General features: G+C 37.9%; 1 long non-coding RNA gene across 1 annotated transcript; it reads left to right on the top strand.

Annotated features, from left to right (window-relative positions):
• Positions 1–11,339: 11,339 nt before the first annotated feature.
• On the top strand, positions 11,340–86,148 carry LOC101176861. Its single transcript, XR_178454.3, has 6 exons — positions 11,340–11,426; positions 31,266–31,407; positions 33,236–33,343; positions 77,130–77,449; positions 80,959–81,102; positions 85,521–86,148. It is a non-coding gene; the product is annotated as an uncharacterized LOC101176861 (long non-coding RNA).
• Positions 86,149–144,179: the final 58,031 nt, after the last annotated feature.

Raw genomic sequence — 144,179 nt, forward strand, 5'->3', positions numbered from 1 at the left:
GGCGGAAGGCAAGGAAGAGCAAGTCATGTCTTACATGGATGGCAGCAGGGAATTAGAGAGACCTTGTGCAGGGGAATTCCTCTTTTTAAAACCATCATATCTCATGAGACTTATTCACTATCATGAGAACAGCAAGGTAAAGACTTGCCCCCATGATTTAGTCACCTCACACCTGGTCCCTCCCACAACAAGTGGGAATACAAGATGAGATTTGGGTGGGGACAGAGCCAAACCATATCATTCCTCCTGTCTCCTCCCAAATCTCACAACCTCACATTTCAAAATCAATCATGCCTTCCCAGCAAACAGTCCCCCAAAGTCTTAACTCATTTTAGCATTAACTCAAAAGTCGGCAGTCCAAAGTCTCAATGGAGACAAGGCAAGTCCCTTCCCCCTATCAGCCTGTAAAATTAAAAGCAGGTTAGTTGTTTTATGGATACAGTGGGAGTACAGGCATTGGGTAAATTTATCCCAATGGGATAAATTGGCCAAAACAAAGGTGCTACTGGCCCCACACAAGTCTGAAATCCAGCAGGGCAGTCAAATCTTAAAGCTCCCAAATTATCTCCTTTGACTCCACGTCTCACATCCAGGTCATGCTGATGCAAGAGATGGGTTCCCATGGTCTTAGACAGCTCTGTCCCTGTGGCTTTGAGGGTGCAGCCTCCTTTCCAGCTGTTTTCACAGGCTGGTGTTCAGTGTCTGCAGCTTCTCCAGGCACACAATGCAAGCTGTCAGTGGATCTGGCATTCTGGGGTCTGGAGGACATTGGCCCTCTTCTTATGGCTCCACTAGGCAGTGCTCCAGTAGGAACTCTGTGTGGGGGCTCCAACCCCACATTTCCCTTCCACACTGCCCTAGCACAGGTTCTTCATGAAAGCCCTGCCCCTGTAGCAAACTTCTACCTGGACATCCAGGACTTTCCATACATTTTCTGAAATCTAGGCAGAGGTTCCCAAACCTCAAGTCTTGACTTCAGTGCACTCACTGGCTCAACACAACATGGAAGCTGCTAAGGCTTGAGGCTTGCACCCTCAAGCTGTGGCCGGAGCTCTATGTTGGCCCTTTCAGCCACGGCTGGAGCAGCTGGGATGCAGGGCACCAAGTCCCTAGGCTGCACACAGTACAGGGACACTGGGCCTAGCCCACGAAACCACTTTTTCCTTCTAGACCTTTGGGCCTGTATGGGAGGGGCTGCCATGAAGACCTCTGACATGACCTGGAGACATATTCCCCATTGTCTTTGGGATTAACGTTGGGATCCTCAATACTTATGCAAATTTCTGCAGCCGGCTTGTATTTCTCCTCAGAAAATGGGATTTTCTCTTTTATTGCCTTGTCAGGCTGCAAATTTTCTGAACTTTTATGTTCTGTTTCCCTTTTAAAACTGAATGCTTTTAACAGCACCCAAGTCAGCTCTTGAATGCTTTGCTGCTTAGAAATTTCTTCAATCAGATACCCTAAATCATCTCTCTCAAGTTCAAAGTTCCACAAGTCTCTAGGACAGGGGCAAAATGCCACCAGTCTCTTTGCTAAAATGTAACAAGAGTCATCTTTCCTCCACTTTCCAACAAGTTCCTCATCTCATCTGAGACCACCTCAGCCTGGACCTTATTGTTCATATCACTATCAGCATTTTTGTCAAAGCCATTCAACAAGTCTCTAGGAAGTTCCAAACTTTCCCACATTTTCCTCTCTTCTTCTGATTCCTGCAAACTGTTCCAACCTCTGCTTTTTACCCAGTTCCAAAGTCGCTTTCACATTTTCGGATATCTTTTCAGTAACGCCCCACTCTACTGGTACAAATTTACTGTATTAGTTATTTTTCATGCTGCTGATAAAAACTTACCTGAGACTGGGAAATTTACAAAAGAAAGTGGTTTAATTGGACTTACAGTTCCACGTGGCTGGGGAAGCCTCAAAATCGTGGCGGAAGGCAAGGAAGAGCAAGTCACATCTTATGTGGATGGCAGCAGGCAAAGAGAGAGGTTGTGCAGGGGAATTCCTCTTTTTCAAACCATCAGATATCATGAGACTTACTCACTATCATGAGAACAGCAAGGGAAAGACGTGTCCCCATGAATCAATTACCTCCCACCCGGTCCCTCCCACAACAGGTGGGAATTCAAGATGAGACTTGGGTGGGGACACAGCCAAACCATATTGGTACTATTTAGTGATTTCATGAGTTGTTACAATAACTAGAAAATATAATCTAATTTAAAGTATATTTTGATGACATAAAAATGAAAGGAAATGAAAGTTAAAAACATCTAGTCAACACACCTATTAAAAGGACCAAAATCTAAAACACTGATAACACCAAATGCTAGTGAGGATGTAGAGCAACAAAAACCTGCATTTATTACTGGTGGAAATGCAAAATTGTACAGCTCTTTTGGAAGACAATTTTACAGTTTCCTACAAAACTAAACATACTGTTACCATATGATTCAGCAATTATAATCCTTCGTATTTACCCAAATGAATTGAAAACTTATGTCAAAGAAAAAAAACTTGCACATAGATGTTTATAACAGCTTTATTCATAATTGCCAGAACTTGGAAGCAACCAAAATGTTCTTCAAGAGGTAGGATGGATAAATAAATCTTGGCACATCTAAACAATGGAATACTATTCAGTGCTAAAAAGAAATGAACTATCAAGGGATGTAAAGACATGGAGGAAGCTTAAGTGCATATTACTAAGTGAAAAAAGTCAATGTGAAAAGGGTACAGGCTGTATAATTCCAAGTGTATGACATTGTGGAAAAGGCAAAACTATGCAGAAAGTAGAAGGATCAGTGGTTGCTAGAGGCTGGGAGGAGGGCTAGATGAATAAGCCTAGCACAGAGGATTTTTAGAGTGATAAAATTATTCATATGATACTACAATGGTGGATGCATGTCATCATACATTTGTCAAAACCCATAGAATGTACCTAACCAAGAGTGAGCCCTAATTTCAACTATGGACTTTGGGTAATAGTGATGTGTTAATGTAGGTTGATGAATTGAAACAAATATACCACCAGTGTTAGGGTTCTCTAGAGGGACAGAACTAGTAGGATAGATAAATAGATAGATATAGATATATAGATATATACACACACATACTAAATAACCTCCCATATATACATACATATATACATATTTATATGTATATATACATATACATACATATATATATGTATATATACATATACATACATATTTATATGTATATATACATATACATACATATTTATATGTATATATACATATACATACATATTTATATGTGTATATACATATACATACATATTTATATGCGTATATACATATACATACATATTTATATATATAAAATACATATTTATATGCGTATATACATATACATACATATTTATATGTGTATATACATATACATACATACATATTTATGTGTATATACATATACATACATACATATTTATGTGTATATACATATACATACATACATATTTATGTGTATATACATATACATACATATATACATATTTATGTGTATATACATATACATACATATATACATATTTATATGTATATATACATATACATATATATATATATGTATATGTATATATATGTGTATGTGCAATTGCTCTAGCACATTTTGTTGTATAGAGTATCCTTTTCTACCTTAAATGATTTTCGCAAGTTGGTGGTAAATTAGCTGATTGTATAAATGTGGATCTATATTCTCTGTTCTGGATTGTCTAATCTGTTCCATTGACCTACATGTCTTTTTTTTTTTTTTCCTGAGACAGGATCTCACTCTGTCGCTCAGGCTGGACTGCAATGTCATGATCATGACTCACTGCAGCCTCAACCTTATTGGCTCAGATGATCCTCCCTCCTCAACCTGCCAAGTACAGGCACATGCCACTACTCCTGGCTAACTTTTGTATTTTTTACAGAGATGAGGGTTTGTCATGTTTCCCAGGCTGGTCCCAAATTCTTGGGCTCAATTGATCCACCAGCCTTGGCCTCTCAAAGTACTGGGATTACAGTTGTGGGTCACGACACCAGGTTGTTTTAATTTTTGTTATACCCTTATACTAAGTCTTGAAATTAAGTTATAAAATTGGACTAAATTTTCTTCATTTTTAAAATATTTTGGCTTTGCATTTTAATAGAAATTTTAGAATTAGTTTGATAATAGTTATTTCTGAATTCTGTGGGACATTAATTCATGTTGCATTGCATGTATACTTTAAGTTGGAAGAAATCTGTCATGTTAAAAATATTGCATCATCCTATCTGTTGACATGAGATATGTCTCTATCTTTATTTAGTTATCTCAGTTGATTTGTCATTAAGTTTATTTACATCTTTTTTAATTCTCTGCAATATTTTATAGTTTTCACTATACAGATCTTGTGCATCTTTTTTCAAATTTACCCCTAAATATTTCGGTTTCTTTTGAAACTATTATACATAGCAGCATCTGAACATTTCACTTCCCAATTATTTGTTACTGTTATATAGAAAAGTAATTAATTTTTATATTCTGACCTTGTATATTATAATATTGCTATATTCCTTCTCTAATTAATTCTATGTATTGTTTGTTGTGGGAGAGGATAGTTTCCTTAGAATTCCTTATGGAAAAGTCTTTTTTGTGAATAATGATAGCCTTACTTTAAAAAAATCTATATGCCATTTTTTTTTGTTACGCAGGTGAATTTTTAGAAAAAATAAAATAAAAAGTTTCTTATCTTGTTTCTGATCTTGGATGGAAACACTAAACACTAAGTGAAATTGTTTTGTAGCTATCTTGTTTATTAGATTGAGAATACTCCTACTTTTCTGAGAGTTTTTATCATAAGTGGGCAAAAATTTGGTTTTTGTCAAATAATGTTTTCTGTCTCTCTTATGATAATCACATTGTTTTCACTTTTATTTTATTAATGTGGTGAATTTAACTTATGAATGTTGAACCAACCTTGCATTCCTGGGACAAATCATGTGTGGACATAATATATTATCATTTTTATATATTGGTTTATTTTATTTCCTAATATTCTGGAGTTAGGGTTATGCTAAACTTGCATATCAAATAAGTATGTTTTCTTTCTTTCCTATTTTATGAAAGATATTATGTGATATTGGTATTTATTCTTTTTTAAATATTTCAAAGTACTCACCATTAAAGTCATATGGGCCTGAGAGGATTTTCGTTTGTTCAGTTGGTTGGTTGGTTGGTTTTCAGGATAGGAGGAACAAGATATATAGATAGATAGATAGATAGATGATAGATAGATAGATAGATAATATTTTAATTTTATATTTAACATTTTAATATAGAGAGGGTGTTATTATACTAACTGAATATTTGTATCCTCCCCAAAGTTTACACATTGAAGACCTAATCCCTAGGCTGACTATCTTTGGAGATGGCACCCCTAAGTTAAATGAGGTCAGAAGAGTGGGCCCTGACCCCTTAGGATTATAAGAAGGGAAACTAGAGAGCTCTTTAACCTCCCATCTATCCCCCATATACACACACATGCTGGAGAAAAGTCCATGTGAGGACACAGCAAGAAACTAGTCATCTAAGAACGAAGAAGAGAGCCCTCATCATAAACAAAATTGGTTCCTCAAAATATTAAAAATGGAATGACCACATAATCCAGCAATTCTACTTCTGGGTGTATATCTAATGGAAATAAAACTACTACTTCAAAGAGGTATCCATAATCCTTTATTCACATTATTTACAATAGGAAAGATATGAAAACAATGTAAGTGTCCATGAACAGATGAATAGATAAGAATACATAATAAATATACACAATTAGCTATGGTATCCTCAGGTTCTGCATCTACAAATTCAATCAACAACAGATAAAAATAATAAAATAATATGGCAATAAAAAAATACAAATAAAAATGCAGTAGGACAATTATTTGCATAGCATTTACATTGTATTGGTATTATGAGTAATGTAAAGATGATATAAAGTATATGAGAATGTGCATAGGTTTATATCCAAATACCTACATCATTTTATGTAAAGAACTTGTGCATTTGTGGATTTTGGTATCTTCAGGGAGTTCTAGAACCAATCTTCTGCTGATAGCAAGGAATAACTTGGTATCAGCAGACAAACACAAACACATGCCACATAAATAATATGACACATACACACACACACAGAGTAAAATATTATTCAGCCTTAAAAAGGAAAAAAAATCTTCCATTATGACAACTCAGATGAATCTGGAGAACATTATGCTAAGTGAAATATGCCAGACACAGAAAAACAAATACTGCATGATCTTTTTTATGTGAGGAATCTAAAAAATGTTAAATTTATAATAACAGAGAGTAGAAAGGTGGTTGGAGCTGGGGAATAGGGAAAAGGGAGATGTTAGTGAAAGGGTACAAACATTAGTGTAAAGATAAATAAGTTCTGGGAAACTAATGTACGGCATGTGACTATCCATAATAGATAATAATAATGTATTGTGTAGTTAAAATTTGTTAAGAGGCCAGATGCGGTGGCTTATGCCTGTAATCCCAGCACTTTGGGAAGCCGAGGCAGCCAGATCACCTGAAGTCAGGAGTTCGAGATCAGCCTGGCCAACATGCTCTGTCACCCAGGCTGGAGTGCAGTGGCACAATATTGGCTCACTGCAATCTCCGCCTCCCAGGTTCAAATGATTCTCCTGCCTCAGCCTCCTGAGTAGCTGAGATTACAGGCACCCACCAACACGCCTGGCTAATTTTTATATTTTTAGTAGAGATGGGGTTTCACCGTGTTGGCCAAGTTGGTCTCAAACTCCTGACATCAAGTGATCTGGCTGCTTCGGCCTCCCAAAGTGCTGGGACTATAGGCTCCATGGTATATTTTTTCCCATTAAAAATTTTTTTCAATCTACATGTTGTTTTATATTTAAAGTGCATCTCTCTTATAGAGGATATATCTCTGAGTCTTTAAAAAACATTCGTTCTGAAAATCCTCAAATTTTTACATGGAATCTGTGTCACCCATTTACATTTAATTTACTTATCTATACATATGTAAGTATAATATTTTGCTACTGGTTTCTTCTTTGTTCTATTTTTCTGTTGTGTTTTCTTTTTTCCTCTTGTTTTCTTTTGAGGTCGATAGAGTAATTTTCAATATTCCATTCTATCTCATCTACTGCCTTTTTAACCATATCTCTTTGCATTATTACTTTGGTGGTTGCTCTAGACATTACAGTGTAGGGTACATTTCAATTTATCACCGTCTTTCTTGACTTAGCTTAATACTATTCTGTATCCAATGAAATAACCTTATACTAGTATAATTTCATTTACATTTTCTCCCACCTTTTGTGCTATTTTATTGTACCATTTACTTATGCATATTATAAGCCCCATAATACTTTATGATTTTTTTCTTTAACCAATCTTTTGAATAACTTTTGACTTTTAAAAGTTTAAGAAAATAAAGAAAACAGTCTATGTTTACCATTTTCTTGAGGCCCAGAGGCCTATGAAACCACAGACAGTGAAGCTGTGTGATGGTGTGATCCCAGTGAGATATCAGTACACTGAGATTCTGACAACCCTGGGACTGTGAGGCTGTGAAATCTTCCTCCCTCTACTCCCAGCCTCTGCGTAATCATTTAAATTCCCCTGTAAGTGACTTCACTGAGAGGATTCTCTTTGCCTTTGGGGCTCCTGCAGATCCACTGCCAAGGCATCCCATGAATTCATCAGAATGTCTGGTTTGTTTCTTCTAGTCTAAGCACAGACTGTTCTTTTCTAACAGCTTTGCTCATCAGCCCACCTGTCCCGAACTTTTCGCAACTGACCACTGGCTTTGAATGTGTCCTGTATTTTTTACTTACTTAGAAAAGGCTTGTCTTTCTGAAGTATAGTTCTTTTGAATTTCTTTGTGTCCACAGATTCTGATGGCATTAAAGAAAAGTAAGATTTTTGTGTTGTTGTTCAACTTGTGAGATATTTCATTGGAAATTAAAGTCTTCATTTCCTTCTATATCCTAGGTGAAAGGCTCTAGTATTCTCCTTCCTTCCTTCTTTCCTTCCTCCCTTCTTTCCATCCTTTCTTCTTTCCTTGGTCTTTCCTTCCTTCCTTTATTTTCCTTCCTTCCTTCCTTCCTTCCTTTATTTTCCTTCCTTCCTTCCTTCCTTCCTTCCTTCTTTCTTTCATTGGTCCTTCCTTCCTTTTTTCCTTCCTTCCTTCCTTCCTTCCTTCCTTCCTTCTTTCTTTCATTGGTCCTTCCTTCCTTTTTTTCCTTCCTTCCTTCCTTCCTTCCTTCCTTCCTTCCTTCCTTCCTTCCTTCCTTCTTTCCTATATATTTATTTCTCACACCCCATCTTTCCATAATCCAAAGTCTACCAATCCTCTAAAGACAACTTTAAGATTCTTCCCTCTGTGAGATTCTTTCTCACAAATACACGCACATGCCCAACTCAGATGACCTCTTCCTCTTCTGACATGGTCTCATTCACTCCTGTGGGATTTCAAAGACTGTGTGGTTAGTTGTTCTTTTCTGTACGCAATACATGCATATTAAGAGCTTCTGTCTAAGAGGAGTCCTTCCTTGAATGTAAGGACTACAATTTTGCTTGTTGGTGTTGTTTTATTTTTAAAATTTCATCACAGCTCAAAAACCAGTAGAGTGGCCACCAGTGAGTTTATTGGAAGAGAATAGTGAACATAAGGATGACAATAATTTTCTTTTTTGGAATGGTAGAAAATAAGAGATAGGAAGTTGTCTTTTCCACGTAATCAATCTTCTTTGGTACAATAAATGTAATGAAGCTCTCTCCAAATACACATACACTTACTGTGTATATATTATGTTAACATAAACATCAGTATCTATAAACATAAAGTCAGGATGTCAGACTCTGCCAAACATAAATATACTCAAATGTATTGATAACCTTATGTGCTATGACCATTTGTTTTATTCTGTGTTGGGCACAAAGTTTAGTATAGGCTTTAAGAATTTACAGATTATGGTAAATAAGAGCATTCAGTTATCATGAAAGAACCAAATTCAATTCAAGTAACTTCATCATCATTGTAAGACACATTAAGAAAATTTTCAGTGATGAGAAATTTAAAAAAATATTTAAAACAGAGTTCAATGTGTCTTCCTCTGAAAGCAAATCTCTGCTTCTCAGATGCCCATCCTTTTAGTATCTGTTAAATTGTAATTATTGTTCTTCCACTTCAGAACTACCATGGACATATTTTTTTGTGAGAATCGATGTTCATGAGTGATGACTACAAACTAGAACAATAACTTACATTTCTAAGATGTACAATTATATAAGCATTATTTGAGAAATGTAAAGCATCATTTGTTTAGAAAGAGTACCTAAAGAAAAATTATATATAAATGCTGAGTAAAAATTATTTATCACAACAGAGGGGGCAGCATGCAGAGAAAATGGCTTCAGTCAACCCACAGGCAAGGTTATGGCCTAGGATGGGCACTCTGGCAAGGTTTCTGACAGAATTTATTATCCAGGCTTCTGCTGATTACTTTTCATGTCCTGAATACAAGTCTTTTTAAACCACCTTAAGGTGGAGTGGTTTCATAGCTCGGCTCTGACTCTGAAGATTCACCAGGCTCTGTTTCTGCTCATCCCCTCCTGTAGTCCCGTTTCCCCAGCTCTGTTTGGTCCCCATAGAGGCTGCCTTATGTCACCATTCCCTCACCTCTGTCTCTCTCCCTTTGGATCTCCCGGTCAACAAGAGCCAAGAGAAAAATAATTCATAAGTAACTTAAAGAAGCCAACTGTCTTAATTAATTTGCCTTACAGTATCTTCTTCTGAAGAAGGTTAAAGAACTTTAATTAGGGTTTTGCAAATCAATCTCCCAAAATTAATTCACCTCACTGAAAATAAATAAAAGTCATATTTGTTGTGTTTGTCTTCCGATTATATTGTGCAATAATGCATAAGGACAATTATTCATAATTGTGTCTCCAGCACCTCACACAAGTCATGGCTAAATACTGGCTAAATTAACCAGGAGAAAAAGGAGAAGGCAAGAACTTTTTGATAAATCAATTATAAAGAACTTTTTGATAAATCAATTACAAATTAAGGACTTGGACTTAAAATTGCTTTAGTCTGAATTCTAGAGCAAAGAAATCATACATTTTAATTCAAAACATTTCCTGATGTTTTTGGAAGCCTATCACTCAACTTTTCACAACCCTTTTCTGATCTTGGTTGAATCTCTCAGTGAGTTGTCTTGGCTCATATGGGAATTATCCTGTGCTCTTTAAGTACAAATCTGCAGGAATTATGTGGACTGAATACTAACTGGTATTCTGAGATGCCAAAATACATTTGTCTCTAGAAATTTTCTCCTTAGGGGCTGCCAGACGTTGTCTTCCTCTACAGGAATTTATTTTCATCCATAGACCCTGTCAGAGGGGGTAACTTACTCATCCATGTGTGTTTTTGGAAACACCAAGCCCAATTCAAACTGGTTAAATGATCACAGAAATGTCTAGATGTGGGTGGGCTTCAAAGTTAGTCAGATTGAATTCTCCAATGATGTCATTAAGCACTTAGTTTTCCTCTTACCTTTCTGCTCAGATTTCTGTAGAATCAGCTCTATCCATGATTTCAAAATGGCAGTCAGCAACTCTGGGGGAAACATACTTTTTCTTTTACCCTGAGAAAAAGGCAGAGAGAATACTGCGTTTGAATTGATTCAAAAGCAAGAGAGAGGTTAAGAAGTGAAACAGTGAGTATGAATAAATCTTTTGAGGAGTTTGCTGTAATGAGAAAAGAGAAACCCAGTGGTAATTGCAGGAAGATACGAGGCCAAGGAGAAATAAAAGAGGGAGTTAGATATTACAGTTATGAGGATGATGATAATAATTTTTCCAGTGGGTTGGGATAGAAATAAAAACGTGTTTGAGCATGATTTCCTATCTATTCACTATTTGTGTCTCTTTTTCTGTGAACTACCTGTTCTTTGCCTATTTTAGTTAGTTGTCTTCATTCATTCTTGATACTAAATATTTTTGATACATATTATCATTTTTTTCCAAAATTGTCACTAGTTTTTAGTTGGTATCTTACTGAAGAAAAAGTTGAAGGATGAAATCAAATGGTTATTCTCACAGAGGATTTAAACCTGGCCTAAACCCAATAAAATTTTTAAAACATATTCTAATGCTAAAATTTAGGATTGCAACATGTAGTGCAAAATACCATTCTAATAATATCTTATGTCTTGGAACACTTAAAAATAGCTAGTATTTGTCAAGGTTATAACTAGTGCTAGGCATTGTGCTTAAAAGCTGTATGCATTATCTTATTTAATTCTTACAATCCTGTGAATGAAACATTGTGACCTCAAGTTTACAGATGAAGACAGTAAACTTCAGAGAGTTCAAGTACATCACTCAAGGTTAGTCATTGATAACTAGGAATAACGAATAATCACGAATAATCTTGAACTATCTTTCTTCCTATACCTGTACTTGCCATTCATTTCATTCCATTTGTTCTTGCCATGTAAGGATTTGTTCAGTTTCTTCTATTGATTAATGTCTTTCTTTTTCCCCTTCCTTTCTTCCTCCGTCATTTTTTTTTCTGTAAATCTTGGTTTAAATAAAGTCCGTTTTTGTAGTTAGCATCCGAGAGAGGAAAAGTCAAAAGAAAAGTGTTGGCACATGACATTGTAAACTCAGTCCAGATTTGAACCCTGATCTAATTCCAGACCACTACTCTAAACCCTTAAAGTGTGACTTCCAAAATCAATGATCATTAGAGTTTAAACTGACCTTGGAAGTCTCCTACTGCAACTTCCTTAAGAAGCAGTATAGGATGGTTATTAAAAGTTTGGAGTTCAATCCTGTCTGTGTCATTTACTAGCAATTTTCTTGGCTTTATGGTTTGTATCCGTAAGACACGAAGAATATAATCAACCTCAAAGGATGATTGATTATTGAGATAGATGAGACGGCACAGATAGCAGTGCCTGGCATTTAGTAATTACTCAGCAATTACCAGCTGTTATTTATTTCTTCCCACTGATACCCAAATCTCTTTGTCTGTGGGTCTAAGTGGTTACCTACAGTTAAGATAAGTATTTCCTGTTAAAGGGAATGCATTATCTGCTATAATGGTCCATTTTATCTTTGGAAAGTTCCAGATATTTGAACCTTCTTCCAAACAGACAGCTAAAAGTTGCCCTTCTCAAAATAATTGTTAACAATCCTTTCTAGGATGGCATACAACAGACATCCAACATTTTGAAGATTATTATTATATTTATTTAAATTGTCTTCTAATCAGCCCAAGCCACTGTGTGCTACAATGGTCATCTTCTGTGTGCCCAAGCTCATCAACGACCCCCAAAGTTCTGAATAGAGCCCTCTTCTATAAGTGCAATTGGAAGAGCCCACAGATAGGCGGGATTATACTCCTTCTTCCTCTGGGTCATCTATTATGTGGCCAAGTCCCCTTTGCTTACTTATATAGTTATCCAGCTGACATATACACTACTTAGAAGTCAAATCATGCTATTTTTGGGCAACTGAGGTTTTAAACCCAGACGTAGAATTTATATTTGGCCAACAAACTCAGGCATCTGTAGTAAGTGACTATTTCCAAGATGTTATAATTTCCCTATTCTTACAATACAATTAATTCCTCAAAAATAATCAAAAATAAGTGTATGAACTGGCATTTCATAATAGAGACCATAAAAGTATATCTTAATAGCTTTTTGAAAAGGATTTTAATTCCAACTATTTCTTTAAGGATCATCAATGTTCAGAAACTACATATAAAATGATATCATCATTTGATGATATCTACACACTCAAGTTTCAGAAAACAACTTGATTTCACTTCTTATTTTTTCCTATTAGGCCAATGAGTAATCTTGGAGTATCCTTCTTCCTATGCCTGTACTTGCCATTCAATTCATTCAGTTTGGTCTTGCCATGTAAGGATTTGCTCAGTTTCTTCTTTTGATTACTGCCTTTTCACTTTTCCCCCTTCCTTCCTTCCTTCCTTCCTTCCTTCCTTCCTTCCTCCCTCCCTCCCTCCCTCCCTCCCTCCCACCCTTCCTTCCTTCCATCCTTCCTTTCCTTCCTTCTTTTTCTTCTTCCTTCATTTTTTTTCTCTAAATCTTTCTTTAAGTAAAGTCAGTTTTTATAGTTATATGGGACAATAAGCATCCGAGAGAGGAAAACTCAAAGAAAGGTGCCGGCACATGACATTGTAAACTCAGCCCAAGCCACTGCCTAAATAGATTAAAACTCACCCTCTTGACACCAGTTAACAATAAACTATATTTCCTAATCTTCTTATTACTTTTTAAAATATTTACATCCCATTCCTTTCCTACCAAATATAGTTTTAGATGCTCACAATGAAAGAATGATGCCATCAGACTGAACCATTGTTGTCAAGTAAAAATAAAATCAAGGAATGGAAAAGGAAGTTATTCAAAGGTACACATACCAATGGCACCAATAACATTAATGACTGCCTTTCCTTCTGTCTCAAACATTTCCATTTCTCATACTGGAATTCTCATTTTATGACCAGAAAATTCTTTATCTTCTGTTTTTCAGAAAATTCTCTTCTTTCCTTCACTTTCTTCAGTTATTCCCAAATGAGCATGCACATTAAACTCATAGGGAGAGATTGAAATAAATGCCAATGTCCTGTGGTTTCCATCCACCCAATTAAGTCAGTTTTGTAGAAACAGAATGGATCTTGAGGACACTGTCCCCTCTGCATTCTCTTAAAGAAAAAAAAAAGTTTTTTTTTCTTCTGATTTTCAAATTCTTCAGTGGCAGAATTGTGGTCACTCTTCTTTTTACCATCATCCCCCCAGGCTCTTCTAAAATTTCCAGAACTGGCTCTTTACCCTCTCCTTTTTTTTTTTTTCCTACAGATATCCTGACCTTGCGCCCTAATTCACTAAAAATTTTGGAACCTAGATTATAATTTCACTTTCCAAATCCCTACTATCATTATAATTCTAGAAAATTCAGTGTGGTCAATACAAGAACAGGTTCTGGAGCCTCTGTTTCAGCCCACTTCTATCATTGCTAATTGTGTTGCCATGGGAAAATTATTTAAACTCTCTTTGCTATAAAGTAGAGATGATACTAGGAGTAGCAGCCTTAAATGCTAGGAATCAAAGAGTACAGATAAAACTCTCAGAACATTGATGCGTAATAAACACCTTATATGTGCTACTTAGTATTCCTGGCAATTTTTATATCCACGAGAATAAACCCATCTAGCTCCAAAGGTTCTTGGTTTCTTGGTCTCTTAATCGCCAGTTCACCTTTTCCTCTAATTTGTCACAGTTGGCTAATCCCAGGGTCACACCCTAAGCCTCAGTATCAGCAGGTCCTATTCCACCTCCTAAATCTCAAATTCAAAAATCTTGCTCTCCAAACACAAATTGTGTTTTTCCAGTTGACTTTGCACAGCAATCTCCAGCACTATAATTTTCCCACATCCCTAAGACCTCTGTTTCAGTGGTCTTGCACTACTGATCCATCAACTCTTCTTGTTTTATTTTATCTTGCATTCCATGGCTTTCGAGTGTAATCACCTCCTTGAAAATATCACTATTTCCCTCTCTCCTCTCTCCTATTCTCTCAGTCAAGTAGTAGAATCTCGGTTCTAGGTAAACCAACCAGGAAGCCCCTTTTTCTTTCCTTCAACCCGTTTAAGGAGATTTTCCTGGAGGAAATTTCACAAATAGCTTGAATGGCTGCCAGTTAAGTACACGATCACAAAATTCAGCCAGGCACTGGGCACTGCTCAGGCCTTCTCTGCATTTATCTGGCTCTTCCTCTTCTCTGAATGACTACTTCATTTCTTTTCTTTCTCCTTAAAACTCCTACCTTGCTGGGCGTGGTGGCTCGCGCCTGCAATCCCAACACTTTGGGTGGCTGAGGCAGGCAGATCACTTGAGGTCAGGAATTCAGGACCAGTGTGGCCAACATAATGAAACTCCCTCTTTACTAAAAATACAAAAAATAAGCTGGGCGTGGTGGTGGGTGCCTGTAATCCCAGCTACTCGTGAGGCTGAGGCAGGAGAATGGCTTGAACCTGGGAGGCAGAGGTTACAGTAAGCTGAAATCGCTCCACTGCACTCCACTCTGGGAGACAGAGGAAGACTTAGTCTCAAAAAAAAAAAAAAAAAAACCAAAAAAAATCTTCCTACCTCTGTTCATCCTGACTCTTAGTTGATGACCTCACCTCACACTTCATTGAGGAAACATTCTCGTTTTCTGGGCATTCTCTCACCTACCAACAAGCGAGTGCAATTTATGCCTGTCTTCACTCAAGCTTTTCTTCTCCTCTCTTACTATGAAGTGTGTGAGCATGGGGGCTGTGTCTATGCCTACAAAAGACAAATTCCTCCTCCTGGTAGCAAGAACTTCTCTTCTGATTATCACTCTTCTGTCTTACATTTACAATTTCCCCCTCTTTATTTAATCGTTTCCATCAGCATAAAAAGTTGCTTCATTTTCCCCAGCTTAAAAAATAAAGGCTTGCATTGACACCTCCCTTTTAGTTACTACTTCTCTCTGCACCTCCTCATGGTCAATCTTGAAATAATTTTTCATTTCTATTGTCTCCACTTTTTTGCCTTCCATTCTCTCATCGGTGTGTTTTGTGTACATTCAGTGTTCAGTGTGTACATGTTATTGAATGCAAGTATTGAACACGTATTGCTTGTCAGGTACTGCAGAAGGAGGCTTGTGTGAATCTAATTTAACTCTCACTACAACCTGTTATGGTAGGAACCACATTTATCCACATTTTCTGAATAGGAACCCCCAGATTTAGAAAGTCAGGTAAGTTGACCAAAGTTACTTAATTAGTGGCAAAATCAGGCCTCGGTCCAATATTTGCTTAACTCTAAAGGCATATTCTTAAGTGCTTTTTATTAAGTGTTGTTCTTAGTCCTCCTGCCAGCTTAAAACACCTACCGTCAAAGCCAAGAGATGGATATAGCAGACGTTAGCTCTTGGAAAGGTCCTGGTAATGGGAGGGACAAAAGTGCATGGCCTTTTCCTTTCTAAGGCTCTCAATTTGGTGAGATAAATTTATATAGAGCATGAAATAAATTGTGTCTAAGCCTCAGTATCACTTTATGTTCAAACATTCTCTGTTGTGCATGTAAATTTCTGTAGATAAGTGGTGAGAAAAAGATTTGCTGTCCTTGAAACTTGGAAGAAGATACAGAATAATCATCTTAAAAATGCCAAATCTAACCTTCGTTTTCCTGAAAAATAAGGCATAGTGTAGAAATAAAAAGGAAAACATAAATACCCTTATACATAGAAAGTAGTTGGTTAATTGTATTTTTATAAAAAATACTATACCCATATTTGTTTAAGTTCATAGCCACCACATTTGTTGCTATGGGTTACTCAGTTCATATCACGCTTTGCTTGGCCTGTTACCATCAACATCCTATCTGAATTCTCATCCCTTCACTAATCAATTACCTTTTACTTTTGACAAATATAGATCTAATCATATTACTTCCCGGCCAGAAACCTCCCCTATTTTTCTAGCTGTTATAAGATAGAATATAGTTTTCTATAAAAAGCATATGAAGTATTTACTCAGCTGGTTTCCAACAGATCTTCCAATCGTATCTCCCTTCACTTAACACCTTTTTTTCCTTCTTTCTCATTCTGGTCATATATATCACGTAACCTATTGATAATAGTTGCAAATTTTTAATCCAATCTATCATTATCAAACTTTATAAATATGTGGGCATGTATTCTTGGATACGTTTTGCAAGCTCTCTAAGCTTTAGAAATATCCTCAGCTATAAAATTGGAATAATAATATTTACCTTGAGGGATTCTGTGAGCATTCGACATTTATTGGACCATACATATTTTCATACCTACACACATACACATACATTTACAGATCCATATGCATCCAAACATATTTACAGAAGGCATGTGCCCATGAAGGGGCTTACAAAAAATAGGAGCAACTCTTATTAATTTTGTCACAGAAATCGTTTCCTTTCTTGTAATTAGTACATAATAATACTCATCACTGTATATCTCCTCCATAAAGCTTGTCACATGTCCCTTCTGGATCTTCCCAGCTCTTCCTATTTATGGCCGTGATAAAGCCTTTTCTCCTTGGTTGTGACTGCTAGCTTATGTAACTAACTGTCCCACTAACATAGCCAGAATCTGATCCCTGGAAGGAAAGTGGCAAGAGTGTTTCCCTCGATCAGATTCGCAGAGTGCTTACACTAAAGAGTTTTATGTTCCTCAAAGTCATCACAAAAAGTGTGAATTAGGTGGCCCTGGAGCACCTGAGACAGACAAGCTGTCTACTCTTGCTCAGCTTTCTGTAAAAACAGGAAAATTGCCTTGTGGAAAGGTGAGTGCCCGCCTCTCCAGGAAGCCCTCTGTCTGCATGACACCCTCCTTCATTTTGCCACACCCTGAGCTGCTTTTCTCCTGAGCTCCTCCACTTGCGTGTATTTCTCATTAAGACCCTCTCTCTCCCTTTCTCTCCTTCTCTCACTCTGCCTCCTTTTCTTTTTTTAATTCTTTTTATATTCCTCTACCCCCCCACTCTTTCTGTCAGTCTTGTCCGTTTCTATACCATTTCTATGGTAAGGTGTTCCCTGTCTCCTGTCCAGCCTGCACTGGTCTGGCCACCTCCCTCTGCTCACTCATGGTCTCTTGCTAATAGTAGTCTAAGGATGATGACCTAATTTAGAATTCTATGCTTTAGAAAAGAAACAGGATCACTGGGTATGGTGGTGCACACCTGTAGTCCCAGCTACTCAGGAAGCTGAGGCATGAGAATCACTTGAACCTGGGAAGCAGAGGGTGTAGTGAGCCAAGATCACACCACTGCACTCCAGCCTGGGTGACAGAGCGAGATTCTGTCTCAAAAAAAAAAAAAAAAAAAAAAAAAAAAAAAAAAAAGAGAGAGAGAAAGAAAATTAAAAAAAAAAAAAAGAAACAATAAGAAAAGAGTACAAATTTTTTTCTCTCCCAGCACATCATAATTATAGCAAGTTATTTCTGTTAATTAGCTCATAGAACACACACAAGTGGTTCAGGAGAGGCAAGGTGCATTTGGCCGTGAAAGGCTAGGGTTCACAAGGTATCCAGAGAGGGCTTTGTCAGGTCACACCATCAGACACATAACAGGGCAATTTCTCTTTCTTAGCCTTAACCCTCAACTGGGAGTTAGTGTAGGGAAGGCCTTGCTCTTCACAAACACTCCAGGATAAGGTGATAAGAAGATTACAAGTAAAGCCTCTCTTTAGCTATTCCACATCTCCTGTCAGACAGAGCAAGTTAAATTACAGTGCAGGCCACAAATGCATTGATCATCCTCTAGGCTTGTACTACCCAGGGTTTTAAAGATCCATGCCAAGGATAAGTGATGTCATCCAGCAAAGTTTATTTTAGCAAGGAGGGTTAACCAAGTGCAAGGAGGTGAGGTTCTGGGAGACGGCCCTAACTCTCCAATGCTGAGTTCAATTCATATGTAATCTTCATCAGTGAATATTTCCTTACAGCCCATGAGAGGTGTTGAGAGAACACAGGGATGATAAAGCCTGTGCTCTGAAATGACTTACATATGTCTCTCTCAGCCCCCAGCCCCTCCCTTATCTTATAAATCCAGTCTCAAAACACAGAATACATCCCTAAAAATGGCATATTTCCTACTTAGAATTACTTTGTGAGTGTTCATAATGAAGCATGGCCTAAGTCGTAGGAAATTTTAGATCCTCTATTCTTTATGCATAAAATGTAAAGTTTCTCTGTTTGGACACAATGTTCTCTTATAATAAGCTTCAGTTATCCTCTTTCAGCCTATGAAACACATCGTGTACTTTAACAAAGATATAAAATTCTTTAAATGATTTTGATAGTCCATTCATACAAAGAAGATAGGCCTTTTTGAGGCTATAACAAGAAAAAAAAGATAAATCATTAGAAACACTTAAAAATTCTGTACATGACACTCTTCTTTATTAAAAAGACCCATTGTAAATTGGAAAGTTCCGAAGTCTTTGTGGTGAGGGAGAATGAATTATAATGACATCACTGGGTCATGAACTAGGCCCACTGGCTACTTTCCAGAATGAAATTGACTAGGAGAGATCAGATGAGCCCATTCGTAGCACAAGACATCTGGGAGGCAGCCAGGGAATCGAGGTTCAAGCCCCCTATTTAGGACACACTTCCTCTTCCTCTTCATCATCAAATACGATCATGATTTCCCAGGCAAGGCAGCTAGCATAACAATGCATTTCAATTCATATTCTAAAGAACACCCAAAAAGTTCTTTGTACTCATTCCTCGGTGAAAGACCTCATGAAAAATATTAACATGTCAACATCTGGCTGACACCTTTGGTACATTTTCATCATGTTGCTGATGGGAAGCATTTTGCCTTCAAATAAGCATAATTTGCCAGTCTTTTCCATCTCCTTTTTTGTCTCTCTCCCAGCATAATAAATGGTGTCTGAAGCCCAAGAGAAACTCATTTCTGTTAACAGATCATTTGTAAACCTTTAAGGGCAGCTAGTGAGAAAGGGGCATTTTTTTCTTCTGTCTTAACTTTCCTGGTTGTCTTTCTAAATGCAAAATGACACCTCATTCAATGCTTTCTGGTGTCATCTTAATCTCCCTTATTTTACACTTTCTACCTTTTTGATATTTGCTATAGACGGCATGGAGGCTTTTTACCTAATACTGTAATACCTATTATCTGAGGCATTTAGGTATATAGGCTCTTGCCAGCTAAGAATAATGCAGATCAATTGGATGTCAGCAGCCCAATGAAGTCAGATAGTATATATATATATATATTTTTTTCAGGGTGGAAAAAAAGCTATCTCCCTACCTGACCTTACAGCCAGCACATTTCAATATTGATATATTTTATGCATGCATATGATAACGTTTTACTTTCCTTATGGTTCTGTGGGGAAGTCTCACTTCCCTCTGTAGAGGATTATTACATATTCTGAGGGGTTATGATTATAGATACTTACTAAGACAAGAATAATTGACCATAAAAAACCTTTTATATTCCCACAATTATTTTTGCATTGACTAAAAGTGTCAAGAAAATCTGATTTTATTAGCAGGCCTCTAATTTTGCCTTCATTTAATTTTTTATCTGGCTTTTTCCCCCCAATATGTTTTTAGTCTGAGATATCTGGCAATTGTACAAAAGAACAATTTGTTACAGAACCTTTAGCGAATGGAAGTTCTATAATCCAAGCATAACATCAAGCATCAAATAAAATAAAAATGTATGAGATCAGCAAAGGGGGCATGCTCCAAGGTAAGGAACTGATCTAGAGCCTAGAAAAAAAGAAGTTTAAATCAAAATGTGACTGCTCGGCTATGAAGTAAGTCTGTGGAACAAAGGGTCAAATGCAGCTTTGACCTTTCATTCCCCTCCACCCACCAATAGGTCAGATCCAGTCAGCACTGAGCCTATTTCCAGTAAGGAGCAAGGAGCAGAGCTGTATGTATTAAGAAGCAGTGTGGAAAACTCTAGAGGACACTTGAGGGGAAGAAGGAGAAAATACACTGGCTCTTCCGGAAGTAGGGATGGAGTGGGCAGAAGAAGTAGAAGTGACATGGTACCCATTTGACCCTTGAAAACAAAAGCAGCTCTGGTAACCTCATTTGCTTCTTTCCCCGCCTCTGTCCCTCAAATATTAGAAACAAGACAAATCCAAGATCACAAATGGATATTGTGGTTAAAGGCATGACTGCAACTGGAAAGAATTCAGGCTAAAACAAGGAGGAAAAGTGTTCCAGTTCTACTACTAATTGGTGGAGGATTGTTGGCAACTCTCTTCTGGCACCAACTTTCTGATTTTGGAGATTCTAAATGTATTCCCTTTTCAGATGACAGATGATGCAGTGGAAAGGAGAAGTGGGAGTGATATGGTATCCATTTGGCCCCTGCAAACAAAACACATCCTGGTTAGCTCCTGTATATACATAGTGAGTCTTAACTTTTTAGATTTCCCTGAAATCAACAATCAGAATCTATAAGAAAGAAGAATCACTGGAACCTTATAGTCTGTCTCAAGACACCAATGAGCCACCTATAGGTGGGCCCAGACACTTTCCCCAAGTGATGTGAATAGAGATCTGTGGCCATTGATCACCCATTCTCAGCTTCATATCTTATTTCTGGTCTACCAACAGAGGGTATCATGGTGAATTAACTCTCTCAGCTCTTTGAGGAATGCACGTTCATGGGAAGAGACTAATTCCTGCTCATTCCAAAGTTAATGGAAGGCCAGAAATGGGGACTTCAAGAAAAATAACATGTAGAGCTTGGGGGACCCTTTGACAAAGGGAGACTGACTTCTTGCTGTCCCTCTAGGTGCTTGCTGGAGCCAAGAAGCTACAGCACATTCCAGTGTTGCCATGACAGAGAAGAGGATCGTGATGAGGGGGAATTTTGCAAGACTTGACATGTGCCTACTTGAGTTTCTAAGTGAAGTGTCCATTAAGACTGTGCCCAAGATTAGTGAAAAGAGGTCATCAGACATAAGAAGTCTACTGGGAAGCCATTCAGATCAGCCTGTGAGGGTGGGGCTGCTGGGGCTGTGGTGTGAAATGTATCAGGGAAGATGATGGAGGAATCTTTTCTCTTTAACCCTCAGTGGTTTCCTTGGCCCTCAGAATGTGCAAAGAGGACTCAGTGGTTCTTGTGTTTCCACCTGAGAAAGTAGGGAGATTAAATGGGTCAGAAGTCTGCTAGGCTAATCTGGAGGGGGATAAAAACTTCTGGAGACGTCAAAGGAATGCACAGATCTTCAGAAAAAGGTGTTGGTGGTTAAGCTATACCAACTCAGGGAGAAAGGCTACATCATGAGTGATAGTTGCTGAAGAGAATCAGTGAAGCCAAAGACTCTGCCCCAACCTGACCTAGCAATTTAGATAAATCCTTCCTCTTTCTCCCTCGTGCTTGACATCCTCCCTTCAACACTAGAAGGTCATTCAAGGACAGGGGAAGCCAAATGTGCTTTCAGTTCTTCCTGGTCCCAGTCAGACCAGGAGCGCCAGAAGAACTTGACCAAGAACAGGGAGAAGAATGAGATGGTAGAGGAAAACTGTTTTCTCCCTTTTCTAACCCAAGCAGCCAGGGTCTAGTCTGTTCTAGAAGCTACTGGTGGAAAGGAGTAGAAGAAATTTAAAACCAATATAAGATGTTAATTTAAAAATAGGCTAAATTTAGTTTTATATCTGTGAGGGACTGGAAAGCTGTAGGATAGTGCCAAGGTATTTTTTTTTTATTGTGAAACAGGATTCCGACATAACACGGTTGAAAGTCAGGATTGGAAAATGAAATAAAATCACAATCAACAAAATAGAACCTGTTTTGTTTCATATCCAATTTTAACTTAATAAACCAGTTACAGGTTTGCTCACGCTTGTAATCCCAGCACTTTGGGAGGCCGAGGCGGGCGGATCACGAGGTCAGGAGATTGAGACCACGGTGAAACCCCGTCTCTACTAAAAATACAAAAAAATTAGCCGGGCGTGGTGGCGGGCGCCTGTAGTCCCAGCTACTCGGAGAGGCTGAGGCAGGAGAATTGCTTGAACCCGAGAGGCGGAGCTTGCAGTGAGCCGAGATTGCACCACTGCACTCCAGCCTGGGCCACAGAGCGAGACTCTGTCTCAAAAAAAAAAAAAAAAAAGAAAAAAAAAGAGTTTAACTACCCTACCTGCCAATCTAACCAAAATAACTGCCTTCTGAACTGTTCAATAATTTAATATAAGCAACAGGAATATATAATTAGGTTGTTAAGGGATTATTTGCTGTATAACTAGTTGTTGATGGTTACAAAGCAAAGTGTGACTGCTTTGTCAATTTCAGTTATATACTTGGGAAGAAAGTCCCTTGCTTCCATACAACCTTATTTATTTAGGAGCACTCATTATCATTTCTCGCAGGTCCTTCCAATTGTCAGGTTTCATTTAAGAGGGACGATTGTAAGAACAACCTATAAATAAACACACATCACTGGTTTCATCCTCAAAATAGATAAGGAATCATACCTTGCATTATGCATTCTGCTAAGTCTCTTTTGGTACCTCAGGGAATAAAATGATAACTTGACGATTTTATCATATACAGTCATGGGCTGCATAACAACATTTCAGTCAACAATGGATTGCATAAACAACAGTGGTCATATAAGATTATAAGACTAGATTTTTACTGTACCTTTTCTGTGTTTAGATATGTTTAGATACACAAATACTTACCATTGTGTTACAATTGCGTATAGTGCTGCACATGTTTATAGCCTAGGAGCAAAAGGCCATACCATACAGCCTAGGCGTGTAGTCAGCTATGCCATCTACGTTTGTGTAAGGACATTCTATGATGTTCGCACATCGACAAAATAGCCTAACGATATGCTTCTCAGAATATATCCCTGATGTTAAGTGACGTATGACTATTTAATTGAAGGAAAGAGAAACATGAGGTAGATACTTCAGGTTAATTAGCAGAAGTTTGCTGTGGTCAGCAAATTCATCAGGCCGTTTTCAAAACTCCAAGATATTTGGTGGAGTATAAACGTGATCACCATCATAACCAAACAAGAAGCTGTCCACTTCGGTGTCTCTACGCAATGAATTCACTGGTATCAATTCGTTGACACTCATTTATCACATATTTCCTATTGAACACAAACCCTGAGGTCGTAACCAGCAGCTACTTACATCTCCACTTCCTACCAAACCCAAGGAGGGGTCTAATTGCCTTGGCCTGTGGGCTCTGGCTCCCACACCAACCTGGATTCTGAACATGAAGGCATATTCGGTGTTCCTAGTCTTTCACTTACATCAATTCAGTATTCCAAAAGAAGATCATGCTCTTACCTACTGCAAGCTAGATCTGTACTCCTTTAGAACCTTTCCTTCTCATTATTTTACCCGTGTTCTTGACCCCTTCTGTCCCTAAACCATAGCCTCAAGAATGGACCGTAACTAAATATGGTAAAGTGACTATGGTTTTCATGGCAGAGCAGTGGATCAGTAAGAAATGTTCCTAATATCTCAAATAACCTGAAATTAATTCACTCATAGAGTCATCAAATCCTGCTTCAGTTGGTCTCAATGAATAAAATACTAGTGTTAGGATACCACGTTATTTACTTCTCCCTAATCCTAGAAAACTATCACCTGATAATGCCCATAGGTACATGGAAGATACTATACACTTACAACCAGCAGGTGTTTAAACCTTAAACAGGAATAGGGAGCCTAGAGTCCTATACTTGGGCTTTAGAGTTGGACAGATTGAGCTCTAAATCCTAGTTCTACCAATTTTCATTTCTTTTCTTATTTTATTATTATTATTATTTTTGAGATGGAGTTTCTCTCTTGTTGCCCAGGCTGGAGTGTAGTGGCACGATCTCGGCTTACTGCAACCTCCGCCTCCCAGGTTCAAGTGATTCTCCTGTCTCAGCCTCCTGAGTAGCTAGGATTACAGGTGCCCACCACTACGCCTGGCTAATTTTTGGTATTTTTTTAGTAGAGATGGGGTTTCGCCATGTTGGCCAGGCTGGTCTCGAACTCCTGACCTTAGGTGATCTGCCTGCCGCGGCTTCCCAAAGTGCTGGAATTACAGGTGTGAGCCACCGCACCCTGCCTAGTTCTTCCAATTTTCAATGTGTGGACTTGGGCAAGTCACTTAAACTCTCTGCACTTTGTTTATAAAATGGGAGCAATAATGTCTTCCTGATTGGGTCATTTCAAGGAGTAATGAAATGGCATAAAGAATACATGCCCAGATTCCACAGCAACATCGTTTGTGGTCTGAATTCAGGGTCCCTCACTTACCAGGTGTAATCTGTGGGCAAGTAACAAATACTTAACTTCTCTCTCCTCCAATTTATCATCTATTAAATGAGAATGCTAATAGTAACCATGTCATTGAATTACTTTGAGTGTTAATTCAGTTAGTATTGACAAAGTGTTTACAAAGTGCCTGGCTATCGTAAATGTTCAATAAATGTAAGCCATTATAGATGATATTATTGTAATATAGTATTGCTTATATTACTACCCATAATAACCAAGATCATGAGGTGAATATTAACAGTCTTCTTGGCAGATTTGACTTGAAACCAACTATAGTCCATTGATTGAAGGGTGTTAAACCCAAAGGCTGAGGGACAAATTGTCCCTAAATTGGCCACACAACCATAAAGGACCCCAGCCACTCTCCATCCCTGCTGGGAACTTAGCAAATCACAATCTCCTGGAGTTCCTTGTCAGGCCATAGACTCTGCCCAAGGAACTCTAAATTGAATGGGGGGTACATTGTCTACTCTTGGAGAATCTATGATATTAGGAGAAATCCATTTCTTTGATAGCAAGATCAAAATCTGTTCAGTTGGTTTTCATGAATGAAGAAGGAGGTGTTACATACCTGCCAATGGTTGGGATGCAATGTATTGTAACACGAATGCGTTGCATTTCAATATGAAGTTCATATTGAAGTTCAGAAGTATCCAATATGAAGTTCATATTGAAGTTCAGAAGTATCCAATATGAATTTCATACGTAAAGTATTCCCCAGTATGAAGTTCAAAAGCAAACTTCCCCAACATGAATTTTGTAAGTAAAAAGACCAAGAGCCCCACTATAATGAAGGGAATGAATACGAAACATATAGGCTTTCTTAAGAAATCACACGGGTGATTTTATAAATAAAATCTCTCTCTCTCTCTCTCTATATATATATCTATATATACATATATAGATCTATATATAAAATTACAGAGGTGAGCCACCATACCTGGTCTATATAAGTGGCATGATGGCTCACCCCTGTAATCCTAGCATTTTGAGAGGCCAAGGCAGGAGTATCACTGTAGGCCAGGCCATCAAGACCAACCTGGGCAACGTAGAAAGATGTCATCTCTGAAAAAAGAAAATAATAAAAACAGGGCATGATGGTTCTTACATGTAGTCCTCATTACTCCGGTTGGGAGGCTGAGGCAGGAGGATCACATGATTCCAGGTGCTCAAGTTTACCTTGAGCTACCACTGTTCTCCAGCCTGGGTGACAAAGAGAGACTCTGTCTCTAAAAAAATAAAATAAGTAAAATAAAATTTTACTTATTGACTGAAGGGGGTTTAAACCCAAAGGCTGAGGGACAAAGTGTCTAATGTGACCCCCTAAATGGGGACACTTTAGGAAATTTTAAAATAAATAAATTGTATTATAAATAAATATATATACATAAAGTTGAAGGTACTACAGGTAATACCAGAATTAAAGGATAAAAGTCTCTTGTTTCTCTAGTGCTATAATGAAAGTAAAATATGTACACAAATATCTCCAGTGCAAAGCAGGAAGTAGTAAATGTCAAAGAATTCCACAGATGTGGTGCAATTAAAGTGCTAAGGCGGTAGAGGGTTTCCTGTATAAGGAACCAGAAAGGGTTCTGCAGAGGAAGTGGCATTTCTTAACAACTTCTAGCTTCTGTTAAAGGCCCTTCTGCTGACCAGTAACCCTCTCCTCACTACCACAGGGTAAGAGCTACCCCATGCCAAGAGTGCTCACTTTCCTTCCCCAGCTTGGCGAGCAAGTGCTCATCTTGTAAGACCTCGTCAAGGGTTACTTCCCTGATCCCCTTTCGCCAATAAATTTGGTCCTCCTTTATTTGGGAACACACGACTTTGTACCAACGTCTCTCTCTCTTGACCTTGTAATTTATGTTAGCTTTCCTGTAGTTTTCACTAGACTGTGATTTCTGTAAGGGCGTGGACAATGCTTTGAATTCTCAATGCCAAGAGATTTAAAATTTTTTGGAATGAATGAACTCTGCTTTTTACAATGAAGAAATCTAAAGAAAAGAAAAAAATTATTGCTCTCAATGAGCAGAAGGGTGGAAGAAAGGGAGGAGGAAAGAGCTAGTTGTTTGTGATTGCCTGATGCTATGTAATCTGATTTAATTGTCAGGATCCAAAGATTTTTAGTTGGCATCCCTGTCTCCTTTTACCCTGTGGATGCTGAGATCGAGAGACATTAAAGGCCGTGTCTAAAGCCACAGAGCTGTGAAACTGAGTAACTGGGATGTAAGCCCGGGTGGTTTCCTTCACTGTGTGATGGTCCCGAATGGAGAAATCCATCATTGTGATGTTACTAGGCTTTAAAAAGGAAAATAGCCACTTGGACACAGTCTAAAGAGTTTTTTCTACCTCACCTCAGGACCACCTTGGAGTCTGATCTTTTTGAAAATAAAATAAAATAAAATTGGCCTACGTGGAGAACAGGTATCTGATTCCTGAGGGAAGAAAACCAGTGTTTCTCTCTTTCTTATTCTGTCCCCTCTTCTTCAATCTCTCCTTTAACCTCTCTCCCTCCGCTCCTGTTTCTGATATGGAAAAGTTTAACTTCCTAAAGTGATGACGATAATTGGGTCAAGCCTCTGCTAGGATGTTGGTTTATCCCCTCAGGAGTCTGACCTGAGCTTCGGTTCCTAGGATAACATACAATTTAAATTTTGATTTAAATTTACTATATAAGGGGAAATGAGCCAAGCTGGAATTTTGTTTAAAAATTGTTTTTTTCAGGAAAAATCAGAGATAAATGATTTATAAGATAAAATAGACATTATTTATAATTAAGAAAAACTAGAAATAATGTCAACATTCAATAATAGAAGTTTAATAAACTATGGTAACTCATAGGATGCCATATTCTATATTTATTTAAAATGGTTCCAAAGAATATAGAAGACATGGAGTGTGGTTGTGATGTATTACTAATTCAGACATCAAAATACAAAAAAAGCAAAATTTTAATTTTATAAAACTAATATATACATAAATATGTAATATTTGGAGAAAAATTATGAAAAGATTGGAAGATGATACGCTGGAACATTAACAATAGCTAGTTCTGGTTGATTCTAGCTGGTGATTCTACAGTTTTCTAATTTTCTACAATTAACATGGAATACTTTTGCAATCAAAATAATTTCAGGTTTGACAAATGCTTGTTAAGCAGGTGGAATCTCATTTTGAAATTCTTCCTAGAAAAAAATTTTTTTCGCTGCTTCATCCCAACCATTGTCTCCAGGAAGGAAGCTCCGTCATCCTGAAGCTTGTGTTTATTCACACCTCCTCACTCTTTCTCCTGTCAGTCTGCATTCTAAAAAACATTCTGATACAGTTCAGTGCACCGAAAAGAACGTCAGATTCAGAATGAGGAAAATCTGAGCTGGAGTCCGTCTTTCCACATTTCTTAGCTGTGCAATCTTTGGAAAATCGTATATTCTTTGAGTTTCAGCTTCCTCATCTAATGAGAATGGAATGGGACAGCATTTGCAGAACCCACAGAGGCCCTCAGATACAATGTAATAGTAATCATCAACTCAGGTCATTACTTTCTCTTGCTTCTCCTTCTGTGTACCCATCCAAATTTACTCATCCTTAAGGTCTGACTCACATTTTAGTTGCTTTACAAAGTCTTCCATGACTCTCTCTGCCAAATTATGAAGTCTTCAATTTTTAAGAACATTTTCTATAGAACTCAGCGCTCATACATAGCTTCATAAATTTAGTGAATCCATTGATACGCCCCCAACTAGAAGGAACAGGCGCACATCATCCACGCATAGCATCCATCTCCTTCATTTATTATAAACTTTCAATCAGCAGCTAATGATGGGGAGTTGAATCTTTTGCAGATGAGTTTCGAATGTTAAAGTACATTTTTGAATCAGAATGTAGAGGAGAAAAAGAACTAAAGTCTGCAATCACGTTCCCTCTTCATTCACCTAGAGCAGGCTGAAAATCTATCAGTGGCCTGTGGGTGGTACTGGTGACTTGATCTGAATTGTCAAGATAGAAGGTCACCACCCCAAGAGACAGGAGTGCTCAAAAAGCCCTGGAATGGTCCTGATTCTTGTCAGACTGTGGAAAAGTGCTAAGAACATAAATTGGTGAGTACATTTGATAAGGTGAAGCAAAGTGGACGGGTCCTGCAGCTATAATTTCTTCTCCCTTACAAGTCCATCAGTCAAGTAGATTACTAGGAAACTGGGTTTCTATGGAATAGAAGCAGGGGAAGAGAGAGAAGGGAAGATACACCCAGTAATGCCTCTCTCAGTTATATTTCTATTAGTATCCTTATTCTAAAATTATTGACATGCCACATCTAATGACCAAGTCTGAAGCTTTCAGGCCAAAAGGTATCACATGCCTAAAATGTCATTATTTCACTTCTGAGAAGCCACTGGCTCTTTTATTCTCATACACTTGCTTATCTTGAAGTCGTGAACCACATAAATAAATATATTTTGCTATTCGATCTTTTAAAACTAGACACTTAGCAATATCTTTAATATAACATTTTTTTCTCATAGCTTCTTTCAAGATCTTTTTCTTTAAATTAAGAAAAACATAAACTATCCTGTGTATCCCTTCCTGGTGGTGTCTAGAATATACTAGGAATAAATACATAAGTAGGAATTATGGGTTAGGCTGTGGGTTGAGATCTGCTTTTTAAAAAATTTTGAAATAAAAAATCCACTAAACAATGCATGGAAGAATTTTTTTTGTTGTTACATTGTTCTCATGAATGAAAGTCTCATTGTTTGGCTTCAGCCAATTTTTTAAGAAACTTACAAATGAAGATGAAGGCAAGCTTTTTAAAAACACCTTTGGTCATAAATATAAATAAGATTTTCATGCCAGAGAGTAATTGGTGCTTTGTTCATCATTTGAATAGCAAAGGAGGGAGGTTTGTTAGCTCTTTCTCATTTAATTCCATTGACCTGCCAAAATTTTACAGAACTTAGTAACATCCATTATTTCTTTTTTACATATAGTTATTGCTGTCCCTTTTATGAGATCTTACTTTGTGTTATCTCACGTTCTTCTTTCCTTTTCTTTATTTGCATGTCATAAAAATGCTGAATTTGTACAACTTTCAGGTAATTATTTTTATGAGCTCACAGAGAAGGTTATCTTCAATGCTATCACAAAGCCTTCCAGCGGTCAATGAATCATGCAGATTATTTCATGATCCCTTGTCCAAGATTGCTACAGAGGCATAAGTCTCTTCATGAAAACACTTTTAAAAATTGGGAGCAAAAGATATTCTTGTAACATTAGTTGTTTTTTTTTTTCCTAAATACAAGCAGTAACCATACTGCAAAATATTTGAAAAGTAGGAAAAAAGCACAAAGAAGTAATTCCACCATCTCCATAAATGTTGTTAACATTTTAATTCTTATCTTTCTATTATATAAAATATATACACACATAAATGTAGAGTTTGTACTCTGATTTATTCCAACTTGCATTAGAAAGGGACGTTTTCTTTTGTCACCAAATAGTTTTCAAAATCATTTACCAATTATTTATATATTCATTGCCCGAATAAACAGTCATTTAAAGTTCTATTGCCTCTGTAGACTATCTTGGATTTTACCTGAAAACAAAATATCTATTTTTAAAATAGAAAGACATGATTTTGTGCAGTTTAATTTGGTCGGGTTATGCATATTCTCCCCTAATGCCTGAGTCACACATAATTAAGACTCTCTTCTAAATTCAATGAGTTTAAGAAGTTTAATGAGCCTTTTCTCAAATAACAAAAGATAAGATTCAAATGAAAGAAAAACACCTTTATTCACGTGAGACGATAGTTACATGGTAACAGCAGCTGTCACTACACTGAGAGAGAGCCAAGAAGGACCCTTGGTTCTGTAAAATCTGATTCACAAGCGTGCACTGGAACTTCTGAATTCTAGAGCAAGAGTGAGCAAACTGTGACTGGAGAAGCAAATTCAGCCCACGGTTGCTTTGGTATCACCTGTGAGCCAAGAATGAATTTTACACTTGGAAATGTTTGGTTAAAAAAAAAAATCTTAAGAATATTATTTTGTGACACATGAAAATTATATGAAATTCATATTTCAGAGTTTTCTTAGAGCCCGATCAACACCTATTTTTGTTTACAGATTATCAATGGCTCCTTTGTCACACTGGAACAGCGGAGTTGAGTGGATTTGAAGAAAGTGGTGTAACCCACAAGGGATAAAATATTTACCTTCTGGTCTTTTACAGAAAAAGTTTGCTGACCCCTGCTCTATATAATGAGGTTCTGAGTAGGATAGCGATAGAAAAGTCTATGCTCATTTTCTTTCAGCCCTCAATCCAAATCCCCTTCCTGTTTTCAGCAGGATTATTTGTACCCATGAGGGAAACACGAAGGACTGTCAGTATTCATTTGCTATCAGAACTGCCTTTGAACTTCAGGGAAGCCGCCATCTTGTTTTTGTTCACTCCTCTAAAGCATAGTGTCTGCAACATGAAACACTAGTAAGTTCTTTAAACTTCTTGTTATCTTGAGACAGGGCAAGACCTTTACCCAATTTATTTAGTTATGGAGGAGGAGGATGAAAGATTGGGTCCTAAGTGTTATTCAATGGCATGACATGGTTTTCCCTGGAAGGCAGCCAGAACTGATGCTTATGAGGTGTTTGTCTGATGAACTGTACCCCTGTGACACTAAGCAGAGCCCAGAGGAGGTGGCAGTCCATCTTTGTAACTCAGGTTTGATTTACAAATCAGAAGAATGTGCAAAGCCCGTGGAAACCAGACCCACCCCTAAGACAGTCTAACAAGGAAATAATGACCCCTGCTTGTGAATAACCACTTGGAAGGTGGGATGATTTGGACTGTTGTTGAAGTATATTATAGCATTTTCATGAAAGCAAAATAGAGCCCAGGCAACTGCTGACTGCTTTAGTAACTGGAAGTCTGGAAAACAATTATTAGCTAGTGTTTGTGGGTTACGGAGAATCCATCTAATTAAAGGAAGCCATGTAGTGAATGTATGGAAACTTCTAACACAGCTCACATAAACAGAAAAAAAAGAAGTTGGAAGGAAGAAAATACTGTGTCAAAAAGTCTCCAGGATTAAATTCCAACTTCAGAAAAATAAGATGAACCCATATATTTGACAATGAAATTCTCTTATAACAGAATGTCGTAATTTCAGAAAATTAGATTTACCATGAGCTGTGATACTTCTGGCTATTCTACTCAACTTCAGTTTTACATCCTCTGTACAATTTCATGAGACTCTAAGAACTGATTTTAATTTTGCCCAGAAAAATTCTATAAGATGTCTACAGAAATCTATAGAGTGTTTGGCAGTGTTTATAAAAAGTAAAAATGTGGTCATCTGGGGTCAGTATAAAATATAATGCATGTACAAAAACATGATTGTCTTATTTGTGTTAATGCGTTAATTTTAAGTAATGTTTTATTTTTTCCAATTAAAAAGTAATATGTTTATTATAGAAAATTTTAAGGCCAGGCATGATGGCTCATGCCTGTGATCCCAGCACATTGGTAGGCTGAGGCAGGCGGATCACCTGAGGTCAGGAGTTCCAGACCAGCCTGACCAACATGGAGAAACCCTGTCTCTACTGAAAACACAAAATTAGCCAGGCATGGTGGCACATGCCTGTAATCCCAGCTACTAGGGAGGCTGAGGCAGGAGGATTGCTTGAACCAGGGAAGTGGAGGTTGCGATGAGCCGAGGCCGTGCCATTACACTCCAGCATGGGCAACAACAGCAAAAGTCCATCTCAAAAAAAAAAAAAAAAAAAAAGAAAGAAAATTTTGAAAATAGGGAAATTGAATGAAACAAAAATAACCTCCATAATCCCTCCACTCCAAGACAACATTACTTGAGGATTTTCTTTCAGTCTTTTGCTTTGATATTTTCTTCACAGTGTGACTCTACTCAAAGTTAATTGTAGCTGCTTGATTTGTTGTTGTTGTTGTTGTTGTTGTTGTGTTTTTGTTTTTGTTTTTGAGACAGAGTCTCTCTCTGTTGCCCAGGCTGGAGTGCAGTGGCGTGATCTCGGCTCACTGCAGCCTCTGCCTCCCAGGTTCAAGTGATTCTCCTGCCTCAGCCTCCCAAGTAGCTGTGACTACAGGCACGTGCCACCATGCCTGGCTAATTTTTGTATTTTTAGTGAAGACAGGATTTCACCACGTTGGCCAGGCTGGTCTTGAACTCCTGACCTCAGGTGATCTGCCTGCCTCAGCCTCCCAAAGTGCTGGGATTACAGGCTGTGAGCCACTTTGCCTGGCCTGCTTGCTTTTTAAATTAACTATGTTACATAATTTTCAGGTAAGACACAGTTATCTAGAAAGAGCCCTAGAGATTGATAAGGAGCCTGTTGGAATGATCTGATATTAAGAAAAAAAATTAAATTCAAAACCAAAAACAGGTCACAAGGTAAGCAAAACTTTTTCTCTTTCTTTTATATCTCATGACTTCTTTTTTAGCCATCATTTTATGGCCTGGGAGAAGACCCAAATAAAAGGGAAGGCAGAAGGCTGGGGTGGGGGTGTGCGGGGAGAGAAAGAAAGAAAAGCTAAAAAAAAAAAAAAAAAAAAAAAACCCAAGGGGAAAACAAAAGCCAAAATTGAAAAGAAAATACATTTCAAAAATACATCTGGTCCTGCTGAGAGTAACAGCATTCGTGTAAACGTGTAGACAAGTCCCTAAGCTGATTTTTTTAAAGTCCACGTCTTTGATATGTATTGCATTCATTCCATATAGTACACACATTTGAAATTCCGTAAAGAAAAACAGATCCAGATCACAATTCATTTTTGAGAGTACAAAAAGTCTTTTAACTTAATTTTGCATTTTGCTTTTCATTCCAATATTGGCAAATTAGATGTAGAGAGAGGGCTAACACAAGAGTGGTGTGGCCACTGGTGAGCAGTGAGAAAGACGTCTCCATCAGTGACTTCTTCCCAAGCCGGCTGATGGGTGGCACAGGAAGGCTGTGACCTGTCTCGGAAGCAGTGTAGCCCAGCACAGAAATCACAGGCTTTGAAGCCAAAAGGGAACATTTGTTCCTGACGCTTGACCCTCTCCAATTTGTTACAGTGTCCACAGTAAGTTTTTTCCTGGAAGTCTTTTATTCAGAGAAATCTATGTGCCATGGCTGTGTTCAAACATGATGTAAAGACCCCAAATGCCACTTGCTTGCTGTCTTCCTGGGAACGGGATGAGGATGTAATCTAAGCTTTTTAGGGTGTATCTCTACACTGCAACATCGTAACGCTGAAGTGTAGATTTATAGCATGCTTTATGTATATTTTCTTACTCCCAAGGCCCCCCTTTTTACAGATACATACACAACATGTCATGTAGAAAATATAAATTGTTGATCGTACAGGCACTTTCTTCCTTTTTAAACCTTTCCAAAGGTCTTTTTGTTAAATACACCCAGATGCCGTTTGACAGATGAGGGGCTAATTGCTCTGTGAATTACCTCTATCGATTCCTGTTTCATGTTGAGCCAAACAAACAAAAGATATTAATGCTTTGAAAAAAATGAATGATGACCTTTCTCTGCAAACACAGCTTGCGGTCTCTGATTATTGGTGATTCCAGAGAGCAGCGGTCAATCGCAATAGCTGTAACGCTATGATCACTATAATAAGCTTGCCTGACCTTCTCTGCCATGTTAAGTGGTTTAAATTTATTTGCCCAACAACAGAAGAGCTTTCATTTAAAGTCACAGAACATTCAATTCAATTTGAAGATGTGGTGTCTTCTTTCCTCTTCTTCCCCTTCCATATCTTTCCCTACTTCATACACCTACGTGTCAAATTTACTAATTGTTTACTCATTCTAAAATTAGCCTGATACCTGAAAAGCAAATTCCTTCAGTTCTTGAAGATTCCAATTGCCATTTTCTTTTTTGATTTGTTGTTTCTTGCTCTAAGATATTTGAAACACTTTGTTTTTTCCTCTGTTTAAGTTTTGTCCATGATTCAGGTTTAATGTGTGCAGCATAAAAAGTCAAGAATCCATGAGCTGGGTGAATCCATGAGCTGGGTGGTGCTAAGCACCCCCAGCTTGGGAACCAGGGCTATAGTTCTATTTTTGTCCTCAATTAATGGGACCTTGAACCAATATATATATTTTTTTTCCTTAGAGCATTTCTTTCCAACTTGGTAAATGAGGGGAAACCTGCCAGGTGATCTACCTCAGAGCCTCTTTCCAATTGGAACATACTTATGTTTCAGATCTCTCTACTTAAAGAATAGTTTCATATAAATGGCAGAGTTATAACTTGGCAGCTAAGATAAAGTGATGATACGACCTTTAAGGACTTCCTAACTGTTTCTCAATGAAGTTTTATGATGGTGAAAATCTGCAAACCACAAACGCCTAAAGCCTTAAATGGTTAGGTAGTGGATGCCTCCCCCACCCCCACCCTTGGTTTAAGTGGAAATCTCTTGAAAAGGGTACCCCTGACACTTCCACCAATTTCCTGGTAAGAGGCACGCCAAAAATACCAAGGAAGTAGTTTCCCTTAGAATACTTTAGTTCCTGTGCTATAGGATCAAAGCAGGAAGTGAAGAGAAAAACACCACAGATAATCAAAAGACTTCCTGCCTTAGTTTGACATTCTCAAGCAGTTAGGTCTGAATTCACATAGGATGCTGGGTACCCCTAAGGTGACTTTTCTTAGACATTGTCTCTAGTTTCTACTGAAGACAGTGCCCAATAGTACTGCCAAGCCATCCCTTAACCATACTTGACTTGGCTATGTTAAGTACCATGTTGAGTTAAAAAAAACGCAAAGCATGGTTCCTGCTTGTGTCAGGCTCCTTGCTACGGCCTCAAAGCACCAGGCTGCTTCTCAGTATGAGGGTATTTGCAAATGCGATGTGTTTTTCTCTGTCTAGAACGCCCTTCTACTCTTTTTCTCTTCAAAATCCAATGTTAGTGCCTTCCTAATCCCTATTCACTCTTTAAAATTTCGTGTGGCATTATCCCTCTTCCAGAATGCCTCTTATACCATCCTATTAAGGATTCACCATAGCACCCAAGGCACACTTTTATCTCAGCACTTTGCGCATCTATTTTATTTACTGCTCCATTTTCTGTTTTCCCTGGAAATTTGCACTTTGTATCTCAGGCCTCTGCCACGGAACTTGGGGCTTAGGAAGTGTCCAACTGATGTTTGAAAATTAATAAATGAATGGAAAAATAAATCTTATTGTGACTGCTATATAACAAACCATTCCAAAAGGCAGTGACTTTAGACAGCTAGGGCTTATGATCACTCATGCATCTGGAGATCAGTTGGGACATAGTTGATCATAGCTAAGCTTGGCTGGGATGGCTCAGCTGATTCTGTTCTCTATGTTCTTCGTCTTCCCCTTGGGACAAACGGTGCTGCCCAGGTATGTTCTCATGGCTAAGCATAAGCATAAGAAAGAAAGCAATACCATGCAATGCCTTTTAGGGCATGCTGTCATTTCTACCTTATTCTTTTGGCCACAGCAAGTCATATGGGTAACCCTAAGTCGGGGGACAAGTTCATATACTTATCTCCTTAAGTCACATGTGAAAATCACACATCATAGGCCATCGATACAAGGAGAGATAAAAAATTGGTCACAATAATAAAACCAAACCTATCAAAAAGAGAATGCTAACAACCATATTAAGAACAGAAAATCTGAATACTAACAGAGCCATTTGACCAATCTCAAGTATTAACTACTCTATCTTCATGTCACCAACATATAACCCAGTCACTTTAATGGCATATGTGTCCCATAAATATTTACCAGATTGTGTTAGATCACAGGAAGTAAATAGAGAAATCACAAATGGACGCATCCTGGTAAATTTAATTTTATGCTTTTTTAAAAAGAAAATATGCATGACAGGCAGATGCAAGTGTTATGGACACAAAATGAAAAGCTAAATGATAAATGTTTATCTTGTATGCATGAAGACACTTTGACTTTTGTTTACATATGTCAACATGGAAGCTGGTTTAAAAACATTTAAGTCCCCCTAGTAGTTCCACGTCTAACGACTCCCTTTCTCCTGGACATCTTCTTATTTTCCTTATAACAAGCTTGGAGAAAGGTCAGATAGGCATTACTGGGACGTCTTCTTTTCAGAGCTTCTGCTCAATCACAGAGCTGATGTTAAATCTCCGAAGTCGAGGCGTTGATTTACCAGGGAGAACATAGTTAACTTAAAAGCAGAAAAAGCCCTGGTGGTAATCAAGCCCTGTGAATTCCTGGCCCTCTTCCCCGGAGGCCCAGTGGGGCCCACTCAACGGGCCAACCCCACACCACGCATACTGGATTGGTGGTCCTCTTATCATAGAAAATTCCACCAGTGTGGCCAAAACATACAAAAGGAAGCACACAAGAAAAATGTGAATATAATATGCAGGCCCTGGATTGAGTTTTATGAAAAGAAAAAAAAAGAGGGGAATTTTTCTTAGTTCTTTTTCATAGTTCATACGACAAGAAATAACAAGACAGATTGCTTATCAAATGTGAGTAGTTTTACTATTTTTTGTGGCAAATTAGGCACTAAAAGGGCAGGTTTAAAGTCTGTCCTAATTTTGCCCTATAATCAGATAATTTGAATTTGACTATAAATAGAATCATACATTTTCCCACGATCTGCCTTTCATTTCACACAGAAAGAGTTGTATTATGTATCGAAAACATACAAATCCAGGCATTCTCAAAACTGGTTTCTTTTTTGACTGTAGTTTGTGATAATAAAGTATGGTATCGGAATCCCGCCCTATGGCTACAAAACATTAAGTTCCTTGAGGCAGAAAGATGCTTGTCGTTCTCGTTTAATCTACCAGAATTTCAGAATCTTGTACTTCCAATTTCAGAAGAAGTAAAAGATGAGAATGTGCTGTCCTCTCTTGCCTGGCCTGGCCCAGTCTCCCTGATTTGTTTCAATATACAGAGACTTCCCTATATAAGCCACCTCTAACTCCAGCATTTGCATTTTTCCACGTTTCTCCATGTTTATAGTTCCTCTCCATTTTCTTCCTGGAAAAACTGTGCAAACGACAAATGCATGTTCGGATCTCATTTGAGCAACAAAATCTTGACAGCGTTCTCACGACCATCAGGACAAAATTCCTTCCATGAACCTAACCCTAGAAAATGCAAAAATTATTGACAAATGTAATGCAGTGGTCAACTTCTTATCTGTAGCCTACAAAACATTAGACATTAGTTTGTTGATGGGAATTAATATGGCCCAAAGTCCTCATTCATTCTTGACAGTTCTATCATATTACTCCATAAGATGCTAAGATATTAGTTGCTGGAGGTGGGGGCAGGGGAGAGGGAATGGATAGAGATGGGAAACCAAGCTGCTTTGCAAATATTCACAGCTGCAGCTTTCTGTAATCACGCTCCTCTTTCCAGTTTCCAGTGGACTTTGAAAAGACAAATTCATAAGAGTTATTTAGCCATAAAAGGGAATCAACTCCTAAGCCCGGCTTCCTGAAGACCTCAGAAACTGAATTACCGCAGCACTCCCTAAGGTCCAGAGCACAGATTTTTGTTCCCCTCCCACATCCCTATCCCGAAGAAAAGAGTTTTCCCACTAGCTAAAATAATTAAAAACATTCTCAGAATAGAACACAAAATGTTTCTGGTTTGAATACGAGCCTATTTTCAGGAAAAAAAAAAATCAATGTATTGCATATTTACAGTTTGATATTACAACAGCAGTGAAACTATCCGTTTGAGGACTTAATTCATATAAAAATAAATAAATAAAATGTGCAAGGGTCGTGTGTTCTTTCCTGATGTTGTTCTGCCTACCTTTTTGATTTGTTAACTGACTTCAGGGGAGAATCCTTACAAGGAGGAATACACCAGCCCATGTAAAGTCACTGGTTATCTCTGAACTGGTACTTAGTTTTTGAAATCCTGTCTAGGTAAATTACCTTTCCAGTGCAGGGTATTTCCTTTTAGGAGATTCCTTGGGAAGAGCCTCCAGGGAACTGAGTAACTTTTTAATGGTTCACTCAGATTAAGAGGAAGGAAATGTGAACTCCTTTGGGGGGAGGAGGCACCACTCTAGGCTGTCTGCATCCTGTAATTCTTCCCAAGTCCGTGAATCATACTTTTAAGACTCCTTTTCAAGGGCATCTGTCTTCCTTTAAGAGAAGGCCAAAGCAGAAAAGACGAGTTTTAAAATAGGTCTCAATCAAGCTTTAGCCATAAAAACAATTGCATGATTCTCTCGCTGACTACCCAGGAAAGGTTGCACTGGATCCCTTACCTGCATGCCTCCCCTCACCTTGCACAATACTCTTCCCTTCTTTAGTTTCAGAATTATAATCACTTTTCATATAATCTCAGCATCTTTGAGCTACAGTTCTGTACAACTCTTCCCTTTATAGCCAGCCACTGACAGTGATTTCACTTATGCCAATGGCATTGGAAGAACTGAGCTACGATAATGTTTTTCAAAATCATTTTAGATAGAAATCTGGCTTTGAAAACAATGTCTTTACTTAATAAAATATCTACTATGTAGACAATTATAGACTATTTTTATACCTTTTCCACAAAGGTATGAACATTTCTGAGAATAAATTTGTCAGTGAATAAAGTTTATCAGAGTTTGAAGCGTTTAGATCCTTGCAACTTCTGTAGAAGTATGAAGTCACAGGAGCACATTTCTAAAAGGCTACTATGTTACAATACCAGTTACTCAACCAATAACGTGTGTTTATTGAGTATCCATAAAGTGGTGATTTCTATTATTTTCAAGCTCCTGCAAAGAGCGGAAAAAGCCAGGCATGGTGGCTCACACCTATAATCCCCACACTTTGGGAGGCTGAGACAGGAGGATGGCTTGAACCCAGGGGTTCCAGACTAGCTTGAGCAACATGGCAAGACCCCTGTCTCTTATTAAAAAAAAAAAAAAAAAAAAAAAAAAAAAAAGAGTGGAACAACCCTGTCAGAATGTGCAAAAGGACAAATGTATAATGAAATGGAATATCCACAGAAAGTACGCCAAGAATGAACACTAAGGTAAACTGTGGACTTCGGGTGGTGATGATGTGTCACTGTAGGTTCGTCAGTTGTAACAAAGGCACCTGTCTGGTGGAAGATGGAAGGAAGGCACCGCGTGTGAGAATGTGAGGGTATATGAGGCCCGGCGTGCTGGCTCATGCCTGTCATCCCAGCACTCAGCATTTTGGGAGGCCGAGATGGATGGATCACCTGAAGTCAGGAGTTCGAGACCAGCCTGGCCAACGTGGTGAAACCCTGTCTCTACTAAAAATACAAAGATTAGCTGGGTGTGGTGGTTCACACCTGTAATCCCAGCTACTCAGGCGGCAGAGGCAGGAGAATTACTTGAACCTGGGATGTGGAGGTTAGAGTAAGCTGAGATCATGCCGGTGTACTCCAGACTGGGTGACAGAGTGAGACCCTGTCTCAAAAAAAAAAAAAAAAAAGGTATATGGGGAATCTTTGTTCCTTCCTCTCAATTTTACTGTAAGGCTAAAACTCCTCTAAAAGAATAAAGTATTTTAAAAAGTGTTCAAAGTGAATGGAATCACACAAGGTGAATTTAGATTATATTTAAATTAACAGGATTCTTAGAGTTGGTTTGAACAGTTCAGTTGCAATTCCTTAATCTAAAAGTCTCTACACAACATTTATTTTTGACCTAAATTGATTTCATTTGTAGCAAAATGTGACCCACACCTATGTGGATGAGACAATCTTTGTTTATCCCAGTTAGTGTGTATTCATATGTGCTGTTGCATACATATCTGCCACCCTAGATCCCCTGGTGATGGCAGATAGTGTTCGGCTTTGTGGCCAAGATATCTTCCAAAATCATAACAGTTCTGAATTACAGGACACATCTCATCCCAAGAGTTTTGGATATGAGATTGTGGACAAAAATACGCTGAAAGAGAGAAAGTAAGGAAGGAAGAAAATAATAGAAAACAGTTGCGTTCTGTTTTATCCTTTCTCTGATTTCTTGAGAGCTCCTAGTCTTAGATTTCCATGCAGGTCCCCATTATTATAATTGTCCGTTTTTTTAATTGAAATTTGTTTTCAGTATTAAAGTGCAAAAAAAAACTAGAAATGTAATTGTGATTTCTAAAGGTTTTGTATCAATGCCTGTAGCCTGCATCTTGTTTCTATAAGTCTATTTCAACAGAGTACTCAGAAATAGATCTTTCTTTCCTCTCATTCTGTGTAGAAATGTCAGAAATGTGAGGCTAAGGATTTAAAGCATAAATTAGGGGTTTGTTGATGAAAAGACAGAAAGGAGGAAAGGATTGAAAGAAGGAAAGAAAGGATGGAAGGCAGGGAGAAAGGAAAAAGAGAAGAAAATAAGAGAAAGGAAAAACGAAACTTTAGTCTGTAGAGACTACATTAAAATGTTTCTCAATGCTTAAGACATCTTGAAAGAGAAGATGTCAACGGCAAATTCTAATATTCTAAAACTGCAATCCAATTGCATAAAAGCATAAATTTAAATCTAAATCATTTGGAAGAAAATATTTATATATGCTATATTTTTGTTTAGAGCTGATCTCCATAAAATCTCTTATATTATACAGATCCATATTACAGAGATTATATATACAAATATTTTATTGCTTATGCATAAAACCTGATTTGTTGGGGGATATAAACTATGGCTTTCTCAGGTATCACTGCTACTTGATTGTTCTGAGTATTGGCTTTCTGACAGGGATTGGAATGAAGCCATTTTTATTAATTTAGTTATTTTTGCTGATATAAAAGGCCGTCTATCATGTTAATGATGTATCGGTCTGCGGTCCCACCGAACAATAATTACAGAATGTTCCTAATAGTAAATCATTTGTCACAATCACAGCTCAGTACAACAACCTTTTGTTGAGCAGGGGAAGACATTATCTGAATAGCAATACACCTTTATGCAAACCGATGAGAGGTGTTACACGGGCCAGTCCGGCAAATACCTGAGAGTTCCACGTCTGAACCGTCCGTCCCCACATTGCAACCTGGGGATGTGCACTGTGATCTGCTGAATTTTCTCCAGTGTTAGCCTATCTAACACAATGAGAACAACATGTTTTGCCCAGGGAAGAACAGATGAGGTTTCACAAGAATCTAAAAGAGACTGCTCTGAAAAAGAGAAGAAACCAAATGATCGAAAAAATGGCAAAAATTAAAGGTTTTTACTTCCATTTCCCCTTTCAGCAAGAATTGGACACGGAAAGGATATAATACTCAAAAAGAAAAATGGAGGTTAACAAAAAGGCATTGCTATCTGAATTAAATGAAAGCTCCGTCATCAGAATGACTTAACGGTCAAGTTTTTCTTTGTAAAGATTCACAAACTGCTTTCAGTTATTTTTGAGCACTATTTGTAAATCATAAGAGCCAACATTTTTGGAGTATTTCTATGTGCAGGGAAACTTTTCAAAATAGACTTAATTTCTTTTAGAACAGTTTTAGGTTCACAACAAAATTGAGTAGAAGGGACAGAGATTACTCATGCAGTTCCTGCCCCCCTACAGCTGCCCCACCACCCCTGCTCTGCCCAGCCCCCTCCCCCTTGTTATAATTGATAAGCCTACACTGACACACCGTTGACACTCCAGGTCCACAGTTTACATCAGGAAATCTCTTAAGGACTTAATGTGCATTAATTCTTTTCGCAGTTTTAAAAACATTGATATTAGTTCCATTTTAGAGATCAGGGAACTGAGGCAGAGAAGAGTTAAGTTGCATCAGGGTGATTTCTGAGATTTTGGCCAATTTCAAACCCTAACCCAGTTGATTAACTACTTCTCATTATTGAAGTACCCCAGTGAAATAAATCAACAGCATTTGTTGGGTACCCATATGTTTGTTGAGATTTTGGTGAGATGATGTCAATCACGCTAGTTCACCAAGAATATCCCCATTTCATGGACAAAGTAACCCAACTTCAGAGGAGGAGAAGCTAGGATGTCGATACCGGTCCATGACATGAAGCCTGCATCCTGATCACATGGCCCCTGTCCCCATATTGCCATGTTCTGTAGGAAAAGCTGCCCAGTTAATGAGTAACTGTGCCATGCGTGGCTTGAATGGCTGTGTTTTTTATAACAATGATACTCAAACTTGAGGTCCACGGATTTTATAAAATCACAGAAACAACTAACTTCACTTTAAGGGTATGTACTTCTATTTTTTTATTTTCTACACATGTGAATTCTTGATTAGACATTTTATGGAGACAGGAATGAGTGTACATAAAGGAAGAAATTCTAAAATATTTGTTCATTAAGCCCAGTGACTTGAAAATAACCTCAAGATCGATTAAAATATAGGAAGTAGAGGGAGCCGTAAGTTGTGCTATGAGTTTAAAAGACCGCGTCACAGAAAAGAAAAAGATTTTTTTTTAAAGTATCAACAGTAGAAATTGTTCTAGAAGTTTACATGCAGGGAAATTGGGAAGCCCATGCTTCTCCATTTTCTTTGTGTTTTAAAAAGCCATGCACAGAGCTCTTGCTCTTCGATTGCCCCAAAATGAATTTGGAAGCCTGGAATTAGCATTAAATGGAATAACTTGTGAGTGCCCCCTCCCCTCAGACACTTACCCTTTCTTTTATTGTCTAGAATTTTGTTGGCACTATCCTCAGACTCCAACAGGCAAGTCAAACTTGCTTTTCTAGTGTCAAATCCAAAATACCAATTAAGTTGAATAGGGAAATGAATATACTTATAAATTGTTGACAGCCACTGATAGCGATAAGGCAGTCCTCGGCCATAACTTGAAATCAGTTATCAGGGGATACCAGAGGAACAGAAAGTTGTTTTTTGCGAAGCCCTTGCAGCCTCCTTTCCTCACATTGGCCAGATGGCCTGGAGGTGGCACTTACAGCTGCTTCTGGAAGGAACCTGCTGCAAACACACAGGCTTCCTTGACACTGCCACCGCACTGCTTTCCAAAGGGAAGAAGTCCTGTTTGAAAAAAAAAAAAAAATCAAATGGCTTCCTCTTGCCCCAACCTCGCTGTCCCCTACCCCTATGTTCTGTCCAGAAGAAAAATCCCTCAGCCGCAATGGTTGTTTTTATTAAATTCTCCTCAATAAAAAGCTCAGGCAGGATTTATTAGGTACTCAGGGCGGACGTTTAGTATTTCGCCAGTTATTAAGTGAAAATCAATAGAAAGCAAAGAAAATGGAAGTCACTGCACTGTTAGCGCACCGTTGTCGCCCAGATATTATGTCGGCTGTCTTGTAGATTCATGACAGACGAAAGAGGCCGGGAGAGAACTTTCTGCTTACATTGCACGAGCCAAAGTGGGGTTATTCATTAGAGCAGGCAGCCGGCCAGATGGATTTCCAGTTCAGTTTTACCATTTATCTTTAAAACGCCTGTATCGAGTGAGAAAGAACACTGATATTATGTGATATCAATGGCAGGTTTATGTATCTAAATCAGGATTTATTGTTATTTTGTTCCAAAGACCTTTTTTTCTCAAGAAATACCATTTCACTGGAAGAAAATAATAGCTAAAACCTTGTCAAAGATAACCTTTCATGCTGTCCGTGCACCACTAGCTGTAAAACAAATAGAACCCAGTATATAAATAGTTCTAACCACATCCTTACAAATCATTTCTTCTGAATCTGTTTTCCCCATTTCAATATACATATACATTTTTTTAATGCCACATACATGATTTTGGGTCATTCACTGTTTTCTTTGCCTGTAGTTTAGCTCTAAATAATGTCAGCAATTGTTTTAATTCCATCTAAAAGCTTTAGCTGTTTTGGGTTCTTCTGTGGAATGCCACATTTCTCAAAAGCATTCTTTGGAAAAGCAAAGTGATCTGCTGTTTTTTTTTTCTTCCCTGCTTTAGAATGAGCTTTAGAGTCAAAAGCACCCATCATCTTTTTTCAACTACTTCAGGGTCTTCAAAAGCTAAGACGTGTTTTTTTTTTCACTTGAATTCACATTTTTGGTAGCGTCCGGGTTTTCTGATTCCCTCTCATCTAAAGGACAGATTACAGCAGACCTGGGCAGATCCGATCTCCAGTCAATCCTGCTAAGTAACAAAGGTGGCCAAACACCAGGATGAACCATTGTATTCACTTTATAAACAGCTCTCAAGAAAATACGGTCGATATATTTGTAAAATGTCATTAGTGACACTTTGTGATTAGGAGAAAAATTACACCTGGGTTTTGACTGAAGCGGTTGCTAATAAAGAACTGTGAATGTATTTTTAAGCTACCTTATTTTTACTTTTCCTATCCTTTGGGTTTGGGAAAAGAGAAGATACATTTAGCTTTATATGGATCAATATTAGATAGTAACCAGAAAAGGTTATTTAAAGACCAATATGCATTTCTTTTTTTTTCTTTTCTTTTTCTTTTTCTTTTTTTTTGAGACGGAGTCTTGCTCCATTGCCCAGGCTGGAGTGCAATGGCATGATCTCGGCTCACTGCAACCTCTGCCTCCTGGGTTCAAGTGATTCTCCTGCCTCAGCCTCCCAAGTAGCTGGGACTACAGGTGCCCGCCACCACACCCAGCTAATTTTTTGCATTTGTAGTAGAGACGGGGTTTCACTGTGTTAGCCAGGATAGTCTCGATCTCCTGACCTCGTGATCTGCCCACCTCAGCCTCCCAAAGTACTGGGATTATAGGCGTGAGCCACCGCATGTGGCCAATATGCACTATTAAGTGTCACCGACTTAGAAAAAGTATCTAAAAACCAACTGAAGCTTTTTGCTGCCATTGGACAAAGGTGATATTATATTGAAAAGTAAGAAATTAAAAGTAAAAAATAGATTATAAAATATTTGTTCCTTAATAGTTTTCTTTAGCTAACTAGCTAAATTCCTCAATCAAATTGAAGAGCTCAATTATACCAGGAATCCCTTCTTGTAGTTTTCTATTTAGTAGTTTTTCTCTTTTTAAAACTGCATTGACAATCCAAACGGAATTTTCCTTTTAGATGGCACCCTCCAATAAAACACAGAAAGTTCTTTATAATTCTCACTTTTTAAGAAAAATTATTCTAAAACCCTCTTAAATTTTGCATGTGTGTTTGGACCTGTTGATCGGGAGGATATAGAGAATAGTGGTTAAGAAAATGGGCTCTGAAATTAGATTACAGAACTTCAAATCACAGTTGGTCACTCCCTGACAGTATGATTTGGGGAAGTTATTATAGCACTATGCCTCAGCTTTCTCATCTGCATAAAAAAGACAATAACCTTATAGATTTCTTGCCAAGAATACAGGGGTCAATATAGGTAAAGTTCATAGACTATCACTTGATATTAAGTCCTCAAAGCATTAGGTAGCTATTACTTTGAGTACACAAAATCCAGAACACCAACTCATCCATGCTGATGCTTTGATTTTCCAAGAAAATGGAATATAGTCCCACAGAGATTCAATTAACCCTCCATTTTCATATTTACTAATGTATTTGGACCCTGCGGAAAGATACAGTCTTAAGTGTCAGCTGTAATGAGAATCTCACTTAAACCAAAATTTGGTATTAAATAAGTTTGCCTTAAAAAAGTCTCTTTTTTGTGGGATCGACATTCAATCTGAAATACTAAAAATATTCTATGGGCAAAAACCACATTATTGATTTATTAATAGCTGTACTGATACAATAGTCATGAGGCTTAATGTCTGATTGGGGACCTATTTATAGACATTTTAATTTGTTGAAAACAATATCTAGTTATTTCATTCTAATAAGTAACATTAGCAACACACACAGTTATGAGAAAGAAATGATATTGCTAATTAATATGACTTGAGCAGTGAGAAAACTAAGACATTAATGCCAAAGAAAATCAAAGTTGATGACTTGGATTCATTGCCCATATGCATCATGTCACTTGAATAGTTGCCAAGCCTGTGTCTTACTTTGACTTAATAGTATCATCCCACTAGCCTTTTATCTTGCTTACCCTCTCTAGACGTCAGGTTTCTTACTTGTAGAGGGAGTATAATACGCCTTCTTTATTCACCCTACAGTTGAGGACTGAAGGAGAAAGCATAAAACACTTATTAAAAGAACACGATACTTTACACAGTCAGGCTGGTGGGAAAATCAGTACAGTTTATAAAACAGTGATGTTAGGAAAGAGTGACTACTGTCTGCTTTATTGCCTATTCATAGGTACGCCTACATTTGTTCAACAAAAATTGTTAGAACGCCAAGGACATGGAGGTTCAGAGTCTAAGTTGGCCCCAGCTGCCTAGCCTCACCCTTCCCTCTCCCTCTGGGTGTCTGTAAGTGGTTTAACCTCTCTGTGCTTCAGATTCTTTGTTTGCAATATTGGGATAACAATAGCAGCCAGTTATGTACTAAAGGAGATAAATAGTACCTACTTATGTATTAAGTAAGAGCATACATATAAAGTGCTTACAACAGTGCCTAATAAACACTCCATCACGGTTTCACTATTATTTGCTTTCCAAGTGCACAATATAATGCTGATCAAGTCAGAAGACAAGACCCTGACCTCATGAGCTGAGCAGAAAATCGGCCTCATCTTAGATCAGAAAATTCAGATAAACATATAGGCAACTTCTATAGGGTGGGATATTAAAAAAGGACATCTCAACTCTTATTGAAGGGATGAGATGGAGGTTGAAAAGACTTCCTTGCAGAAGTGATAGCTAAGCTGAAAAATTAAAGATGAATTCAGAAGGTAGAAAAGGTGGCTATAAACCTGAGGTGTTTAATGAAATCCCTGCAATAAATGAACGGCCTATAGCTGCACTTCCCAATATGGTGGCCACGGCCACATACAGCTATGGAGGGCTTGAAACACACCTAATGCATGAGAGGAACTAAATTATGTTCATTCATTTTAATTTTTTTTCAAATTCAAATTTAAATAGCCACACGAGCCTAGTGGCTAAAGCGCTGGGCAGCTCAGCTCTAGACAGAGGGAAAAACACGTGCAAAGGTCTAGAGATAAGAGAATTCTTCTATTCTGAAGACCTGATATTTTGAAAAACAGCAGATTCTTGAAGGATGTGACTTCTGGAAATCAGCAGAGGCGATGCATGGTTTACTGCAAAGTTCACGCTTTCACTGAAGCTGTGGAAAACCACTGAATGATAATAAGAAGGAGAGTGATACAGTCACATCTGAAATTTAGTAAGATCTCTCCAGCTATAGTTATAATAGTAGCTAGAATTACTAACACTTTATAGTTTACACACTTTTTGGATAACCTGATCTCTCTTAATATTCAAATCCCCTGTATGAGATAAATCTATACTTCCTTTTCTATATCTTATTTATTGTGTCTGCAATCAGCAGCCTATGTTCTTGCCCATATCCCTTGGAAGACAGACCTGTTAAAAGGAAAACATTTGTATGATATCAGTGCGCAGACTCATTCATTACGATGTTCATAAATTAATCTGGAAAACAGCAGCAGTTACTTCCAAAGAAATGTTCAAGAATCATTTTCCTCAGTGTGACCTGAGTGTAAAAGTACAAATGCATTCAGTCGTGGTCCCATGGGCCGTCCCCCACTCCCAACACATTAGTGAACTCCTCTTGCTATTGCCGGAGAGAGCCTGAGCTGCTCTGTGCGCACAGAGTGATGAGGGATGAGCCTGCCTCACCCGGCTTCCTGCGGACTTCCCCTCACTCGCACATCTGTATCCCTCCTTGCCTCGCAGACAAGTTGAAAAGAGAACCTGGACTAGGCAGGGGTATCCACTGCAATATGCTGACAGTCTCTGGCTGCTGACCTGAATCTCCATGTCAGGTCTGAGTAGATAAAAGATGGCACTTTTGTGAGTGGAGATGAGGAAGGAGCACAGCCACTCTGCCCTGGAATCAGCGCTTCTTATCAACACATGCACACGCCTGCAACATTAACTCAGCAATTCTCTTAGTAAGAAATTTTCAAAAACAAAAATATGCTAACATTTGATTTGATTACATCAAGTTATTTTTTGTCTCTTTTTTAAAGGAGGATTATTAATAAACTCACACTTCCTTAAAAGAAAAAAAAAACAGGGACTGTAAATGCTGCACTAATTTAATTACACACTGGCACTGTAAGACACTAATGTAAATATTCTGGTGAGTAGGCATAAGACACTTGAAGTAATTACTTAAGGACTCCCTTTCAAAGAATCTCTCCCTTTTTTATTAAATGCCTTTTAACATTAGCACTTTCTTCCTGACAAATTAAATGAAATTTCATTACTCTCCCTGACTTAATGGCATTAGGCTCCCGCCTAGGTGTGAGTTAACCCTCCCAGGACAGCTGACAAGGGCTCCCACACTCAGTCAAAATGGCACTGTCCTAACTCACAAGAGAAAAGAAGCCTCGAAGAACCCTTTGTGATTTTACCAGAGCTTCCAGAGTCCTTCATTTCTTTGATGTTTTTACAGCTGTGATCCTTGCAAAAATCTAAGAAACCAGTGGCATTGTTGTTTTCCAGTGTTCTTGAGTTCACCACAAAAAAAAAAAAAAAAGAGTAACTTTCACTGAGACTCTAATAATGACAGCAAGGATAACAGTAATGGCAAACAGTTCTACAGTACTTCTTAAACATCTTCTAAGCAATTTACCTCTTTTAACTCGTTTAAACCCCAACAAAACACTATAAGGTAAATACTGTTTATTCCTACTCTCAAAATAAAGAAATTAAAGTACAACGTGGTTGAGCGATTTACTCAAGGTCACATAGTTAAAAAGCAACAGAGCTAGGATTCAACCCAATCAGCCAGCTATTGTCAGACACTTTTATACATAGAATTATTGAATCTTCAGCCCTGGATTGACGTAGACTTATTTCCATATTCCTTTTTGCCTTTGTGCAAATCAAGATTCGGACATGCTAAACGACAAGTTCTAGATCATGCAGTTTGTGTCACCCAGGAACTTGTAACCAGCCATGTCTTCTTGACAAATGAGCTTCAAAATTAAGTTTCCAAAGGGTGGTCTCTGAAAAATGGTGTTTCTATACCTACTGCACTACACTTACTAAGAAAAAAAGCTAATGATTTACTTTTAAAAGAGAAAAAAGGAAATAGAGATTACTATAAGATTGAATTTATTTCTAATACTTCAGGAATTAAATTATAAAGTGACAAGAAAAATTACAGAATAATTGCTCAGGAACTGTGGGTCTGAGGTCCTTGTCCTACGAATCTCAGTATGAACTAAAAACAAATACGTGTTAATTTTTGTTAAGAGAACAGTTGAGAAAACCTTCACAAAGTGAAGACTGCAAGAGTCCTTCTGTTTTTAGATAGAACTTGTGCCTGGGGGTATGCCAGAGAGACACTCCCAAGATACGTGTAACACTGTAAGAATGGCGTGAGTGTCAGGTCCCTAAATGATATCCCTGACATTTTTTATTTAGCTATCTTTTTTGGGATACATGGTCATATTTTCTACCCACCAAGTTTTACCTCTAATATTTTTAAAGTCTACTTATTTTTTTTCTTGTTTAGACCTAACTTTCCCTCTTACTGTTATTTTGCACTTAATTTTATTCTATCTTCCAGGGTTATAATACATTTAGAGGTCTGAACAACACAGAAGCATAATGAGAGAACATTCTATCTGGTCAACTTTGAATTTCTGCAGACAGGGCCAACTTTTAATGAGAATACATTTTTATTTTACTTCCCTTCTCTCTATCTGACCCAGTGATACTTCTCTTTGGCTGAAATTGTTTTCTCTACATAATCCTTTTTCCTGTCTGTGTCACCAGTAGCTGGGACTTCCCGATGTCATGTTCCATCTTACCAAAAGGGTGTCCTTTCTAAGACCTCAGGCCGTGTGGAAGAAAAATAATCAGCTCAAAGTTCAGAAGACAAATGTTACAAGGGGGAGTTTTTTTTCTCCCCTTGGTTGTTCTTAAACATATGTAGCTTTAAGGATCAGTATGTCAGTGTTTTGAAAGAAGCAAAGACTGAATTTATTTTGGTGGAGCTATCAGATTCTGAGGAGCTGGATCATTTGTTTTCCTCTTGTGAGGTCCAGGTAAAAGTTCATTCCCTCCATGGCCTGGTGCTTCTGACAAACAAAAATCAAGGACCCAAAATAAGTATTTTATCTAAAAAATGTGAACTATCCCAAAACAAACATGAAAAAGCACAGCTGCCAAATTCCACAAGTAAAAAGAGTTGGAGGTTGAGACAGCCCACGATCTCACTGGGGAGTAATGGGTAAAGTTTGGCCAGCTGCCCTTAAGGCCTTGAGGGACACTCAATCCAATTGCTGTGTCTTAGCGGATGTGAATTTCAAGGTTACACCTGGGTGTTCAAGGGCAGGGCCAAGTGTAATCGGCACTTAGATCATAGATTAATCTTATTTGCCATCTATTAGGTTTGATTCCTTTTCCCTCTCTCCCTCCCTAAAGCCAGGATTATTGTGATAGTTTAAGATAATGGATTCTAACGGAAGAAAGGTCACGCAGGCATGGAGATTTGGAACCTTAAGATAATATGATTAATCTAAAAGCTTCTTTCTCCAAGGGGAGGGCCGCACTTTTCATATGTCTAATTGAGAGAAGAGAGTTGAAAGACCGAGAAAGAGCAACAGCAAAGGAGTGTAAAGGAACTGAGTCCTTGTCAACAACTGCAATTAATTATCATTGTCAGGATGATCTTTCATTAGTTTTCACACTAATAAGATAGATTTGCCTCATGCCTGAGGCTGATAAAACCTTATTGGCAATGTTGATAAGAATATGTCAGTATGGAGAGCGATTCATGGCCATCTTTATTTTATTTTTGTAAGTTTCCAAAACTGAATGACTAGCTGGATATTGCCAAAAGTGACTACATCTAGGTTCTTAAGGCTATGAAATGCAGCAAAAGTCCTTAGCAAAGCAGCATGATTGGCATAATCTAAACAACAGGTAAATGTTAACCATTGTTATAAATGCTATCGATACGTAAGTGCATATTATGTAACCTAAACAATAGGTAAATGTTGACCATTGTTATAAATGCTATAAAAATAAGTATATACATATTATATATTTTAAGGTATGTAGTCTAATCTTATCCCTTTGAGATATTTCAAGATAACCCTAACTAACCAACTTGGAGAGATCCATAGAAGGAAATTAAGAGTGATATTTACTTGTTTATTAATCGTGATGCATCAAGATTCTAGGCTTCTGATGAGAAACCGTTAGTCTCGGTCCACTTGCAAGAAAATTAGAAATTAAATGCAAATATGGGTTCTCTACTATCATTTTTTTTTCTTTTTGCTAGGACAGAAACTGTTTTACTCTTTATTTATCCTAACTGCTAAAATACATTCATCATCGTGGCTCACTGTTATTTTGGGGTTATTTAAAATGAATAGAAATATGCATCCCCTTGCTTGAAATATATACATGTATATTTCTTTTCTTATATGCATACATACAGTAAAGCCGCTTTCATTACATTTAACTTGTTCCATTGTCCTCATGCTGTTGGATTGTTTAAGGCAAACAACAGAGAAGAGGGATGGACCTCTGGGGTGGCCAATTTGCTTCCAAAGGCTCAAATGTGTGGCCTTGGGAAGAGAAATCTGTTATTTTAAATCTGTTATTTTAATCCTTTTAACAAATGGAACTTCTTGGTTTATTCACTCAGTAAAAAAGAGGGCAACATTTTTTTTTCTTTAACCAAGATGACAGAATAGGAGAGGAGATCATTCCTGAACGTGCAGGACCCAGTGCAAGGGCTAAAGAGTGGCAATACAATTAGAATGTGAGATATGCCTGTTTAATATAATCTGTGAGGTAGTAATATATGCCCATCATCGTTCATTGAGATTCTCAAGACTCTGAACAGTATAAAAGCTACACGAAATAATTAGTTCTCAGTAAGAACCATGTAGCCTAGCATGAAAACCAGCTGCATCATGAGTGGAAACGCCTGTGTTCGAATCAGGCTAACACACAGTTGCTTCAAGATGAAGTGCAGATAAGGTAGAGCAAATTGATGCTGAGCACGTGCAAAAATAAAACACATTCCTCTGGGTAAAACTTGATTTTTTGGAAATTTGAAGCTTTTCACTAAATAATGCTTTAATTCATTGACTTCCCAACTTGAAAATATACGAGTCAGTCATAAATTCATTCTGTAACCCAAAGAAGTGAAAAAAATATTTGTAGATTCTGGGACAGACTGTTATTTTCCCATGCTCTAAAACCATATTTTTATTGAATTTTAAAAGTCTACTTTTTAACTGGTGTAAAAATGGAGCATTTGGGAGTATAAGCAGACAAAATATGGGGATTTACATGCTGACCCTTAGTTTCTGGCCAGTAGTTACAAGTGGTTGAGATTGAAGTGTTCTGGACCAGTGTATAATATCAGCTCTTAAATGTTTTGTTTAATTTTAAAGTTTGATAATGGCAAAGAGAAACAAATGTTATGTTCCAGAATCTTTCTGCTCTTCAGAACAACCTCCATAAAACACAACAAAGCAAAAACAAAACAAATACTGGTTTTGCCCATTCAGTTTATTCTGAGCTGGAAAGTTCCAGGAAGGCTGGCTGGGCCCCTGTCTGTCATATTCCTTCCTATCCTAATCTCATTCCCACATTCTGATTTTTCCTATCCTCAGAAAGAGGTGTTGGCATTCAGCAACCCCCATACATCAAAGCTTTACCTAATATATGATGTGTTTATTCTTCCCAGCCACAGGGCATATCACTCTCAAATGACTGACAACAACTCTAAAATGAAGTGGGCCTGAAGTGGGTTCTAATAGTTACGGGAAGCCTCTCTAGTCAAACATAAAGCAAATTAATGTGAGCCCCCTCCTGCACCTTCAGTCTGGAAATGTCATAAAGTGATAAGCATGGAGACCCTCACAATGTCAAGGACTGGATTTCAATAGATTTACATATTAAAGGCACAGGACACATTTCGTTTGCTCTAACATCAAACTTGTAAGTTTCTAAATTATAAGTTCTTTATTTTAAAAATCAGTTCTTATTGTGGGCTGAATGCACAGATGAGTAATGGTATAAATGCAATTGTACATCTATTTCACCCATCATAGTTTAATGTTAAAGGGTGAATGAAGCAAAGACTTAGAAACAACTTGTACAGCTATGAATTACCCGTATTTCTATGGTGTCAGATTGTGTTTGTGTGTATGTATGTGTATCTCAAGACTGGTGTAGAGAAACAAATGAGTGAAGGAAATAGAGAAAGGAACAGTACGTATCGACAACAAATTTTTAGTTAATTCTGATTTTACATCACTCTAACAGTGCCGAGGAAAGTGCTCAAGACGAATGTTGTTGAAAGACTCCATTGTTTCGCCGTAGGAGACTTACAAAAGCAAACTCAACATTTTTTTTCAGTCTTTGAACTGTAATATCCTAAAATATCAGGTCTAAAAATGTATCACAAAGCCATCTACTCTGTGACTAGATGACTGGAGAAGAGATAAGCCTTTGTGTCCCTGATCATCATCTTGCTTGGGTAAATTCCTTTGTTCTCTGGTTGCGTTCGAGATGACTTTCCTACCATGTTGGTCATCAGACTAACCAAGTAAGTTACCAGTATGCCAGGTGAACACAAGACACGCATATGCACCTTTATACACATTTTCTGTTTCTCTCACGTGTGCGTGCACACACACACACGTTTTGCTTATTTCCTCTGGGAGCAATAAAAAACAACTGAGCACTATGCATAAAATTGGGAATATACATGAGCACACAAGAAAATTTTGAGTTGTTTTTTAGTTGCTGGCAGGATGTCCTAGAATTATTTCTTTCACATTTCAAGTCAGTTTATGAATAAAGTGCAAGGTAAGCTTTCTTCTGAGTGAATATAAGGCAATTTATCTCTTATCAAAGAAACTGAGTAAGGTTTTCAAACCCTGCTAATTTTAAGGAGGGAAAAGAGCTATGGAAAATACATTGTTTAAAAAAATAATTTAACAGCTTATACCCAGATGTTTTCATTAGTTGGATTTTTTTCTTTTTTCTTTTTTTTTCTGTTCACTCAGAGCTATAGCCCTAGTATTAAGCAAATTTTTAAAAATGCAATTTCTAAGAAAACTTTTCAAAACCTAAAGATAAACAATTGCATCAAAATATGAAAGCAAAACAGAACTACACCTGGGATAGAATATAGTTTATTAAAGCATTACTCATATTTTCCTAATTTTTCTTCTTTAATAATGTGAGCTTTACTAGTAAAATTAAAAATTGATAACATTATTGTTTGTGAAATTTAAAGGAAATCTTTCTTTCCTTTCTGATGTTTCGAGAAACTAAAAAATATACTATTACTTAAGTGTGTGGCGTGAGAGAGAGTGTGTGTGTCTGTGTGTGTGTGTGTGTGTGTGTGTGTGTGTGTGTTTGGCCAAGCAATCATTTGATTCACTGAACCCAAATACATTCTTTCTTGTGTAGGATGATAATTCAACATCTTGCTAATTACAGGGCATAGTACAGACCAGAAAAGACACTCTTTAAATAGTGTATTCTATAAAGTCAGTCATAAATTTTTTTATCTAGTCCCCTTCCATGTGCTATAATAAGCAAACTTTTCTATTGTGACTTGAGTTACATTTTTTGTGTTTTCATTAATTTTATTAATTTTGTTTTTATTTCAGAGGGCATTTCTGCTCTTAAGAACTCTTCATGTAAAAAGAGCTTTCATTTAAATTCTTAATAAAAACTTGGCTTCACAAAGGAAACATGTGTTAAATGTTTATGGCTTTCAAACACAAATCATCTTGTCTTCTTTGTGAATAATCTTAAAAATTTAGAACACCATGAAGGCAAAAGAAACAAAATCTTTTCAATATGCCAATTTGTTTAATGCTGCACTACTGAAGCTGCACTACAGTGATATTGTATGATATTCATGGACACTCTAAGGTGTTGAGTTATATACCTATAGGTCCAAAATGTTCCAAATAAGTGAAATTCTAGACTCAATATTAGAAAAGAAGCTGGTAACATCTCACTTATTCATAGAAATAAAAGCCTGGAGCTGCACACTACAGATCCTTACAAGTCAAAAGATCTTTCTCCCTTCAAAGCCAGCAAGAGGAAGAATGATCAAAATCCAAAATGACCTTCTATAAAGGAGAAAACACATGCATATGTTATAAAACATCTTTTTTAATACATTTTAAACTGAAATATATCCAAAAATGTAATCAGCAAGTGTAGGTGAGTTTGTGTGCATTATATGGGGGGCAGCCACGGGTTTTCTGAGGGGAGGATTATAAATATCATTATTTTTATGAACACACAAATAAAAGATTAGCTCTTAATAAAAAGATACAACATTTTAAGTGTATATCTCTTTTTAATCAGTCACTCTTTGCAAGTAAGGCTTTATTACTTCTGAGTTCTTGACAGGCACTTGAAGAAAGGTCACATAATAAACTGTGCTTATTTCTCATTGCAGAAAAACAATAAGTCATCTCTGCGTCCATTATTTACCAAATTGTCTTCATTTTTCTTCACCTGCTGTGTTTGCAGCAATAAAGATAAATAATATTATAAAACCAGCCTAGATATTTTCAGAGTGATCCAGAATTTGACAATGAGCTAGTCTTCTGGAGTGGAGGAGAGTAAAAGAATTAGGAAGAATTTGCTATACAAGTTGTTTACCAAAATATATTAAAGACTATTTTTCACAGAAAGATCCATCTGGAACAACAAATATATGTATTGGAAAAATGTTTTAAATAAATCTAAAGTGATGCAATAAAATTTTATTATACCATTTCCTTTCAAAGAAATTATATTTTCCTAGGTAAATAAACACAACGTACTTTCTTTTCCAACTCTTTTTTTTCTCTCTTCACTGCTCTATCATTAATAATTTCTGGCCTGAGTAGAAGTCCTTGTTGCATAGCAAATAAATATTTTTAAATGTCTTAGCAAAGAAAATAAAGTATCTAAATGTGTTTCCTTACAATTAGAATAGCTTAGCAATTAAGAGACTGTGTTCAAGGGTCAGACTGCAAACCCATGCTCTGACTCATGTATGCACTGAACTGGTTGAGTTTCTCTGTGCCTCGGTGGTCTTATCCAAGCAAAATGGTGGTGATGTGGTATATAATGTCTGGTTAAGTAAATGGCCCAAGACCATGTAACAAATAAGCTGAAGCTGGGATTTGAACATAGACAATTTAGATTTAACATCTGTGCCCTTAACCAACAGAATCTAGCACATGCTGGGCCTATTAAGGCCCCTTCAAGAGCTTTCAGAAGATAACCTGGTACGATGGCCCTGCCATGTGTCACTATTTTGTTAGGCAGTTCCAGCCTGGTTCTGTCACATTGTCTCATCACAAAATTGGATTGCACAGAACTCAAATGGAGAGGACATTCAAATTCAGGAATGTGGAGCCCTCATCATCTGCCATGGTCAAGCAGACAATCTGGGAAGAAAGTGAACAAGGCAGATGGAGATAAATTCAAGAACAGAGATCCAAAAGGCTCCTAAGAGAGAAAGGAACAGGAATCTCCCAGTTCCTGAGAGCCTCCCAGGCTCTCTCCCTTGATGCTTGTGAGTCTTCCTGACAGCTTCGTGCCCTGGGTCCGTAGGAAAAATTTGTGACCTGGATATATGTGTGCATGTGTGTGTGCGTGTGTGTGTTTGAAGAAAGGTCATGAGATTTATGTCAATTTAAGTTAGTTTCTATTCTTTATACAAATGAAATGTCTTAAAACATATTGGTAATACTTTGCTATTTTAATTTAACTTTGGTGCCTTTTTTTTTCTTGTTTGATAACTTTCTAACAAACATTGCAAAACCCTAGCATCTTCTCGACTCTTCTTTCAGATCCATTATTCCCCAACTCAAGAACACACCAACCCCAAGTCCTCTCTCACCCTCCTTTTTGGGCTCCAGCATCTCTGCCTTTGCTCAACTCTTTCAAACACCTACATTGCCTGCTCCCAGAGCTTCCAGTTAGTCTCCTACTCAAGTTCAAACTCAATAATCCCTCCTCTGCAACGTCTTCCAAATCATTCAGGAAGAATTGATAATTTTCTTATTTGTACTCACACTGCATTTTATATATTGCCTTATACTATGTTATGTTTTTGTTAGTGGTTAAAGTGTTTCCCTCCCAAGGTCAGAGACTGGGCAGTCTGTGTACTATTTGTCCTTTTAACCCGATTACTTAGGTTGGTGCCTGGGACATAATAAGTGTTCAAAAACATCAAAATATGTTTCTATATGACTGAACTCAGCAATATCACTGGGAGTTCATTTATGTGTATGTGAGATTTTGTGAACTCTATATATAAATGTATATTATTTTGAAGTAACATATATATGTTAAGAACTATATATGGCATATGGTGTTCAACATAACCAGCAAATATAGTATTTATTGAAAATGGAGGGACACATTTTTAAAAAGTTTTCTGATAACAATAAGATAGATTAGGGTTTTCTGCTCTTTTTCTAAGAAAACTAAAAAATTAAAAATATAGAGTCTGAAAAAATTAACTTTTTGAATTAGACTTACTTATTCAAATTGGAAGATTGTTTCATTATTCATACTATTAAGAAATAAATATATTTGTGTGTGTGCATGCATACAAAGATTTTAAAATGTGAAGTATACATTATTTTCTTCAGTTCAGCCAAAAATGTTTTTACAAATTTACTTCCAATTCTTATTTTATTATTATCAACCGTCTACATTTGGCAGTATATTATTGTTATTTTTTAATCATTGTATAAGCATCCTAGCAAGAGAGTCTTTCTTGTTAAAGAGGTATTAGTCAAAAGGTACAATTTTTTCATTACACAGAAGGGGTAAGTTTAAGAGAGGTATTGTGCAACATGGTGACTATAGCTAATAATAATATTATTGTATTTTTGAAAAAATGGAAAAAAGACTTGTGGGTGAATTGAATAATCATATATTTAGGGAAACTTAGACTTTGTAGACTTGTAGATTCTGGCATGAATAAAAAATAAATTATCTGGGAAAAAGCAAAAGAAACTCTTTCTCCATTAGCCCTTTTTCTATCTGCCTAGAGTAACACTGAGTATTCCGGTACTAGCAGCCAGGAGGCCTAGCATTGGCCCATGAACTCACTTGTGAATAGTCATTTAATGTGTTGCTTCTTCAGTTTATAGCACGGGCCTTCTCTGACATCTTCTCTACTTCAGTCTCAAGGTTGTTGTGGAGATAAAAATAGGATAATGTGCATGCTAGTGCTCCGAAAAGTATAAAGTATGATATAAATGTAAGATGTTATTGTAAAGGGGGTTTAAAACTATAGCATAAAAAGACTTGTTATAAAAATAAAATAAAAGTGACTCTAGTCACTTATTTTTATGAGGCACTTTTCTCTCTTTGGAAAAATATAATTTACTAATTCAAGAGAGAGCTATTAATTTCTAAGTCCTTCACAGCCATTAAAGCAGGCATGATGACTTCAATTCAGTTTACAAATGGAGTGGGCATACTGCAGGGGAATGGTACTCTCAGGTTACATATAAATGGAATTAAATTAAATTAATGAAAAGAGAAGAAAAGCATGTGTAGATAAATAACTAACTCATCTCCTAAGAGGCTCAATGTCTGAAATAAGACACGAGTTAAAATATATTAAATTTCTCACATCTCCTTCCCGGACTCCCTCAAATATCGTTTAGAAATTATTTCTAAAATACTAAATATTGATAAAAATAATATCTGTATGACACCTCTCACCCTATTATGTGTAAAATTATCATTGGGTTTTAAGTTGAATGGAGTGTGGTGTGCTCCTGATGCACCTACATTGATATATCAATGAGGAAACCCAATAACTTTGACGGTCTTTCCAAAACCCACCGTGCAAATCACACAATCTCAGAAAGTCATCTTGGTAAATGGTGAAAAACTGAACACATGGCAATAGGTACTTCTAATTAGAAGAGGATATTATTTATACTTTGATTTTAGACTATTCTATTAAACTGCTTTGAATTTTTTATAATTTTCAAAATATGATGCCAGACTGAACATGTGGAGAGTAAGAAATGGCAAGTGATTCTCTTAAGGGCAGGCTCATTTGGTTGCTTTATTTATCATCTGATGCTTACTGATATTTTGGTCCTAGCAACAAATCCCACTGGGTTAGAGAAAAGGGAGATATCTGAGTGATCATGGGAACATTTGTGGACCTCTCTGTGACTCAGTTTCCTTAGGAGACAAATAGGGATGATGATATCCAATTTTCAAGATCTCTGTAATGCCTGAAAGAGTTAATGTTTGTAAACCGAATTATACAATGTCTCAAATGTAGCTTTTGTTTCCATGTCACGATGTTGTGTAAATACATGTTAAATGGCAGATTCTAGCTGGGGGAGTATTTTTGGCATGCGGCGGGACTCTCTAGACATAGTTATCTCTGTTAATATTTTTATCGATAACATAGGAAGATAAAGAACACATTGAGTTTTCTGATGCATGAGGTTAAATGATATTAAAAATTCAATAGCTGAATTGATATCCAAAATGAATGAAGTCTAAGAAGAGGACATTTCAAAGTGTAAGGCCTTGTATTTGGATTTTTGAAATCCAAATTCTGAAAAATATGTTGGGAAAAATATGGTTTAGCAATAGTAAGTATATCTATATGTCTATCTATCATTTTCTCTATAGGTAAAAGAGAAAAATGCTTTATGAGTTAAATTAAAAGTAAAAATTTAAGTCTTCAGACAGATGAAATTATACAAATGGTACCATTTTTTCAGGACTCAACAAAGGATTATATCTGAAATGCTCCCACTGGACTACAAAGTGATCAGGCAAAGCTGGAAATATCTTGTACATCTCTGGGTACCAGTTTTTGGTAGGAAGAGAGATAAACTAGAACATTAGAAAAGAGGAAGGAGAACATCAGTAGCAATCACTATTAATTATGTATCAGATCTGTGTTAAGCATTTGTTACAGATTATTTTATTCCTCCTTTACATCAGCCCACCATGGAATATATCATATTTACCCTCAGGCTTGGAGAAGACTCAAGGGAAAGGCAGATGAACACCATCCTAAACATGAAGGCCTATAAAGGTCAATGGGATAAAGCTGCAGGTGGGTTTCTGTTAAATATAAACTAGCCAGTCATAGATCAGAGAGAGAGAGAAAAGAGAGAGAAATATTCCAGGAGGAAGTGGGGAGAGATTGAGCACTGGATCTGCAGCATAATTTAAAGACTATCAGATTGGGCTATGGCATCAAACAGCTGTTTATTGTAGTGTATTTAGATGTACTAGGACGTTTCTCTTATTGCCATGACATGTTGATAATCAGCACCGTTAGTGGATACTGATATTACCTTTAACTTCTGCTGTGATATCAGCTGGCATTAAGTTCACCTTGTCTTTTCTGAAGATAAACCTGACTTCCTGAAATGGACAACTTTCAGCTATCTTTCACATAATCTGTCTCTAATATCTACCGAAAACAATCTCTAAGCAAAAGTTGCTGCATACAGTCTTAGAAATCATTTAAAAAAACTAAAAATGAGTAAGCCTTTACCTTTCCATCAACTTCATGTACCTTTAGTTGCTCATGCCTGTTTTATCCCTAATATCTTTAATTACAGAAATATAGACACTCCGTTTAATAAAAACATGGAGGCACATCAACAGGAAAGACTGTCAGTCTCAAATTGCTTAAATTGAGCCTGAGTAAAATCTATTGATTTCATTTTTAAATCTGAACACCCTTTCAAACTACTATAACTTGTTTTTGTTTTATTTGATTTAATGTTTTGGCTATTCCACCAATATTTCTAAGGTTTTCAGCAATTTGGCAATCTGAAAATGCATATAAAGAACAAAATGGTAGACTAAGGCTTGCCAAATTTTATTCTTCAAAAAGAATTATTTTTTAAAAATGCAGAAACTAAACCGACATTTTCAGAGCGCTGGAAAACAATAAAAGATTTATAGCAAATAAGTGAACACCCAATCAAGAAAAACCCATCTTAAAAGAATAGAAAAATTTTGTGGCGTTTGAAATCACCCTCCTCCTGCCTCTCCCGGGCATGACAGTGGTCTTCAGTTTGAGATACCAGCAGCCTGGTTTCCAGTTCCTTCCCTTCAACTAGAGGAAGCAGAGCAGACCTTATCTGAAAATTACTGTGCCCATCTGTTTTAACCTGCCTGGTAAATGCATGAAGGATTGACACAAAGTGCTCATCTTTGTTTTGTCTAATTCACAACTCAGGTGGAAAAGTGGCAGATACTGCTCATAAAATGTGCAAGGTGACTACACACCTGCAGCCACCTGGGCCAAGAGTTTATAGGTAGAACACACAACAGACCAACTAAACTCTGGAGAAGAAACCAGGCTGAGGCTCTTTGGAAAATTAGGACATTCAGAAGCAGCCATATTTACAGGGACATTTAGAAGGCCAAGAACCTGTTCAGGTAGATGTATGCTCAAAAAAGTCCTGTGAAAACCTTACTCTTTCACCTCAGGCTGATCTCTAGGCTCAGAATAGGCCTTTGTTAAAGTGTTGGCTCTTCCAGAACAGAATCAGTTTGCAAAGACTGGGAAAGCTCCTGAAATTGAGGAAAATTTTATCAAAATATAAGCTGAACACAAGCCAAAAGAACAGAGACTTCCATCATCACATGCAACAAGGAATAGCCTTTGCAAAAATAATTTGGAAAATTCTCAAAGCAAATAGACCATTATAGCCTTCAACCATTAAAAACAAATAAACAAACAAAGCAGGGAAAATCCTAGGGAAAAGGAGATTTTGGTTTCTAGAGTTACCATAGTATAATAATCAAATTTCTAATTTTCAACAACAAAATTCATAAGATATACAAAGAAATACAAAAATTTGGCCCATTCCAAGAAACAAAATTAACTGACAGAAATCATCTTCTAGGAAGTCCAGACACTGAAATTACTAGACAAAGTGTTGTAAACAATTGTCTACAGTATGTTCAAAGAGTTAAAGGAAGGCATGGACACGGGTAATAAAATTAATGAAAAAAAGAAAATATGAACAAAATGAGAATGTCAACAAAAAGATAGAACATACTGTTTTAAAGAAACAAAAAATCTGGAGCTGAAAAGTTCAATAGTTGAAATGTAAAAATTTACTGCAGAAGTACAATAGCAGATTTGAACAGGAAGAGAAAGAACTTGTGAGTCTGAAAAGAGAAAAACTAAAATTATTGTGTCTTAGGAGCAGAAAGACAAAGAAATCAAGAAAAGTGAACAGAACTTAATGGACTTGTAAGACACCCACAAGCTGATCAGCATATGCATTTTGGGATTCTGAGAAGGGGAAGAGAGAAATAAAAGAACAAAAAAAGATTATTTGAAGAAATAATGGCTGAATATTTCTCAAACTTTATAAAATTAATGAATCTACAAATCTAAGAATTTCAATAAACTCCAAGTAGGTAAACTTCATAAGCCCACATAGAGATGCATTATAATCAAACTTGTAAAAGACAAAGAATCTTGAAAGCAGCAAGAGAGATGTGACTCCTTCACATACCAGATCCAGAAAATCTGTCCTTCAGGATTTGGGGAGAAATTAAGATATTCCATAATATGCTAAATTTGTGGGAGTTTACTACTACTAGACCTGCCCTACAAGAAATACCAAAGGGAGTCTTTAAGGTTGACATTTAAAAAGGCTACACAGTAACTCAAAGCTTCATGAACATAGCGCGATCTCTAATAAATGTAAATATAACGTGGAGAAACAGAAAAACAGCCACTGTTATAGTAATTTTGGTTTGTAATTCTACTTTGTATTTACTATAGGATTTAAAAGACAAATACATTAATTATTATAAATCAATATTATTGGTCACATAATGTGTAAAGGTATACTTTGTGACATCAGAAACATAAAAGAGAGCAGAAAGAGTAAAGTTGTAGAGTTACTACTTGCAATAATAGTTAATTTGGCATCAGTTGAAATGAGAGTGTACTAATTTTAAGATGTTATATATAATCCCCAGGGTAACTGCAAATGAAATATCTATAGTCTATATACAAAAGGAAATGAGAAGAGAAGCAAAACATGTCATTACACACACAAAATTTCAACTGAACACAAAATAAGCCAGTAATGGAGGAAATTATGGCAAATAACAAAAAGGCAAAAGTCCTCCATTATCAGGAATTACCTTAAATATAAATGGGTTAAACTATCCAATCAAAAGGCAGAGATAGGTAAAATGGATAACAACACAATTAAACAAACCATTATCCAACTATTTGCTGCCTACAAAATACTCACTTTAGACCTAAAGGAATAAATAGGATAAAATTGGAAGAATGAAAGAACACACTTCACATAAATAGTAACCAGAGGAGAGCTGAGGGGGCGATACTATCAGATAAAATAGATTTTAAGTCAAAAACTGTTCTAAGAGACAAAGAAGAAAATCATATATTGATAAAATGATAAGGTAATATGAAGACACCAATTGTAAAGATATATGCACCAAGTAACAGAGCCCCAACATCTATCAAGCAAACATTGGTAGAACTGTAAGGAGAAATAGTTCTACAACAATAGTTGGAGACTTCTATACTTCACTATCAATAACTGTCCTCTTCCCTACTGCCAATCATGTAAATCTACCTACATTTTCATCCTTATCCATCCCTTGTTCTTCCTGTTATCATGGAGAAATGCTCTCTCTCTTATCACATATGTGTGAATTTTCCAGTTTTACTTCTGTTATTTTTAGTTTCATTCCATAGTGATTAAAAAAAGTTGTATGATTTCAGTCTTTTAAAATTGATTAAGACTTGTTTCATAGCCTAAGATACTGTCTACACTGGAGACTATTCCATATGTACTTGAGAAAAATATGCATTCTGCTCTTGTTGGGTAGAGTGTTCTATATTTGTCTGTTAAATCTAATTTGTTTATAGTGTTGTTCAAGTTCTCTTTTCTGTTATGCATTGCTAGTATAAAATATAAGAAAATAAAAATACAATTCAATTCCACATACCCTGCCACATCCCCATTCTTTCAAACTCAATTCGTGAAAGAATAGGGATGGAAGATGTATGTGGGTTTGTATGATTGGCAGTGGGGCAAAGATAACATTTCTTTGTAAAGCTTACTGTTCTGAGAAGGCGGATATGATGTCATCCACTTTAGATGAGAAGGAAGTTAATGTGGTGTATGTGTTAGAGGAAAGAGGGAAAAGTCTTCAAGAGTTGTTAAGTTTGAAGGTAAGATTTGGATAGTTTTGATGGTAATTGGAGTTTAGAAGCTGTTGCTTTGATTTTAGTAAGCCAGAACTCAATCTAATGTGCTTTAGGTTTCCAAATATTATTTAGAGGCCATTCTCCTAGATGAACTGTGGGACCCTACTCAATTTATGTTTTATTATTTATTTATTACATAAACTTAGATGCTTATAAAACACTTTAGGCAGTTTAAAATGTCAATTTTATTTATTTTAATTGCCTATTTCTATAAAAGCCTAAGGTCAAATGTAAAAAATAAGACAGGTTTAAAACCACATAAAGAATATACAAATATATGTTTCACATATCTGGAATCACTTAGTTAATATATTTAGCTAGGGGCTTCCTGGCAAACAAAACAAAAGAGATACACATTGAAATATAGATTTTATATCATATAAAGGAAATCTCCTGGGAAAAAATAATTTTTCTGGTACTAAACTTCTAGCACAAACAGTGTCATATAGATCGTCATCTATGGGACATTAGGTAATATGATGGGCAATGTCTTCAACTCTGATCTTCTGAAAATACAGAACATTCTTTGAAAGGTCTTGTAATACCTTCCTATGAAGGCTGAGAATACAATGTTAAATCTCAACTCAAAGAAGACATTGCTTTGAAAAGTTAAGATTTTATTGCCCTGGTTGTTGTGGTTTGATGATTTACTTTAATCTGAAGATAAAACTTTGGGTTCTTAGAGGGGAGGAGAGATGACTAATTTGTGCCTCCATCCACCACGCTGAAATATTTCCTGTCTCAAGCCGGTCTTCAGCAGGAGTGAATGTAAGATCAATTTCTTGTTGAATATTCAGACAGGAGTCTACAAATGTTAGATAGTCTTCCAGCTCACTAAATGCATTCTTCAGTTGTGCTTACTGCACTATTCATTCACTGGATTGAAATTTTATTACCATTTTTATCAGTATTATAATCAATAATATTTTTATAATCATAATTTTATTTCTGAACTCTGTAATTGCCTTTGCAGTGGACTGCTTAGCTTCTTACATCTCTTTTAGGGTTTTAACTGTGGTATTTATTTATGAGACAGAGTCTCTCTCAGTCGCCCAGGCTGGAGTGCGGTGGTGTGATCTCGGCTCACTGAAACCTCCGCCTCCTCAGTTCAAGCAATTCTCTTGCCTCAGCCTCCTGAGTAGCTGGGACTACAGGTGTGCGCCAGCATGCCTCGGGTTATTTTTGCAATTTAGTAGAGACAGGGTTTCACCATGTTGCCCCAGCTGGTCTCAAATGCCTGACCTCAGGTAATCAACTGGCCTCGGCCTCCCAAAGTGCTGGGATTACAGGCGTGAGCCACTGCGACTGGCCAACTGTGCTTATTTTAATATATTGATCTGTTTGCTCTGTTTCCCAAAGTTGTGGAGATAGGGATCTTTCTTGTCTTTGTCCAATTGTGTGTGTTTCTTGTTCATATGCACTAGTTTATGCATCTAATTACAGAGGCCTTTCTCAGCGATGAAGAGAAAATACCTGTTAAGTATGAAAGCTTTATTTCCAGCCTGGGTATCACCATACTCTGTTTCCTGATCCCTTCAGAAAGTTTAGAGTTGTAAAGGGCTTGGTCGCTTAGACCCTCCAGATATGGCATCCAAAGTGTCATCCCATGGGGTGCCCTTTCTGCTAGCTCTCTTTGGAGCACCCCAGGACACAATTCTACCTTCCATAAAAGTTCTCTCCTGATAGATTTCTGGCTCTTGTCCCCTTCTTAAGTCCAATTTAACATGCCTTCCGTCTTTAAGGTATATCTTTTAAATTTCTGATTCAATATGAATTTCTTTTTTTTTCAGGTAAAATAAGTTTAACAATAAATTTCTGTAATCACTAGGTATTTGAGGCAGGGGAGGAGGAGGACATTGCCAGATATGTTACATCTGTCATCTTGTTTAAATTCTTGATGGTTTCTGTGGGGTTGAGAATATTAAAGAAATAAACACTTAATTAAATGGCTCCATGAAAAGGTACTTCTGATGAGTAGAAGTCTCAAAATCTGATTTTAAACACGACCAGATTTTACTTACAGAATAATATAAAGGATTTACTCTATTGATTCATGAAGCTGAAAATGAACAAACCTAACATTTAAATTATGATTTTCTGTAGCTGAGATGTCTTTTTCATAGCTCATTGAGCATTTTGTAGAGTATAACTGCCTGCACAGAAAATACTCATTCACTGATTTTTATGTGGATCTTTTTATTTAGAAAAATAGTCGTCAACTGCTTTTACATTCAAACATTCTGACAATTAAGTTTTATTTTTCAGATAATCTAAATTCTTTTTATCTTCTACAGTACTTCTCATAACAATAATGCTTACAGTAATTTAAGAGAGATTGTACATTTGTAAACTGTAAAATGCTGTTAAGAGATGACACGCTGTTTTTGTTTCACAGCCTGCAATCTCAAAATTTGATAAAGCTGTTGTTTGATCAATACTTGAGCTTAAGAAAAAAATAGACAAATACTTTTCTTTCACAGATAATATGGAAATGCTTATTTAAGGCATCAGTAGTTTTCAAGCATTTCCAGTAGCATCTGGGTCACCACCTCCACAGTATGAAACAAGAAGCGATAGTGTTACTGTTTGTGTCCACTATTCCAGGGATAAGTGACTTAGTTGCATTCATTTTTTCCTCTTGGATCTTTCTCTACTAAGTCCATTTGAAACACACAAACATTCACATGCACATTAAGAAAAATGATGTCAATCACTTTAATGCTTTTTATTTCTTGGTACAAAGGATCACAACCTAAATATGGATTATTCATAAGACAGATATCATGTTAAACAGGGATGTATGCTTTCAATATGAATAATGGTCTCCAAAGAATAAAAAAAGTGCCGGCTTTCAAACACAGGTGACCTAGTCAGCACTTTCTAAACGACTAGGGGAACTCAGTTTTTTCTTCTGGAAAATGGAATTGATAATATTAAATATTTGGTGAAGGGCTATTTGGATGTGGAACCGCATAAATTATATTCATGATATTGGTATCTGATAATTGCATTTCCAATAGGAATTACAATTAAGACTCTTGCAATATGACATACTTTTGATCATTTTAATTTCCTTTGTGATTGCAGAGAATGATAATTCTTTGGGGGACTTGACTCCAATTTTCACATTACAAAAGAAAAGTTTGGATAATGGAATAATGCAGAGATGAAGGAAGTCTTGATCTCCAATCTCTTATTTCCCCCTTTTCCATTTCTGCAGTGGGGATGCCACCTGTGTTCTGCTCATTATAAAACTTTTAGCAAGAGGCTAATGAAATGCAAAGCTTTCTATAAGACCAGCACCAGCCTTCCTATCAAATCATCTGAAATATTTATTTGCCCTCTTGAATAATTGATAGGGGCATCAGCTCTCCTGGTCAATTGATTTATTAAGGGACTGTTTGGAATTAAACAGCTTAAAGATATTAGATTTAGCAGTGATCTTGCTTGTTAGCATATTCATTTACCTACGGGAGCTCCCATTAGATATTGTTAATACATGACGTCTCTAGTCACGGCCTGTATCTCCTCAAATTGCATTAACGCCAGGCTGTTTAGCCACAGAATAACAGGTTTGATTGAGTGCTTGGGTTTGGTGTAATTAGATTTTCCTAGAAAAGGGGGGACTACTTTAATGCCATATGCATTATACTAGATATGTCATCAGCATTACTGTAATTGGTGAACAGGAAAGCTGGAGACCTGGCTGTATGTGAATGTTTGTGTTTATGGCTCACCCGTCCATTCTCATAGATGGCACATAATAGCTATGCTTACTTACATATGCATGATCCTGAGGGGGAAAAAAAAAACTGACCTCTTTAATAAGCATCTCTTTTGAAAAAGGTGGAAAATTCTATCCTGAGTAATGGGATCAATTTTTCGTCTGTTAAAACTGCCAATTATTTCTCTTACTGAAAAGGTCATGTGGCTGGTTAATCAATGATGAAAATAGTATGGAATATATGTGGGTATATTCATGTGTTTGATTTGCATTTCACTGTAAGACTATCTGCTTCAGTTTCCAACTGTTATCCTGATTGGGGGCCACAAATACACCAGCAGAACTCTCTTTCACCAGTGTTTTCTCTAAGGAATTACACCTTCTTATTAACAGAGATGCATAGAGAAAATGAAATAGTTTCTGGTCGCTTTTCCCTTTTGGAGCTAATTCATTGTGTGCAAACAAGCACTAACTTTGCACATTAAGGGACAATGTATCCCCCTATAACAATCTGTGTAGTGGGAGAATTTGGGAGTATGAATGAAAGTAGTGTTAGACCAATTGAAAGGTAAGCCAATTTTTCTTTCCTATTTCCATGTTCGTTTACTGTCTGTCTTCCCCATGCTGTAAGATCCCTTTGGATTACATCCCAGGTATCCACAACTTAAACTGGGAGGCTCACTTGGAACTTCCCTTTCTCTTTCTGTGAATCGCCTTTTCTACATTAAAGTTATGAAAATATAATATATTTGGCTGGGATTGGTGGCTCATGCCTGTAATCTCAGCACTTTGGAGGCCAAAGTGGGAGGATCACTTGAGGTCAGGAGTTCGAGACCATCCTGGCCAACATGGTGAAACTCCACCCTATTAAAAATACAAAAATTAGCTGGGCATGATGGTGGGCACCTGTAATCCCAGCTACTCAGGAGGCTGAGGCAGGAGAATCACTTGAACCCTGGAGGTGCAGGTTGCAGTGAGCCGAGATCACACTACTAAATGCCAGCCTGGATGGATATATATATATTATATATATAAAATATATATATATAATATATGTATAGAGAGAGGGAAACTTATATGTATATAGATATATATATACATATATAGAAAGCTTATATATACACATAATATTATGTGTGTGTATGTTTATATATGTATATATATGTGTGTGTATAAATATATATATATATACATATGCCTTCTTCCCCAGTTCCTTAAGACCTTGATTGCACACAAAAAATGAAAAGATTATTTCATTTTATGTTACATATATAGCAATAAGTAATAATCAAACTTATAGGTAACCTTGTTATCGACAAGGAGAGACCCACAGGTTGTCCCATTTATGGTGATCACATCTACATTTGGTTAAAGACTCTGAGGCTCTGGGAGATCAAGCTACTTCTCTGAGTTCACAAAGCTAATAGAAGCAGAATCAAAATTTGAATCACTTTAATGTCCATGCCCTTCCCACTATAACATGCTGCCTACTTAATGACACTGACAGTGATCAGGTATTTTTTTTTGAAGCTGACTTCTTAATGCAAAGGAGGAACCTAGATTGGTTTAATTTTGGTGATCAGATAGGCTAATTTAAATGGCCATCACCTTGGCAGGTGTGTAAGATTGATTTTTAGGGTAAGGAGGAGTTTAGGGAAGGGATAATCACAGTTCTCCTGACTGATGTCTGATATTTGAGGGAGATGGTGAAAGGGGAATTAGAAAGCTTAGTAAGTGACTTGGTGTCCTTTAAATTCTGTATAGGTGACTTTGACTCTCTTAACACCACACGTATTTTCCTGTGGTTGAAGAGCAGCGGCAGCTCCAATTCTTATATAGAAGGGGATTAAGGTAGCAATCATTGGAAGAAACTTTGTTTAAAACTATGTCTATACAGCCAACACCGTGCTTTTACTAGGGTTGGGGACCCATGCAGATTATATGGCAGAGTTTAAAGAACTGCCCCCCCTACTTCTGATCATACCCATCTGATGAGAGGGGAAGAAGGCTGGCAAAAAAGCAAGAGTTGCTTGAAACTTAATTCCACTGACGAGTTGCAGGACTGACGTGATCCTCCTTGGCTGTAAACAAAATTAATGTAAAGATATTTATGAAAGAATTCTCCTCCAAATTTGAGATGACTTTCTAGATCTGAAAATGAAAGTCTCATAGCAAAACGATTCCTCAATTTTTAGAAAAGCTTACGAACAATGAGTTACATCAGTGATTACCCATGAGTAAAGGTGAAATTAAATGGGAATAAAGAGGTGTTTGAAACGATTTTCTTCCATCAAATTACCACCTTAGGATAGTTTCAATATTATTTGTCATTTCTCAAAGAGATTCATAAAGGGACACATTTTCCCTAATAATAGCTGTGTATTGGGTTTGTCTGTGAATATAAAGACTAATGAAAATGCCACTTCCTTGAAAGGGAGTTTGTTGGAAATTAGAACTTAGCATTGACATAAATTTACTTCTCTTACTGAAAAAAATATACACATACACATGCTTATTTGTATATATCTAATACTATATAATATAATATAATATATAAAATAATAGGTAGCCAGCTAGATACTATAATTGGATGTAAGGGAAAGTGATGACTCTCAGTGATGAGACTATAAACTGGTTCCCAGATTTGGATAAAAAAGAGAGCCATGAATTAGCTTGGCACAGTAGCACCAGCTACTAGGGAGGCTGAGGCAGGATGATCAATTGAGCACAGGATTTTTTCAGCTGTAAGTTCTGTGATTTTTGTCTGTAAATAGCCACAGCATTCCAGGTTGGTCAACACAGTGAGACCACATTTCTAAAAAACAATAAATAAACAAACAAAAATTAAAAGGGCAGCCATGAATTATTCTGTGTTGTTGGAAATTGTTCATGGCCTCATAAGGGGGATAATTTTCAAAATAGCATCTGTTTGGGACAATCTTGCAATGTTTATATTAATTAAATGTGAAAATATTTCTTAAAATTCCCTAGAAAGGTTATTGTTATATATGAGGCACACACAGTGTGTTTCATGGACATGCAACCAGAGCAAATTTCTGTTCAGTATAGTCCTTGGCCACCTGCAAGTCCTAGGTGCAGGCTTGGGGAGGGTCAGGATAGGTACGAGTGCTGTGCTGTCTTGGGGCAGGGCAAGGTGGATACCAGCCCTGCCCTATTCCTGCAGCATTAGGGTGCATTCAGAATGCATATTGGCAGGTGCCAATTCAGATACCTAGCACATCCAGAAAGGGAGGTTGCAATCTGTTGGGAGTGGGCTCTTCTCCCTGTGTTAGAGTTCAGCCTTTGGGTAGGGGATATCTGGGTCTTTGTCAAAGTCCCACACTTAAATTTTTCACCGGGCCCTGCAAATTAAGTAGCCATTCCTGCACAGACACACTCACACCAGGGCTCCCCACGATGACCACTGTCAAACATTAACCAGAATCACTACCTCAAGACACTTCAATAACTTTGAATGCTCTTACCACCACTCCCATAACAAATGCAAACACAATTTAGACTGAGAAATAATAATCCTTATAATGGGTTAGTGATTTGCCTACGTTTACAGAATTTCCTTAATACATTTGTTGTTAAGAGGGAAACAATTAAAGGCTAGTCAAAATCCCTGGAGACAGTGAGCTGGCAAGTAAGTTAAACACCTTTCTAGGGCTCAGTTTCCTAAAAACAGCAGCTAGTGAAAAACAACTCAATTTATCGTTGGAGAAACTGTCAAAATCTGTGCCCCCACCAAATCTCCTGTTGAAATGTAATCCCCTGTGTGGGAGGTGACCAAAGTGGAGATTCTTAACGGCCAACAGAGTTTTTGATACCTCTGTGAATATTATTTATTACTGTCATTTCTACTATTATTATTACATTCTGCATTTGAAAAAAAAATCAGGGTCCAAGGATTAATTTCTGCCTCTACTGCCCACATGACCCCTGAGTATGGTTGTATATCCATAACTACACTTACGCTCTTCCTTTCCTCTTTCTTCTTCATCTTGGGCTTTTCCCCAAGTCTTTATTTCCTCTTCCCTTTGCCATGTCTAGTTTCCAGCACCCAGTGTCATCTGTGAACACTCTTTAGCATTGCTGCAGGGACCACACTTGGTGAAGATGCCCTGTGCCCCTGTGTTAGGCCTTTCTTCGTTGCTATAAAGAAATACCTGAAGCTGCGTAATTTATAAAGGAAAGCTATTTAATTGGCTCACAGTTCTCCAGGCTATGCAGGAAGCATGGTGCTGGAATCCTCTTGGTCTCTGGTGAAGCCTCAGGAAACTTACAGCCACGGCAGGAGGGAAACGAGGAACAGACATCCCACAAGGCCAGACCAGGAGCATTAGTGGAGGGGGCAGATGTCACACACTTTTAAACAACCAGATCTCCCGTGAACTCACTCCTCATCAAGAGGCTGGCTCCTTCAGCCATTCACGAGAGATCTGCCCCCCATGATCCAAACACTTCTCTCAGGCCCCACCTCCAACAGAGGGGATTACATTTCAACAGGAGATTTGGCAGGGGCACGGATTTTGAGGTTCTCCAACGATAAATTGAGTTGTTTTTTACTAGCTGCTGTTTTTAGAGATGTTTGGGAAATAATCCATACAATATTTGGCAAGTTCCTCTGAGGACTACCATCTATATATGTGTGGACATTAAGTCTTTGAGGGTTGGTCTTTTTTCCTTTTGATTAAAATTTCCTGCTTGGATTCCTCTTCATTCACTTGAATCATTCCATTCTGAACCAGGATCGAGTTGGGTGGGCTAAGGCTACATGCAGTTTCGTCCTGGGGCCTGACAGGGTGCTGCTCAGGAGTCTGCTAGCCCACACGGTCCATACTTCTGATTCACAGTCAGCCTGGGAGTTGCTGCCAGCCCTAGATCCCCATTTGTGGAGTTCATTGGTTTTTTTCCTTCCCTGATGTGTGACCCTGCACTCAGAAGACCTCATTCTGCTTGTTTCTGACCATTTCTCCAAGTTGTCTGAGTGTTTTTGAATTATACTCCTGTATTCTAGAGTTCCAGTCAGCCTTCTCTGCTGGGTTCAAAGCACAGCCACAATGACTCCACAGTGACTACTCTCCATGTAAACACATTTTCATGGTGAAAGCTACAACATATTTTAAATTATTATGGTAATAGCATTATAAAAAAATTAAAAGCATGAAATTATATAATAGTATTTACATATGAAATCTGTCTATATCTGTACATGGGAAGATCGAAGGGTACATATGTATGTATATTTGTGCATGTAGGATTTATTCTTCTGACTCAAGAAAGCAATCTGATGAAGTGACATGTTTCTACTAAACAGCACACATCAAGACATGTTTTGCTGCTTCCGTTTATCCCACCTATTGGAGGGATTTAGATTATGTTCTGCACATTACTGAATCAGACAAATAAGGAGTAGATGTTGAACTGAACAACCTACTGCTTACATTCATTGCTTGATGTTTTATTTAGAAAGGCAATTCTCATTGCAAGTCCAAAAAGTGAGAGAAATGAATATCCAAAAATATTCATTTCATTTTTTCAGGAAAACAGCATCTCCACTTCAAGGAACGTGAATTGTTCTCTCCTTAACTCTTCAGCCAACTCCCTCTGGATCTCAACTTTGGCTCTGTTGCTTGGTTTTACTTTCTTTTTTTTTTTTTTTTTCTGTGTGTGCGTGTGTGTAGGGAGGAGAAGCCATGTGTCTGAGGTGGCGACAACAGTCGCGGAGCCAGAGCCTTAATCACTGTTTACTGATTTAGTCCATTTTACTAGCAGGCAGTGCTTTTCCAGAGAGCTGTTTTCCTGGCGGGGTGCAACGACTGCTTTCAGGGGCAAAAGTATGTGTTTTGAAGCTGTCTGGCTCACTGTCCCTGGCACTCACTGCCTTGCCACCCCTGGCAGGGCCGCTGCACCCAGGCAATGGGCCGGCGTGTCCGCCTCTTCCTCTGCCGGTGCTCATCTGGTGGTAGTGTTAATGAGAGCTGGATGAAAGCAGCAGGCAGGGCACAGAGGACCCACCGGGGCATCCAAACAATACCTATGGCAGGCAGAGCCAGCACGTTTCACACTGCGCCTCTGCTCCTGTGGTGAAAAGAATTGAAAATGACAGATCGAGGATTTTGCCTTTCCCTCTGATAGGCTTTTTTGTTTGGTTTGTTTACACTGCTTTGGGGTTGGGTGGCTGCTATTGTTGTTGCTATCTTTCCTCTCTGCTTTTTCCTTACAATTGTGTACTTGTTACACTTAAAATGGTGGCTTAGAGATGAACAAGAAAAAGGGCCAGTTAGGAATTGCTCACGTTTCTTGAATAGTTTATTTGTCACTTTTAATAATCCCCATCTCTCCTCTCCCATTTGTCATGGTCAACACCTGAACTCCTCCAGTGACTGGCAAATTCAGAGAATCGTAGAGGGTGGGCTGACCTGTGAAATTAGGCTTGCAGGACAAAAGAGAAATGGGTGATGTGACTGTTGGAAAAACTCCGTGGGTATTAGTGTAAGTGTGTGAACATCAAATGTGTCGTGTGGCTCTTCTAGGTAACTACTCCGAGGACCAATCAAATGGCTCTAATGCATCCCCATTGGCATATCTCATCTTAGAGTCCATTCAGGGCAAGAGGATCATTCTTCAGACATGAGGGTTTTCACTGGTCCCAGGCCTGAGAAAATTCAAGGGCATGGCTATAAGCTTGTGGTGGGAGCCAGGGCTTTGTCTAAAGGGAAACTTGCCAGCAACATGAGTTGCTGACATCACGATAATCCCCAAAATAACAAACTCCTTTCCCTCTCACGCTTCTTGATCTTCTGCTGTCCAGTCCAGATGTTTTGGAGGGGGATTTCCAGTCTTGTGCTTTCTGTACTTTTTTTAATTGAAGGAGTTATGTATGCATCTCAAATAAAATGTTGAACATTAGATTGAAAAACCATCATTATCTCCATTGCAGTCAGTCGTAGTGACTGCCATGAGATGCCAAGTGCTTTGAAACTTCCTATACTGGCATCCTCATTCTCCTACAGTCCAGACTACCCTCCTGCCCGACCATCCACTGAAACTGTCAGTGGTACCCAGTGGGCCATCATTGTCCTCTTCCTGTCACCTGCAGGACCTACCAGAGACTCAGTGCGGTTGATCCATTTCTCCTTTCCCACACTCTCCTTTTCCATTTAATAATTATTCCTGTAATCTCCCAGTCTCCCATAAACTCACAGGACTCAGTGAGATTGGGGAATGATGTGAATGTCCATGGAGCGTCTTGAAAACATTTGTGGCAAACTGTGCTTGCTGTCTTAAAACACTCTCTACACACTTCAAGCATCAGTTTAAGAAAGCATGTTGCTTTTAACTCAGTAGTATTTATCAGGGCCTATGCTAGGGAAAGAGTCCTTTCCAACCTCAATAAAAAACCCTCTGATTTCTATATGATCATCATTATTAATATTAATAATAATGCAAATAAAGTGTCCCTAATGCCTTTATAAGTAGCCATCAAATGATGACATTTCTAAGGACTAAGATTTGGAAAATCAGAGAAATGTCTGGTAAAGTCAAGTCTCCAGTTTTGCTTTTAACCCTACTTGTCACCGTCCTTACCTATGTGAAAAGGAATTGATTTCACGTGTGTTGATACTATGTACAGTTGACGATGCCCCAGGTGTACACAGTCAGAACCTTTAGTGGCACAGAGACAGATGCAGAACTGCATTTTCTGCTCTCTGTAATGGTGCAGGTAAGGGACACCACAAAAAGGACTCTGCCCTGCCTGGGACATTGTTACAGAGATTAACATCTTTCCTGGAAAATTCAAAGCAATGCGGATCTAAAACAAACTATAAACGTATCTCAAAAGTAGACACTTTCTCTTAGTGAAGCATAACGGTAATGTGTGACACTGGTCTGGATTTTTGCAGAAGGACTGAATTATCATAAGAATGCTCTAGTCTTCATAAATGTCAACAACATCGTCTCAAGTTCAAAGCTGTTATTTTCTCTTTTTCAATTCAAAGTAGATAATATTCGAAATGAGGGAGGGAGAGAGAGAGAGAGAAATGAAGTGAGAAAAAGAAAGGAGAGCTCACCTTTAAGGCTTTTCTTTTCTCTTTCTTTCAAATGACACAATAGAATTTTTTTTTCCTAAAGTTGTATTAGGGATTCACTTAAGCAGAAATGAACTGTAATATGCAAATAGTTCTAATTGGACTGCTAATAGAGCGTGTCTCTGTTGTTTTTTTGTAGGGAGTTTTATGCCTATGTAATCAGTGCAGACAGCCGTTAAGTAAATGAAGAGGCAACTAACAATGTCAGAAAAGAGACCGGGCGGTTCCGGCTGACACTACCCTAATCTTCCAGGACCCATTAAATGGCAGTTTCAACGCATTACCTACCATAACATCCTTGAATATCACTGATTTTATTTGCAGTATCAAACATTCCATTTCATGCCCCATTAACAGTGGGAGCCTGCGCTTTTTGACGCAGCTAAACATTTTACTAACTACCTGGACTAAGTAACCAATTAACTTTTGGAGACAATACGGCCAATTAAGCGCAAAAAGGTAAGGCTGTCATCCCCCACGAAAATTGAATTTCCTTTTCCTGATGGCACTTATTGTCGCCGTTCAATTGTTAATGGAGATTCGGTCCCTATTAAAGTATGAAGGCAAAGCGGAATGGAAAAGTTCAGAGGACTTGGTTCCTAAAGAGTAGGTCACAAAGTGTCCCAACTGGCCACTAATTCAGTTAACTTTTCTTCATGCCAGATTACTTATTGGATGCGACTGGAACAGGGCTCTAATATGGCATTCTGTGATAGTACATTGCACAATCTGGTAGCTTGTGAGGAACCCATAGGCCCAGGGCGGTAGTTTGGGACCTTGTATGGGAGGTTTAGGGAGACAAAAAAAAAAAGTTACCCATTTTTATTTTTGTTTTTGTTTTTTTGACAGCAGAAATATCAGTGTCCGACAAGATATTGCCCTGGTTATCACTGGCTTGGACTCTTCAGAGAGAAAAACAAATCCATGTATAGAGAGGTGGGCTCCAAATTAACCCTCTGTGGTTTGGGAAGTTATTTTCTAAATGGCAGACAAGGTCTCGGGTGGCGATTCTGCTATGTGGATTTGACTCCAGTTGACTGGAATGGAGCACAAGTAATGAACTTGGAGATCACATTTTTGAAAGCTTGAGGCAAATTTTATCCCTTTGGTAGAAGTCTTTCATCTTTGAAGGTACAGAAGAAAATTTGTCCTGGAGGGCATCTTCCACAAGCCTTGTATAAGTGAGAAACATGAAGCTTATGTAGAGTCAGAAACTAAACACTGAACTCAGATTTATCTGTCTGTTAAAAAACAAAAAAACCCACATCAAACAGCTTTGTGAAAATGCAACTGTCCTAAATAGGAAGAGAAATCAAGAATTTTGAAAAATAGGTAAAGAACAGACTTCCGTTGATGATCATTTGAATCTGACTTTAATACAAAAATGTTAATGCTTACATATTCAATGTTGTCAAATTTTTCCTAGAGCAATACAATTGTTTAACATTTATTTAAAAGCTGCTCACACACACTTAAAATCTGATTTGGGCCTGAAAACTCATAAGTAAAGCAGTGATCTAAGTTGTGCTTGAAATTATTAATTTCCTGTATTGTTTAATGGTAGAGGTATTTGATCCCCACAGAACAGCTGTTGAATTGCCATGGGAAAAAAATTCATGTATTCCATTGCTATGTTAGTATTCTTGGTTCATAACTTTTTTATGTTGTTTCTGCCAGATTCTGTGATGATGGAAAGCAGGAACAAAAAGAATTAATATTATATACTTTCAGGTTTAGATATTCTTTGAAGAATTTGATAAGGATTGTTACTTCCAAAGAAGATTAGAATAAGAAATAGTTCTATATTAATATGGACCAATTAATAACATTGAAATTTCCTTTTGAAAATTTCCCTGGATTTTAATATCTTTTCTCAAGAGACACAATTTTCTTTATAGAAGTGATTGCTGTGGGCTATTTATTTTAGCCATTTTCCCATGGCAGTGGATGATTTAGAAATGATTACAATAGTTTGAACTTCCTGTTATTTAAGATAGAGGAGTAAAGCCAGATCTCAAATGCTTCCCACTGCCACCCCCTGACATCCCTACAAGAGAATAATGAAAACAAACAAGCAATAACAAAACTGCATCAGCAGTACTCAAACTGTGGAAAGGGCTGGTGGCCAGAAGCTTCCAATCATCCACATCACTAAGTAAAGATGGCAGGAGATATTGTAGGAAGCGCCGAGCCGGGAGGTGCTGCAAAGCCTTCGGGTCAGCGGAGGTGGGCAGAGACGTGTGTAGTGTAGAGAGACCCACATGCAGTTCCTCCCAGCCTTTTGCACGATCAGGCGAGAAGCCAAAAGTCTTTTGCCACTTGAGTTAATGGAAGTGAAAATGAAGAGGAAAGTAAACAATCAATGCTATCGCTGGTACAAAGTTTCCAAGGGCCCACACTGTACCTCCTACTAGAGTCAAGTAGGTCCCTGAGAAGCCAATCTTGACATCAGACATTTAACAAGAGGAAAGGGCAGATACTTGTTCCAGCCACTGAGGTTGCATCAAATCCTCAGGCTATAGAAAATTCATCTCTCAAGTGTGGCTCCTAGAAGGGGACATAGGAGGGGAGAGAAGAAAGTGACTAATTACATGCAAAAACAAAACAAAACAAAAATCCAGATCAATCAGTCAATCTGTAAACCGTTTAGAAAACAAATCATGGATTGTTTTAATCATCAGGGGGTGAGTAGATCTTCCTAATAAACACAAAATTCACATACTAGAAAATGTTAGATACATGTGACTAAAAATATTCTGGATAACAAGTACACACTATAATGTTTAGAAGTCTAAGGAGAGTCAATCCAGGGAAAAAATAATTCATCTTTTCACAAAGGTCTATTATTTTAACTAATAAAAGCTCAAACAAATCAATAAAAAAGATAGAAAACTAGCAATTTACAAAGAAGTACATACAAATGGCCAATAAATATATTTAGATTCTCAGCTTTACTCAGAATTTTTTTAAATTGCAAATTAAAATAACAGCAGGTTACCATTTTTTATCTCTCTGATGAAACGAATGCTAAGGTTGGTTTCTCCCCAGTGCTGAAGTGGGTGGAGCCAGGCTGCCACTTCCTATCAACTTTCTAGGTAGCAATTTACTAATGCATTTCCATATTTAAAAAGAGTATTCTACTAGGAGTGCTGTAAGTTACACAAACAGAAACACACAGGTATGCATATACATACATATACATATATTTAACTTTCATATATAATTTATATATGTGTTATATATATTATATACATATCAACTTTATTATATATATGACACACATATAAATTATATATATATATTTTACAAAAGCCTTAAGAATAATTTTGGCAATAACCAAAGTATCTGTCAATAAAGTGGTACTATATTATAATAAAGTCCACTGAATAGAAAGATTGCTAGATATAATAAATAAAAAAATAAAGTGCAGAATGATGCACTTTTCTGAAAAGAAAGATTGCTAGAGATGTTAAATTTAAAAAATCAAGTGCAATAGGATTATATTCTGATGTGTACATAATATTTTTCATGAAGTATGTATATATTTACATATATACACACATTTTTTCATATATACACAAATTTTTCATATATATTTATTTCTACTGTTATAAATAATATAAACAAATATATCTATATCTCCATGTGTTTTGCATAATCTAATACATTTATGAATGTTTAGGGCCTCTGGAATAAATCATAAGAAATTATGTATGCTAGTCGCGTTTAGAGTCTGGTGGGGGTTGTTATAAAAAAAGGATGTTACTTTTTACTTTGGATATTCTGAGTTTTTAAGTTATGCGTATGTATTATTTTGTATTATAAATTAATATCCACATTGTTAATAAGAGGACTCAGCTTCTGGGCACATTTTGCTGATTTCACTGTTTTCCTCTTGATATTTTTCACTAGAAACAATCAAAATTACTTTTAAAGTACTTTTTTTCTTGCTCCCTATGTGATTGTAGAGAATTTAGAAAACAGGCTTTTCCCATCTGGATGGACAGAGGTAATTCGTGTCTGTGGATGTTCTGTGAAGGCCTATTGTGCCGAGCAGTGTATTAAAACGTAAACATGGCTCTTCCCCCAGGAAACTTACATTCTAGTAAGGGGTATATATATTCCAGTGAAGTGTGCAAACGATAATAAAAAGGTGTGTTTAATGATCCTTTAAGGGCACTTAAGAGATTTCTAGGACAAGATATAAATGAAATGCCTCATTGTGTTTGGCCTTGAATTAATATTTAGCTTTTTGAAATAATATTTTCTGACTAATAAACTCATATAGTGCTCATTTACTAAACTCAGAAAAAATGCAGACAAGTCAAAAAATTCCCAGTTTGAACAGTTTTATATCTTGCTTTTGCAGTGAACATTTAAAAAAGGAAATTAGGTAAATAGCTAAGCATTCAAAGAAGGCTCAGAACTAATATGACTACTACCATTATATCATTTTTGAGACATTGTGTCATGAGCATTTCTTTATGGCAATACATTATCTTTGAGAGCATAACACATGATTCATTGATGCAATATAACTTATTTGAACGGTTCATGGTTGTTGGGCAATCATTTTGAACTTTATTTTTTCTCATACATATTTTTAGCTGTGACTTACATAGGCTCTTTAATGACACCTTATGTATATCTTGCCATCCTAATGAAGCTGCACCTTTTCTGAAACTAAGGGAAATTACGAGATGGTGGTGGCCATATGCTGGAACTGGAAGAGGCAATTCATTCACAGGCCCCCAGTTACAGTCCGTACACTACCTTTGGCTTCCCAAAGAAATCTCCTCCATTCTGAATCTCTTGAGTACACATTCAGGTAGGAAAACCTGCATTATCAAAATAATGTAAGAACATGCTCTGAAACCTGAATGCACTAAATCATTAGTTGGATTTTTGTTTTTGTTTGTTTGTTTGTTTGTCTTAAGGCAGTTTGGACTGGCAACCATGCGCAAAGAGGAGAAGAGATATGAGTTTGCAGGGTCATTCCAGAAATGAGTAGTTATATAGGCATACAGTGGCATGGGCTTGAAGTGAAGTGAACACCATAGGCATAAAAAGGCAGTGAGAGCTGTGAGTAGATCTTCCTAATAAACACAAAATTCACATACTAGAAAATGTTAGATATATGTGACTAAACATATTCTGGATAACAAGTACACACTGTAATGTTTAGAAGTCTAAGGAGAGTCAACCCAACAAAAAAATAATTCATCTTTACACAAAGATAATTAGTTATTTTATATAATTAATTATTCTTTCACAATAATTAATTATTTTAACTAATAAAAGCTCAAACAAATCAATAAAAAAGATAGAAAACTAGCAATTTACAAAGAAGTAGATACAAATGGCCAATAAATATATTTAGATTCTCAGTTTTACTCAGAATTTTTTAAATTGCAAATTAAAATAGCAGCAGGTGGGACCTGTGATTGGCTAGATTGGTCCTAAAGCACAGGGCATGAAGGAAAAGATCTAATGGGACTCCTAAGTGTTAGGGCTGCAAGATGATCTTAACAAACAGGGATAAATGAGAAAGGTGAGAGAAGTTAAGAAAGCCTTTAATGACAAACATGAAGTCACCAATTATCCAGATAAGTTGAGTTACAATTTGATGTAAGAGGCAGGTGAGTCTCTTAAACATTTTCAGCATCCAAGTAAAACAAATATGACCATTGTAACTGAAGAAACTCGAGGGAGTTCAGGCCTGGCACCCCAGATGCCTGCCAGCAGACTTCTAATCTCCATCCAGAGAAAGACGACTGGGCTTACCACAAGTCAATACCTGTGGACAAAGAGAGAAAAGAGTCTATGTGAACGAAGAGAGCTGTGAATGTACGGAAAATTCAGTGAGTCAAGGTCTTCACAGTGAAGTACAGATGACAAGATCCCTCAAAGTTCTCAATATGGGGGTAGGGTTATAGAACCATAGAAAAATGGGGGACTCAGAAGGGGAGGTTTAGACATTTTTCTGTTATGAGATTGAATTCATTCAAAGCCACTTAGATTGTAATAATGAGGTTCATTTAAGACCTAGGACTTGCTGAAATAATATGGTTAAAGCCGTGAGACATTAAGATTGTACTTGCCATAACAGAACTCGTTTGGGCTATTATTAATCTAATCTCCTAAGTGCACATAATACCTAAGCAAGCAAACCAAAGCTTTGAATTCAGTTTACACTAATAGTAAGAATATCTCATGGGCTTTTCACCAGGATTCTCTGTACCATTAAGCAATTACTAGTGGCTAGAACACTACTAGCCCACATGTCGCTATTTCTGGTTAGGGGATTTTCTTGCCTGCCTGACTAAATCTTCTAATTAAATGCACTGCTAGTACATTCATTTCAGTTCTTCACTCACAATGCACAGTGGAAAGTATTGTTACTTCAAGTAAACAGCTTTAGGAGCTGTTGAACTACAGACATAGCATCGCTGGTTTTTAGTATTCCCGCCAGTGGTAGGATATCATTGCGTAACAAGCAAAGGTGAGGCCTGGAGAAAAAGACAGTCTTTTTTATTGATATAGCAACATCTTTATCAACAAAGTTACTGTATCCAATGACATTTTCTTTTTTTTCCTGTGTCTGTTAGTTAAAGCCCAAGGAAGGTCAGACTAGCACAAGGTCTCTCCTACAGTGTTCATCAGAAATAAATTAAAATTTATTTTAATTTTTAAATAAAATATTATAATTAAGTTATTACAGTTCTAAATAAAATCATATGGTAATAATAATTTATTATATTATATATATGGATTTTTTTCAAAAACAAGATAGATTCATGCCTAAAAATTAATACATTTAGGGTGGAACCAAGTCTTGAATCAGTTTTAATTATTTACAGTAAAGATTTTTTCATGATGATATATAAGATCAATGTACAACCTTTTTGTAAATCTCATAAACCAGTAGAGAATGACTATCTCTGAAACACAGTGTGGTGATTAAGCATGCAGGCTATTAAAATAATAATTTCTGAATTCATACCATAATTCTAGCTTCAACTAGCTTTGATTAAATTTACTTATCTTGTCAATGCCTCAGATTTATCTGTTAAAAAAAAAGCAATAATAGTACTTACCACACAGACTTATTGTGAGAATTAAATGAAACCCTAAATTATAGAACATACCATATTAGTTTAATCATTTATAACCAAGTGCGTGTTTTTGAATCCTGGGGACTATAGTAATGGTACAAGATAATGAACACATAAATAGTCCAGAGGATTTAGATAAAATCATAGATAATGGTAGCTCCTCCTCTTTTTTTTTTTAACTAGAGTCAAGGATATATGGGCTATATTTATAGATTTTCATGATATAATCACAGAACTTACTAGAATCCCTGAGAAAGTTCCTCATGGTGGTACAACCTGAAATGGACAATGAATTTGAAGCCTGATTGATAAGACAAAAGGACCTCAGTTACTGCAGAAAGATTTACTCATCAAAATGTGAATTGGATGGGTACATAATCCATTTATAAGTGAAAACATCCTCCTGGTCCCCACCTCCGTAAAATTCATAGAATATTAGATATCTTCAAAACTCTCTTATAAATGGATGGTAATATTTTTCTCTGTCTGATGTTTAACTTGATAATTTAAGAATAGCAGGATTGTCAGAGTCAAATTTGTGGTATTTTCAGCTTCTTGATAATGTAAGTGCTATCCTACTTGTAAAAAATCAAATACAGGCCAGGTGCGGCGGCTCACACCTGTAATCCCAACACTTTGGGAGGCCAAGGAGGCCAGATCACAAGGTCAGGAATTTGAGACCAGCCTAACCAACATGGTGAAACACCATTTCTACTAAAATATACAAAAATTTGCTAGGCGTGGTGGCACGTGTCTGTAATCCCAGCTACTCAGGAGGCTGAGGCAGGAGAATTGCTTGAACCCAGGAGGCAGAGGTTGCAGTGAGCCGAGGTCATGCCACTGCACTCCAGCCTGAGCAACAGAGCAAGATTCCGTCTCAAAAAAAAAAAATATATATATATATATATATATAATATAATACTAATTTTTCATTGTTGCACACACAAATCCTCCAGAATTCCACATTAGACTCCCCCTTTCTCTGTTACTTTATGCATGCATAAGGTCCCAGGGTCTCACTGGGGTGGGGCAGGCATAGGTAGAAAAACTAAGAAACAAAAATTCTTGAGCAGCCTGACAAGTTTTTAGAGTTAGCTAACTATTCAGACACACCAAACTAATACAATTAACTCAAACTTTTGCTCTTTCCTTTCCTAGGGAGACATTAGTATTGCACAGTGCAATTGGAGGCTTTCCTTCTGTTCTGCAACTTTTTTTTTTTCTTCGTTTAATCTTTAACTTTAAAAAAGAAGCACCAAATAATTATTTTAGTCTTGCTCTTCGAAGCCAAGAGTGATGTTCAGTGGTAAAAGTTTTGGGGGCTTAATAAGAGAAACACTATCTCCCATTATGAAATTTTATAACTGTTTCTTTGTACTTATTTCCCAAACTAAAAGCCTTATTCTTTCCCTTAGAGCCTGGCCAAAATGGAAAACTGCAAGGTTCAAATCCTGGAGTGCAGAAGAAGCATTAGGCATTGACCCTGTGGCTTCCTAATAGATCCGCAAAGTGCTTTGTTCCTGGAAATCATCCGATGAGTAGTTCAGTGCTATTGTATATCTTGTTAGAGCAGCAGAAGTGCCACAAAATGAACTAAAATCTCCCTGCAGAGTTGCTGTATCATATGCCGAGAACATTCTGAACTTTCAAGAAATTCATGTTACGATCCTGGGTAGCCATGGTTAAATCTGTACAGGGGTTAAATGAGAAATATGAGTCTGCTGTTAAGTGTCTTCTGAGAGTGACAAAGCTCTGGCCATAAGGGATGGGAGTAGAGGGATTTCTTCTCAACCCTTCCAGCCCTTTCCAGCTGTATCACAGACAGGAGACATAATGCAAAGGGGCTCAGGCATTGACTTCCTGGATCCTTACAGCCCCAGGCAGTGACCCCCTCTACCTGGCTTTTCCCACACTGTAACATGAGGATCCTCCTATATCATGGAGTTTATTGTGATAGCTAAATAGCTGAGAAGAAGGACATCTCATTTGTTTTAACTATGCAGTTTCCTGTCTATCTATCTATCTATCCCATCAATCTATCAATCAATCAATCTTTCTGTCTATATGTATCTATCATCTATCTATCTATCTATCATCTATCTATCTATCTATCTATCTATCTATCTATTATCTATATCTGTCTATATCTATCTAACATTTATCTATCATCTGTTCATCTATCAACTATCATCTATCAATATGTCAATCTGTCTATCTCTATCAATTAATCTATCTACCTACCTATCCATCTATCCATCTATCTCTACCATCTATCATCATCATCTGTCAATCTATCACTTATCATCTGTCAATCCATCTACCTACCTATCTATCAAAAGCAACACATTTTCTTCCTGACTTTAAAAATATTTAAGTGGGCCAGGCGGGGTGGCTCAGGCCTGTAATCCCAGCACTTTGGGAGGCCTAGGCGGGCAGATCATGAGGTCAGGAGATGGAGACCATCTTGGCTAACATGGTGAAACCCCGTCTCTACTAAAAATACAAAAAAAAAAAATTAGCCAGGCGTGCTGGCGGGCACCTGTAGTCCCAGCTACTCGGGAAACTGAGGCAGGAGAATGGCGTGAACCCGGGAGGCGGAGCTTGCAGTGAGCCGAGATCGCGCCACTGCACTCCAGCCTGGGCGACAGAGCGAGACTCCGTCTCGAAAAAAAAAAGAAAAAAAAGTAAGTGATACTCTGTCCACTCTTTTGATTGAGAAGTTTTGATTGAGGAGGTCTGATTTTCAGGCTTTGGATTTTATTATGTCTTCAATATAATAATTGTTCCATGTAGCTCTCCTAAATTGCCATTTGAAAAACTGCTTTTCTGAAGTTTAAAGTGCACGTTTTGATACATCTTGACACACATATACACCCCATGAAATCATCACCACAGTCAGGACAGTAAATCTATCCATTACCTCCAAGGTTTACTTGCACTCATTTGAACTCTCTCCCCACTCCCCACCCCCTTCCTATCCCCGATCCTTAAGACATCACTGATTTGCTTTCTGTCACTATCAGTTAATTTGAATTTTTCAGAAATGTATATAAATAAAATCATTCGATGTGTATGCCCTTTCTCTGTTCACTCCGTACAATTTGAGATTTAGCCATGCTTTTGCATGTGTCAGTAGTTTATTTTTTTATTGCTCAGTACTAATCCATTTTATGGATACATCGAAATGTATTAATGCAATCCCATATTGATAGGCATTTGGGTTGTTTCCAGGTTAGGGCTATTACAAATAAAGCTGCTATGAACATTTGTGTGCAAGTCTTTTTATGAGGATACACCTTTATTTCTTTTGGGTAAATATCTAGAAGTGGGATGGGTGTATCACATGGTGCATAAATATTTAAATTTTTAAGAGAATGCCAAACTGTTTTTCAAAGTAATTGCATCATTTTATATTCCCACCAGGAATATATGAGAATTCCAGTTCCTCTACATCCTCACAGACATATTGTATGGTCAGCTTCCCCACTTTCTCCCTGTCTCACCTCATTTCAGACATTTGAATAGGTATTAAATGGTATTTTATTGTGATTTAAATGTCATTTCCCTAATGACTAATCAAATATACTTATACGTTTATTTGCTACCTTTATACTTTCTTTGAAGTATTTGTTAAACTCTTGCACATTTTTAATGAATTATATTCTTATGTAGATTGAAAATCCTTCACATAGTTTAGATACAAGTCCTTTGTTTTGCAAGTATTCTTTTTCTAATCTGAGAAAGAGAGAGAGAGAGAAATCTTTGTGGCCTTGAAGATTTCTAAGGAATAATAAAAAAACATGATCTTTAAAGGAAAAAAAAATTTAATTTAAAACGTGTTCTTCAAAATACACTGGCTACAGATTTCTCCTGTCCTCTCCTCTCCTCTTCCTCTTCCTCTTCCTCTTCCCCCTTCTCCTCCCCCTCCTCTCTTTTCTAATGCCTCCTGGCATCTCTGTCATGCTTAGGAACATTACTTGCCCCAGAGTTTCTGATACAAAAGATTTCTCCTCTTGACCTCATGCAGTATTCCATTAAAACAACAGTTGCTGCCTACTTATTGGGCTTTCCTGAAAACAGAGGCTCTCAGTCTCCAAGGCTGTGACTGTATTCCAAGTTTCCCACCATGCTTTTAGTCATGAAAACTGCACTCCACAAGTTCAGCACAGCTACAGTCTTCCCTAAGACAGGATGGAGCCAAACTTAGGACCCCTGGCATATTCTGCCTGCAGGAGTGAGTAGCTTTGTCTATCCTCAGACTTGTGGTACATGCCAGAGTGCCCAGGTCACCGCTCTTACAGAGCCCTTGGCTACCTGGAAGCCCTTGGGATTCCCCAAGTGAACAGTAATGGGAGTTCGTAGACTGTGGATGGCACTGCTGACCGTCCTACATGGTAGAGCTCAGTGAAACGTTGCTGTTTTTCATCCCTTAGCCAGGATATCCCTGGTAAAGGACAGGACCCAAGGAGCAGACTTGGCCAAGCCTCAGGCAGTCATCTTAGCCCTGGATGCCCTGGCCAACAAATGGTCTCATCTTCATATTGATTAGAAACTATTGGGCCATTATGTAGAAATTGTCCCATTCGGGTAAAAAAAATCGGGGAATTTCTTGCCTCACAGATACCCAAAATATAACTCAAAACCATGTCTGCATATATACTATGGTCACAATAAAAGTTCTTATTAGCACACTTTATCCTTTTTGGAGTTAAAAACATTACTCACAATAAACAAAACACATTTTATTTTTCAAAATACTTAAGCTGGGTTCTTGGAGGAAGCATTCATTAGAACTTTCATGTCCCTAATATTTCCCAGACAGCCCATTTATCTGAGAGATATCATGGTCTCCTCATAAACTTCTTTTCGAATTACTGTCCGATAGATCAACTAACAAATGAGCCTCTATGTTGCCCCAAGCCTTAACCTGGCTTTATAAGTGTTCACTCTTACCACCATCCCATAAGGGCTAGAGGCCAGATTGAGGTACATGCTGTCTTGGGACCCCTTAACTATAGATTGTCCCTTAGGCCAGATAGCCACTCATCTGATAACGAGACCAATTTCAACTTAAACTTCCACCAATAAACAAAAACCAAAGCCATATGAAGTGCAGCTGCACTCCATTCTGTTGACTGTCTTATTACAACTGTTCTGAGTGCCTTAATTTGTTTACAGTTGGGAGGCCCAAATCCTCCAAGTAAGCCATTGTTTCAACCAAGCACAGAAAATGCTGAGACTCACCTCAACCTGAGTGGGTATCCACTTGAGAAAGGATATCTCAAGCTCTACATTCCAGATGGCATCACCCTGACCCAGGAGCTCACTGCTGGAGATGCTGTAATGTCAGATGACACGGCCCCAACCAACAACCCTACCAATGGAGATGGCTTCACTTCCTGCACCAGAGATGACTTCATCTCAACAGTAAAATCTCCACCTCTGTGATACCAGTCAACTGCCTCTTGAAAGGCACCAACTGGACATAGGAGAGTTTTGCTTCTCTTCCTTTAACTTAGACATTCCATTATGCTTCTGAACTTGCTGTCTGCTCAGTCCGTGATCCTGGCATACTGCTTGCTCTCTGCCAAGCATACATACTACACTCCCGTGCCTAAAGACAAACCTGGCAGAGGTTACTACTATCTGTGCCATTCTAAAAAATAACACAGATTATTGCTTTCCCCAGAAGGTATTTGCCTTATATCAGTCAATTTCTTGACCCTTAAGGAGAGGAGTAGTGTTTTCTCCAACTACACTCCTCCATCGTGAACTCTGCCTTCCATCGCCAGCCATTACCATTCATTCCCTTGGATTACACACAAATGTCACTAATCTTTATTAAATTAGGAGTTCATACCCTCCAACAACATAACTAATGATCTGCCACCTTGATCTTAGCATATTTCTAACACGTTTTACAGCTCTATCAAAATATTTTTAGAGACTCCCCAAAATTTCAGCTCTATTTTCCTGGATAATGCCGTAAAAATGGGAAACTTAGCTATGGGCTGAACGACAAGTACTCTTTGTACTTCTACTTGTATTCCTTTAATCTGTTGTCAGAATTTCAGAGGACCAACTGTATTATTCATGTTTTTTATTTTCTATGTTTTATGTTGTTTTGATATCCTTAGGGGTCCTTGCTGGCCGGGGACAGAATGTCCCTCCTAGGGCTAGCAGATTCCTAGAGGAGGGAAACAACCTGTCAGTGAGCCTTCCTTTTATATACAAACTACAGAATCCACAATCCATACCACAATCACCTCCTTCCTCTAACTCTCACACATCAGGCCGATAGTTCTCCTACCCTATATCAACCCAGGGTCAGGTACCAGACAACCTGGGGCAACCCCTAGTTCCCAAAGCCTGCTAGAATTATTCAAGCTGGCCAATCTTAAACTGTTTACTATCCCATGCCCTGCCTTTCCTGCAGAATATACCATAAGACTGTGGCCTATGGCTTTTCTGCCTCCTGACCAACACTAGTGCTTACCCCTGTGAGTTAATTCTGGAATGTTTCTATTGCTATATCTTAAAATCCATTAATTGTTTTCTCTACGATATCTAATCTGCTGTCAATCCCAATGCTATGGGCTGAATATTTTTCTCTCCTCTCAAAATTGTATGTTGAAACCATAACCTTTAATGTGTTCTTTCTAATCCAATGAGATGGTATTTAAAGGCAGGGCCTTTGGGAGGTAATTGGGTTTCGAGTCACAAAGGTGGAGCCCTCATGATGGGATTAGTGGCCTTATAAGAAAAGACCAGAGGGTTAGCTCCTTTTCTCCTCCTTGTGAGGATACAGCAAGACGATAGATGTCTGCAAACCAGAGAGAGATCCTTCACCAGACACCAAACCTTCCGGCATCTCAGTCTCTAGATTCTCAGTCTCTAGAACTGTGAGAAACAAATGTTTGTTGTTTAAGTCCCCCAGTCTATGGTAATTTGTTATAGTAGACTGCACTGACTAATATACCCACCTAGTGTATATTTTATCTTAGACATTGTAAAATTGTTCCTTAGAATTTAGATTTGGTTCATTTTTATATCCCCATGTTTCTACTTACCATCTGAACATATGGAATACAGTATAATTGTTTAAATGTCTATGTCTGCCAATTCTAAAATCTGTGTTAGTTCTCGGCTGGTTTTAATTGATTGGTTTTTCTCATGATGGTAGTTTATGTTTTTCTGCTTCTTTGCATTCCTGGTAATTTTTGATTAGATGCCAGACATTGTGAATTTTACCTTGTCGGGTGTTGAGTGATTTTGTGTCACTATAAATATTCTAGGGCTCTGTTTTAGGATGCAGTTAAGTTACTCAGAAATAGTTTTGTTTTGTTTTGTGTGTATGTAGGTGTCTTGCTTTTAATGTTTGTCATGCAAGGCCAGAGCAGTGTCTAGAGCCAATTATCCCCCACTAATGCCCCTTTTAAATACTCCATTCAACAATTTCTTTTTCTTTTTTTTGAGACGGAGTCTCGCTCTGTCGCCTAGGCTGGAGTGCAGTGGTGCGATCTCGGCTCACTGCAAACTTCGACTCCCAGGTTCATGCCATTCTCCTGCCTCAGCCTCCTGAGTAGCTGGAACTACAGGCATCTGCCACCAAGCCCGAGTAATTTTTTGTATTTTTAGTAGAGACGGGGTTTCACCGTGTTAGCCGGAATGGTCTTGATCTCCTGACCTCATGATCCGCCTGCCTTGGCCTCCCAAAGTGCTGGGATTACAAGTGTGAGCCACCGCGCCCAGCCAACAATTCCTAAATTATGAAATTTTCCAACCTGGCAATAAGGGATAGACACTCTTCTCAATCCTATTCAAACACTGGGTACTGTTTCTTCTGGTCGTTTTTGGTAGCTCCTTTCCTGGATTTGAGTGGCTTCCTCACACACATGCACTGAAGGGGAGTCCTCTGTAGCTCTCTGGCATTCCCTCTTAGTTCAGCTCTCTACGGCTCTTGCCAAATTACTCTCTCTGGATGTTCATCTCTGTCTCAGCTCAGGAAGATGGCCATGGTCGGCCTGACTTATGCCCGCTGTGCCACAGACAAGAAACTCTCTCAAGAAAGTAAACTGAGGCAGTCACAGGACTTACCCTCTTTGTTACTTGTCTCTTACTAATTACTGTACTTCATTGTCTCGCATCAGATACCATAAAAAAAATTGTTTTTGCTTATTTTATCTAATTTTTCTGGGTTTCTTTTCCAAGCAAGAAGGTAAATCTGTTTCCTGTTACTCTCTCTTACCTTCCTTCTAACATAACTCATAACAATATTTCTATTTAAGTATTATTACCCCATTTGTTTTCTTTCCTTGGCTTTAATTATGTCATAACCCTCTTTTATAAAATCCCATCAAATACAATAGTCTGTCTTTAATTTCTATGTGTTTGAACCAATTTACTTTTTTTGTTCCTCCATTTGGCTCTTTAACTTACCGAGTAAAATTATTTTTTAATAATTTTATTTAAATTTATTTTTTAATAAGTTTATGTAAATTTAAATTTTATTTAATTTAAAATTATTTTTACTTGTCTAACTCTAATTCTCCACTTTTCTTATTACTTGTGCAACTGGCAAGTTAATACATCGTTAAGGCAATCCCCTTCTCCTTTATTCCCTGTGTGTATACACAAACTAAGATAAATATGTTTGTACTCAATTTGGAGCTAGGTGATCAGCTATCAATATTACTGATTCTACTCTGTGCATTGCACTAGTCCAGAGGATGGCTAGCATATAGATACCATTTTCTAGGAACTTAGAATCAAACAAGGAGCTTAAAATCAAACATAATAGCTATGACAAAATGTTAATTTTTTGTCACTGCTATAGTAACTACTTAGATGCATGAAGTGGGAAAGTTACTTTTAAAATGGAAAATTGCTGGAATTAAAGGAGATAAGAAGAGTACTTAGTAGATTAAATAAATGATGACACATCCATAAAGGGGGTTATTTCTGAGATTTAAAATGACATTACAGAAAAAAATTTCATGACGTGGAAAAGTATTCATGATGTGTGAAGCAAAAATTCAAATTGTTTCTATGATGTAATTAATATGTAGTGATATGCCACTAGCACAGGAAATTCTGGAAGAAATGCCACATGTTCAATGTTAATGTTGGCTGACGTTTAACTCTAGACAGTGAATTCACAGATTGCATTGCCTTTATTCTCATGGGTTTTCTCAATTTTAAGAAATGTAAGAAAATTATTTTTTATTTTGTAATTAAAAATATTTTTAAGTTAAAATTGCCTAGCACAGAATCTGCCACTAAGTCAGCATCATTTAATTTTGGTCATTTTCATCTCTTTTATATCTCCTTCCTTCTACTCTATATATTGTTGCTTTATTACATCGTGCCTTTATTTTTAAGTGTTTCTTTCTATTTTTTTTTTTTTTTCCACAGGAAGGGGAACATCAGACACTGAGGACTGTTGTGGGGTGGAGGGAGGGGGGAGGGATAGCATTAGGAGATATACCTAATGCTAAATGACGAGTTTATGGGTGCAGCCCACCAATATGGCACATGTATACATATGTAACAGACCTGCACGTTGTGCACATGTACCCTAAAACTTAAAGTATAATAATAATAAAATAAAATTTTAAAAAAAGTGTTTCTTATGTATATACATCTTAAGTAACTAGCAAGATTATAAACTACTGGAGGACAGGGTCATAGTATTCCTACTATTCTTGATTTTAATTAGTGTAGTACTGGACTTCACAAAGAGATTAAATATATCTACACACACACACACATACTATATCTATCTATATATAGAGATTAAATATATCTACACACACATACACTATATCTATCTCTCTATCTATATATCTATATATGTCTATACATATCTATATATAGATCTATATAGATAGATAGATAGATATATAGATAGATACATAGATATAGACATATATAGATAGATATATAGATATATATAGACATATATAGATAGATATAGATATATAGATATATAGATATATAGAGAGAAATTATTTGGAGAATTTTTTCTTATTTTGTCTTTAAATTATTTTACATCAGGTATTAAGAAGAATCCAACAAGAAACAGGATTTTCTTCCATATTCTGTAAGCTTTGTAGAGATGGAAAAATTTCTATTGATTCCTTTTCTAAACTTTTCAGAAACTTGCCACATTTCAGAAACTTGCAAGAACCTCCCAAACGGGAGTGAATTACTTTTGCTTCTGTGTGAATATTTTTTTACTTATAATATTAGTTATAAATACTTATTTTTCCTTACTTTTCTATACAAGTCATTAGATTTAGGTTTGAAGTCATCCTAGGGATAAGGCTTTTAAAAATCTGTTGACAAGATTCCACTTCTGCCTGCCCTAATCCAGATGAAGGAAGTGAAAACACAGGAGGAACTTGCCACTTCATGAAATAATTTCATTCTGCAGCCTAAACTCGTTACTAACGTCTGTAACCCTTAATTAATTAAAATGACTCCAGCCATGGGATTCTGTGGTGAAGAGGTTCCTAGTAGTTACATGTATTCAACCTGAAATTCAGTTAAATCTGAAAGATGCTTAAACACACATCAATGAATAAAAAATGAAAACCTTGTTGAATTCACTCAATCATTGGCCTCTTTGTCTCCTGTATCTTGTTTCTTCCTTTAGGATTTGACAATTTTCTTTCCTAAATAAAACTTTAAAAATACATTTGTTAAGTAGATTTAAAGAAGGTGTCAAATGTTGATGAATTTTTGTCTTAAAGTAATTCTTTTTTTTTGAGACAGAGTCTCTCTCTGTCACCAGGCTGGAGTGCAGTAGTGTGATCTCGGCTCACTGTAACCTCCACCTCCCAGGTTCAAGAGCTCCCCCTGCCTCAGCCTCCTGAGTAGCTGGGACTACAGGCACCCGCCACCACACCCAGCTAATTTTTGTGCTTTTAGTAGAGACGGGGTTTCACCATATTGGCCAGGGTCGTCTCAATCTCTTGACCTTGTGATCCACCAACCTCGGCCTCCCAAAGTGCTGGTATTACAGGCATGAGCCACCACGCTCGGCTGAGATAATTTTTTTAGTGAAAAAATTCTAAAGTGCCCTTCCAGTTTATTTCATCAAAATGACATCATTTGGAACAATATCACGCTAGTCTGATAAATGTGGCTATTAATCACTGATAAGAGATTCTTGCTTAAGTAGTGCAGTTCACTAAAGAATAAACCCATTTATATCTAGCTCCTGATGATCTAGATCATCAGCACCTCCAGAACTTAGACAAGATCTAGTGCAACAAAAGTTAACAAGGTAGCCTTAGCCTTTGAAATCTACCACAGCATCTGAAAAGAAGTGACTGGTATTTAAAGATGGAGGCAATGCCACAGTAGTATTTTGATATATCTTTGGTAAGTTCTCATCCATCGCCTCTTGAATTTTTATTCCCTCATCCGTAGCTGTGGTTGAGGCCCCTGTTAACTTATCCTAGTCTCCTGGCTTCCTTCTTCTTCAGGACTTACACTGCTTTCCCCCTGATTAATCTTCCTAAAACTTCGCTCACATCATCCTCAAGAAACATTTAGTGATTTGGGATAAAGTCTGATGAATTTAACCATCATTTAAGGTTTCCTCTCATCTTTTTCAATCTTTATACCCAACACTTCTCATTCCAATCAATTTGATAAGTGTCTCCTCAAAAGACTTCACACAAATATTCCACAAGTGCCTAAAATCATCTGGAAGCCGTGCTGAGTCCTGGAATTGTATACTCTAGGTGGGAAAAAAGTCCCCAACTTTAAGGAACTGAAAAAGTAAAGTAATGGAGAGATAAATCAGCAGATTGTTTCAGCACAAGGTGATAAGTTAGTTCTGTGACTGAGGTATATATGAAGCCTGCAGTTACAGATAGGACAAATAAATAAGATTTGGCAGTGGCAGCACAAATAAAATCTCTGGTGAGATTTTGTCATTTTGCTCAATCAATGAATCAGTTATAACAAGTACATGCAGATGGATGTAAACCCTTAATAATGTAATGGGGAAAATGACAGTAATGGGGAAAAGAGCAGTGTAGATAAGACAAAGTTCCATATTCTTGAATTCAATAGGAAAAGTGACTTCTTACATTTTTCCACTATGATCTCAAGTGAACACGCAAAATAGGTGAGGCTTTATAATCTTTTTCTTAACATGAAGAAATACAGTAGTTGAGGTTTGACCAAGGCTACCTGGTTTTGTACATGTGTAGCCAAATAGGCTTCATACTCAAATCTTCCTGCTACGAACCCACTATTTTTCCATCATACCAGTAGATGCAATTGGAGACACTTGATTGGACAGTGGCAGCTGTAGATTTCCAAGATTTAGTGGTTATACTTTTATTAACGTTTAGTTCAACCCACATTTGAGATGCAGAATAAAAGATATGCAGGATTTAAGTATTAAGATTTATATCGTTGACTGAATATAGATAATTAGTGTGATCTTGATTTGAGACATAGATTTGGTTGCCTAGAATGATGATCTGGATATAAACATTGATTGTATCAGTGAGTTTTGGATCTTATCTATGTATATACGTCTACCTGTACATATTTCATAATGCTCAGTGGAAAGTACAGCTGTGTCCCATTTTATTCAGTCTTTACTATGCAGTTTTATTACGACAACTGAACAGAAGCTGAAGTCATTAGTAGTGGCAGCTTTCCCCAAAGTCCTCCTTCACAAATGGAGTCAAAGCAAGGCACGCGTTGCAGGCAGTGTTAGTACCATTCGGTGTCTGAGCTGCTCAAAAGGAGCGACGCTGTGGAAGTGAACTGGCAACAAGACACCTGGAAAACCTGGAAGAGCAGCCAGGTGCCTCTAAAAGAGCTCGGAGTGTTGTTTTTTTTTTTTAATTTCTCTTTTAATGCAAATAATCTTCACAGATTATACATAATAAAGTGATGAATAAATATAACGAGAAGAAGATGATCAATATATTTCACCCATCCATTCTGATACTAGCATCAATTGGAATGGTTTAAATAATTTTATTAAAATTATAATTTAATATAACATTATTACAGAAACTGTAAGAGAAATCAAGAAAAATTGTTCATTATACAATTAACCTACCAACACACTTATTATTCATTTGTGTTTATTACCTCGTATTTTCTTATCATAGGCATATGTATTTTATAATTGTAATCATACTGTATCGACAATTTCATATTATGCTTTTTTTCACATTTAATTATATAAAAGTACTTTTACAAGATACTAAAGTGTTTTCATAATTACATATTTAAACGGTTGTATGATGCTCAGTTAATTCTTTTCATTTTGCTAAGTTTAGGATTGTAGGCTATAGTTTTTGTTATCAGTTTTTTGGTTTTGAAAATCATAATGTCTTGTTTTACACACAGTTTCTATCCAAATTCATGGGTATTTCTTCAGGATAGACCCTCAGAAATGTATCTGCTTTGCCAAAGGGTATAAATATTCTACAAACATTTTAAATATGTGCTGCCAAAATGATACCTAAAAAGAGTTGTTGGTTTATAATAATGTATGCATATATATGTGTTTATTTACTTACAGTACAGATGTTTTACAGCATAATTCCCTTCAAATTAAAATTCAAACCATTATTAAAAGCTAAATCACAATAAGTAGCAAAGATAGAGAAGAAAAGGAAAGAGTTATATGTGCAAGAAAACACAATAAAACAAAACAAAAAAAGGTTCAGTGAAAAGCAAGGAAATTATCAAAGATAATAGAATCACAGTCGTGATTCTATCAAAAGAACTCAAGGATTTGCCCTGAAGAGGCCAAAGACAATTTGCGAATTAATAAAAGAAGTACAAAGTGGTTGCTCTGTCCTTCCCTGGACCAAGATCTAATCCAGGACCACTCACATATCCTTGTAACCTCTGACAATTTTGAAGAATCCTAATCGATGGTTGCATGACTTATTTTTAAAATTTAAAAAATATTGATTAAGAATTCTCTAGGGAATTTAGAATTTAGTGTACAAAAGTCCCTTTAGAAATTTGAAAATGCAGGTCCGGGCAATAGCTCTTTGGTAAAACAAGAGTTTTTTATTGCTCTGAGATAGACATCATTGGTTGTCTATTTAGACTGCTCTGCTATTTAACCTAATCTGCATATGGCCTTATGATGTTGCATCTTATAATGAATAATTATGTTTAAATGCATGACATCAAAATGTCATCTCCTAAGGAACCCAAATTGCTCTGACCTTGTCCTAGTGGCACTGGAGACAGGGACAGTAGTCCTGGTGTTGAGATCGTTCCAGGTCTCCCCCTCTGTGCTGTGCTGCTAGCTGAAACACCGGGATTCCAGAGTGATTCTGAGGACTATAGGACATGCAGCGCTGGCCTCTGATAATGTGTGTAAATTAGTATGTACCAGAATAAGCCGAGGGTCTTATGAAAGCACAAATTGTTGGACCCCATGCCCAAGGATTCTGATTCAGTAGATCTGTGATGACCTAGAAAGCTTGCTGGGGAGAGTATAGATCCCTGAAATGATGGGTCCAGCCATTTGTACTTACTGGCACAAAGCCTTCCATGCAAGAATTGGCATTTCTAACAAGATCCCAGGAAATGCCAATGCTGTCGGTCTAGGGATCACAGTCTAAGAAACAACAATGCAGGGGAACAAACAGAGCCTCTAAATCAAATGAGCCTGAGCTCAAATCCTTATTCTGTCTCTTACAACTTACATAATTTGGCTTTCCAATTTCTGTGTGTGAAGAGGAAATCCTAGTACACACTTTGTTGAGAATATTATGAAGCGTCAATGGAATGAAGTTTCTAAATCTCATGGCTCTCTGAAAGCAACTGGTACGTCTACCTGGCAGCCAACCTGGGGCTGTGGTGGGCATGGCCTGCTGAATTTGGCATGAAATCTGAATATTTGGCATGATCTTAGGTCATCTTCTAAGTTCGATTCCTGTTTCCAAAATATAGCCCAGAAATAGTCCAGAAAAATTAGCTCACTTATACCAAGCTACAGGGCCACCTCAGCTCATTCCAGGGCCTCATCTCCAGAAACCCAGCTAATGTTTCTGTTTCTAGGGGCCTCTCGAGGGTCCTAGAATATTCCAATGATGCAGAGGCCTGAGCTCAAGCTCAAGGATCCCACACGGACCCTGGCAGGGCCACTAATTGAGCAGAGGCGAACAGACATTTGACCCATGCATTACAATCAAAGATAAGCACTGGCCAAGTCTTTCCTTACCATTTGGTATTTAAATCAACTGCAATGAAACCGGTGTCTCTCCTACATGCTTTCTGTGTCTTCCAGTTGGTCTTAGAGTTTTAGGTCCAATCGTGCGTTTCTATTTTTTTAAATGTTGTTGAATTATCCACTAAGCTCAAACAATAACATGTTTGCAATAACATAACATCCTTCTCCACTTTCAAAAATCTCCTCATACCCACCTGTTCTTCAAAGCACTTCCTCTTGCAGTAATCACCTAACCCTCTGTGTATGACTACCCTGCATCCGTCTCCATTGTTTTGGCCTGTGCAGTCCTATGTCTTTCATCTGGAAGTTCCCCGTTGAGAGCTTTTGTTGTTTGGACACATTATAATACCTCTTACATAGCTTGGGGCACATTTCTCCTGTGGATAATAACAGTGATCTTAATAAGGACAAACAGTAAATAACAAACACGACAATAGATACAATATCATATGACAACTCAGATCACAAAATTGGCCTTGCAACCAGAGTCCTTCGGGACTGGTCCAAACCACTTTGTGAGAAATGGCAGCAGTGGGCTGTCTGCAGACTTTTAATCCAGCCTGCACAAGAGGTCTCCAACCTATCTGTGATGTGGCAGAAATGCTTGGCTCTGCCTAAGACAAATGCAAGGCCACACTCTGTGTTAGGAAATGCTCTGGGCTTGGTGCTATAAATAATAATAAAGATAAATAATAAAAAAAAGTGAAATGTTTTAGATGAAAGGTGATGCACTGTGAACTTAACACACTGACCCTCTAGCCTTTCTGTTAACAAGGTAATCTGATTGCCATTGATTTTTTTCACCTCTGTTACTAAGAAGGTGATGAAATGGTGTCTACACAGATGTATTGAATCAGATACTAAACAAAGAGCAACATAAAGAACAATTATCAGCAACCTTGCTTTCAGCGTGCTGATTATGACATTACTGAAAAGACAAGGTCTGGGTGACTTAAAAAATAAAGCAGCAGGGAGGGGTGTGCAGATAAAAGGAAAGAATGCAGGTAAGTTTCTTCCCAGTACTTACATGTTCATTTCAGAAGAATTTCACAAGGAGGCTTTTATTTGCTCCATAACTTTAAAAGGGGCCATTTATACTTCTGCAGTTTACTGATAGGCATTCTAGTGTGATCTAATTAACTACTTTTATTATGCCATGGAGAAAATAGCATGGTGGAGATGAGTCACTAATGCACATGTTTTTGTGGTATAGATTGTGGCGGGGCATTGTGCAGAAAGAAATGTTTATTGGTCTATTGGGGCTTTCCAAGTAGCCCCCATGAGTGAGGTAAGACCTTAAATTATTCTGAAAGGAAGGCCACACTTCTGACCTGTCAAAGAACTTTCTGGATGGTTTGTGATGAATGATTAGGAAAGTTGTTTTGAAATGTATGATAAAGATGGAATTAACCTATTAATACTGACTTTGTGGACTATGCCAGATTAATTTTCTAATCTCAAATATTTCCAGGTTTTATTGTTTATTCCTTTTCATTAGCCCAGTTGCTAAAAGGCCATGGTAAAGATGTGTATGCCTAAGCAATTTTCATATCTTTGAGCCTGTGCTTTTGCCTAAATACAGACACCTCAGTTATCTTATGACCTTTGATGACACATGCTTCTGTGGCAATATCTCATCATGGCATTTTCTCAAGGGCAGTGCTCCAACTCTTCTGCCTTGCCCCTCATTGGCAGCCATTACTAATTGACTGTGAAAGGGGAAACTGAAATAGTGTGAAGAGATCTCTTTTTGGAAACTTCACTGTAGTTTGGGGAAGGTAGTCAACTAGGGTGAAACAAGCTTGACAGTGTTATTCATATGATGGATCTAAAACAATGTAAGAAAACCTGTAAAGGAAACAACTAGTCACCACAATTGATGACTATAATTTCAATATCAGTATTGAATGTGTCAAAAACAATATCAGAATTGGGATTAATTCTGAGATTTGCTAAGTATAAATTATTTATTCAAGTTCAGAAGCGAGAAAATGGCAACACTGACATTTTTGACCAAACCTGTACTGTTTGAACAAATGTGACGAATGATTAGGAAATCTGTTTTGAAATGTATGATAAAGATGGAATTAGCGTTTCCATAGAACTTTGTTTCTTCCCAAGACCTAGACACCTGCAGTTCCATCAAGGAGGTGATCATAAAGGAAGCTTAGTGTATTATGCACACCGTAATACGCCATTCTCTTCCGCCTCTGTCAGGTAAGAGTCTTGTAAAAATCAAGCCTAACAATATGAAGAAATATAGAAAGAGGTATAAGACGTCAGAAGTCAATGAACAAGGGGGTGAGTGCCAATAATTATAGGGTTTCTTTGCAGGTGACCGAAATGTACTAAAAGTGATTATTGTACAATTCTGTGACTATCCTAAAAACCATGGTGTTGTACACCTTAAGTGGGTAAATTACATGTCATGTAAGTTACATCTCAAATAAAAACATTATTTTAAAAAAGAGAAATAAGAGGAAAATTGGAGAAATTCTTAAAAATAGATATTCTCTAAAGTCAGGTTAGAAGCAAGAAAACCTTACATGTGACACACAAAAAAATGACAAAAACACTTTGCCGTTACTCAAAATGAACACAGGTGCGCACATTACTGACTGAGGTCGAGGGAGGTGAAGTGGAGGAAGTTTTTTGGGAGACCAGTGGTTCTCAATGTTAAGTATACCTCAGAATCACTGAAGGATTTGTAAAGGGAATCGCTGTACCCTACTCCCAGAGTCTTGCATTTGTATTTGTAGCAACTTCTCAGGTGTGATCAAAGCTGATGGTAGTAGAACAATCTCTGCATTATCTGTAAATTTTAAGGCTTTTGTCAGAGGAAATATCTTTGAGGTCCATTAATGTGATACAAGTTCAAACAGTACAGGTTTGGTAAAAAATGTCAGTGTTGCCATTTTCTCGCTTCTGAGCTTGAATAAATAATTTATACTTAGCAAATCTCAGTGTACTCATCTGCAAAATGCAAATAATGCTTTCCATGTAGATTAAATGAGATAACTTATGTAAAGCCTTGCACTCTAATTCTGGTAAGTGCATAATACACTAAGCTTCCTTTATGATCACCTCCTTGATGGAACTGCAGGTGTCTAGGTCTTGGGGAAGAAACAAAATTCTGTGGAAAGAACCAATACTAGTAGATTGGTACACAATTCAGAAGATGATGACTCATTTCACAAGTATTAATAAAAATTATTTCCTTGGCCAGAGCTTTCCCTGGAAAACTGAGAGTGGCCACGGGAATCCAAAGGTCATGGAACGCCAGTAATTATTAGTAGGCTAAATATAGCTGGGGTTAATTGTTGTATTGTACTTAAAACTTATTACACTAATGACATTAGTGGTAACACATGTGCTTTTATTTCTCAAGGGACATTTTTAACCATCTTGATCACTTGAGCCCAGGAGTTTGAAACCAGCCTGGACAACATATGGAGACTCCATCTCTACAAATAATAATAATAATAATAATAATAATAATAATAATAATAATTAGCCTGGTGTGGTGTTGCACACCCGTGATCACAGCTACTCAGGAGGCTGAGATGGGAGGATCACTTGAGCCTGGAGGTCAAGACTGCAGTGAGCTGTGATTGTGCCACTGCACTCCAGCCTGAGTGACAGAGCAAGACCCTGTCTCAAAAAAAAAAAAAAAAAAAAGAGGAAGAAGAAGAATGTTTAAGCCAATTATACCAGGAGTGAAATTGAGAAGACAAGTTGTAAAATGCATTTAGAATAAGATCACAACTATCCAGAAAAATGGAATAGGCTTGGATTCCTGCCCCTGTCACTAACCAGGAGAGTGACTTAGAACCAATGGTTCACAACTGGGGCTTGATTTTGCTGCACAGGGGACAGTTGAAAATGTCTAAAGACATTCTTGATGGTCACAACTAAGGTGGGAGTGCCACTGGCATTTAATGGGCTAGAGATCTTGCTAAACTTCTTACAATGCACAGGACACTCCCCACAACACAGAATTACTTAGCCAAAATAGCAGCAGTGCTGAGCCTTAAACAAATCCTGTAACTCCTCTAAATAAGATATTTTTTTCTAATCTAAAAATCAAAAATAGCAAAACCTACAGAATACAATTGATGGGGAACTCAATGACATCATTCATATAGAAAAGCTAGTTTGGCTTTTAGTCAATTCCCTAAGTTAGTTAATTTTTTTTTTTTTGAGATGAAGTCTCACTGTGTCACCCAGGCTCGAGTGCAATGGTGTGATCTCGGCTCACTGCAACCTCTGCCTCCCAGGTTCAAGCGATTCTCCTGCCTCAGCCTCCTGAGTAGCTGGGATTACAAGCACCCTCACCACCACGTCCGGCTAATTTTTTGTATTTTTAGTAGAGACTAGAGACGGGGTTTCACCATGTTGGCAAGGCTGGTCTCGAACTCCTGACCTAGGGTGATCCACCCGCTTCAGCCTCCAAAAATGCTGGGATTACAGGCGTGAGCCACTGTGCCCAATCGTTGGTTAATATCATTTATCTATTAGTACTCATTACCGTTTTTAGAAATAGGAAAAGGAATGGCAGCAGCTAAGTTACTTTTAGCCTTCTTTCAATTTTTTAATGCTTTCCCAAATTTCTCCAATGAACATGATGAGTTGTATAAAGGAAAAATATTTAAAATGTTATTTTTTAAAAACATACTGTTTTGAAGTTAATAAATATGTTTATTTTTCTTTTTACTAAGAGGGTGGTATATTTGAGGTCTCATAAAATAAGGCAAACTTAGCGGTTTTTATTTTCATTTGGAAATTATTCAGATGTCACAACATACCCAGGGAAGACTGCTAGCACCCCAAACCCAACTAAAATTATTTATTTTTGAGTTAAACTTCTAGAGAATGAAAGGTCTGGGCATGACAAACAGCTACTTTGAGGCACCATTTTATGAAAGATTATCCTTATTCTGAGAATAGCAATTGGTTAATAGTTCCAAAAAAAGTAATGGTCATTTTATCAAGGGCTTACAATGGTCTTAGGGCCTGCCCTGAAAAGAAAGTAAAATAGGGCTGCAGCTGCTGCTTCTTTATGTTTTCCTCCTCCTTCTCCTCCTCTTCCTCCTCCTCCTCCTCCTTTTCGCCTTCTTGTTTTTCTTCTTCTGCTTCTGCTTCTGCTTTTTGTTTTGTTCTTCTTCTGAACAGAAAGAAAAAAAATATCTTTGAAGGATTAACTTTGATGCCACAGAGTCTAATTGTTATTAAGAATGCAATATAGCCTGGGCATGGTGGCTCATGCCTTTAATCCCAGCATTTTGGGAGGCTGAGGTGCGCGGATCACCTGAAGTCAGGAGTTGGAGGCCACCCTGACCAACATGGAGAAACCCTGTCTCTACCAAAAATAAAAAATTAGCTGGGGGTGGTGGAACATCCTATAATCCCAGCTACTCGGGAGGCTGAGGCAGGATAATCGCTTGAACCCAGGAGGCAGAGGTTGCAGTGAGCAGAGATCATGCCATTGCATTCCAGCCTGGCCAACAAGAACAAAACTCCATCTAAAAAAAAAAATGAAATATAAACATAAACCTCTGTATTAGTCCGTTTTCACACTGCTGATAAAGGCATACCCAAGACTGCGCAATTTACAAAAGAAACATGTTCAGTGGACTTACAATTCTACATGGCTGGGGAGGCCTCACAATCATGGTGGAAGGCAAGGAGGAGTAAGTCACATGTTTCATGGATGGCAGCAGGCAAAGAGAGAGAGAGCTTGTGCAGGGAAACTCCCATTTTAAAAACCATCAGATCTTGTGAGACTTATTCACTATCATGAACAGCATAGGAAAGGCTTGCCCCAAGATTCAATTACCTTCCCCTGGGTCCCTCCCCCAACATATGGAAATTCAAGATGAGATTTGGGTGGGGACAGAGCCAAACCATGTCATTACGCCTCTGGCCCCTTTCAAATCTCACGTCCTCACATTTCAAAACCAATCATGCATTCTCAACAGTCTCCCAAAGTCTTAACTCATTGCAGCATTAACTCAGAAGTCCACAGTCCAAAGTCTCATTGGAGACAAGGCAAGTTCCTTCCACCTATGAGCCTAAAAATCAAAAGCAATTAGTTACTTCCTAGATGCAATGAGGGTACAGGCATTGGATAAATACAGCCATTCCAAATGGGAGAAACTGGCCAAAATAAAGGAGAAACTGGCCAAAACAAAGGGGCTTCCGGCCCCACACAAGTCTGAAATCCAGCAGGGCAGTCAAATCCTAAAGCTCCAAAATAATTTCCTTTGACACCATGTCTCATATCCAGGTCAGACTGATGCAAGAGGTGGGTTCCCATGGTCTTGGGCAGCTCTACCCTGTGGCTTTGCAGGGTACAGCCTCCCTCCCAGCTGCTTTCATGGGCTGACATTGAGTGCCTGTGGCTTTTCCAGGCACGTGGTGCAAGCTGTCAGTGGATCCACCATTCTGTGGTCTGGAGAACAGTGACCATCTTCTCACAGCTCCACTAGGTGGTGCTCCAGTAGGGACACTGTGTGGGGACTCTGACCCCACATTTCCCTTCTCCACTGCCCTAGAAGAGGTTCTCCATGAGAGCCCTGCCCCTGCAACAAACTTCTGCCTGCACATCAGGTGTTTTCATACATCTTCTGAAACCTAGACAGAGGTTCCTAAACCTCCAATTTTTGACTTCTGTGCACTCATAGGCTTAACACATGGAAGCTGCCAAGGCTTAGGGCTTCCATCCACTGAAGCCACAGTCTGAGCTGTACCGTCCCCATTTTAATCATGGCTGGGGTGGCTTGGATGCCAGATACCAAGTCTTTAGGCTGCACACAGCACAGGGACCTTGGACCTAACCCACTTAACCACTTTTTCCTCTTAGGCCTCTGGGCCTGTGATGGGAGGGACTGCCATGAAGACCTCTGATATGCCCTGGAGACATTTTCCCCACTGTCGTTGGGATTAACATTGAGGTCTCTTTTACTTATGCAAATTCCTACAGCCGACTTGAATTTCTCCTCAGAAAATTGAATTTTCCTTTTTCTATTGTGTTGTCAGGCTGTACATTTTCTGAACTTTTATGCTCTGTCTCTCTTTTAAATCTGAGTGCTTTTAACAGCACCCAAGTCACCTCTTGAATGCTTTGCTGCTTAGAAATTTCTTCTGCCAGATACCCTAAATCATCTCTCTCAAGTTCAAAGTTCCACAAATCTCTAGGGCAGGAGCAAAATGCTGCCAGTCTTTGCTAAAACATAACAAGAGTCATCTTTGCTCCAGTTTCCAATAGTCTCCTCATCTCATCTGAGACCATCTCAGCCTGGACCTTATTGTTCATATCACTATCAGCACTTTTATCAAAGTCATTTAACGAGTCTCTAGGAAGTTCCAAACGTTCCAAACATTTTCCTGTCTTCTTCTGAGCCTCCAAACAGTTCCAAACTCTGCCTTTTACCCTGTTCCAAAGTTGCTTCCACATTTTCAGGTATTTTTTCAGCAACACCCCACTCTACTGGTACCAATTTACTGTATTCGTCCATGTTCACGCTGCTTATAAAGACATACCCAAGACTGCACAATTTACAAAAGAAAGAGGTTTAGTGGACTTACAGTTCTACATGGCTGGGGAGGTCTCACAATCATGGTGGAAGGCAAGGAGGAGTAAGTCACACGTTTCATGGATGGCAGGAAGCAAAGAGAGAGAGAGCTTGTGCAGGAAAACTCCCATTTTTAAAACCATCACATCTTGTAAGACTTATTCACTATCAGGAGAATAGCATGGGAAAGACCTACCCCATTATTCAATTACCTCCCACCAGGTCCCTCCCACAACACGTGGGAATTCAAGATGAGACTTGGATGCGGACACAGCCAAACCATAGCAGCCGCTGTCATAGTCCATTTCTGCTCCTATAATACATTACCACACACTGGGCAATTTGTAAGTAATAGAAGCTGAATTCTCACAGTTCTGAAGGCTGGGAAGTCCAAAATCTATGTGCTGGGAGGTTCCATGTCTGGTGAGGGGTCACTCTCTACTTCCAAGCTGGAACCTTAAATGCTCACAGGTGAAAGAGTGAAAATGGCCTAGGGAGCTCCCTTTAGCCTGTTTTATAAGGTCAGTAATCCCAGAGCCTTATGACTTAATCACCTCTCAAAGGCCTCATCTCTTAATATGATCATATTGCCAATTCACTTTCAACACATGAATTCAGGGGGTCCATTTGGCCCTCAGCACCCTCCTCCACTTGTCCAGTTGCTGTGCTGTTGCTGAAGCGCCATGAGGTCAATGGCAAGAGGCTGTGCCTAGGATTTGGGCTATGAAATAACACCTCTGATAAGTCAGTGCAAGCCCTGAAAAACAGGTAGGCAGAGTGACAGAAAGGTCTGGGAATTATCTCAAGGAAAGAATGACTCAAATATAAATCCATGGGCTTGTTTGACAGGTATATGGAATAAGCAAGTGTGCACTAGACCAGACTCTTCTTTCTCTCTCTTTTCTTTCTCCTCAGTCCCCACAAAATTGTGCATACCTTCTATGTATCTTTTTTTCATTATTCTATCCCCTATGTTTGCAAATATTTCTAAGTGACAACTATATTGAGGGAAAAAAATATCAAGCCTTCTAATCATTGATTCAGTCTGCTTTTGAAGCTGCCATCTTAATTTTATCCTCAAATTAGCCACATTTACCAAAGGCTTCCTCTTCCTTAGCATAGATTTAAGCTCTTACAAGAGAAAAATCAAAAGGAAGACTACCAAAGCCAGTGGCCTTTCCTCAGTCCTCACCCCCTCTGATTTCTAAGTAATATACCACACTATTGCCTATACCCTGCCTCATTATATTTTTCATCAGAATTTCATAGTAGACCACCATTCTGTTGTTCAATTACCTGGTGGAATTACCTCTCTGTGTCCTTTGGTGGAAATTCTTGATTGTGTCATTTTGACTTTCTATAACTTTTATTGTTGTGTCTTGGCAATTTATGTTACATTTGATTTATATGATGAGACACCCGATCTATATCTACAGTCCTGGTTGTTCCATATTTCCAATTTGTACCTAGGGATTTTACTCTTTAAGGCCATACTTGCCTTAAAGTATGTCGTTGGGATTAACATTGGGGTCTTTTTTACTTATGCAAATTCCTACAGCCTTAAGTACTTCCTAAAAGTACTTAACTTGCCAATATCTGCTAACCATCATTCTCTAATTCTCTGTGCTATGATTTTTCTAAAACATCTCTAGGTCTTCTCTCTTTCTCTCTCTCTTTTTTTTTTGTTTTTTGAGACAGAATCTCGCTCTGTTACCCAGGCTGGAGTGGCACCATCTCGACTCACTGCAACCTCTGCCTCCTGGGTTCAAGCGATTCTCTTGCCTCAGCCTCCCGAGCAGCTGGGACTACAGGCACCCCCCACCATGCCTGGCTCATTTTTGTATTTTTAGTAGAGAAGGGGTTACACTATGTTGGCCAGGTTGGTCTCGAACTCCTGACCTCATGATCCACCTGCCTCGGCCTCCCAACGTGCTGGGGGATTACAGGCGTGAGCCACCGTGCCCAGCCTGTTCTCTTTTTCAGTCTCCACAAAAAAGTAGTGTTTGTTCTTTCCATAATTATTTATCAAGTCTGCCTTCTCTGTATCTTTTCTGCTTTTTGTCTTCTTTAGTTTTCTCTTGTGCATCCATAGTAATCTCCTAACTGACCTGCTGCCTCCAATCTCACTCCTGTCAATCAAATGCATAAACTGCTGTTTGAGGAAGAAAGCAGCTTCATGTTATGTTGCATAAGAAACAAGTCCAGAATCTCATACCTTAAAATAACAAAGGCATATTTCTTACTTAAGCAACATGTCCTTAGCGGGCTTACAGCTGTGCTCTGCTCATCTTAGTCAATCAGGAAGCCCAGTAGATGAAACACTCACCACCTTAAACATTGTCAGTTGCTGTGAATGAGAGAAAAGCAGGCGCTATTGGGTCTTGCATTGGCAACTGAAAGCTCCAGTATGGAACTTCCGTGAATCAGTTCCACTCACAACTCATTGGCTCAAACTGACGATATGACTCTTTTAAGCTAATGCCAGGAAGGGCAATATTGCCATGTGCCCAAGAGACAAGGCTGGAGATACCTGGTAAACCCGGTAAAGGATTCTTCCACCCTACGTACTCTATATCTGTGGCTGTCTCAGGATATCAAAAGAATAGATCATATAGCCAATAAGGCACAGATGCTGTGACACGTTTTTAGGGTGGATGATTCCACATAGGAGTGAAGTGTTCAAAATTAGCCTCGTAGGGGTCAGAATTGAGATGTTGACCTCATTAGATCTAACCATATGACTATGGTTAATCAGAATATTGATATAGTTTTCCCATCAGGGCTTAATAAACAGATATCTCATTAGTAAAATAAGAACTCGAAGGTGAGGGTTATCATATAAGAAATATTATAATGTCTTTTTACAAGAATATGTTAGGTAACAATTTAATCTATAGAGTATCTTTGTATATTTCTAATATACGTTTACTACATAATAATTACTCCCTCATTCATAATCAACTTTAGGCATCTACACTCTCATTCTCACTAAAATGTTGGTTCATGAAGTTTGTCCTGTTTACCTTTGTATTCCTAGCAAATATTACAGTGCCCAGCACACAGTAGGTACTTTCATTTGCTTAATGTTAAATAAATCTGTTAGGGACATTAAAGAATAAGCTGACACAATATATTAAATATTGATGTTTTTATTTAATTATTTATTTATTTTTGGAGACAGAGGCTGGCGTGCAGTGGCACGATCTCGGCTCACTGCAACCTCTGCCTCCTGGGTTCAAGCAATTATCGTGCCTCCGCCTCCTGAGTAGCTGGAATTACAGGTGCCTGCCACCACGCCCGGCTAATTTTTAGTAGACACGGGGTTTTGCCATGTTGCCCAGGCTGGTCTTGAACTGCTGAGCTCAGGCAATCTGGCCACCTCGGCCTCCCAAAGTGCTAGGATTACAGGTGTGAGTCACCACAGCCAGCGAAAATGTTAGTGTATTAAACATTACATTTTTAAAGACATACACACAAGCACATATTCGTACCCCTACGACAAATGGGTCTATGCAAAGACAATAGAAGTGTATGCTGTTAGTTTTCCTAATTTTCATTTTTAGAGTAACAAAACCAATTTTTTATGAAGTTTTATTTTAATATTTCATTACTTCTCAATCAACTTTTTTCATCAACCAACGAGAAAGTTGGATCATGAGAAAACACCAGATTGGTGTGGATCATAAAGAGAAGCAATAATTGATTTGAAGCAATAATTGATTTGAAATCTGCAATTAGTTCCCAGGAGTACATTAGTACATATATATATATGTACATGTACACATATTCATACACATTCCTTGGCATCCATGGTTCTAATTGGCTACTGAAAAAGGTGATTATAAAATATGAAAATATAACTTTGATGTAAAATTTATTTTTCTAAAAATGTAAATTAGGAAGACAAGTGAGAAAATAGAGAAACATAAAATATTTTCACATTTATTTTCAAGAACATCACTTTCTTTGACGTGTTTTATGCCTACATGCGTGCTTATATTTTTTTCTGTATTAGTTAAAGAAAAGATGTGAAGAAATATTCAAAATTATTTATTCTCTTGGCATTTTAAAGTGGACAAAAAACCTAGCAAATACCACAGAGTTCAAGAGAAATGGTGCTTGTGGGGGTTTCAGATCACTTTGCTAAGCTAATTAAGCCTGATATTTTGGACCAAGCTAAAGTACTTGAACTTTGGGGTGGTTATTCACACCAAACCTTCAGCCTCGTGGAAGCACCTTACTAAATATTAGTGTTAGAAACTGCAATGTCTTATGGTGGCATCTGATAGAGCAACTCTGGAAAAATGCCAGTCTAAACTGGGAAAAGCTTTTTATTATTTTTTTTTAAGTAAATAAAACCCCAGAATGGATTTTCTTTCCAAGATGTGTTTTTGTTTTATCACAATGACCTTTCTAAGAAAAGATGAAGCCAGCCTCAGGTAAAAAGAAATGGCCACATTTCATCTACAGTTAGCCTCCGTGACCTCTGAACTCGGTTTTTCTGTCTGAACCTCTTTTCATGCACCATTTCTCCTGGTGTCTGATAAGGGACACTCAAGTGCTTGAGCAAGGCCAGACTGGAACTTTGACTTTCATAAAATAGCCAGTAAACAAATTCTGTCCCACTTTAATTGGTGATGTTATTCCTCTATATATTTTTTTCCAACACCACAGGAGGTTGATAAACTGCAGAATTCGGGACAGTAAAATTGAGCCATTAAATCAGGCTCATTACCGGTTGGAGATCCCCAGTTCCCATCTATGTTATGTTATATAAGTATGTGTGTATATATGTGTGTATATATATGTATGCACATACTCACATACACACAACCACACACTTCTGTGTGTTTACACACACAAGTGATACCGTCTCATCTTTTTTCCCCCTATCTCTAACACAAAAGTCAAGGGGTTTGGGAGCACGCACAAAAAAAGAGATTTCTAAGAGAGCAGGCGATTGGGCCAGGGTCATTCGAAAGGGTAATTATTGTTAAATGTCAGGTTAACTCTGAAGGCCTCAGCTCATCCAACTGAGAGCAGATTAGCCCAGATGGAGACATTTTCAACACGGTGCTGTCTGCCCAATCAGAGACAGCTGGGATTAGCCAAATACCTTCTCTCATCTGCTTGCTCACAGAAAGGTCAGTTTCTGCTCATTGCTTCTCTTTTAAGATGTGCTTTTTTTTTTTTTTTTCCTTATTTATGGCGGCCGTGTGCAGGAAATCAGGTCCCTTTTATCAGTGAATTAAATATTCAACATCTATAACCCACTTTTTGAGAGTCAACTTCATTCACTTTCAAGACCACTTTTATCTTTTTTTAAGTGCTGAGGATATACTGGGCACATGTACACAGTGCATATTTTACCCCCAGCCCTCCCACCAGGCTGGAGGTCTGCCTGTCATGTTTTGCGTATTTTTGAAAGCTTACTTGTTTCATTTCATGCATTTTCTTCTTTAAGGGCGACGGTTTATGTTTCCTATCATTTTCTTCATAAAAAGAAGAGGGAAAAATGAAACTAACCCTGGAGTGCTCTAAAAGATAATCTGTTTTTATGTATATCTCTTTCTCCCCCTAAGCAACATAAATGAGCACATGCATAAAAATCAGTGACAAAATGAACAGTAAGGGAAACAAAAATCATGAACTTGTGATTCTTCAGACTGTGTGTGTGTGTGCCTATAGGTGTGTGCTTACACACACAAACACATATACCCATACATTGTAAATTATCCAGAGGAGGTACGTCAATATTTGCTGAATATAATAATTCACAATTTGTAAATGAATATGTGTGTGTTCTTAGGCGAAATATGTCATACCATTTCTATATGCCTTTTAAAATGTAGTTATTTTCCCATTGTAGAATGCAATCAATGTGAGACACTAGAATATATCCTCTGAAGAGTTTATCATAAAAGCTGAATAAGGACCTTATGAGGAAACTCTTGTTTTGCTGTTAATATGAACCTGTTTTTATTATTCTGCTTCAATCCTGTGATGTTTAATTCACTCCTGCTCCACCTCCTCCCACTGTTTTTATGAAAGTGAAGGTATTTTGGAAACTAAGATAAAAATGGTAGCTAAAACAAAGTCTCTTCTCTAGAAAATTTACTGCAGTTTTATAAAACAGTTGCTTTGAACAAATATTAGAATAAGACACATGGGGCAATCATTAATCATGATTTTTCCTTTTAAGAATATGTGCTATGGTTAAGCTTCATTAACCATTTATTCTATGGTGATAAACAAGGAATTATTTTTAAAACTCTAGAACCTAGCGCCGAGATCTTGGTTTTTAATATCATTCTCCAATAAAAAGAATCAGTTTTCCTTGGAGAAATGGCTATTTCAAGGACTAGGGCACATACAAGATCAGCCTATAGTGCTAGAAAGAAAGGAAATACAACCCACGTTGATGGAGGCGTGTGAAAGGGGCGCAGAAGCCAAGTGATAGAGAGACCAACAGCCAAAGCTGAAATAATTTGTGAAATGAAATAAGTAACACTGGATTAGAACTCAAAGCATAAAATAAATACCCATGAGCTTGCTGATATTAATAAACCAATAGGAGAGAATAGACCAATCTCCCATGAAGAAGAATGTATGTAGATACATCACCCTCAGAAGGGGGACTGTACACGTATGTGTGCATAGCAACTTCCTTTCATAAGTGTAGTATAAACATGGTGGAAAATCAGTAAGTTTACAGTGAAGAAGCTTGACAAACTCCAGCCCTGCGAACAAGGTTAACATTAGCAGTGCTAAGTTATACTGACAGTACATATCCTTGATACAATATGATGAGGATGGCAATTTACCGCTGTGTTCTTCCTACTAAATTCACACAACCCCACTTTAATGATGAGAAAAAGAACCCAAAACAAAACATTAGAAAAATCCCAATTGAGGACAATTCTACGAAATATTTGGCCAGTATTCCTAAAACTTTCAGGGTCATCAAAAGCAAGGGAAGTGGAGAAATTGGCCTAATTCAAAAGAGCCTGTGGAAAAATGATGGTTACGTGTAAGTGGAACCCTAGAACACAGCAAGAACATTAGGAAAAAACTGGGGAAACCTGAATAAAGTACAGACTTTAGTTAATAATAATGGCTCAGTGTTGGTTCATCGACTAGGACAGAGGTACTTATATACATAGTCATTCATATAAGATGATAATAATAGGGAAACTGGGAATGAAATGCATGGGAATTTTATGTAGTAGTTCTTAATAATTCTGTACGTCTAAAACTGTTAGGAAATCAAACAATTATTAAGTGAAATCTAGTTTAATATCTTGAAAAATGAATGCAAATCACATCACATGCCTATATTTTCCAGTACTTTCAAAATACTTAAATATTCACATTGCATTGGAAGGAAACAAATTATTAGGTTCCTTGAAATAAAAATGGAGGGCTGAAGAGCTATCCTGAGATTTCAAAGGAGGAAATATAGCAAAGCTTTTAAAAATATCAAATCATAAATCTCTTCATAGATAAACTGACTCAAGCTCCAAGCAATGTGTTTCCTCAGAAACACTGATTCCAGCTAATACAATCCACTCTCACCGGGTTCCCATGAATTGAGTTTCCCTCCTCCACTCCACTCTAGGTTCGAACCTGAAGTTTTACCTCCATGGGGCTCCATTCTAAAAGGCTAGACCTAGGAAATGCAGAAGGAGTTAATATTACACAAACATTCCCGTTAAATGCTGGCTGATCAGCCTTTTAAATGTTGGCACTAATAGTACAAAATACATAACGCCAGGAGACCATATAGATAATGCAGAAACATGCCAATAAACATAAGAAGGGGTCTCGATTATCAAAGTAGTGCAGGTAAAAGCACATTAGATTTAGAGGACATTAATATCTCAATGCTTTATTTTTTTATTTTATTTATTTTTTGAGATGAAATCTTGCTCTTGTTGCCCAGGTTGGAGTGCAATAGCACGATCTCAGCTCACTGCAACCTCCACCTCCTAGGTTCAAGGGATTCTTCTGCCTCAACCTCCTGAATAGCTGGGATTACGGGCGCCTGCCACCATGCCTGGCTAATATTTGTATTTTTAGTAGAGATGGGGTTTCACCACGTTGGCCAGTCTGGTCTCGAACTCCTGTCCTCAGGTGATCTGCCTGCCTTGGCCTCCCAAAGTGCTGGGATTACAGGCACAAGCCACCACGCCTGGCCTATCTCAATGCTTTACACATTTATGGGTATACATAACTTTCATGACAAATTTCAACAAGTTATTTCTCATTTCATTAATTTGAGTTGTGCTTCCAATTGTTATACTTGCTTCATTACTAAGTATATATTTTCTATGAACTCCACATTTTCTAAATATCTTCAGGTAGTTTTTTCTCAAGAATTGTCAAATGTGAATAAATGCTAATATCCGTAAGACAAATTTACTTCTGACTCTAAATTGTAGTGGATATAATGGTCCTTTCGGTTACCTTTAGTTTTCAGACCTAAAAATGCATTTGGCTGTTTTTGATTTTTTTTTGGAAGGGGATGAGCTTCCTTGCCAAATTAACATACAGAGATTAAAGCACATAATAACCATGATGTTACAAAACTTGAAGTCTTTAAGACCTTTGTCTTAATGGCATTTGAGTAACAGTAGAAATTCAAAATCTCAGAATAGGAGCTTACTTAGACAATGTCTGTAAGAGAGCTGGGTAGGAGGTTCACAAAAGAAATCGAAAATTCCTGAGTTTGCCCATTGCTCTTTTGTAGCAAAAGAAAACCACAGAGAAATATCTTTTAAGGCAATAAAAGGAAGGTGTCTTCTAGAAGAGACATATTTCAATTGTTATTGTTTTCTGAACTGACTGGGTGATGCCAGATAATAATGGCGGTATTTTTGACAGTGTCTTATTTATGTGTCTCTGAGTTTGTGTATGAGTGTGGGTAAGCGTATGTACTGCACAAATCAGAGTAACATTTAAGGTTAATATGATTGAAATGAATTTGTTTACTCCCCAGTTGCACTGATTTCTAGATTCCTGTAAAATGACTAAATTGTTCACCCATTACAGAGCTTATTTACAGAGGAAGCCAGATATAAATGAAAAAAAAAAGAGGATTACAAAAATAAGAATCTGAAGGAAGAATTGAGGTCAGTTTTGTTTTTTGAACCTCTCAAATTTGGCTGAAAGTTGTTGAGCAAAATTTACATTAATTTATTGGAGAAATAATTTAATATATAAAATTATTCAAGCAGCCTTTCTAATGCTAATCTGTATATCATTGGAGTTGAATTCACTTAATATGGGAGTATAATTCCTGCAAGACTTTACTTAAGATTGTATTGGTTTGCAATCTGAGCTTAAAGTAATAATCTGTGAAACTAAAAGGCAGTGGAAACTGACTGGCTTTGACTGGCATAGCTATGCTATTATTTTGATTTCAGAAATTCGTATGAAGACTAATTTATGTAAGTGTGTGAAGCAGCCTGATGGGTCCCAGAGCAAACAGTGCATCTGTCCCCACAGATTTACCGAACACATACTATATAGCAAACCACTTACAGCAGCCGTCCCTAACCTTTTTGGCACCAGGAATGGTTTTGTGGAAGACAATTTTTCCACGGACGAGGAGGGGGAAATGTTTTCTGGATGGAACTCTTCCACCTTAGATCATTAGGCAATAGATGGAGCAGGCAGCCTAGATCCCTGGCATGTGCAGTTCACAATAGGGTTCTATGAGAATCCAATGCGCTGCTGCTGATCTGACAGGAGGCGGAGCTCAGATGGCAATGCTGGCTGGCACACCGCTCACCTCCTGCTGGGCAGCCTGGTTCCTATTGGTCTGTGAATTGGTACTGATCAGTGGCCCAGGGGTTTGGGACCCCTGACTTATAGGTATTGAAAAAATAGAAAAATTCATTTTGCCTCCAAGAGACTTAAAGCGTGCTCTGTGTTTTTGTGCCATTCATAAAACTTGCCATTTATGCATTAATTGCTTAATTAATCATGTCATACTTGACCATCTCTGTAGGTTATACGCTCCCAGGTAGCAAAGTTCATTCTGTCCTTATCTCCAGTCCTAGCAGCGTCTGGCACATAGTAAATATTTAAGAAGCAGTTGCCTGAATTGGAAGAAGAAGAAGTGAATGGGAGATTGCTAGTTGTAAACACAATATATGTTCTCCTTTTTTTCTTTGCTATTGAAACATTGCACAGTAGTTCACTGGAAATACATTTCCTAGCCTTTCTTCTAGCTTCTAGTTGGTTGAGGAGCTTCTGGGAATCTTCCCTTTGCTCCTTTTTGCCCTGCCAGTCCTGGTTCTTGCTTCCAGTTTGATGCTTTAGCAACCCAGCTGGCACTCCACAGATACCCAGGAGCTGGATCATGAAAGCCAAGTTCTATGGATGATGAAACAAAAAGATGAGGCACAGGACCCTGACAGTACCATGGAGCCCCCAACCAACAGGAAAGGGCCTCGTTCCAGACTTCTCTAGAATAATAGACAAATAAGCTTCTCTCTTATTTAAACTACTACTATTTTCTGTCTCTGTTACCAGTAGCTCACCACCAATTCTTCTAGTTCATTCAGACCACTGTAAGTTTCTATTGCCAATAACTGGATATGTGTGGCAGATAAATTAATCCAAGTAAGAATAGTGTGTTATACTGTTCACAATGGCAAAGACATGGAATCAACCCAAATGCCCATCAATGATAGACTGGATAAAGAAAATGTGATACATATAACCATGGAATATTATGCAGCCATAAGAAGGAATGAGATCATGTCCTTTGCAGGGACATGGATGAAGTTGAAAGCCATTATTCTTAGTGAGCTAATGCAGGAACAGAAAACCAAATACCGTATGTCCTCACTCATAAGTGCGAGCTGAACCATGAGAACACATGGACACAGGGAGCCAAACAACACACACCGGGGCCTGTGGTGCAGGGCAAGGAGAGCATCAGGAAAAGTAGCCAGTGCATGCTGGCCTTAATACTTAGGTGATGGGTTGGTAGGTGCAGCAAACAACCATGGCACGTGTTTACCTATGTAACAAACCTGCACATGGACCCTGGAACTTAAAAAAAAAGGATAGTGTGTAATAGTGTATTATTTATTTCCCCCACTATTAAAGACCTTTTCTGCTTGGGTTCAATCAGTGGTTTTCTACTGAGAGTAATATGCCCCCAGCCCCCCAGGATACCTGGCACTGTCTGGAGATGTGTGGTTATCACAACTGTCATCGAATGGGTCTCTACCCAGACACGCTGCTAATGTCTTACAGTGCATAGGACAGAGCCCTACAACAAAAACATCATCTGAATCAAAATGTTAATCGTGCCGGGATTTAGAAACCCTGGGTGAAATCTCGTGGCAACTTATTTGTTGCCTACACAGTTCATCTATCCATTAACTGTTAATTATTTTTTTAAATTGTAAGTCTTTGTTGACTTTGTCTACACGGAAAAGTAGATTTTTCTCCTCAAATCATGAAATAATGTTTATTAAATAAAGGTGTATTTTACTTTGGGTGATTAGATGGGGGGTGGGGATAACAGGCAAAGTACTGGCAGATGAATTCTCTTACATAAAAATAGTGATATGAGGAAACACGACAAAGTGCCAAATAATTTAAATGGATCAATGGTACACGAACCCAACAGCTGAGAAAACGGTGTTGCAGAGTGAACTAAAGATGATTATGCAGCTTAGAAAACTTTTGATTGGAAACGAGGCTATAGTTGAATTGGAAATTGACATATTGGAGTAATAGCTCCTCTACGGGAAAGTGAGTGAAGCTGAAAAAAGTTCTCGCAAGAAACCCCATCTATAAGACTTCATCATTTTCCCCTTGGATCCAAAGATGGAAAAGAGAAACAAAGAAAGGGAAGAAAGGGAGGAAGGAAGGAAAAAAAGAATGAGGGAGAGAGGAAGGAAGGATAGAAAGAAGAAAGGAAGGAAGGGAGGGAAAGAAGGAAGAGACAATTATCTGGTATTAAAAAGTAACCAAACCTATGAGTAATAAATAATACAAACCAAAATTAAATCAGAAAAAAATACACAAAAACGACCTCAAGTACAGAATGACTGTACTTTCCAGCAAAATAAAACCTCACCTAGCATTAAACAGTTAATATTTATAGGTAAGTTTATAATCATTGCTATCAGCAGAAAATGCCAAGATAATCCAATTGCCATCACTTTAACCAAAGCCTGTGTCCTAAAGCTTGTAATTTTCTGCTGTCGTGCTCAGCCACTTTCAACACATTTAAATTAGAAAGCACTATGCTAATTTTGCTTCATAGCCAGGGTAATTGTTGTAAGACATAATTATCTTTTTTTCCCCCAGTCGTTCTATTCTCCAGTTTTGTTTAAATTCAGTCTCAGTTACCTCATGTCCTTCTAAGCCCGAGCCATCTCCGGCCCCCACCCTCCTGGAAATATTCCTTTCATCTTCCTTAGCTATAAAGAGCTTAGATGTCCTTTTCCAATAGCGATGTTATTCTTCTGTGATCTTCCTGAGGAAGAGCATGTGAGTCTAAGTTGGTGAGTTAACTCTGTATTTAATTTTGAAAGGCTGCCCTTTATTTTTCTTATATTAATGCTTAACATACCACAGAATTGACTTAAGAAAAAGTAGTGAATGGATGACAGTTGAAACATTTGAAAAGAGATATGGGAAGTGGGGCGGGATTATTGCTGCTTTAAAATACTTGGAAGTTAGAAGAGATTTCTATAGCTTCAGTGGACTAAACTGGGCAAATGAGTGGAATGAACAGGGAGGAATATTTGGTCTCCAAATAAGAAAAGAATTCCAGCTGCTGAAGCTGGATTGGGGATTCCTTATGAAGCAGTGAAGTTCAGCACTAGCAAAATTAACCCTCTGGTTAGGGACTGCCAGACTTAGAGGGAAAAGAGACTGGCAAGCTTCCTGCTTTGTGTAGGCCAAGCATAAGGAACTGTGCAAAAGTGAGGTTGATATTGATTAGATAGAACCAAAACTGACCAAAAGGGGAATATAGATTCGTAAGGACTAAATAATATTTTACTGGTTGATGGGTGGTGTATTAGTCAGCGTTCTCTAGAGGGACAGCGCCAACAGGATAGATGTCTATATTAGGGAAAGTTTCTTAAGGAGAATTGACTCACACGATCACAAGATGAAGTCCCACAATAGGCCATCTGCAAGCTGAGGAGCAAGGAAGCCAGTCTGAGTCCCAAAACCTCAAAAGTAGAGTAGTGGACAGTGCAGCCTTCAGTCTGTGGCCAAAGGCCTGAGAGCCCCTGGCAAACCACTGGTTAAGTCCCAGAGTCCAAAAGCTGAAGAACTTGGAGTCTGATGTTCAAGGGCAGGAAGCATCCAGCGCGGAGAAAGGTGGAGGGCAGAAGACTCAGCTAGTCGGCTTCACCTACCTTCTTCTGCCTGCTTTATTCTAGCAGTGCTGGCAGTTGCTTAGATGGTGCCCACTCATACTGAGGGTGGGTCTGCCTCTCTCAACCCACTGACTCAAATGTTAATCTCCTAGGCAACACCCTCACAGACACACCCAGGAACAATTCTTTGAATCCTTCATTCCTATCAAGTTGACACTTAATATCAACCATCACAGGTGGGTATCTTCTGTTTTAGCACTGGATGTAAGAGAAAAGATGAGTCTTTAAATGCTCAATCATCTATGAAATCTATACCAGATGAATTCACCTCTATTTTTCCAGTGACTGCCTTCAAATTCTTCCTAGTGATCTGTGGTGTCCCTAGCCTAAAACATCCTAAGCTACCTGTCTCCTGACAAGTAAGCCACCCTCACCCCCATCAGGAAGAAGAGTGTCATTGTTTGCATTGCTTTAAGATCCTGAACATGTTGACCTGTGGCATGTCATAAGCTTATCATTTACATTAATGTTTAAAATAATCACCTATGCACAGTGGCTCACGCCTGTAATCCCAGCACTTTGGGAGCCGAAGCGGTTGGATCACCTGAGGTCAGGAATTCCAGACCAGCCTGGCCAACATGGTGAAACCCCGTCTCTACTAAAAACACAAAAAATTAGCCAGGCGTGGTGACAGGCACCTGTAATCCCAGCTACCTGAGAGGCTGAGGCAGGAGAATGGCTTGAACCAAGGAGGCGGAGGCTGCAGTGAGCGGAGATCGTGCCACTGCACTCCAGCCTGGGCCACAGAGTGAGACTCTCTCAATAAAATAAAATAAAATAAAAATCACCACGCTTTGAGCCTAATCATGAGGAGTCCAAGTCCATGTTAAGTTTCCTGCTATTTATAGATCCAGCATCAAAGGAGGAGGGGCGAACATGCACATGGCATTACTGCCGAGAGCCCCTGCTCCTCAGGAGCTTTGCCCCTCTCTCTAGTGTTTGTTTGAATGCTGCCAGAGTTGGAGTTGGAGTAAAGGGTACAAATGCAAGGACAGAGAGCCACTGAGTAGTCATTGGAGCCCCAAATCAAGCACTGGATGGCTCTTAATATGCTAACATATGCCGTTTGTTGTCTCATGGTATTAAGAGAGACCTGGACAAAGAGGGAATTCAGCTCAGTCTGGAGGTCTCAGAAGGTTCTTGTCTTTGCAAAACACATTTAAAAATGTGTTCAAGTTAAGTTCCACAACCTAAAATCATGTTCAGTATACATATGCAGCCAGCAAGCACATATGTACTTTCACATGCATTTATTTAAGGCCATGTACATTATTGGCTCAGTATTTAGATAAATACATTGTAGTTAATGTATTTTTTAAAAAGTGGAAGCATTTTCTGGATCTCTTGAAATTAGTGCTTTATCCTTGTGGTTATTGGCAAATAGGATGCAGGCATAAACTTGGGGGACTGACTTGGAAATCATAAAATCTGCTTTTTTTCAGACTATGATTAAAGGCCCTGGCAAGTTACTCTTCCTCTGCTGCTATACCTCAGTTTCCTCACCTGTATAATGGGGGTGAAACCATTGCTTTCTACCTCTCAAGAGTGTCTTGAAGATTTATGAGACTAGTTTTCTAAAGCATCGTGAACTTCTTGAGAAAAGGTACTGTGAAAAATAAAGCGCCATTATTCATTTTGTTCTGGGACAGGCCCCTTGAGGGGGTCCCTGAAAAAGAACAAATAGAGTCATTCTTACGGGAGACAAGAGAGAAATGTTCTCTTCTGAAATCTCAAATTCAGCAGAAAACAAGATTGCTGAAGACCCTGGTAAAGTTTTGTCTTTAAAACACTCTTTGTATGCACTTTCCCCTGTGTTTGACATCCTGGTTTATTATAATACCAACTCTGTAGGTAACAGGGCACATGCTGTGTGTGTGTGTGTGTGTGTGTGTGTACATGTGTACGTGTGTGTGTGTGTGTGTGTGTACAGGAGAGAGAAGGAGAGAAAGAATTAAGAATTAAAGGGTTTTGTAAGCAAACATGTTTGAGGAAATCCATCTTGGTTTATCTGAATTCCTGTGGAGTACCCATTTATAAGAGCTTCTGGTGCTGCCTAGCTGTCTACTTGAAATTCAGAAAAGGTGCTTTGTTTTAGATGGCTTAATTTTTTATTCTTCTTTCGGTAGGAGAAATAAAAGTTATATGGACCACCAGGAAAACAAGGGTATTAAATATATTTCCATTCATGGTAATAGGCAACAACTGCATGAAAATAAACATTTTTCTTCCTTTTTGATTCTATGATTATAGGGCACTGATAGCAGGCACTTCGGAAAGTAAATACAGCTTTGCGAAGAAATAGTTTGGCAGGATTTTAAACTCCCTATTATTCTTATGCTCCCCCCCTCCCCTGAGGAAGTACCCAAAGGCTGCCGTGAAGGCCGTCCGGGCTGCTGTGGGTTTCCTGGGGTCTTCTGTGGTGGACTGGTACATTCTCTTTTTCTCTTTATTTCACTAACTGCTGAACTCTGAAGACTCAATTGTAGCTCACCTTTGACCTGAAGTGAGAAAAAGAACCATTAAGGCTTCTTTATATTTGACATTACAAGTACCGTAATGCCCCTTGGTTATTATCCAATCATGTAATAGAACCTTCAACGTTTGGTTTTCTTTCTTAATTTAAAGGATCCTAACACTGGACAGCTTGACAGTTCTGAGCCTGGAACTGCCCTGTTTAACAGTAGGGCCGTCTGATCTCCAGCTCCCTCTTCCCATGGATGGCCATCAGTACAGCTGTTTATACGCTTTGAACTCTACATGGGGCTTTATAGGTTATTGATAGCAGAGAGCCTGATTCTATCTGCTCCCCGCTCCTCCCCACCCTTCAAGAAAGGAGGTCGCCTGCATAACTCAGTTGGCAGCCTCAGGCGAGGACCCAGCTGCCCTGAGTGGGCCACTCGTCTTTCCTTCTCCCTGGGACATGCCAAATTTCTCATCACTCCGCTGCACTTTCTCCTCCCGCAGCACTAGACTGTTGTGAGCATGCCAGGCCGCAGACATCCTGCCCAGTTCTAGAATCATATAATTTGAAGATTGGAATCAACCTCAGGGATCATCTAATGTCTTGCTGTTCAAACCGTGGTCCTTAGACCTGCAGCATTGGCCTAACCTTGGAGCTCGTTGGAAATGCTGATTCCTAGGTACCCTCGCAAACCTAGTAAATTACTATCTGCTTTTTCTCAGGATCCCCAGGTGATTCATAAGCACATTACAGTTTGAAAAGCACTGACCTAATTTAACATGGCTTCTGATTTAACAATTTTATTGAACTCTTGCCTGTGCAAAGAAATAATCTGGAACTCTAAAAATTCTGGTTTAATTTTTTTGCTGGGAAATATCTTGGGCATCACTTCCTCATGTGATTATAATGTGCCTCTGGAATTTGGAAACATGGATAGATCTAAAGCAGTGGCTCTCAAAGTCTGGTCCCAGGACCACTAATAATAGTACCCCTTGTTAAAATGCACATTCTTAGGCCACCCCCTAGACATAGGAAATCAGAAACTCCAGGATTGAGGCCTAGGAATCTGTCTTTTGACAAGTCCTCCAGGTTGTCCTGAAGCCAGTTCCATAACCACAGGTTTAAGGAATAAGAATGCCCCAACCCTCGCCTGAGAAAAACAGGCCTAGACCTGCACTGTCCTGTAGCTATTTTAATGGCCATTCATTTAAATTAAATAAAATTCTTGACAAGATCACCCAAAATCAACTAGCTATGTAGTGCTGACTTTCTTTTCTTTCTTTACCCCGTAAGATAGGTTGCCATAGGGTCTTTAAGCTTTAGGATTAGAGGAAAATTCGTAGGTGATTGTTCCTGTAACTTGGGGTAAATGTCAAATTATTTTTTTTTATTTTTTTTGAGATGGAGTGTCGTTCTGTAACCCAGGCTGGAGTGCAGTGGCACGATCTTGACTCACTGCAACCTCCACCTCCTGGATTCAAGTGATTCTCGTGCCTCAGCCTCCAGAGTAGCTGGGACTACAGGCATGCACCACCATGCCTGGCTACTTTTTATATTTTTAGTAGAGACGGGGTTTCATCATGTTGCCCAGGCTGGTCTCAAACTCCTGGCCTCAAGCGATCCACCTACCTCAGCCTCCCAAAGTGCTGGGATTACAGGCTTGAGCAAATGCGCCCGGCCAGTGTTAAAATTTTTGACTGAAAATTTTGCCTTGAGCTACAGACAGACTTTGGCAAGTCTCACAACACACTTTCACCTGTTAATAAAATGTTAATACTTTCCTTATATACACTAAATCATACACTCTATGGAAAACATTCTATATGAATTTGCTATGTTAAGTGTTTTGCATGCACTATCTCATTTGTTCCTTATTACGACAATATGAGAAGGTAGAATTACTTTCCTCATCTTACTGATGAAATAACAGAGGTTCAAAGAGACATTCACGGTCAAAGACATGTGGCCAGTAAGTGAGATGGATGTAGATCGTCTGGCTCCAGAGGCTGGTCTGTTGCTAACTTTGATATGCTGAAAATCGGGATATGCAGCTTTTGAAATGTTATCTGTATGATCCTTATTTAAAGCAGTGGCATAGAACGCCAAAGGGGAGCTTTCCTATTCCCTCCATCTTTAGCCATGCCATCAGTTCTGCAGAATCAACCCACTGGTACCTTGGATAGATAGTCTACATTGCTTCAATAAGGAGCAGCAACTTCTGAAGTCTCACTTTTCTATGACCTCGACTTGCAGCTTCTAGTTGGATGAGGAATAGTGAGACTACTCTGTCCTCAGACTGAATGTCAAGCTGAGCCTCTTTGTCAAGAAGGATATCATTTCTATGGCCAGGACTGGCTCATTAACAGGTTCAGAAAAAGAAACACCGTAGGCATTGGTAGGGAACTATATATAGCCAAAGAATTGGAGAAAGCCACTGGTCATAACAAAGCTTATAGGCAGGTGTTCAACTAATGCATGGCAACAGGTAAGGAAGAGACTCAGTACCTTTAAGAACTCTTTTAGAGCCCATTTTTATATATGATTCAAAGTTGTCCCCCCTCTTGATCCCACATCCCTTTGTAGTTTTAACAGTTTTTCTGCTCCCCCGACTACAAAATACCCAGAAAGAGTAGTCTATGCTCACCGACTACAATTCTTTTCCTCCTAATCTCTCAAGAGAGTTCAAAAACACACTTTAATGTGATTTTCATTATCTACTGCAGCTCTTGTCAAGGTCATCAGTGACTTTTACACTGTTAACCCAAACATCAGTTCTCAGTCCTCAACTAGAGCAGATCTCACAGATTGGTCATTCCTACTTCGAGAATCTCTCTTTACTTGGCTTTCAAAACCTCACTCCCTCCTGGTTATCTTCCTACCTCCTTGGCCACTCTTACGTGATGCTCCTTTACTCATTCTGACTAACGTCTTCAGCCTCTAAACCTTAGCGTGTACTAGGAATCAAATCTCAAAACTTTTCTCTACCTACCCTAAATCTAGGTAGTCTCAAGAAATTCACCAATATACTGATATCTCCAAAATGTATATCTCTCGTTTGGAATTGGTATTTATTTTTCATTTCCACCAGAATATGTAATAGAAATTTCAAACTCAACAGAAACCGAACTCCTGGTGCCCACTCTATCCAAACTGTAACCTTCCCCATCTTAAAAAATGGCAACTCTGTTCTACGAGTTGCTCGGGAAAGAAACAGAAACAGCCTGACACCATCTTTAATTCCTCTCATTCTGTCATAGACCACAGTCAGCACATTGAGAAAGTCTAAAGGTTCTATCTTGAAGATGAAATGGGAATCTGACTAGAGTTGCCCCTTGGTATATGTGGAGGATTGATTCCAGGACCCTTGCAGATACCAAAATCCACGCATACCCAAGTCTTGCAATTGGCCCTGCCGACCCCTGTATGGGATAATTTAGCTTTCCATATGTGTGGGTTTTGCATCTCATGAAACTGCCTTTTGTTGAAAAAAAAATCCATATATAAGTAGACCAAGTGCCCACCTCTCCTGCATTCATTTCTCAAAGGACTTGATAATTTTTCTTTACTCCACAAACATTTGTGAAATACTTGCTCCTTCTCAGGCATCACAAGTACAGAGATGAAAGGATGTTTTCTCTTCCTTCAATGCAGGGAGATTGAAGACAGACAAGAGAATAGGGAAAAACACTTGAGTTGAAAATCAAACTTGGATATGGAATGTTTAAGGTGATTAAAAAGTTTGCAAACAGTAAAGTTTTTTTTATTGTTGTTTGTTTGTTTTTGAGATGGAGTTTCACACTTGTTGCCCAGGCTGGAGTGCAATGGCATGATCTCGGCTTACTGCAACCTCTGCCTCCCAGGCACAAGCGATTCTCCTGCCTCAGCCTCCCAGGCAGCTGGGATTACAGGCATGTGCCACCACGCCAGGCTAATATTTGTATTTTCAGTATATACAGGGTTTCACCGTGTTGGCCAGGCTGGTCTCAAACTCCTGACCTCAAGTGATCCGCCCGCCTCGTCCTCCCAAAGTGCTGGGATTACAAGCATGAGCCATTGTGCCCAGCCTGTTTTTTAAAAATATAGTTTAAGCTACCTTTCCTCATTTCAAAAACAATGAAGGTAGCTTTGTTTGCCTTTTCTCTGTCATGACTTCTGGAGAAAAGAGAAACTGACAACGTGTGCATCTTCAAGCGGAAGAGATTTTTGGTCCACGGGTGGTATGGACCAAAAGTAATAAAACTTCCCTGGCTTGGCCCAAAGATAGACCCAGGAAAATCTATGAGGAAGTATAATGATATTACCAGCACATAAAATAACTCCACGCTTCTGTGACAGTCCTCACATTTGCGATCCTAATCTCTCACCACTAAGAATGACATGGTTTACCAATAACGCCTTCCACTTCCTCTTATCCAGAACAGGATATGTCCATTTTTTTCACACCAGTTATACCCTGAGCTCAAGAACAGCCATAATTGCACAGGCGTTTTTACCTCTTCCTAGGACGGAGAAGGTTGAATATATAACAAAGTTTTGTATTTCTATCTCTCAGGGTCCTATGGTAACTAGTAGACCAAATCACCCATGAAAGGGAAATGTATACAGTCTGAAATTTGCCCCCTTCCATACAGGAATGGAAACAGTGTCAGCCCATCAACACTGGGCACAACCTCTTCTGGCTGTGCGTTACCAATGCACACTCCTCGGCAGCAGGGATGGTGTGGATTGGTAACACACGTGCTGTGCAAAGGGATCTGCCTGTGGTCTGGAGACAGCCATGAACAGAGCTCTGGAGTCTCAGAGGAAAATTTACAGCATACAAACCAGTGCCCAGATGAGCTATTACCAGCAGGTGCAAATGCAGAATGAAGGGACACTGGAGTCACATTTTGGTGACACACACCACTCTAATCTCTCTACTGTTTACGCTGAAGTTTTTTATGCAGGTTTGCATTCTTGATTGATTGATTGATTGATTTCTGGAGATGCTTATGATCTTTAATCCATGGAGAAAGGGAGAGAGAGAGAGAGAGAGAGAGAGAGAAACAGGAGAGAAGGAGTGAAACAGAGGGGCTGTCCAGAGACACAGCAGGGGAATTTTTATTGCTTAAAATAGAAAGGTGGTGATTATTTTTATCTTAACTTCACGTGGTGCTCGCTTCACCAGGGGCTGCCCTCCCTGAGTGTTTGAGAGAGAGGGCTGGAGGGATTCTGTCCGCCTGGCACTGCTGCCCCACAAGCCAGAGCTTCCTGCTTGCTTTTAACCTTAATGGGTTAACTTCATAAAACGGCAGCTCTTTATTCCAGCCTGAGATTTCCCATCATACTTTAGGACCAGCGAACCGTCCCTTCTTTGATGGCACCTTTTGGCTCCACAATAGAAGCCAATTTGTTAGACTTCTTTACAGGTCAGGGGCTGCGTGAAGATGTGGAGGGCGCAGCAGTGGGCACTGGAAAATGAAGTTGTATTCGCTTGGCAAATTATACGTCTGCTGCACTTTATGGGCCCTGATTTCCTTCCCTCTCCTTTCCCCTCACTCTCTCTGCCCCCTCCCTATTCCCTTGCCTTTCCTTTAAACTGAGGAAGCGTGTATGTGAGATATCGTCACATATCCAGTTAATGTAGGTTAATAGATTGATTCCAGTGACACGGATCATAATGAACAGTAAATTGTTTTATCTCTTAAGTCTTATTTGGTCAGCCAGGAAAACATATGAGGTAATATGGCTTGGACTAAATGGACCGTATAATAGATCTCCTTCTAAAGAATCAGGACAGGGTGACAGCACCTCTTATGATTAATGAAAATAATAATGGTCCTGAAATTGAAATTTTTCTAATTTTTTTCCCTTCTCTTCTCTTGACTGCCACCAAAAACTTCAGCCAGGAGATGATTTGTGTACAATAACTGGCTCTGACTTCTTCAACTAAGAATACACATTTAGGGAGCAGGGAAAGGGAGGGAGGGAAGTAAAGGAATGAATTGGTTTATAGAATTCAAAACGTGCCACTCAGAGGGCCAGGAGAGCCTTGGTGCCAATTTCTTTTCCATAGAGTTTTACTGGAAAGCCTTAATATAGAGCACGAGAATTTGGGTAACTATCTCTGGCATCAGATATGTTAGAGGTGAGTCAGATTACTTACCTGGATTAAAATCTATTCTGTCTTTAGATGTTTTCTGAAACTACGTCATCTCCCCCCTTCTACCTCCATTTCTCTTTGGGCAAAAGACTTTTGTTGTCTTCCATATCTCTATATCAAGGCCTCTGTCTTCTCACTTTCTCAGAGAAAACAAGTGCATTTCTCAATTTCTCATGGAGTGGTACTTTGAAACTCTTTGGGAAGAAAAGGGAAGGAGGGAAATTTTGATTGTTTATCAACAGACATAAAGGTATTACCCCTTTTGAAGGAAAAAATGACAAGTTATCCTGATACGGTCTGTACCAAGAGACTTGCTTCAGTTGCAGATCATGAGGATCATAATGAAATTTGAGAAGCTTCCCGTTCCTTGGTAAGATAAAAAATAAGGAGATCCAGTGAAAGGAGTGGGACCTTCAGCTTCCACTTGAATAAGGACCATTACCTTCGAGTCATTTCTTCCACACTGCAGGTCACATATCATTTGGACGGCAGACTGAGAAATGTGTTCAGGCTGTTTGAGGTGGAAGTGGCATACAAAACTGAGGCTACCCATCTTTCTCTCAGACTCTGTTCAAATTCTGTTCGAATTGATTTCCTAAGAATTTGTCTTGCACAATCTTAAGTAGTTGCTTGTAGAAATTCTTCATGGCAATACAATCTATTCTATTGGGTTTTGCCAAAGCAAAATAGACAGTCGTGGAATAAGGCAATACCAACAGGTAAAATCTTTCATTGCAAACCTTTGAGAAAATGTTGCTTTGGCAAAACACTTGCTTACCTATAGAGAATACAAATAAGACAGTGACATAAATCCTATATAGACAATTATTTAGTGTCTCTTTGAAATCAAGACTACTTCAAATAACTCCCGAAATTACTTCGTTGAAATTTTTACTTTTCTACCAGTTATCATTGCAAGATGTAAAACTTACGTCTCCATTCATTTATAAATAAAAAAAGAAAAAAAATTAAATCTAAATATATCAAAAAAGATGTTCTTAGTATATTTATAGTTCAAAAAAGCAGATTGCAAAATAACATATGACATGATTCTCTTTGTGGTTACAAGCTTATGGTTATATATCTTTATATATCTATATATAATTCATATCTGTATACTTATATTTAAATTAGATATACATGCTTCTGTTTGTCACATCATGAAAGAATGATCAAACATTTAACTTTCGTCACTTTCTAAGAGATGAAATGTTGGAAGTGGAATGATAAATTATAAATTTTCTCTGTAATTTTTGGCATATCACTATAAGCAATTATTACTTTTGAAATAAAATAGAAAACCATCAGACTAGGCTTGATGGCTCATGCCTCTAATCCCAGTGCTTTAGGAGGCCAAGGTGGGAGGATCATCTGAGGCCAGGAGTCTGAGACCAGTCTGCATCACATAGCAAGGCTCTCTACAAAAAAAAAAAAAAAAAAAAAAAAAAAAAAAAAAAAAAAAATATATATATATATATATGCCAGGCATGGTGGTACATGCCTACAATCCTTACTAGTCAGGAGGCTAAGGCAGCAAGATCACTTGAGCCTAGGATTTCCAGGCTGTGGTGAGATATGATTGCCCCACTATACTCCAGCCTGGGTGACACAGCAACACCCTGTCAGAAAGAAAAGAAGGAAAGAAAGAAAGAATTGATTTAGAAAAGTGGACAATATTTTTTTAAGAAAAAAGTCTCTTGAACTGTATTTGAAAAGTGCTTAATTTTTTGAACCCATTTGGTAAATTTTCCTTTCCAGAGTATTACTTGATATTCAATAAGAGCACACTGTTACAAAATAAATTTGATCTGCCCTTAATAAATGCGATGACCTATTCTGTATTCTATTGTGCTGTTTTTATATCTATTATTGCATTTTATCTGTTTAGTCTGTCTCTATAAGTATATTTGTGATATTTATTCCTAACCCTTTTTTAACAAAAAAGTATTTTTAAAAATTTTATTATTTCGTAGACAAAGTCTATACTACTTGAAGTTGGAAAAACCTAAATTACCTGGGAATGCAAAGTACACTTAATAGGAAGGGACTCTTGGACCTAAAATAAATGCTATGAAGATTTTGTAGATGGTTTGGAGCTGGAGCTAATTCATACTGGTCTGAAGTGCTCACTGTTCAGCCTTCATGAAACCACAATGAGAGCTACCCTATTTGAGAAACCAAGTTGAAGTGGAAGCCTGTAAACTGAAAAGAAGTTTTTTTTTTTTTGAGACGGAGTCTCGCTCTGTCGCCCAGGCTGGAGTGCAGTGGCGCAATCTCGGCTCACTGTAAGCTCCGCCTCCCGGGTTCACGCCATTCTCCTGCCTCAGCCTCTCCGAGTAGCTGGGACTACAGGTGCCCGCCACCACGCCCGGCTAATTTTTTTTTTTTTTTGTATTTTTAGTAGAGACGGGGTTTCACCGTGGTCTCGATCTCCTGACCTCATGATCCGCCCGCCTCGGCCTCCCAAAGTCCTGGGATTACAAGCGTGAGCCACCACGCCCGGCCAAAAGAAATTCTTAAGTTAAAGGTTGAAATCTTCAAACTAAAATTAAGTGTCATATATATTCTTAATTTCAAGTAGAGATGATAGAATTGTTTATGATCCATGGTGCTTGATTGCATTAAACAGCCTGGAAACTATCTCTTCCCAGAAGTCATTGTACAACATGGTAGAAAATGTCATTAAGTGCCATAACGTCCAAGTAGTTTGTTGGAGGGGCAGAATCTATTCATTTTAGTTCATGCTTCTAGATGTCATCAATAGAGCTTCCAAATGATCCCAAATATTGTTTATTCAACTGAAATGTTTCTTTCCTTCATTTTTTGTTATCAAATCAAAACATCCATACTGGTTTTTAATGAAGCTCCTACCTGTTAATGTGTACAGATATTTCTCACTTGGGCTTTCAATCATTTATATGGTGCATACTGAAAAATCTCGAGAATTGATTTTTGAGAAAGTGATAAAAAGGAATTGATAGATACCTTGGATGTCTACTTGAAATTGATATCCTAAATTTGAAAAACCTCAAGGGATTAAACTTTTGCTGCATCCTTGATATCAAATTTTAAAATATTTAATGACCATTGTCTTTTGTTTTGGCATTCCCTGCAGAGTAGTTCAATATTAATTTTTAACCATCCAAAGTACACAGGTAAACACAGGAATGAGATTTTATTTATAATGGCATACATTTGTAAACATCCAGAGGATTTGATTCACTAAATTTGTGTGTGTGTAACAAAGTTCAGTTAATCAAGTCCTCTGGACATGTGCCCGTGCCTGTGTGTGTGTGTGTATGCTACTTAATGAGAAAGAGGATAAAATCAATCAATAAAATTATATATATACTAATTACGATTTTGTTAAAAACCAAACACACACAGAATAGGAATTAGGAAAGACAGTAATCATCCCCAACTGTTAGGATTAAGGATTAGATTTAGGGGTAAGAATTTTTTTCCTTTTAAATGTATTTCTGCATCCTACAAATTTTTAACATGGTCATATTACTTGCATGACTATGAAAACAATAATAGCTAATTGTCCCTATGTGTTAGGGACTGGTATCAATACCTTACATAAACTCACGCTTAATTTTCATAACCACTCTTTGAGATAGTATTATTTTTACCTCGATGTAGAAATTAGGAAGTCTAGTGTCACAGAGGTTGAGTAACCTGCTCAAGGTCAGATAGCTGGTACATGCTGGAGCCAGGTATATACTGGTATGTGATGGAGCCAGGATTTGAACCAGCTTACCTGGGTACAAAGCATGAGCTTTCGGTACACTTTCTAAATAAAATAGGTTGTCCGAACAGCATTTTGGTGATTATATAGTCATTTAAATGATGTTACCAAGGAAGATAACATTAGCTCCGGCAAACCGAAGTGTAAGATATCTAAATCTGAATAAAAACAAACACATTAACATATTTCTGATGTCAAGGTTCATCAGAGTTGTTTAATTTTATATAATTTAATTTTCTTTATCCTAATTGTAGACTTTGCTGACATGTTTATGATGGGCAATTTTTACCTTCTGGTTTCATGCTCAAAGAGGGCATGCTATTAAAGACTGGGCTCTTATAGCTGTGTCTATATGGCATCAAATACAGTAGTAGTAGTGTTCTGGTTAAAAGATCAATGTGGATAGACTAAATATTCCAAATGCCCAAAGGAAACAATTTCTTACTTAATGCCACCGAATTAATTATATAGTTGTTGAATCTTTACTTCAGTTCAAAATGTGCATGGTCATTAAAGAAAACAAATACCTGCTTTACATATGTTTGCTCTTATGAAAAGAGCTTAGTTCAAAGAACAAAAGCTCTAGCCATATAAAAAAGTAACTGCATGAGCCTATTGGCACCTAGTTTTCTCCTGGCAGAGTCCTTTCGAACTCTAAAATTCTAAATTTAAATAAGCCCCCCCTTCTAAAATATTTATGTATATATAAAAATGTGTATGTTCCACTATGTGGAATTTTATACACACACACACACTCCACTATTTGGAATTCTAAGCAAATAGAACAAGCGGTAGTTGCAAACCATGCTCTCACCTCCTACATAAACCAAGGTTATGCTCTTGCCTGCTCCTCTGCTCTACCCATGAGGTACCCAGTACCTCCCGTGGTGCCTCCTTCTGAGCCCTAGGAGCTTTAGGGTAATTCTCAGGGCATGTTCTTAGACCCAGTCCTCTTCTCTGCCTACCTGCCCAGGGGATGCAGAAGACCAGGAAACTCAGCCTGTTCTTTTGTCTTTCTGTTGTCGCACACTGCTCAGCCCTTTCTACCCTTGGCTATTTTGTTCTGACCTCCCCTCTACCTGGTATCATTTCTTCTCTATTTTCTTCCAGATCTTGCCCATTTATACTTCTGTCCCCCATCTCCTTCTGCTCTTGGAGAAAATAAATAAATTTTATTTTTAAAAAAGCTAGTTATGCTTGATTATCGTATGTAGTCCTTATCTGTATCTGGGAAAAGGCAAGCTATACATTTTTTAAGTGAAGCTAATCATAATGAAAAATAGCATCAACAACCATTGAAGCTCTTCTTGTAAGTGTACCAAAAGAGCTCTGGAAAATTTCTATAAAACTTTTGTCCTCCTTCTTCTCTGATTCTACTTATTTTCTTTAAATACCAAAAGCATAACTTCACAGATATCTCTTATTACATATGTCTATCGATGTTGCAACAGAGTTGCTCAGAATTTCAACCATTTTGTAGGGTTTTTTTTTAGCTAGCCTGGGAGCCTATGTGCATTTAAGCATTATTCTAAGGAATTCTCTGTTCTAGATTTCAAAGATGCTAATATATTCTTTTAGCATTCCCTAAATTTTCAACAATAAACTCACAGCTTTGCAGATTCTCATTCTGGTTCTTGGAGAGAATGTACGTCTTTACATATTTGCAGATTCATGTGTGAAACTTCAGATTAGCCTTCGGGAGCCTTGTGTTAATTAAAAAAGGGAAATCAATGGGCCTGTGAATCCACCTTTTCCTGGGGCTGATTAAAATCCAAGAAGAAATTAAGACCAAGCTAAACAGAAAAACTACATGGGTGGGAGAAATATTTACCATGTATACACAACTCTCTCTCAAGCACACATAAAATACATTATTTTTTATTGAAGAAAAAAGATATTAAAAAATCCAGTGACTGATTTTGCTTCCTGAACCAAATCAAATATTTTTTTGTCAGAGCTCTCATAACTGCAGCCTGCAGAGGTCACGGCCTCAACTTTCTCCTTCAGATGGTCTGCGAGTGGAATGTCCTTACCATTAAGGCTCCTTTTGTTTTCCTTGGGAGGGTTTTGCTTACACTGGCAAGCGGCTGAGACGAACCAAGGTTCTCTAGACTCTGTTTATTAGGTTTTTATCTTCTTATCAGAGTCTTCCTTCTTAAATCATGTCAGCATTTTACCACTCTTCAGGGATTCCTGGTGTTTTATTGTCTATGAACTGCTTGGGGGGTGGTCAGGGAGGGAGCTTGCCTAACAAATATAACATTTATATAATAGTAGAACCAGAGAGGACGCTGCGTTCACTTATTATTCCCACACTCACCCGACGTTTCCTCTCCCCCTGCCCGTGAGGAGCCCCCGGGAAGCCCCTTGCCAGCTCAGCCCACGCTTATTTGTCAACGAAGTGACATGGCTTCTCTGTGGACAACCTGCTTTTCAGTTATTTTGAGTGGCTCTTTAAGCCCATATGTACTTGCTTAAGCCATTTTCAATCATCCAAAGAGACCATCGGGTGAGTGGGCGGTTGCTCTGAACTTGAGAACATTATTGAGTTTCATTCACAGATGTAATCTGGATGTAGGGGCTCCATTTCTATACCTGCTTTTCCTACCACATCGGATTCAGACTTTAAAATAGCCTCATGCCAAAGTACCCAAACTTCGTAGTCTAACTACAAGGTTCGGAGGGAAGGTGAGAAAAATTGCCTAGCTTTAGCTAAGGCAGGGTTTTTATGGGGCAGTGGAGGGAGGTGACCGGAAACCAGGAAGACAAGAGGAATGCTCGCTGCTGGGAAAGTGAATCATCTCTTTTCCCTTTCATTGCTAACCCACATGACTCATAATAGTATTACGTTTTTAACTATAGGCTGATTATGTCTAGTCACATGTGTTTAAAACAAGTTATAAAACTAAGGTTAATTAGGAAAAAAACACCTTGTCAGAAAAAAAAAATCCACATCTTTTCACTGAGGTCATAAAGTGACTTTATCGTTATTAATACATATTGGTTTCAAAATTGGTAAAAACCGTAAGACAATGGCAATAAAACAACTCCTAAAGAGGCATGAGGTTCTAAGGCAGTAGATTATGCTGATATGCGAATTCTTTTAGATATAAATTAATTTTATTTATTAGGTTGGTGCAAAAGTAATTGTGGTTTCTGCCATAAGCTCATATGAGAGTTTGAGCTACAAGGGGGGATTATAGTTATTAAACAGCATTAAACTGCTTTCTAATGTTCATCTATCCTTGCAAAAAATATTTATTGAGTGCTTACCTGTGTGAGGCATTGTTTATCTTGGAATCCCCAGTCTACAGGGACATGGGAATAACTGCCTGGTGTACACACTGGTCTATATACTCTTAGTGCACTGTCCCGGAGAATATACAATTCTCTTTCTAGTGATGAGTAACTGTTTACTCCTACTCTTTGTTAAGACCTCAGGGTATGTTCAGTATTCCATGGTAAGGAAGTGTGAATTCGATGGAGAACCACGTGGCTTTCTTTTTTATTTTTTCCCCTCTAATGAATCTTGAATGACATTTTTTTTTTCTTTAAGAGCATTTTCCCTACTTATTAAAGCAATAAGTTCTTGTGGAAATGTGCTTAACATAACAGTTTCACGGCCAGCTTTCCCTTCCAGCTGATAACATCGCAGAGAAAGACGAACACAGGGCTTGGAAATTTGGGACTAAATACTAACACGATGTTTTAGATAAAAATGAATAGTAATAAAAGAAGTTTGAAATTTTATCATGAAGACTTAGGTGCATTTTTCAACTGAGTTTTTACTTAGCTTTTTTTTCTCCCCTTCAATTCTCTTATGGCTGCAACTCAAATTTGAGGGACTTACCGTCTTCACTAATCCATCACTCGAGCTTCATTTTCATGATTTTCTGGGACTTGAGTACTCCAACTATTTAGGGTTCCCCATACTGCCTCAGCATCAACATAATTTCACCGTCATAATTGATTGATTGTACCTTTCACAGAGAAAAATATGAATAAAGTCCTGGATTTTACTAGAATGTAAACGATAATTGCTAATATGATAAAACACTTGGTAGGACTACTGCTCTTGTGAAGTTTAACCTTCCAAGGCTTTCTAAATTTAGTAAAATTATATTAGTCATCTCCTTGTTGTTACTATTATAATAATTTCTTAAAGATACGATGGTTGACTCAGGGTTATTCATTTTTCATCATTCATTCAGCTAACATTTATTTATTAGCTACTGTCTTCCAGACTTAGTGTTAGGTATTAAAAGGAAGAAGAATTAAACATAATACTTATTTTTGTTATGAACTCCTACTTGAGTTTCTTAAAGTTTGATTAGCATGTAGAGAAATATTTACAATACAGTAGATAAGAGCTATATGGCATCACAATGGGGAGAGCCATGGATTTTTTAGAGAAGACCCAGTCAAGTGGAAAGTTAGGTCCCAAAGAAAAAGTAGGAATTTAGGGGTGGAGTTCATATTTCAGGCAGAGAAGTGTTAGGCTTGGGCATAAGGAAAAGAATATGCAGGAATTGCCCTGGGGAAGGCACAATTTCCCAGTAGCTGGCAGGTATTGGAGGAAGTAATTGAGGGGATATTAAGGTTAGGATACGGTTTAGTAATGAAGGGCCGCTGTGCCCTGCAAGGAGATTTGTGAGGTTCACCCCATCCCTCTGCATCCACCCCAGTGAAATTAATTTTCAGACTTTATGTGGTCAATTAGCCTTATTAATTACAAACATTTTACTACTTTTTGAGTTTAGCCAGGCACATGATCATATCCATTTTATCTGTTACTATTTTGTTAAGCCATTGCTTTTTCTCTAGGTTATAAGAATAAGACAGTGAAAACTACCCTTCTATAATACAACCAAGTGCAGCAGTCCCCGTTTATCCACAGTTTTGTTTTCCACAGTTTCACTTACCTGTGGTCAATGGGGGTCTGAAAATATGGCATCACTACTTGTGTGCTTTGGGGCCATTATTAAGTCAAAGACAGGTTAATTGAACACAAGCACCGCTACAACATGACGGTCAATCCGATAACAGAGATGGCTACTAAGTGAGGCATGGGCAGAGAGTGCAGACAGCCTGGATCTACTTCTCCAAGAAATGATTCATGTCCCACGTGCGATGGAGCAAGATGGCCCACAGGCATCCACTGAGAGTCTTGGAATTTATATGTATCTCTATATTATAGACATATAGATATATATAGATATACATATATAGATACACATAGAACTTTATATTAAGCAAATAATATAATATATAACATGTATTTATTATGTTATATACATAATATATAACGTTCTATTATGTATTATATACAATATATTATATATAATGTATATAATATACATAACTCATATCCATCACAAAATGAGGTGTGTTTAAGGTTTTCCAGCCTATGATAATAGTACTTGTCCCAATTAAAAATAAGATTTAATATTTTAGCTGGCATAAAAGTAAACTTGAAGACAGAGGCAAATTTAAGACTCAGAAAACAATGCAGAATGCAGAGCACTGAGGAGCGGGAACTCGATGAAAAAAGCTTCAGGTGTGATCATCCAGATTCTAATTTGGATGCTAAAATATCAGGTAGATTTCACCCATGCCTGAAAGTCACAGAAATGCTCTGATGACATGAAATTTTTCACATGTGCTACAAATGCAGCTAACCAGACAAAGTATTATGATTCTATGTGAGAATAAAAAAAATTAAGTGTATAGACAACTAGAATTATTTTTAGATTATGGGACAAAAAGTCAACTGTTCTTTTAGATACTAAATTCAAGGGAAACTTAAGCTTATTTTGTTTCTCAAGGTGAACAACTTAGAAATCTTCTAAGCTGCAACCCTCTCTCTCTCTCATATATATATATATATATATATATATATATATGAATATGTATATATGAACATGTATAAACCAATAAGCATTGACACACTGTCAAACGTACTTTTGTGACTTTTCTCTTAAAATCCTCAAACAACCATATCTTTCTCTATTTCCTGCACAGGTGATTTTGCAAACTTGGTTCAAGGACACTTCTCAAAAATATAATCTATTTGGAGAAAAAACTTTATGAAAAGGCAAATGTAGTAGCTAGTTCATTGCGTCAGATCTACTGCAGTTCAAATGAAAACGTGAAGAAATTCCTGGTGAAGAATCATGTCAAAAGTTTACATTTGAACTAGTTTCTAAAAGATCATATGCTTTAACTCCAAGTTAAATGGTGTATGGGCCATATCTCATCTTTTTTCCTCCTCCCCTATTTCAACCTTTTCCCCAGTAATACGACATCTCCCATACTCATTCCTTCACACAAACACATAACACACACATACCACCCCTTCACATTCCTTCTGTCACACGCATCAATCCACACACATCACTCCACACACACATACACCAGCACACACACATTCCATTCATTCACAATCATATATACACAAATAGACAAATACTACTCCACACTCACATACACATACACAGAGACACACCCACACCATGCTTTCAGATGTGCAAACACAAACACACACCTTTTGGACTTACTGTTTATTATATTATACATTCCTATAGGATTATGGCTTGGCTATCACAAGTGTTTAGAGTTTTATTTTATTTTTATTTTTTATTTATTTAGAGACAGAGTCTCACTCTGTCACTTAGGCTGAGGTACAGTTGTGTGATCATAGCTCACTGCAGCCTGAAATCCTGGGCTCGAGCAATCCTCTTAACTCAGCCTACCAAGTAGCTAGGACTACAACACCCAGCTGAAAGTGTTTGGAATTGAAAGTGTGCAGAGCTGAGAATCATGAGACAAAAAGAGAGAAGTTAAAGAATAAAATGATTGACAATAGGTGCCCATCAAATTCTCATTCCTTCCTCCACGCTTGACAATTTCACATAGGCTTGCAAAGATCGGTTCTTACCTAAGAGTATATCAGAGAGATTCACGCGAGAGACTCCCTTACCCCAGACTTGAGATTAAAGAAAATGCTATCTGCTGATGAAGGAAGACGTGGAGTATGATCATGTAGAAACCAGTTTAATTTCAGCCTCTTCACAAAATAGCAGATTGGAATTTCCCTAGGAAGACTTTGTATTTGTTTTGCTTTGTTACATTTTGTTTTCTAATTATAGACTTAAAAAACAAAACTTAGAGACTAAAGGAGATAGACAGCTAGCATGAATGAAAACTAACAACTACTTTTTATATAGAGCAAATGGACAACATATATTAGAAGGCTTCATAATATAAAGCCCGCTGATCTAGTAATTCAGATTTTTGAAATACAGACCAAGGAAATTATCCTAAGTAAAGCAATAAAGTTTTGTGTCTGATGCCCTCATAGTGATTAATATTATGTTGTTTACAGTGGCAAAAACTTGGATATAAGAAAATATCAACAACAGGGAAATGATTAGTAAATAATGAAGCATCCTCATAGTGGAACAATAAATAGCCATTCAATTCTGTCAGATTTTTTCTAGTAACAAAGAAAATGCATATAATAAAATTCGAAGAGTATGGTCAAATTTAAAATCCTGTATACAGACTGATCTCAATGATGAGACAAAGGCAAAATAAATAAATAAATAAAAAATAAAAGATTGAAACCAAAATACCAGTGGAAGTCACCTGTAGGAAATATGATTGTAGATGTTTTCTTTTATACTTTTAAGTACTTCCCAAATTTTACACAATAAAAATGAAATTTTTATAATAAAAATGAATTAAATAAACTGTATTCTAGAAACACAATGGGATTGATTAGCTCTGTTTATTCAGCGACATTGGTTTCCATTTTCCCAGTGGTTTTATTATTTAAATTACATTATGAATAGTGTGAAACGCTTAGAGACAACACGGGTGCTCTTGATATGCTGAAAACATATTTCCTAGAAAAGCCTAGATGTTAGGAGAAAGTACACCAAATGCAACTTCGAACTTGTAAAATCTAGCTTAATACCAGTTTCTCATAGCTGGCGTCTAGTTCCTAGAAAATGTGGGATGTTTCTATTATTGTTTGCAAGTTTTGAATATTCTGAAATATTACCAAAGTTATACCAAAAATTCTAACAGTAGAAACAAACTATTACATTTATTTTTGTATCAAATGCAAAGTATGCATATGGAATGGATTAATCACTTCTTCATTTACAAATCACTAGAGCTAATAAAATTATTTATAAATCACTAAGGCTAATAAAATTATTTTCTTTTTAGGATGAGGGAGACAAATATTAATTAAGGGCTTACTGTTCCAGAATGTGTTAGAGGTGCTTTAAATTCAGAGGTTATAACCCAGAGGTAAAGAGCTCATCCCCTGTCAATTACACAAAGCTGGGTTTAGTTCTCAGCTGCAGTACTCAGCGTGACCCTGGGCAAGTAATGTATCAGGTGCCAAATTCCTTATTTGCAAAACTGGTAGGACAATGGCAGTGATTTCATTTGAGCCAAAGACAGAAGAAGCCATTTGTGCAAAGCCTCCCCAGAAACACAGCCTAGGGCCCATTCCTGTGAGTCATCCAGGGAGGCTGGAGGTTAGGGTACAAGTGGAAACAGAAGAGGCAGCAGGTGAGGTTAGGCAGGAGGGCACTGGATTGAACGCCACTGGGTTTTGATTTTATCCTGAGGGCACTAGGGCACCATTGACTGGATGAAGTGAGAGGGATATGCTTTGTAAGTATTTCTGGAATTATAGTGCGGGGTGCTGAAAACTACTCTGCTTAAATGGCCAAGAACACATGTATCTTTGTTGCAGGTCACAACTGTATAGCATGACATGTTATAAGAGGTACAGAAAGTCTTTAGGGTAGCCTTTGATCTCCTGGGTATTGGAGAAATAAGGAAGGGTACCATCCCTGGCTTCACGTTTCCCTGTGGATGGAGGCCCCGTGGCAAAGCTAGCTAGTCCTTTCCCTCGCTCCCTCCTCCCCAGGGGTGGAGCTGACTTACCCGATGGATGATGAGCCTGGCAGGAGGAACCGAGCCCACCTGGCTCAGCTGCTTCCTGGTCAACCACTCCTGAAAAGGACTTACATTCTCTTGACCTTGCAGTTGACTCAGCAGAGAAGGCCTTGTCCTGACCAGGAACTCCGTGGTTTCCAGTGCTGTCTGTCACAGAGTGGTGAGTTGAATTCAGAGAAGAATCTCTTGGCTACCAGACCTAAGGCAACCTTCTCCCACCCAACCTGAATAAAGGTAATGTTTTGATCTCCAGCTATGCAATTCCTGTCTTTCTAAGTTAGTTCGGAATTAGCCCTCCACAAACCCCCACAATGGTTCTAAGAGTTTGCTCTTAGAACTTCGGTTTTGAAGGTGCTTAGCACAGAATGAATATTTTCCACCATTAGAGCAGAACAGCTTTTTTGCTTGTTTGTTTGTTTGTTTGTTTTGTTTTGAGACGGAGTCTCGCTCTGTCACCCATGCTAAAGTGCAATGGCACGATCTCGGCTCACTGCAACCTCCACCTGTCAGATTGAAGTGATTCTCCTGCCTCAGCCTCCTGAGTAGCTGGGATTACAGGCACCCACCATCATGCCTGGCTAATTTTTGCATTTTTATAGAGATGGGGTTTCACATGTTGGCCAGGCTGGTCTTGAACTCCTGATCTCAGGTGTTCTGCCAGCCTTGGCCTCCCAAAATACTGGGATTACTGGCATGAGCCACCGTGCCTGGCCGAGAACAGCTTTATAATACTTGTTAGAGAGAACATAACAGCTGCCTTATATGCTAGACATATTACAGTATGGTCATATAATCCTCTTTCAAGAGATGAGATAGGATTTATTTTCCCTCTAAATCCATGTAATGATGAGCCGTGAGAGCAGACGGTCCTTCTGAATATATGAAAATACCACTGGGCAGAACTGTCTTGTTCTTGCATGCTATTAATATGCTGTCAATTCGCAACAACGGGATGGCTAAAACACGCCTGATGTCATCAGGCATTATGCTAGCATCAGCCAAGGAATTGCAGTCAATTTTGTTCATAATGACCACAGTGTGTTCACTGCTCTAGAAAGATGTATTAGGGCTGATGGAATTTTCACTAATATAATTATGATGTTTGCTATGCATTAATACCCAGCGGATGAACAAAAGATCAAGTTATTTTGCCAAATTCATAATCGACAATGAAAAAGTAACCACTGTTTTGCAACTGGTACCAAAGTTGATTCAGCAAAGCATGACCTTAGTTCTTAAGTTTTTTTTTTTTATCTTATTATACGGCATTTCGCCCACGGAGAAACACTACGGACATTCTACAAAGTTAGGCTGCAATGAGCATAATAAGGAATTTGGGGTGTCATTTAGAGAATTGGGAGTCACTCAAGGGAGTTTGTTCTGTAGAATTAGTTTAGTAGCATTGTAGGAATAATGGGACTGAACAAATCACTTCGAAAACATGATACTTATACCAAATTTCCAAACTATTTTAAGTTGTCACATTGAATTTCTATGCTAAATAGCAAACAACCAAACCGACCAGTAAGATTTCAGTGACTGAGGAATGTGCGTTTTCCAATTCTCTAACCTGACACTGGAGATTCCTTCTCTTTCCACATTAACAGGTTTTATATTTCTAAGTGACATGATGAAGCACATTAAATTGTCATTATGCTCCTGGCTTCAATCCACCAAATTTGGGGAGAACAAATTATATTCTTTATTTTATCAGTCTTGCTTAGGGATTACTTAAAAAATCAATTGGTCCTCTATCTAGAATAGCAAGAATACACATACACATAAAAAAGATACATTTTTAAAGAAATGGCCAGAAAAGTTATCTTTTTTCCAAACCTTCATCAGTTCTTTAATTTTGCCATTACAAGGCTATGACATTTCACAATAAAAACAGTCTTAAACAGCGGCAAAGAATTCGGACACCTACAATAGGCTAACACCGTGTTTCAGTAATTTAGCAAGGGCATGATTAATTCAATAGTGGCACTACCAAAAAAAAGAGCAACAATTACTCTTTTATTGCAAATACAAATGGTTGTCTATCATCCTTATTAATTATTGTTATTACATTATAATAAGAATATTTGATGGATTCTGGATGGTTAGGCGGTGAGCTGTGTTCTTTCCCTCATTCAAATACAGCTGCTTTCTTTCTTCCACAGAGCTTGTCTCTACACAATGCTTTTGGTATGCCTCTTTTGCGATGAATCGATTTGCTTACAGCTAGAAAATATTTCTTTACTACACATAAGGTCTGCAGATTTTGGACAGAGTCATGTTGCACTGGTTATATTTCTTCAAAGTTATGACCACTCTTACTTATAATCGTGTATATTGTGTTCCCTCACCCTAAAACACTCTTCCCTCTCTCCTCCGTCTAGTCTCTTTTTGTCTAGATAACTCCTATCTCATCTGCAGGCATTAGCTCAGATATCACCTTCCTTCCTTCTACTCACTGTGTTAATTTGCTCTCATAGGCAGTCTCACAGCATCACTTGTGAAACTTAC

The sequence above is a fragment of the Nomascus leucogenys genome, chromosome 6, assembly GCF_006542625.1.
Source record: "Nomascus leucogenys isolate Asia chromosome 6, Asia_NLE_v1, whole genome shotgun sequence".
Taxonomy (NCBI): domain Eukaryota; kingdom Metazoa; phylum Chordata; class Mammalia; order Primates; family Hylobatidae; genus Nomascus; species Nomascus leucogenys.